General features: G+C 40.5%; 1 protein-coding gene and 2 long non-coding RNA genes across 6 annotated transcripts; 2 read left to right on the forward strand and 1 right to left on the reverse strand.

Moving 5' to 3' along the window:
- Nucleotides 1-24,989: 24,989 nt before the first annotated feature.
- LOC139041407 (uncharacterized) lies at nucleotides 24,990-68,427 on the forward strand. 4 transcript variants are annotated; one of them, XR_011496482.1, is made up of 7 exons: nucleotides 24,990-25,185; nucleotides 31,928-32,032; nucleotides 49,441-49,520; nucleotides 55,778-55,943; nucleotides 58,102-58,175; nucleotides 60,197-60,258; nucleotides 67,687-68,427. It is a non-coding gene; the product is annotated as an uncharacterized lncRNA (long non-coding RNA). The 4 variants fall into 4 exon arrangements; XR_011496485.1 differs by lacking the exon at nucleotides 49,441-49,520; XR_011496483.1 differs by lacking the exons at nucleotides 60,197-60,258; nucleotides 67,687-68,427 and adding an exon at nucleotides 64,111-64,779.
- On the reverse strand, nucleotides 53,364-57,057 carry LOC139041408 (uncharacterized). Its single transcript, XR_011496486.1, has 3 exons — nucleotides 56,490-57,057; nucleotides 54,731-54,858; nucleotides 53,364-53,913 (listed from the first exon to the last, which is right to left on the reverse strand). It is a non-coding gene; the product is annotated as an uncharacterized lncRNA (long non-coding RNA).
- An 8,317-nt stretch (nucleotides 68,428-76,744) lies between the features above and the next one.
- On the forward strand, nucleotides 76,745-93,743 carry DAZL (deleted in azoospermia like). Its single transcript, XM_070492561.1, has 11 exons — nucleotides 76,745-76,801; nucleotides 82,826-82,972; nucleotides 83,245-83,336; nucleotides 83,919-83,970; nucleotides 84,414-84,477; nucleotides 84,563-84,702; nucleotides 86,129-86,200; nucleotides 86,934-86,984; nucleotides 87,798-87,911; nucleotides 89,012-89,110; nucleotides 91,821-93,743. Exons 1-11 carry the CDS (start codon nucleotides 76,745-76,747, stop codon nucleotides 91,872-91,874), a joined length of 942 nt encoding a protein of 313 aa, XP_070348662.1. The 3' UTR covers nucleotides 91,875-93,743.
- Nucleotides 93,744-133,615: the final 39,872 nt, after the last annotated feature.

The raw sequence follows: 133,615 nt of genomic DNA on the forward strand, positions 1-133,615 counted from the left end.
TGTGGCTTCATGGAGTAGACCTCTGGGTTTTTGTTTTGTCTTCTGCCACTTCTGCGTTGAGGACAAGTGTGGAACCTCCAAAGGCCTACTCCTTCATCTGTAAACAGAAAGCTCTGTGATTCTGACTCTGAGGTTTTCAGATCTTGGACTCGAAGTAATCCAGCAGGGATTGGCCGATCCATAGTTAAGGCTGGAATGCATCACATCATGCAGCTGATAATCTTGCATAAAGGAAATAAAGGCCTAGGATACCAGCAGGCAGGAAAAGGTGAAAGCATAATCCCAAACAAGGAAATAAGACGGATAGAGATAAAGGGCCATGCAGTCAGTCCCAGATGAAAATGTTAATTATAATGCAGCCTCTTGGAGCAAGATGGAATGTAAATCCCACAAACTAAATGTGCCTGGGGCTAAATATACAGCTGGTGTGATGATTTTTTCAAAGACCCGTCATTCTCAATTATAGCTCCGAGATGTTTCTTTTCATCAATATAATACTTTTACACATTTAATAACCTCTTTTTAGAATCAATCTCACTATTTAGTGGCAGTGACGTTACCGAATGTCATGTCTTCCAGCCCTGTCTTGGTGGTGGTTGTTTGTAGGATCAGCAGAAATAATTCTTGCCATTTTATTCGAGGGATTTATAAAGAGGACAAGATCCCCAGTAGAACTTGAAAACAAAGCAAAGAAAGCATCCCATGTGACTTTTCTCCCCTGAAGTTCTCTGTGACTCCCTGCCTGCCATCAGGCTTGGGCTGTGATGTTAATTTTTCCATCTGCTTTGGCTGCAGGTAATTTGGAGACACCGACGTCATCAGACCATCTGTTCAGTGAAACCGCAGCAATGCTTTCCTCCTGAGTTGTTTATGCCTTGACAGCTCCTTTGGGCTATTTTCAAGATAGGCTGGGCAGAGATTAAACGGTGTTCCGAGCAGTCCTTTAGCATTGCATCAAAGGGTAAGCACTGAAGATTAATTTTGTTTGTTATTATAAAAAAAAATGCAAGTGTAAACAGAGTTACTAAAACTCATGGTTAATCCCAAGCCGAGGGAAAGCAGACAGTTTCCAAATGAGTGGTCATACAACAATTTTTTCCTTACTGATGGTTTCCTAACAGACTCAGTTTCTACAATCCGATCATTCCAGCTACGCCCAGGGCCCTGTTGATTATTGAAAAGTTGTTCTCAAAATGACATTGTTCAATGCCAGGCATTTCTTTCCACTTTCCATAGTGCCTTTGAATCTTCTGAATAATCCGATTCGAGTGACATTTGTCGAGGCCCCACTACATGCTAGTCGGTGTGTTGGATGTGAGTGTGCAAAGAGCAAGAACTGTGCCCTTCACAAAGGCTGTGCCCTTCAGGTGCTCAGTCTGGAAGCAGAAACAGGCACATAAACACAAAAATAGTTCATCTCTCTGTGCCTCCGTTTTTTCATTATTAAATGGGAATAATTACAGTATTACTCTGGTTGAGTTATTGCAAGGGTTGAATGTAAACCAGAAATATAAAATGTGCTTAATACGTGCTAGAAAAACAGACAAATATGGAGCACTTAGGGCTATTCTGAAGGAATCCATAAAGGGTCCTGTGGGCCCTGGTACCGGAGGAATTAGCTAGGAGATGTCAGGTGTAGCAGGGACTGCACATCCCGTCTGCCCCGTATTCCATCTGTCCATCTTGAGTCCCCTCGAAGACATGGTGGACATTTCCTATGCATGCTGACAGCTTCCCTCCTTGAGCCCTGAGCCTTTCTGCTTCTGTGCCTGAGGAAGGGATTTCTGTGGCACCAGTGTGGGTCTTACTCAACCTGTGCTTGGAGATGCTGGGGATTTATCAACCCCAGGGGCAACCCTCAGCCAGTGAGGGATAGAGTTGGCAGATAAATATCCAGCTTCCCTAAGCCATGGGGGACCAATTCCAGGGCACATTCTACACAGCTCCTCAGAGGAATAACCCACTGACTGACTGAGAGATACTTCATTGGTTTTTCTCCCTTCCCCATCTCATGTTCTCCACTCCTTTACTTATAAAAAAAACTATCTGTGCCTAAGTCCTCATCACAAGTTTTGTTTTTGAGGACATTCAAACTTTAATAAATTGGAGATGAGGAAGAATAAATGGGAGAAGGAAGTTTTGGAAAAGAAGTGACATTTGAGATAGGCCTTGAAAGACAAGAGTTCAGCAAGTGGAGAGATGGAAAGGCCTTAACCAGGAACACAAGGAGGTAAAGGCATGGAGGCCTGAAGGACATCTGGAGTCTGGAATACGCCAGAGTCGCCAGAGCACAGGGTTCTCCGAGGCGGAGGCAGCCATCAGCTCCAGTAGAGCCCTGCATGCCGAGTGAGTCAAAGATGAAAAACGTTCCCTTCTTGCACAATGAGGTCTATTCAAGAAACACAGAACCCCTTATCAAATCTGTCCTCTCGAGTCCTGCTCTCCTCTAGAGTAATCAAAGGCGCGGAGTCATTAAACAGGGTATGCGCTGGGACCAGGCCAATTTAGTTTAATGATCCCAGGATTCCAGAGCCTCCTGGCCTCTCAGCGGCTTGAGCGAGTCAGCCAGATGGTAGCACAAAGCTTCTGGCTTTTTAGACAGCAGCTGTCGTCTTCTGTAGCATCACCAGAAATGAAGAAGCGTTTATTTAGGGCAGATTAAACATGAGTGCTCTTTACCTTAGCTGGATTCACGATTCTCATCTGATTCCGTGAGTAGGTCTTCGTGCCGGGCACTCCCTGGCCTGGTGTCCTAACCGTGGGGAGTGTTGGACAATATCCTTCTCTACTCTTGAGGTCTTATGAATGAAGATCCCAAAGTAGCAGCCAATGCTCAACGATTCTGTTTCCCGATTATTCAAGTTCTTCTGCTCTTCCACTCCTTGTGGTAGCTGCTCAGGCTTTTACTACCATCTCCAGTGAGCGATGGGATTGGAGAAGTATGAAACAGTACACCTACAGCAGCTGCCGTCGATGTCCTGCCCAGATACCCTTGGCATTACAATTATAGTGCACAACTGCCTGACTTGCAACTCCCCAGGGGCTTACCTGGTGGTTGGAGCCCAATCTGCCCAAACCTGGGAGGCCATAAGTGCCAGAGAATTAATGCTCAAGCCCCTGCAGCAGCCCTCAGCCAACAACAAAAGTTGAAGGATAAACGCCTCAGTTCCCTCTCCCTTCGGGTGTGACAACTCTGAGGTGCATGATTTACACGGCCCCTAGGGGGCTCCCCAGCGGGATTAAGCTCTGGTTGCCCAGAATGATAACTGGCCTCATAGGGCAGCTTTCATCAGAGACTTCCCTTCCCTGTCCGACTTTCCCACTCCCCCACGATGTTTTCTGAGATCATCACCCGAATAAACTACGTGCGCTCAATTCCTGGTCAGGGTCTCCTGGGGAACCCAAGCTTGGACAATATTCACCAGTTGGGCTTTGTCTTTTAGTGCCAACTCTGACGATGCTTTGTTTTGTGAGGGGGAAAATTTGGTTTTATTTTATGATTTTGATGTTTATTGGTTACATCTGAGTCTCTCTTTTGCCCCTACTACTATAGGAAATCGAGAGAGTTACCTGTGTAATGAGAATGTGCTGAATAGGTGGATCTGAGCGAGGGGGGCAGAGTTATTACAGGACAGATTGGGAATAGAGTCCCCAAAAACACATACTGGGAAGACATATCTAAGAGGAATTAGGAGTGGCTCACTGGCTAGCTAGAAAATGGCAGAAAAAAGAGAGTAACAGGCAGAGAGAAATGAAGATGATTTTGCACTGAGAAAAGAACAGTCTCTCACTTTGCCCTTCTCCAGAAGTATGGTAGAAATGTTAGTTACCTTTACTTGCTGACAAAACTTTACCTTTGTTAGAGTGGCCATGTGCCCAGCCACAAGTAACGAATCTTGATTAATTTAAGTCAACTGTGACAACCTTGTTTCTTTACTCCTCATCCGTTGCAGCTAAAAGTTGCCATGTGATTAGTTCTAGCCATTGAGATGTAAGAAAAAGCTTACTGGAGAATTCCAGGAAGGCTTTTGCTTTCCTGATAAAAAGGGACATAAGAGGCTGTCACTTTTCTATCCTCTTTTTTTATGAGTTAAATGCAGATGTGATGCCTGGAACTGTAGCAGGCATCTTGCAACCATGAGGCAACAAACCAACATGCTAAGAATGATTGAGTGGATAGAAAAAGCCTGTCTGCATTAAGCATTATCCTGGGCTGCTGACATATGTGACATTTGTTACAGAGAAAAATAGATCTCTGTGTATTTAAACAACTTATAGTTGAGTTTCCTGCTACTTACAGCCTAAAGCATTCTTAAATCCTAAATATATTATCTGTCAGGTTAAATCCCCAAGTCCTATAAAAAATATTAGTACATGTGATTTTGTGACAGTGACAACTAATTAGAAGTATTATTAGGTCAATAAAATCTTGGTTAATTAGAATTTAAGTAAGTTTTGAGAATACCCACAGATTAAAGTTCAGTTAAGCTGCAGGAAGAATGGTAATTAATTGATTCATTAATGAGGAAGAACTAAATGTTGAAGGACTGTTACTAGAAGTAGTTAGTAATCCAATATGAAAATAGTAAATTTTCAGGGAATATTCGAAGATTATACTGAATAAATGCATATGTAAGCATGTATGTATTTTTCCCAGATAACACATAGGATGTTTTGCACCTTGCTTTTCTTTCTTTTTTTTTTTGGAGGAAGATTAGCCCTGAGCTAATATCTGTCACCAGTTCTCTTTTTGCTGAGGAAGACTGGCCCTGAGCTAACATCCGTGCCCATCTTCCTCTACTTTATTTGTGGGATGCCTACCACTGCATGGCTTGACAAGCAGTGCATAGGTCTGCACCTGGAATCCGAACTGGTGAACCCCGGGCCACCAAAGCAGAACGTGCAAACTTAACCTCTGCACCACGGAGCTGGCCCCTGCACCATGCTTTTTATCAGTTGAGAATACATCTTGGATATTGCCCCATTTCAGTTCAGAGAGAGTTTCCTCAGACTTTTCCTTTTTACAGCTGTATGGTACTCCATTGTGTGAGTGTCTCATGTTCTGTTCAACCATTCTCCAACGACTGGGTGTTATGGACTTAATTGTGTCTTCCCAAAATTCATATGTTGAAACCTTAACCCCCAGTACCTTAGAATGTGGCTGTATTTGGAGACGGGGCCCTTAAAGAGATAACTGCGGATAAATGAGGTCATAAGGGTGGGGCCCCAATCCAATAGGACTGGTGTCCTTAAAGAAGAGGAAGAGACACCAGAGATGTGAGCACACAGAGAAAAGCCATGTGACAACACAGCAAGGAGGTAAGAGTGGGAGCTGGCCACAACTGAGAACCCCCTCAAAATACCGGCCCTCGACTTATAAAGACAGCTCTTGTGACATCTCTGGCTGACAGTTCTCCGGGTTTGGCCTGGGGATGACCCCATGGCTGCTAGCACTCCTGCAGCTCCGTGGGCGGGTGAGGGGAGCATTTATGCATGTGAGTGGTGGTGGTGGTGGAGGGGATTGGCTCAGCTTTGCCACAGGCAGTCTTCCGATTAACACTTCCTCCACAGTTTACTATCTCACCTCCCACGCTAACTCTCTACCTGGCGACTCCAGGCTCCCAGCATTCCTGGGGCTCCTGGGGGAGATGGGCTCCAGGCTGAGCTGCAGTCTTCATTCCAGCAGTGGTGGGTTCCTCCATATGTTTACCTGTCAATGTGTTCTCGTTCGCCATCTGCCAGCCAGACATTCATTAATAACTCTCATGCAATGATAAACCTGCTCCCACTCTCCACACTGCTGGGGGTTTATTTCCTCTGGGACATGTGTCACAATTTCAAAGGGATTTGGAGAGAAAATTGGGAGATAATTCCATGGAGTCCCCTCATCTTGACCTAAAAGCCTTCATTATTGTAACATAGTGTAGTGTCAAGGACACTTGACTGGGAAGTTGGAGACTAGAGTCCTTGTCCTAATTCCATCACCATCTATTTCACCATGCTCTTACACTCCTTTTCTTCATCAACCCCTTACAGCTCCAAAATTCTGAGATTCTTTAGGGGACCTTTTTCCATATAGGTGACACCCACCAGCTGACTCTGTGAGCTTTATCCCTGATATTTCCTCCTGCCACCCTAGTGCACCACAAATGAATGTTTGTGTCACTTTCCTTTTCCCCATTGTCCAAGAACCTTCAAAAATTTCAAGTGGGAAGAAAATCAGAAGCAAATTATTCAGTGAGAACTAAGGGCTGAGGAATCTCAAAAGGATGCAGAATCCTTTGGCCCCTTTCCTATTTTAAAATTCCCTGCTGACAACATCAGGCTCTGCTCTTTCTTAAGATCTATCCTTCCTGGGACTGAGGAGACACTAAAAGGGCTTAAGTGAAAGAATTAGGCAAGGGAAGGAGCAGAAGCAAAGCTAACTGGCACTGCCAGAGTGGTGAGAATGTATTCATTCATCCAAAGAGAAGTTGTTGGGACCCAAGAACACTTAAGACACAGCCCTAGCCCTCTAGGAATCTACAGTGTCATCAATCAGATTTTCAATCATGGAGCCAAATTTGAAAGGAGCAGTCAAGTGTTTGCTGCTCTAGATAAATGTGAGGCTATGTGAGAATTCACTTAGTGGAGACTGTGGCCTACAGGGGTATATAGTCTGTTATTGCCAAAGAAATGCCAAAGACTGGAATGAAAGATGTAAATCTCGTCAAGAAGGAGTCTTTGGAGCATATGGCACAGAGATAAGCCAGCTCATAGGGGAGGAAGTGTACCAATGTGGCATGCCAAGGTGATGCAGGAAGAATGGTGATAGGTAGTCAAAGCCAGCATCTCAGCTCACCTTGCATCATTTGCCCATCCAGAAGAGGCTTGCTGAGGTTAGGCAAGGATGACACAGATCTCACATAGAACATTTATTTGGAGATGGGCTACTGTTTATAGTGGTGAGTAAAAAGATTGGGTATGCTTTATTTAGGTCAGTTTTGGCTTTCACCTCAGATATCTCTAACCAGATAATGAACTACCCAAAAATGTAGCAGCTTAAGGAAGCAATCATTTCATTACTATATCTTCTGATTTTGTGGGATGGGAATTTGAATAAGACTCAGCTGGACAATTCTCCTACTCAATATGGCCTCAGCTGACATCACAGGATGGATCCAGAGGTGGTATTCAGTGCTGCGTGGGCTGATCTGAAAGGCCCAAGGCAGCTTCACTCATATGTCTGTGCCACGGTGATGGATAGAGGACTGTGTCCGGCTGAGGCTGTTGACAGGAGTGCCCATGTGTGGCCTCTCCAGCATGGCAGTCTCAGAGTAATTGGACTTCTTACATGGTGGCTCAGGGCTCCAAAAGAAAGTGTTCTAAGAGATGGGAAGTGGAAGCTGCCAGTGTCTTAAGATATGAGCTGAGAAACTGGTACAGCATCACTTCCCTTGTATCCTATATGGTCACAGAACTGCCCAGATTCAAAGGGAGGGAATATAGACCCCATTTTTTTCCTTTTTGCTGAGGAAGGTTAGCCCTGAGCTAACATCTGCTGCCAATCTTCCTCTCTTTTTTCTTTTTCTTTTGCTTTGAGGAACATTAGCCCTGAGCTAACATCTGTGCCAATCCTCCTCCACTTTATATGTGGGTCACTGCCACAGCATGGCTGATGAGTGGTGTAGGTCCACACCCAGGATCTGAACCTGTGAACTCTGGCCACCAAAGTGGAGCGTGCCGAACTTAACCACTACACCATGGGGCTGGCTCCTAGACCTCAATTTTCAATAGAAGGGACCTCAAAGAATCTGTGGCCATCTTTACTCTGTTGCAGCGTTAAAGAGAAGACTGGAGAACAGAATGCTGCACTGTCCTTCTCATAGGGTGATCAACGATCTGGTTTTCCCAGACTGAGGGATTTCCTGGGACTTTTAGGGCTAACACTGGGAGCATCCCAGGTAAATGCAGTCAGTTGGTCACCCTACCTACTCAGCTTATTCTTGATTCACTGAGACCTTAATAGACACAGCAGGTTCTTCCCATTTTTTGCATTCTAGTATCTTCTTGTAGGAGATTTGTGTTCATGTGGGTTGTAGTTCAAGGAAACAGCTCAGGAAACAGCTTTCTGAAGTTGAGATTGAAAAATATAGGTATTTTCAAGTAAGGAGAAAAAAAACGCACAATGGTAGAAAATGGAGATTTAAAAAGAAATATCCCATGCTGTCTTTCTCACAAGTCACTGTCAGAGTTCATCATTTTTATCATGCTAATTGTACTTAGTCATAGTTCACATTTTGTTTGCTCTTCCCCAACCCCTCCTTAGCCGAGTGTCCAGGGATATATGAATATCTCAATGTAGCAGAAAGAGCAGAAAACATAGGTTCAAGTTTCCCCTTTGTCACATCTACAGTCATACGCCACACAATGACGTTTTGATCAACAATGGATCACACATTCGATGGTGGCCCCATAAGGCTGATATCATATAGCCTATGTGTATAGTAGGCTATACCATCTAGGTTTGTGTAAATACACTCTATGATGTTCACACAACGGCAAAATTGCCTGATGATGCTTTTCTCAGAATGTGTCCCCATTGTTAAACAGCACATGACCGTATTAGTAACATGACTTTGAACATATCCCTGGACCTGTCTGAGTCCTAGTTCCCTCATCAAAGGCAAAGATCATTTTGCCTGATTTTCTGACAATTGGCATACACATCAAACAAAAAATCATTTTTATCAATGACTTGGATGTGAGGCTTGACAGCATAACAGAATTTTTAGGCCATATGCAGCTTTGGAGGGAGAGTTAATATACCAGATAATGCTCAATATCCAAAAAGATTTAACATGCCAGAAGGATGGGATAAATTTAATGAGATAAAGTTTAATAGAGAAAATTAAAATTTTTGAACTTTGGCCTAAAAAAACCCAACTCAAGTACAGAATGAGAAACATGGATTAGTAGCAACATATATGAAATTATTTGGGAGTTTTAGTCAACTACAGGCTGAGTATACATCAACAGTATCATGTGACTACCAAAAACAAAAGCCTAAGAAGCCTTGGGCTGAATAAAGGGAGTCCAGGTCCAGGTCAAGAGGGATGCTCATCCTTTTCTAATGGAACAGAGGAAGCACATCTGGAATATGTATTCATTCAGTTGGAATCCCAACACTTCAAAGGGGTTAAAAAAACAACTAAAGCCTTTAGAGAAGAATATACAAGATGGAATGAGAACCCAAAGCTTGGAATGGTTAGCTTAAGGGACCAAAAATCCCTAGAGTACTAGACAGATTTCCTCAAATGCACTAGAAGTGATAGACTGGTTCTATGTGGCCCTGAGTACAGAGAATTAAGGCCAAAGTGTAAGAGTCCCAGGGAAATAGATTTCAATTATAACAAAGGAATATTGACTACCACAGAACTGTAGCCATGATGGTTTCCATGTCATGGGGCTTTCCATGGGGCAGGGTGTAGAAGGAGAGTCACTGGGCACTAGGAGGATTTGGTAGATTGTATTTTCCAAAGACAGTCTTGCCAATATATATCCCATCACACTCCATGCCAAGATCCCATCCCATCCTGTGTAAGAATATATATGTCTTTACAAAGTGATGTTGCCACTCCTCCACCCAGCGATGGGAACCTATATTCTCCCTCCTTGAATGTGGGCAGATCTTTGTAACTGTTTTGACCAGTAGAGAAAATAAACCTATTGACTTTTTAAAAAATTGAGATCATAATAGTTATAACATCGTGAAATTTCAGTTGTACATTATTATTTGTCAGTCACCATATAAATGTGCCCCTTTACCCTTGATGCCCACCCCCCAATCCCCTTCCCCTCTGGTAACCAATAAACTGTTCTCTTTGTCCATGTGTTTGTTTACCTTCTACATATTAGTGAAATCATGCAGTATTTGTCTTTCTCTTTCTGGCTTATTTCACTTAACATAATATCCTCGTGGTCCATCCATGTAGTTGCAAATGGGATAATTTTGTCTTTTTATGACTGAGTAGTATTCCATTTTATTTATATATATATATATATATATATACACCCCATCTTCTTTATCCAATCATTAGTCGATGGGCACTTGGGTTGCTTCCACATCTTGGCTATTGTGAATAATGCTGCAATGAACATAGTGGTGCATAAATCTCTTTGAATTGTTGATTTCAAGTTCTTTGGATAAATACTCAGTGGTGGGATAGCTGGGTCATATGGTATTTCTATTTTTAATTTTTTGAGAAGTCTCCATGCTGTTTTCCATAGTGGTTGAACCAGTTTACATTCCCATCAGCAGTGTAAAAGGGTTCTGTTTTCTTCACATCCTCTCCAACATTTGTTATTTTTTGTCTTGGTAATTATAGCCATTCTAACAGATGTAAGGCAATATCTCACTGTAGTTTTGATTTGTGTTTCCCTAATGATTAGCGATGTTGAACATCTTTTCATGAGCTTATTGGTGATCTGTATCTCTTCTTGGAAAAATGTCTGTTAATATCCTCTGCCCATTTTTTGATTGGGTTGTTTGGTTTTTATTGTTGAGTTGTATGAGTTCTGTATATATTTTGGAGATTAACCCCTTGTCAGATACACGATTTGAAAGTATTTTCTCCAAGTTGGTAGGTTGTCTTTTCGTTTTGTTCCTGGTTTTCTTTTCTTTGCAGAAGTTCTTTAGTCTGACGAAGTCCCATTTGCTTATCTTTTCTTTTGTTTCCCTTGCCTGAGTAGACATGGTATTCAAAAAGAGGTTTCTAAGGCTGATGTCAAAGAGTGTACTGTCTAGATTTTCTTCCATGAGTTTTATGGTTTCACTTCTTACCTTCCAGTCTTTAATCCATTTCGAGTTAATTTTTGTGTATGGCGAAAGATAATGGTCTACTTTCATTCTTTTGCATGTGGCTCTCCAGTTTTCCCAACACCATTTATGGAAAATACTTTCCTTTCTCCACTGTATGTTCTTGGCTCCTTTGTCAAAGATTAGCTGTCTGTAGATGTGTGGCTTTATTTCTGGGCTTTCAATTCTGTTCCATTGATCTGTGTGTGTTTTCATACCAGTACCATGCTGTTTTGATTACTATAGCTATTATAGTATATTTTTACGTCAGGGATTGTGATGCCTCCAGCTTTGTTCTTTTTTGTCAAGATTGCTTTAGCTATTCGGCATCTTTTGTTGCCCCATACAAATTTTAGGATTCTTGGTTCTATTTCTGTGAAGAATATCACTGGGATTCTGATAGGGACTGTATTGAATCTGTAGATTGCTTTAGGTAGTATGGACATTTTAAGTATGTTTATTCTTCCAATCTGTATGCATGGAATATCATTCCATTTCTTTATGTCATCATTGATTTCATTCAATAATATCTTACAGTTTTCATTGTATATGTCTTTCACCTCCTTAGTTAAATTTACTCCTAGATATTTTATTCTTTTTGTTTCGATTGTAAATGGGATTCTTGAGTTCTCCCTCTGTTCGTTCGTTACTAGAGTATAGAAATGCAACTAAATTTTATAAGTTGATTTTGTACCCTGCAATTTTGCTGCAGTTTATTATTTCTAATAGTTTTCTGATAGATTCTTTGGAGTTTTCTATATATAGAATCATGTCATTTGCAAAAAGTGAGAGTTTCACTTCTTCCTTGCCAATCTGGATACCTTTTATTTCTTTTTCTTGCCTAATTTCTCTGGCCCAAACCTCTAGTACTATGTTGAATAAGAGTGGCAAGAGTGGGCACCTTTGTCTTGTTCCTGTTCTCAGAAGGATGGCTTTCAGTTTTTCCCCAGTGAGTATGACGTTGGCTGTGGATTTGTCACATATGGCCTTTATTATGCTGAGGTACTCTCCTTCTATACCCATTTTATTGAGAGTTTTTATCATAAATGGATGTTGGATTTTGTCAAATGCTTTCTCTGCATCTATTGAGATGATCTTGTGGTTTTTATTCCTCCTTTTGTTAATGTGATTGATTGATTTCTGAATGTCAAACCATCCCTGTGTCCCTGGTATAAATCCCACTTGATCATGATGTATGATCCTTTTAATGTCTTGTATTCAGTTTGCCAAAATTTTGTTGAGGATTTTTGCATCTATGTTCATCAGCGATATTGGCCTATAATTTCCCTTCTTTGTGTTGTCCTTCTCTGGTTTTGGGATCAGGGTGATGTTGGCCTCATAGAATGAGTCAGGAAGTGTTGCATCTTGTTCAATGTTTTGGAATAGTTTGAAAAGGATAGGTATTAAATCTTCTTTGAATGTTGGGTAGAATTCTCCTGAGAAGCCATCTGCTCCTGGACTTTTATTTTTTGGAGGTTTTTGATTACTGTTTCAATCTCTTTACTTGTGATTGGTCTATTCAGATTCTCTATTTCTTCTTGATACAGTTTTGGGAGGTTGTATGAGTCTAGGAATTTATCCATTTCTTCTATATTGCCCAATTTGTAGGCAAATCGTTTTTCATAGTATTCTCTTATAATCCTTTGTGTGGTACCAGTTTTATTTCTGTGGTATCCATTGCAATTTCTTCTCTTTCATTTCTAATTTTACTTATTTGAGCCTTCTCTTTTTTTTGCCTAGTGAGTCTGGCTAGGGTTTTGTCAATTTTGTTTATCTTCTCAAAGAAACAGCTCTTAGTTTCATTGATCCTTTCTACTGTTTTTTTGTTGTTGTTTCTATTTCATTTATTTCTGCTTTAATTTTTATTATTTCTCTCCTTCTGCTGACTGTGGGTTTTGTTTGTTCTTTTTCTATGTCTGTTAGGTGTAGTTTAAGATAGTTTATTTGATATTTTTCCTGTTTTTAAGGTGGGCCCGTTTTGTTACCAATTTCCCTCTTAGGACTGCTTTTGCTGCATCCGGTATGAGTGGGTATTTTCATTTTCATTGTCTCCAGATATTTTTTATTTTTTCTTTAATTTTTTCATTGACCCTTTGGTTTTACAGTAGCATGCTGTTTAGTCTCCACATAGTCACAGTTTCTCATTTTCCAAGTTTTTTTTCCTGTGATTGATTTCTACTTTCATAGCTTTATGGTTGGAAAAGATGCTTGATATGATTTCAATCTTCTTAAATTTATTGAGGCTTGCCTTGTTTCCCAACATATGGTCTGTCTTTGAGTGTTCCACATGCACTTGAGAGGAATGTGTATTCTGCTGATTTGGGATGGAGTACTCTATCTATTAAGTCCATCTGGTCTAGATTTTCATTTAATTCTGCTATTTCCTTGTTGACTTTCTGTCTGGATAATCTATCCATTGATGTAAGTGGGATGTTGAGGTCCCTTACTATTATTGTGTTGCTGTTAATTTCTCCTTTTAGGTCTATTAATACTTGCTTTATGTACTTTGGTACTCCTGTGTTAGGTGCATATATCAGTGTTATGTCCTCTTGGTAGAGTGTCCCTTTTAACATTATATACTTCCCGTTATATACTATATTTATCAATATGTACTTATGTATTTTTTTTTTAAAGATTTTATTTTTTCCTTTTTCTTCCCAAAGCCCCCTGGTACATATTGTATATTCTTTGTTGTGGGTCCTGCTAGTTGTGGCATGTGGGACGCTGCCTCAGCGTGGTTTGATGAGCAGTGTCATGTCCGTGCCCAGGATTCGAACCAACAAAACACTGGGCCGCCTGCAGCGGAGCTCGCTAACTTAACCGCTCGGCCATGGGGCCAGCCCCTGTACTTATGTATTTTTGTCTCCCATTGCTTTTTTATCTTGAGGTCTACTTTGTCTGATTTGTCTGATGTAAGTATGGTAACATCTGCTTTCTTTTGTTTGCCATTAGCTTGGAGTATCGGCTTCTGTCCCTTCACTCTGAGCCTGTTTGTCTTTTGAGCTGAGATGTGTTTCCTGGAGGCAGCATATTGTTGGGTCTTGTTTTTTCATCCATACAACTGCTCTGTGTCTTTTCATTAGAGAATTCAATCCATTTACACAGAGTGATTGTTGATATATGAGGGCTTAATACTGCCATTTTATCACTTGTTTTCTGGTTTTTCTGTATTTCCCTTGTTTCTCGGTCTGTGTATTACTGACAGCCAATGTTGGGGTTTATGATGGTTTTCTCAGTTTTCTCTTTATCATTTGTGTCTCTGTTCTGAATTTTTGTTTAGTGGTTACCATGAGGTTTGTATAAACGATCTTGCAAATGACATAGTCTATTTTTTGATAGTCTCTTGTTTCCTTAGTCTAAGCAACTTGCATCCCTTCCCTCTTCCCCAAGTTATCATTTTCACAACTTACTCCATTTTGTGTTGTGAGTTTGTGATTAAAATGGATTATAGTTATTTTTGATGCTTTCTTTCCCTTTGTCTTTAATGTTATAATTGTTTGCTAACCTGTTCTGATAGAGAGTTCCAATTTTCTGATTTTATCTATTTATTTCCTTGCTCAAGCCTTTGTAAACCCCCCTGTTTTATTCAGGTATGAGGGCCTTCTTAATCAAATCTTGTTGGGGGGTGGGGTCTTGTGGCAATGAAATCCCTTAGCTTTTATTTATCTTGGAAAGTTCTTATTTCTCCATCGTATCTGAAGGATATTTTCACTGGATAGAGTATTCTTGGCTGAAAGATTTTGTCTTTCAGAATTTTGAATATATCATTCCACTCTCTCCTAGCCTGTAAGGTTTCTGCTGAGAAATCCACTGAAAGCCTGATAGTGGTTCCTTTGTAGGTTATTTTCTTCTGCCTTGCCTGTCCTTACTATTTTTTCTTTGTCATTGACTTTTGCCAGTTTTACTAACATATGCCTTGGAGAAGGTCTTTTTACACTGATGTAATTAGTTCTATTGGCTTCGTTAGCATGTAATTCCAGCTCCTTCTCCAGGTTTGGGAAGTTCTCAGCTATTATTTCTTTGAACAAGCTCTCTGCTCCTTTCTCCCTCCCTTCTCCCTCTGGGATACCTACAATCCTTATGCTTCATTTCCTAATTAAGTCAGATATTTCTTGGAGAATTTCTTCATTTCTTTTTCGTCTTACCTCTCTCTCCTCCTCCAACTGCAGTGTTTCTATATTTTTATCCTCTAAATTAGTGATTCTGTCCTCCATAAATCAGCTCTATTTTTTAAGGACTCTAGATTTTCCTTTATCTCATCCGTTGTGTTTTTCATCTCCAACATTTCTGATTTACTTTTTATAGTTTCAATCTCTTTTGTGAAGAATTTCCTCTGTTCATTCATTTTATTCCTGAGATCATTAAACCACCTTTCTGAGTTTTCTCGTAACTCATTGAGTTTCTTTATGATAGCTATTTTGAATTCTCTGTCATGTAGATTGTAAATTTCTGTGACTTCAGGATTGATTTGTGGGTACTTGTCATTTTCCTTCAGGTCTGGAGTGTTAACATACGTTTTCATGCTATTTGATGGAGTAGATTTGTGCCATTGCATAGTGTTAGTATCTGGTTGCAAATTCCACCTGCCACCACTGAGGGGGGGGCAGGACCTGTGTATTCTGAGCTCTATGAAACCCCTGGAACACGTGCCCATGTGTTGGAAGCTGTGCCTACTGGGCCCACCTGCATTTGCCCACTGGCCACTGCTGCTTTACACACGTATTTGCAGGCGCTCTGGCAGGGATCCCCTGTTCTGGCCAACTGGCTGAGCTGGTGCATCAGGTGAGGGGAGGGGGGCACTTTCTTTCACATGCATCATCCAATGCACCCCTACTCTTCACTCACTGTCTGCTGGCTTGGGCTGCATGGCTTGTTGTGGATGCCCCTGCCGTTGCTTAGCTGCCTCAGTGTGATGTTTTCCCACAGTCTTTGAGACAATTCTGAGAGTGCAAGGGTTCCTGCAGGGGCTGCCTTTTTCCCCTTCTCCTTTCAGTGTCTCATGCAGGCCACTGCAAGGTCCCACACACTAGATCGCTGCCACTTAGTATGGGAGAGGAGATCTCCTTACTTCCTTCCAATTCCTCCCAGGCAGGTCCAGTGTTTTTTTTTTTTTTTCTTTTTGAGGAAGATTAGCCCTGAGCTAACTACTGCCAGTCCTCCTCTTTTTGCTGAGGAAGACTGGCCTTGAGCTAACATCCGTGCCCATCTTCCTCTACTTTGTATGTGGGACACCTATCACAGCATGGCTTGCCGAGCAGTGCCACATCCACACCAAGGATCTGAACCAGCGAACCCTGGGCCGCCGAGAAGCAGAACATGCAAACTTAACTACTACGCCACCGGGCTGGCCCCACAGGTCCAGTCTCATGGACCCACCTTCAGACTTATGGTTGTGTAGATCTCTCAGACACCTATTGTGTTGAGTGAATGGCCTCTGTTTGTTTATGAACGTCCTTTTTGTTGTATCTTAGCGAGGAGGGACTAAGGAGGAGTTCACTCTGCCGCAATTCTGTCATCACTCGTGAGTCCTCTCCTATGTGACTTTTGAGGATAGATCATAAAAAGCATACATCTTCTGCCTAGCTCTCTCTCTGTTGGTACTATTGTCCTTAGAACTCAGGCAGCACGTGCTGAGGAAGCCAAGCAGCCACATAGAAAGGCCACATGTAGATGTTTCAGCATTGTTTAACTCTTCCTGGCTATTTAATTCTTCCCAGCCAACAGCCAGTATCAACCACTAAACATGTGAATGAGTGAAACTTGAGCTGATTCCATCTCCCATCCTTTGAGGCTTTTCAGCTGAGGCCCCAGACATTATGGAGCACAGGCCAGCCAGTTCTGCTATGCCCTGTCTAAATTCCTGACACAGAGAATCTGTGAGTATATAATGGTGCTTTTATGCTACTATATTTTGGGATAATTTGTTATAGCAACCAAAGTAACTGTAACAGAGGGGTCCTACCACTATTGTAGTCTCCCTATCCAGGAAGAAAGCAGAGGGAGTCTGGATGATGGGTTGGGCTGGAAGGATAGGGCTAATGGTATCAACAGATAAGCAAAGTGTTGGGAGAGTAAAGAGCAAGGTATGGAACAGATGTGATCAGAGACTCAGGAACTAAATCTGAGAACCAGGGGACTATATGCATGCTGTACGTAGGCATTTACTTTACAAAGAACCTGGTTTGCCTTGTAGCAAATTGTTGCTCCAGATCAGGGAAGTAGAGAAGGCTATCTTAGAAGGCAGTGGGTGGGCCTCAGCATATGCTGTCAGAAGGATTTGGACATCAGATGGGTGGCTAGACTAGATAATGACCTTTAATGTTCCTTTCAATCCTGAAATTCTATGAAGTTCTTAGAAAAGTGTAAAATACTATGCAGATGTATGTATTATTAATAATGCATACTCTATGGGCCCAGTAAGAAGAGGCTTAATAAAAGCCTTCTTGGTGGGTAGCTGAAAATCAAGACAAGAAGCTGGATTATTCTAATAGCGTTAATGGAGGCACTCACTGGATTCCCCTCATGTTGGTGGCAAAGGAAATTTCCAATACTCCATCCACCCTGCTCTAACCTTCAGTCACACAATAGATTCCAAGTCTCAAGGGATAAGCTCCTAACAAAAACGAGGAAGAAGAAATAAATCCATGTGGGAAGCAGGTGACATCACAGCCAAGCATTTAGCCATGGAAATTTAACCCTGACTCCTAGAGCCACATTTGTGAACAAATTATATATTGTTGGAGAATGGGGTAAAGGCAACCAGCATAAAGTAGCTGTTCCTGCCCTATGTTCTCCAAATAGTTCATAATATCTCTATTGATACATTTATTATAATAGCTTTCAATTATTTGTTCAATTGAACTGACTTTTAACTTCTAAAGGGTAAGGATCAGATATCTTCATGTCCCCAGTGATTAACATAATACCTGAAAGAGAACAGGAACTCAATAATTTTTTGATGAATGAGTAGACAGAGGGAATGGCTGGCTGGCTGGCAGCCTGGCTGGCTGATTGGCTGGCTGATTGGCTGGCTGGCTGGCTGGCTGGATAGATGGATGGATGGATGGATAATAATTCCTCTTAGATATGTGAGGGCTGGCAAGCCCACCACCCAAGTGTGGGCTTGCCATTCTGGTGCTTAGAAACTTTGGCCCAGAGCCTTTGAAGATGGTTAGGTGAAGGGTACAAAGAAATCTGGACCTTTATCAGTGGTCACCTCTATACCTAACTATCCCCTCTCAAATTGCTCTATAAACTACTTTGAAGCCATAGGATGGGTCCTCCACTTATTAAGCATATTGTTCATTTATTCAACAAATATTTATTGAGCTCCCCAGCCCCTGTGCTAGGCATAGGAGATAAAGATATAAATAAGTTGTGACCCTGACCTCTCATAATCAAATAATCAATAGCAGACGATTAATACATGCAGTGATGGTGGTGGAACAGGGCACTGCAGGAACACGATGAGAGCAGATACTTACCTTGATCTAAGGAAGATTTCCGATTAGAAATGACACAGAGTGGTGAATGGCAGCCAAAAATGAATGGGGATGAGTGTTCCAGGCAGAAAGAGGAGCAGATGAAAAGTCCAGAAACAAGCTAAAGCTAGAAGAGTTTCAGAAACTGAGAGACATTCTATGGGGCCATAGCTTGAGCCATAAACAAGCATGAAGACTCCATGAAGATCCCTTTCTATTAGAACTGAAAAAGAGGTCTATTAGCTGAAAAGCCTTTTTGCTGTCCTGAAAGAACAAAATTGTAAGCCCCTGGCCAGGTAGGACTGTTTTTCTCAACTTGGGGGCCACAGAGGGCTAGCTTTCTTGTACAGAGAAGGAGCTCAGCACCTACTGTATACCTAAAACTTTCCTTGACACGTGAGCAAGTTCCCACTTTCTTGTAGAAGACCCTGTGCTCCAAGGTGGTCAGACTGAAGAGAAGTTTCTTGTGGTCCTGAGCACAAAAGTAACTCTGTGTAAGCCTTTAGCTTCTCCTAATGATTGTATATCTAGGTGGCTTTGTCTTCTTTTGAGTTTCTTGAGAAGGAGACCCTAAGACAAAGAACTGGATACTAGTAGCTTATTAGAGAGGTGATCCCAGGAAGCACTGGTAAGGGAGATGGGAAGTAAGACAGGCAAGGGAAGGAAGCCAATACAGCGTGTGTTAATGAGTTTACTGTGTGGGACACTGGGGGTCAGTCCTGTGTGAATCTCTGGGAAATAGTGTAGAAGACATCTCAGAGTTGGCTCACCCAAGAAGAGAGGGAGCAGGGGTATTTATCCACCAACTCCCATCTCTCATTGGTTGAGGGCGGCTCCTGAAGAAGTTAACTCCCAGCATTTCTGGCCTGCCCCATACGTGGAGGCAAAGGAAGTGACGAGTTACTGGAGGAGCACTAACTACATCTGCTACTGGTTCCTTCCCACTTAGGCCCTAATCCCTGCTCAGGTGGCTTGGGGACAGAGGAGATCGGGCCCCTGAGTTCCAGACTACCATCTGGTCTTGGGCTGAGGGGCATTTGCTGATGGCAGGCAAGTTGTCAATCCTGTGTCAGCTTCACTGTTTGGTCTACTGGGGTCCTAAAAAGCTGCACAATTTTTCATTGTTTATTAAGCTTCTTCCTAGCCATACTCTTACTGTACTTACGTTTTATTTAATTTTTCATCTTATATATTGCTATAATTTTTCTTTCAAATCAAAATATTGTACATTAAAATCCTTTCACTCTCGCAAGGTTCCTTGTCTTCTGCCTCATTCTTCCACCTGTCAGTCAGAGAGTTGAAGAGACCTAGGAGAGTCAAATGGTGATAGAAAAACTGAGGCTCAGGAACTGGAAATAACTTACGCAAGGTTACCTGGTTAGATAAAAACAGAGCTAGGACTAGAATTCGAGTCTCTAGGCTTCTTGTTCAGAGGTTGACAAACTTTGACCCTTGGGCCAAATCCAGCCCACTGCCTAATTTTATACATAAACTTTCATTAGGACGTTTATTTACATATTTATCTATGGCTTCTTTCATGGTACAATAGGAGAGTTGAGTAGTTGCAACAGAGATGGTATGTGCTCCACAAAGCCAAAATGTTTACCATCTGGCCCTTTACAGAAAATGTTGGTCTTGTTCTAGGCCATCATTTATTCCATTATCTCCTAATTCCATGGTCCCCTAACTCCTAATTCTTGCATTATCTACAGTCACAGTGTCATCTCACCTACATTCTCTCATTTAGACTGCACAAGAACCCAGAAAATGATGTCGTTTTTCCCACTTTATAGATGAGAAAGTTACAGCACAGAGAAGTTAAGTGACTTGCCCAAGATTATGCAGCTGGTTGAGAAGTAAGGCAAGACTCAAATCCACAGCTTCTGACTTTGTCTCTGTGTTTTTCCCACCTACCCTCTGCTCCCTTAGTCTCCGTCATGCCCGTCCCTAGTTTAGCTCCTAAATAAAGAGCCATTCAGGTAAGAGCCAGCCTTGACAGATGTATAATTTTCCGTATGGCATGAGTAATCTAGGTGTATATCTTCATGTTTTTCTTGTCGCCTTCAACCCAAACAAACATGGCTCTAGCACAAGATAAGTTATAAGAATCCAGGAACAAAGCCATAAATTTTGATAATGTAAGTGGTTGTTTCTTATAAACTATAATTTAGTAAGGTAGAAATGCAAGCCTTTCAAGTGCAGAGGACCGGGAAGATTTATTGTAGCCTACCCCACTAGAACCGGGTCTCAATGGCTAAAGAAATAGTCCAAAAGGGTTTAGCACACCCAGTTGTGGCCATTCCAAGCAACAGCACTTTGTCTGAAATATTCCAGTGGGGCCACATGGTTCAGATAGCTGTCTGACAAATATATCAACGGGTAAAAGAAAAGAATTATAGAAATTGTACACATGCTTCATTGGAAGTATGTAAGTAGATGATTAATGTTGAGAATCACTATTATACTCAAAAAGTACTGTTGACCCATCATAGTTCATCTGCAGCCAGTTGTAACCATTTAACTATTTAAAATAAATTTAAATTATCTTATGATGAACAATGGGATTCTAGATTTTTTACACTTTGGGGTTAAAACTGACTAACTCTAAACTATTACACTGCACAAAATTTACCTCATGAATTTGGCAACACTCAAACTGGTCTATACCCTGTTCAATGAGACAAGTCTACTGTTTCTTCCACTCTGCCTCTGCTCCCTCAGGCTCATGCCTGTCCTTAGTTTCACTCCTAAATACCCACCCATTCAGCCAAGAGCTTTCTACATGGCTTGAGTAATCTTGGGCGGAAATCTCTTCTGTTTTTTTGTTGCTTCCAACCCATTGTTTGTTCCCAAACAAAAAGATAGTGCTGGTACAAGATAAGGTATAAGAATCCAGGACAACACTTAAATGTTGCAGCAATTTCAAATTCCTGTAATCTTTTCTAAATGCTTTCTCTAAATTTCCACATTTCTCGCATTGCAGACGGGTAACCAACAGTCCGCAGACCAGCACCAAGCCGCACTTTGAGTGGCACTCATAGATCCTCCTTCCTTATTTTCCAAGGTGTGCTGGCTTTCTTTTGTGTGCTCCAAGCTATGTTCTTCTCCCATCCTCTCAGTATTGGCCCTCATTGCATCCTTATTTCCATGTGTGAAGCAGAATTGCGTTTCATCACAGTATTGTTAGGAGGTTTTAATTCTCTTGATACTTTTGATATCAATTTTTGATATCTACCTACCAAAAATGCTAGCTCCTTACTTTACCTACTCTCCCAGGAATGGCAGCACCCACCGTGCAAGACTCTCTCTCTTCTATTCTGAGCACTCCGCCTACACTTGGGTGGTATCTGCCACTTAGCTAGGGCAAAGGGAGGGACTGTTTAACATCTATGTGACAGAAAGCATCACTTCCTCATTGGCATCCAAGCTGAAAATAGATTTCCCCACTGGGTAGAAGCACTGTAGCCATGACACTACCTGTATCCTGTCATTGCCCTGGACTTACTTCTCCCTGCCCCTCCCCTTTGCCCCCAGCTGAAGCCCCATTTGATTGACTGCATTCCTCCTTGATCGTATCATACTGAATATTGAGTAGCCAGAACATCCATTGACTGACAGTTACCTTGCCTGAAAGCCTAGTTGTCCCCATCAATTCAAACCTCCCTTAAAGCTACTAATTAGGTCCACAGGCATTTTCTTAACTAGAAGAGATGGGTGTATATTTTAAACTACACCAACCCCACTGGAAGTGTTAATTGCTGAGATACACTGTGAGGTAGCCTTTTTAAATGGGTGAAATTTTAGCCTTTACTCCTGGTTAGCGTTTAGACTTTGACGACTAAATTTCTCTAGAAGATAAATTATTTTGGGAACAGTTTGGGAATAGAACTGGTTTCTGTTCAAATTAAAGTTTGTCACCATCATACGTTTTGCTTCCACACCCTTTCATCTCCTACTTCTAGCTCCGCAATTTGTTAATTCTCCTATACTTCAAAGGCGAGAGGTGCCAACATCGAGGCAGGCTGTGACACGCTGGAGGGGTGGGGAGGAGCTCTGACCTTGGGGAAGTACATAACAGGTAAATGTTATTTTAAATGTGTGGAAAGAAAACGTCCATTTTCAGTTACAGGAAATTAAAGAAAAGATTTAAAATACTAACTTTTTTTAAGATGCAAGACGTCTTATTAAATTCTTGGACAAATGCCAAAAAAATACTGTCGTTTGAAGAACCTGTGACAAATGTTTCCTCAATCCATTGAAGTCCCATATCCCAGGAAAACTGAGACTCACAGCTTTCAAAACAACTTAAATTCCTAAACCACGACATTCTGTAAGTTTCTGAGTTATCATCGGAATTCAGGATATTCCAAACATGGTCTTCCTCCTTCCCAGCCTCCCTCCTTCATGTTGGTTCTAGCTGCTGATATTTAAAGATCAGGACAAGAAATGCCATTTTCCTCCTCTGTTTCAAAAAAAGAATTGTTGAACTCAGACGTGACTGTCACTCACAGCCCTGACGTGTGACTGACACTTTTTAAAAAGTTATTTTTTCTTTCAGAACAAGGGTGACAATTCCTGCATAAAATAAGTTCTCTATCAACTGGGAAACACAATCACTAGAATTTTTTGGCACACTACTTTTGGGAGAAAAAGGCGATTAAGAAGAAAACAAGCTGATGTTGAGCACATTTGTTTAAAACAACTTGCCAAGCCTTATCCCAGAGTCAAACAGATTCCACACAATTTCTCTCTCATTCCACATCTATGGTTTGGTCAGTGCTGACCCATGGTCATAGTTTTGACCCTCAAGCATGTTAAGATTCTGACTGTCAAAGGAAGAATAAATTTTGTTTGAGGCACTGTCCTTACCAAGGCAAGAAATTAGACCAGAACATTTCGGAAAGACTTTCAACATTAGTTGAAACCTTTATTTTAACCAACTGATTAAAGAAACTAGAATCCAGATTCCTTGAGTACTCCAGGTAAACTGTTACCTCATTTGTAAAATGAGAAAGTTCCATTCAGAAGTTCATTCATTTACCTAGCAAAGATGTACTAAGTGCCTGATTTGTGCCAGTGCTGTGTTAGGCCCTGGAACTATAGACACGAACAAAACAAAGTCCCTGCACTCATATGACTTACAGGCAAGTGGGAGAGATATTACATAAATAATTTATAATTATAATTGTGGTTGGTGCTACAAAGAGGAAGTACAAGATGTTATGAGAAAGCATCACGGGGACAGAGAAACCTAGTCTAGGATTCCTAAATCCCAGCAATAAGAACATGTGCAAAGGTACTGAGGTGGGGTGGAGCCTGGTCCTTTAGAAAAAATGAAAGTAGGAAAATGGAACTAAAACAGTATAACTAAGTAACCAGGAATGAAGCCAGACACCAAGCAGTGACTAGATCAGTTAGACCCCTGTTGGTCATAAAGATGAGTTCATACTTTACCCAAAAAGCTTTTGGAACTGTGAGTAAGACAGCCATTGGTCCCCCAATATCTGTTCAAGCCTTCTTTCTTTAGCAATACAACCCCAGAATCTAACCAGGCACACAGCTGCCCAAAATAAGTACTACATTCCCCAGAATCCCACGTGACTGAGGTCTAGCCAATGAGGTGTAAGCAGAAGAGGTAGAAGCAACTTCCAGGAAGTATTTTTAAAGAAGAGAATGTATGCTTCCTTCTTCTCCCAGGTGGGAATGCTGATATAATGGCAGGAGCTTGAGTAGCCACCTTGGACTGTGAAGGTGGAAGGCATATACTGAGGACAGCAATGCTACAAGGTGAAAGAAGCCTGGGTGCCTGTCATCTTGAGGGTCCGTACTAGTCCTGGATGATACCTCTGGGCTTCTACAGTGTGAGGGCAAATTATACTAAATTACGCATTTATTCAGGCCACTCTTATTTGAGACGTCCTTTCAGTCTCTGCTGAGCCTATTGTTAGTTGATGCTGAACTAATTTCTTAAAAATAGAGTTTAAAGAATGATCTTTCATTATGGGATTATGATCTCTTAAGCCCATAAATTTCCATGATTTTTATGACATGCCTGAATATTTACCATAAGAAACAAAACTGAAGCAAAATTTTGTTTGCTTCTTCATTCATTTTTTTATTCATTCACTTAATCATTTGGCACCTGCTATATGCAAAGTTCTTGTCTTACGTGTTGTAGAGGAAAAAAACCCACAAATAATTTGATGCCTACCTGAAAAGGACTTATAATTCAGAAATATAGGAAGTGATCACTAGTAAGATGTAGATGACCAAAGACAACAGTTAAGGAAAAGCTGATGTTAAGGACATGGACAATTCATAGGGGTAATGAAACTATCAAACATGGAGTCTAAGTGCACTTAGAAGGCGACCACAGAGCCTCACCTCCTGAAATGTCTCCATTCCAACTCAGAAGCTATCTAAACTAATACATACTCCAAGACAAAGTTTCAGGACAGCAGGAAGCTTTAGAGAAAGCCACTGTTTGTCCAATTCAATAATTAATAGGATTTTGCTGACGTCAGCAGACTACTCAGGCAAAGTAAATAGGCAAAAATCGTTTCTTCCTTTGAAACCAGGGATTAACAAAGAAAACTCAGCCAAATACTGGGCTTCAAACACCTGCTGATGAAATCTGTTTTATCATTGTCATTGCCAAAGCTAGTCCCCAATCACGGGTTTATCATAGTTGCTGAGATCCTACTTAAGAATTAATACTGCAGATTTACGGAAGAGAAACTTGATCTCATGTTTAGAAGTAGAGTTGAGGAGCCAAATGCCTCAGTGATCCATCCTCTAAGACTATTTACGAGCCCACACCAGCCGAAGGAGGAAGCCTATGGAAGACAGTGTGCTACAGAATCTCGGGTGAGCAGGCAGTAAGGGGAGGGAAAGTCTTTTTGAGGACCTCTGTGCCAGGGATTGTGTGAGGCACACTATCTAGGACAGCTTGCTTCATACTTATAACATTTCTCTGCGATTTAAATGTTAGCTCCTTTTACTGATAAGGAAATGGAAGCTGACAAGGATATGATTTATCCAGGTCACGCAACCAGGGCACAGCTAGACTGCAATCCAGATGTGTTCTGTCTATCAAGTCAGGCTACATGAAGCTCTGTGGGAGACAGTGTCTTCAACTGCAATTTGGAAGTGAGGGGTGTTAGCAGATGGTCTCCAGAGGCATTTTCCTTGTAAAAGCCGAGATATACCGTAGTCACCCTTTATCCACAGTTTCACTTTCTATAGTTTCAGTCACCTGTGGTCAGCCGCAGTCCAAAAATAACACTACATCACAAAGCCTATGTCATTCACCTCACTTCATCTCATCACATAAGCACTGTATCATTTCACATCACGTCTTCACAAGACGAAGAAGTGTGAGTACAGTATAATAAGATATTTTGAGAGAGAGAAAGACCATACTCACATAACTTTTATTACAGTACATTATCATAATGTTCTGTTTTACAATTAGTTATTGCTGTTAATCCCATACTGTCCCTAATATATAAATTAAGCTTTACCATAGGTATGTCTGTATAGGAAGAAAACACAGTATATATAGAGATCAGTACTATCCATGGTTTCAGGCATCCACTGGAGGTCTTGGAACATATCCCCCATGGATAAGGGGAGACTACTGTAGTTTTCCACCTAACAGGCAACAAGCCCATTTCTGAGTCTTGAGAGTGTCTTCCAGTCCCAGTAATGGTAAAGTCTTCCCTTTGTACTAAAGTGATAAATTTTGCACAATAGACCAACTGTCTCTATAGCTATTCTTCATCTTAAGATGAAAATTTTCATCTTAAAATTTGAAAACATTTTAAGATATGTGGAAACTGGCACTTTCAAACACTTTGGTGCAAACTTTTCTGAGAAAAAACAAAATGAGAAAAATTTAACAATATCAACATTTAAAAATTTGGGTTCCATAATTCTATCTGATGATGAGTTATTTCTCTCTTGTGTAAAAGTCTGGAGGTAAGCATTTAAGCTAGTGTTGCAGCTGTGCTCCATGAAGTCCTCAGGGACATAGGATTCTCCCAGGTCAGTGCTCTAGCATCCCTATCATGTGGCCCTGGTCTTCATGGTCCAAGATAGGGGCTAGAGCTCCAGACAAAACATCTGCATAGTAGGCATTAGGACAAAAGAAAGAGAAGGGGAAAAGAGTACTTACTAGCTATCTTTTAAGGGACAATATCAGAAATGCCACATAGTACTTGTGCTTACATCTCATTGGCTAGAATTTATACATAGGGCCAAGTGTTCTTGCAATGGAGATAAGAGATATAGTCTTTATTCTGGGTAGCCAAATACTCAGCTAAAAGTATGAGGCTTTATTATGAAGGAAAAAGTAGAAAACAGATATTGATAATAGCCAGCAATCTCTCCTAGTAAATACATAAGGAACAGAGGAGTCCACATACTGTGATACTACGCGTGAAGAAAAGAATATATGCAGATTGGCCCCATGCTGAGTGCTTAAGTTCATGTACTCTGCTTCAGCAGCCCAGGGTTTCACCGGTTCAGATCCTGGGCACAAACCTAGCACTGCTCCTCAAGCCATGCTGAGGTGGCATCCCACACAGCAGAGCCAGAAGGACCTACAACTAGAATATACAACTATGTACTAGGGGACTTTGGGGAGAAGAAGAAAAAAAAAGAAGAAGTTTGGCAACAGATGTTAGCTCAGGTGCCAATCTTAAAAAAAATAAAAAGAATATATGCATACACATATAAAACATCCTCAGAAACACTCAAGAAACTGACAGTTTCTTATAACCCTTCAACACTGTTTAAATTGTCATCGTGTGTACACATTGCTTTTATGATTTGGAAATTGATAAAAAAGTGGATCAGGAAATTAGATAGAAATATAGGCAATATTAAGGAAATTGCCCTTGGGAGACCAGAGCAGCAAGTTACTAATTGTTCTTTTATTTCTTCTGCAATAATTTCTGCTTCTAAACCCAGGTACCGTTTCAGAAGTCAAGAAAAATTAAGATGGAGTAAAATATGTTAAGTGAAAGAAGCCAAATTTAAAAGGCTATCCACTGTATGGTTGAGACTAAATGACATTCTGGAACAGGTAAAACTATAGGGGAGGAGAACAGATCAGTAGTAAAGCCAGGGTTTAGAGGCGGGTGAGGGTTTCACTAGAACTCTCAGCAGGAAGAAGCTACAGCAGGAAGAAATTTTTTACAGTGATTAAAAATATTCCATATCTTGATTGTGGTAGTAGTTATGTAATTCTACTCATTGTGAAGATATAATCAAAAACATAATCAAAAGAATCAAGATCAAATTTGGCTAGATTGACCAAGGAAGGAAAAAGAGAAGATAAATCTAAGGGATGAAAATGAAGATAAAATACTTCTGATATTGAAATAAAATACAGGATATTAGGGAAAAAAAGTGCCAACACATTAGAAAACTTAAATGAAATGTACAAATTCATAGAAAAATAGAAATCGACAAAATTGACTAAAGAAAAAATAGAGAAGTTGAACAACTGTAAAACTATGAAATAAACTGAATCAAAGTTTAAGATGCCACAAAATACACAGCCTATGTGGTTTTATCAGTGATTTCTAGCAAACATTCAGGAACAAAAATTTTAATCCTATGCAAAATATCCCAGAGTATAGAAAAAGAGAGAACATTCCTCAACTAATTTGACGAGGCTAGCATAACCTTCAGAGTGAAAACTGACAAAGATAATACCAGAAACAAAAACTGAAAGTCGATTTCAGTCATAAATACAAAAATCTTAAAAATATATTGGCAAGGCCGGCCCTGCGGCCAAGTGGTTAAGTTCATGCACTCCTCCGCTTTGGCGGCCCAGGGTTTCGCCAGTTCTGATCCTAGGCACAGACATGGAACCGCTCATCAGGCCATGTTGAGGCGGCATTCCACATGCCACAACTAGAAGGACCCACAACTAAAAAAAGCCTCAAAAATATATATACAACTATATATTGGGGGGATTTGAGACGAAAAAGCAGAAACAAAAAAAGATTGGCAACAGTTGTTAGCTCAGGTGCCAGTCTTTAGAAAAAAAAATATATATATATTAGCAAACTAAATCCAGAGATAGATAAAAAAGGTAACAACATATGACCACATTAGATTTATCATAGGAATGAGAGGTTGGTTTAACATTAGAAAATTAATTAATACAATTAACCACAATCTTAGTTTAAAGGAGAAATATCAGACGATCATCTTAATAAACACACAAAAAATATTTTCTAGAATTCAGCATACATTTCTGATAAACATTCTTAACAAACTAGTAATTCAAAGGAACTTCCTTAACCAGTAAGTGGTATCTACCAAAAACTTACAGCAAACATTATACTTAACAGTGAAATGCTGAAAGCATTCTTTTTAAGTTCAGAAGGAAAAAAACCAGAGTATCTGCCATCAACGCTTGTATTCAACCTTGTACTGAAGGTCATAGCTAACACAAAAATAAAGAAATAAAAATAAAGAATAAAAGCAAGATGTAATTTAAAATAAAGAAGTTATTACTCATAGTTGATATGATATCTATATGTCAACACCAGAGGAGCTACACAAAAATATTAGAGTTAAAGATCTGAGCAAGCTCTCTGGATATATAGAAAAGTCAAGTGCATTTCTACATATAATCAACAACTAGAAAGAATAGTTTTGAAGGGACATCATTTATACTAGCATTAAAAATCATGACGTACCTAGAGATAAATCTACTAGATATATGCAAGGTCTAATGGAGAAAATTATGCAACTTCTGTGAAATGTATTTAAGAAGACAAAAGTAAGAGAGGACCTATCCTACATTGATGCATCGAAAAACTCGATGTTATAAATTCTCCCCTAATTAGTCTACGATGTCAATGTAATTTTAACAAAAACTGCAACAGGCTTTTATTTTTAATTCAACAACCTGGATTCAAAAACTTATATGGAGAAGCAAAGGATCAAGAATAGCCAAGACATCCCGGCGAAAGGAGAATAAGATGGGGGCTTGCCTTACCAGATATCATTACATGTTATAAAGATAGAGCTGTTAAAACATTATAGTATTAACACAAGAATAGGCAAATAGTCCAAAGGAACAGAATAGAGAGCCTATAGACAGATATACACATATACAGAAACTAGATACATGGCAGAATTGGCAAAAACAGACCAGTGGGGAAAGGATGGGCTTTTCGAACAAGTTCCCAGGTGATGCTGATGCTGCTGGTCCAGGACCGTACCCTAATGACTGCGTTAGGGAAGCGAGGCTGGGAAAGCTCACATTCACCCCAACACCCACTTCTTCCTGCCCTTTCAGTTCTCTTGAGAGCCTGAGGCAGGGCACAAGCTGCTCTCCTATGGCTCCTGCTGTGTTCTCCTGTTCCTAAGGGCCTGCCTCGAGCCTCACATCGACTGGGTCCTCTTCTGATTCCCTAATGGTAGCTCCTCTCACCCCCAATACCGGTTCTCTTTTCTCTTCTTTTACCCTCCACGTTGTCTCCCTTGGAACCATGTCTGCCTTGCTCACCATGGTATCCTAGCACCTAACACTTTCACATTCCTGGCAGAGCAAGCACGCATAAATAAGTACTGAACTGACCAACTTCTTTATGTACATGGCTCTTGTATCACTCCGGATAGACCAGGTTATGCTGCTCTAACAAATAACTTGCAAATCTCAGCGGCTTCAAACATCAAAGATTTACATCATTTATGCTATGTGCCCATTGCATGATGGCAGGGTGCTCTCCTCCCCATCTTCCCTTCAGGACCCTGAGAAGCTACACCATTTAAAATGCTGCTGGTGTGACAGCAGAAGTAAGAGAGCATATGGAGAAGCTCACGCTAGCTCTTTAATGCTGCCACCTAGAAATGACATACCTATTTGGCTCATATTTCAATGGCCATGCACAGCCAGTCAGTTGCCATACCCAACCAATTACACACCTCTTATACCTCAGTATAATCCTCCCTTGGTATCCGCAGGGGATTGGTTCCAGGACCCCTGTGGACATCAAAATTCCCAGATACTCAAGTCCTTTATATAAAATGGTGTAGTATTTGCATTTAATCTATGCAGATCCTCTCATACACTTTAAATCATCTCTAGATTACTTATAATACCTAGTACGATGTAAACGTAGTGCTATGTAAATAGTTGTTACACTGTATTGTTTAGGGAATAATGACAAGAAAAAAAGTCCGTACATGTTCAGTACAGACGTGACTGTCATAGGCCTTTCCATCCACGCTTGGTTGAACCCACAGATACCAACGGGCTGACTGTACTTGAATTCTATCCTTACTCTACCCTACACTACCACACTCCTACTCATTCACTCCACAAACAGGGAAGAGCAGCCACCATGTGCCAGGAACTTCACCAGGCTCTGGAGGTACAGCAGTTAGGGAGCAGGCCCAGCTCTGGCCTTATGGAGCTTACAGTCTTATAAAAGAATGTTGACAAATGACTTTACATAGAATCATTTAATTATGGTTGTAATACGTGCTATAATGGGGAGGAAGGGAGGGCATGGAGGCCTTTACAGGAGGACCTGATCTAGTCTGGGGCAACTGAGGAAGACTTCCCTGAGAGAGACATTTAAGCGGAGACCTGAGGGATGAGCGGTAGAAAGCAAGCGAAGAAGGGGAACATGTTCCAGGCAAAGGAAACCCCACGCGCTGCAACTCTAGTCCAGAACCTTATTGCCTCTTCTCCAAAACTGTCCCAGGAGCCTCCTCCACGGGCTCCCTGCCTTCACCCTCTGCCTGTCCAGTGCTGCAAAAGACTGGGACGAGGAAGAATAATCTCTTAGCATGGACTGACCAGGACTTGCCACGGCATCCCCTTGCTCAAACACGTTCTGTGAGTCTCTGCTGCCTCAAAATAAAGTGGCTTTCAGCGTCCTCCAGTTTTACCCTAATCTGTCTTTCTGCCATTGTCTCCCACTCATCCCCCCTCACTGATGATCAAGCCAAACCACTTGCTCACAGTTCTCCTTACACACCCTCCATACTTTCTAGCTTCTAGCCCTTTCCTCTACCTGGAATGCCTCCTAATTCCTTGGGTCGAGGTCTCACCCCTTCTTCAGATACCTCTTCATCCACGAAGTTTTTCCTTGTAGACCCACCACAAATAATGTCTCTGTCCGTTTAACGCCGATGACACTTGATCTGATTTTTCCTAAGGTATTTTATGTGCATACCTTATCCCTCCAGGAGACTGCAACTTCCTGGAGATCTGGCTGTGACGGGCTTCTGCTCCTCACAGGCTCCCACAGGGTTTTGCACAGAGCGAGTTGCAGCTGCATGACTGTAGAGGCCAACACTACCCCAGTGTCTGGACCCAGGAGGCTAAGCAGTTTGCTGACTTCTGCGCCCATTTCTCCTTTTCTCATAGTAGGTGTCCCTCAGGATGATTTGAAGGATCCCCTCATTTCTTAGAGGGAGATCCTTGAGCTACATTCTACCACGTCTACTCTCTGGCACTTTCTTCATCCTCTCAGTAAACTTTTCGTGTCAAACAAGATACATGGTCCTCTCTCCCTAGCCTGGTCCACCCCCTGATTACAGATTGAATAGATATATTTCTAATTCTCTACAGGGCTTGGGGACCGAGGACCAGTGGGCGGGAGCTCATGATGGCGTTGGAGATTACCTGGCTTTGGTTTGAATCCTAGCTCTCTAACTGGTGAATCTGCGACTCGAGGTGAGTGCCTTAAGCTTGCTGAGTCTTTTCATTCATCTGCGTAATGGAGATAATTGTGCACCTGTCCCCAGATAGAATGAAAAAGTACATAGGAAGTACTCTGTTTATTGATTCCTCCAACAAACATATCAATAAACGGTTGTGACTCCAATCTGTTTTCCCCCCCTTACTTTGTTCTACTTCCACCTGTCCTTAACCTCTCTATCCCCATCCAACTGCCAGCAAGCGCCCGTTACTGCCAGCCCTCTATCTTGACTCTCCTGTCCACACCCTCCCTCTTCTCTTGGCTCCCACTGTGCCCTCCTGAGGAGGGGAGGGAGCAGGTGCTAGAGCTGGAGTGAGATGGACAAGCCCCAGGGCAGCCTGAGTTCAAACTCAACCAGTTCAACGTGCAGCTTCTCTTGTCTGGAAGCGGAGGGCTCTCCCTTTGCAGCCCACGTAGCATGCTCCTCAGCTCCCCTGGGCCACACCTGATCCAGTCATCACTCTTGTCCTGATGCCAGATGCCGCTGAGCAGCCCAAGGACCTCTCAGCCCCTCGCTTTACTCCTACTCCTGGCCTGCTCATTGTCTGCAGGTGCCGACAGGAATGAAGAGTTCCTCTCTCCCTTGTCCATAGTGGTCCAGCCAAAGCCTGAAGATTTTGGCCTGGCTTTGTTCCAATGTACCATATTGCAGTCTTTCTGCTAAAATATTGTATAGCAACAAGAAAGATCCCTGGAAAGTCAGAGCAAAGATTTTTAAAGGGCAAATTGTAACTGACTTCACTGTGTTGTAGGCCTGAGTTTGGCAGGCATAGGCTGTGGACCTCAAACAGATTTACCTCTGGGGCCTGGGTTTGACCAGCAGGAAATGTTCTCGGGTTTCCCCAGCACAAATATTCTGGGAGTCTAGAGGTAGTCACAGATTTCATGAAATCTTCAGACCCAAGGTCCCATGGGTGATTTGGGGCCAAGTCAGGATTATGACCCAACACCAAAGATGCTCATTACAGAGTCTCTTGAGTATATGCAGCCTGTGGCTCTGGAAAGCACCAGTTATAATCAGCCCAGGGTTTCCAACAGCAAGGATATTAAGAATAATGGGTAACATATGCCAGCCGCTGAGCTCAGGTTTATATGCACTGACACTATAATCCCTAGAACAATCCTAGAAAGTACTTCCACAGAGGAGGAAACAGAGAGGTCCTTATTCCACATGGATGCATGTACGACTCTCTCTCACCCCCCAGCTCTCTGGGGAGCTTGCTTTTTAAATCCAGCTGGCAGCATCCAGCTGCATTTTATACGATATACAAGTGTTGGGATTTACTGATTTATTATATTAACACAGCAATTTTAATAGAGGAAGGGACTGTGTGTGTGTGTGTCTACTAAGAAGCATATTATCCCTGTTCGTAGTTATCCACACCTAAGAAATGCCCAATTGGTTGGTCCCCATGCCTATGAGCCAATTACCTGATATAAACTATTTAATGCCTTATGCCCAAATAAGACAAATTGAGTAATGTGAAATTCTAATATCTGGGAACTACAGACATGCTTATTTTACAGTTTGTTCCCTAAAATTGTACCTAATTTATTATTACAATAATTATAATAATAGCTAACATTTCTGAGCACTTCTAATGTGCCAGACCATTAGCCCAACACATCTATGCTACCTCATTCACTACCATAGCCACCCCACAGGCAGAGACTATCAGTGCTCAGGTATAGAGGAGGAAGAGAGGCTCAGAGAGATGAGGCAACTCGCTGAGGTCACACAGCTAGAAGTGACAGACCTGGGTTAGTCCTCAGGCTGTGTCTGCCTCTAGAATCCATATGCTTAACCACAGCATGCTGGGGTAAAAGTAGCTGACATACGTAAAAAATTTGATTTAAAAATAAAGAGCATTAGGGGTAGAGAGAGCAAAAAGGAGAAATCCATGAACTAACAGGATCTGGTCTTTCCAGCAGAAATCTCTCCTTGACTCCTCCAGAGGACGAAAGCCTCAGGCCAGAGGGAAACAAAAGCAGAAAGAGCCAGGAAGCTTTACTCAGAAGCTGCATGGGGTGGGGTGTGGAGCTTCATGTCACCTCAACGCTTTTCCTTTCTTCAAATTCACTCCTTCCTTCCTGAACGCATATCATTCTGTTCCAACAATGCCCTTTCTCCCTGCTTCAAAAACTGTCATCTGTCCTAGTGGATGATTTTTATTGACACCCTCTGCTCTCTGAGACTCCTGACTAATAGGAATGCATATTAGGAATTTATAAACTTGCTCTCAAAGACGCCACAGGAAGAGTATACAATTTTTCACACATTGCTTTGTCCCCTTCTAAGAGCACAATGAGCCTACAATGGAATATTGTGAATTAAAGGAAAGGTCTTAAGTGATAGCAATTGATTTTCTGTGAAGTCTTTGCTTGGAATGCCTTTTAGAGAACAGCAGGGGCACCCCTCACACTTCCCAGGGGTTCTCAGAACCATTCTTCCCTCTTGTCTTGCAAGTCTGAGCTGGCATGGAGGTGTCAACCCACGCGGGAGAGCTGTGGGGGCGCAGCCCCAACCTTCATTATCTGTTCAGAGAGGATAGCATGCTGCTCTCCAAGAGTTGCCTGAAACCAGCTCTTATGTCACACATCAGCAACGTTCAGTCAGACAATGTGGACATAATTACCACTTTTAATCTGGCAGTGGGGGGGGGTGGGGGTTGCGGGGGAGAACTACTAATCTAAAGCCTTGTAATATGGCTTCTGTATTAGGACAGTGCCTCCTGCCACAACGGCGGAGCCTCATGGAGGATGCAGCCCACGTCATTAAGGATTTCGGATCCTATTCTTCACAGTAGAGAAAACAATGGGCAGAAACATTACAGACTACTTTCTTCCTAAGAAAAGCCATTTTTTTTCAAAAATGTAAGCCTAAGAAACATACTTTAGGCCAGTGTTGTCCAATAGAAATATAATGCAGATACATCTGTAATTTTAAATTTTCTAGTAGTCACTATAAAAAGGTAAAAAGAAATAGGTGAATAGTAGGTGTATAATCTTAATAGTGCATTTTATTTAACCCAATATAGCCAAACACCATCTCAACGTGTAATCAATATTTATAAATTGACTGACGAGCTATTCTGCATTCTTTTTTTCGTATTAAATCTCTGAACTCAGACGTGTGTTTTACAAGTACGTCACATCTCAATTTGAACCAGTCACATTTCAAGTGCTCTATTGAGGAGCATGTGGCTCACAGCTATTGTATTGAATAAGGCAGACAGAGCGGTTGCTTAATGTCAGTACATGTATACATTGCTTTAAGCGGATCTTAATAAAATTCGGGATTCACATAGAAACAGAGCAGGTAACTCTAGATTATGATTTCCACTTGCTCTCAAGCAAATTACGAACACCTTGGAGGAAAGGACCCAAGTCATAGCCAGACATGCAGTAGTTCCATGTTTATGAATGATGTCGATAATCTAGTGGATGATTAGATTTATCTGTTTGTATGGTTTCTTTAAATACCACTTACTAGTCTGTTCGTCACATTTTATATTATTCTATTTCCAAATATTTGATTTTTGGAGGGATCTCTACCATCTTATATCCAATCATTTAGCCAACCTCTCCACGTAAAGACGTCTCAAACTCAGCACGTCCAAGTCTGAATTTTGATCCATCCTTCCCTCCCCTACCAAAAAAGAAAAACCTTGCTCCGCCTAAGGTCTTCTCCATCTCAGCTGATGGCAACTCCATCTTGGAAGTTCCTCAGGCCAAAAATTTCAGAGTCGTCTTGATTCCTGTATTTCTTTCACATCACACATCCAAACTGTCAACACATCATATTGGCTCTCCCTTAAAATTTATCCAGAATCCACCACTTCTCACCAACTTTCCTGTTACCACCCTAGACTAAGCCATCACCTTCTCAACTCAGGATCCAGAAGCCTCTTTTCAAAACCTAAGTCAGATCAATCTGTCTTGCTTAAAAAACCATCTGATGACTCCCTATTTCACACCGAGTAAAAACCAAAATACAAACACCCTATAAAACTAAATGTGATCTGCCCCTCCTGCCCCATTACCTCTCATATCACATCTCCCTCACTCTCCCCTTCCCTCTCTGCTCCAGCCACATTGGCTTCCTTGCTGTCCCTTGAACTTGCAAAGAATGCCCTTGCCTAAGGACCCATGTCCTTGCAGGCACTCTTCCTCTAGGTAGCCACCTGGCTCACTCCTTCTCCTCACTCAAGTCTTGCTTACATCTCCCTAACTAAGAGGTGCCTTCTCTGATCCATCTATTTAATCCTACCCTCTCTCTCCAGTCTATTTTCCACCTCCACATTCCTGAGCCTCCTCATTCTGATCTGCTTTTTTTCCCATAGCCCTGGACCACTCTTCCCCCAGATACCCAAGTGGCTTGTTCACCCCCTCACAAGGCACATGGGAGGCACTCAACAAATATTTGATGAATGAGTGAATTTCTGTTATGCAAAATGAAGTACACCAGTAAAATTTCAATAGCTTAAAAATATTTATTAAGCTTTCCTCCTCATACCCTCCACAGACAATATACAGGCAACTTTGTTCAGTGTTTAGTGGTCTTATTACAGCAAAATACAGGACCAGTTCTTCATAAGTTTATGAAATTGATAAAATTTCTCTTCATTACGTTCCCAGCCTGCTTTCAACACTCTGTCCCCATCTCTTTTACTTTCTATCCTGTGTTTATTGAACACCAGTTTAAGCTAGTTAGCATGAAGACCACAGAAGTCATGGAAGTGTTCTATATCTTCAACTGTCCAGTGTGGTAGCCAGTCGCCACATGTGGTTATTGAGCACTCGAAATGTGGCTAGCACAATTGAGGAACTGAATTTTCCTTTGTTTCATTTTAATTGATTTAAATTTAAATAGCCATGTGTGGCTAGTGGCTGTCATGTTTGAAAGTGCAGCTCCACCCTTAAAGAATATTCATAAGCTCTTTGAGGAAAAATATATCTTCTCATTAGAGTGCAGTTACAAATATCTCATTTATCATTATACTAACAAGAAAACCAGTTAGTATTTCCTCCTTATTTAGAATTTGGGAAACTATTGTAGAAAGAAGTGAATGAATGAGAGTCAAATTTAGGTCAAAGTTTTAAATTAAACCCAAGATGGCCAGTGTTGGGGGAAAGGGAGACTGGAATGAGGGACACAGTTTCCTCCCATCTCTTTTCCATATTTCCCTGAAAGGAAGAGAGATGATAATAATAATAACCTCCCTTCCTTAAGCACTGTGCCAGGCACTGTGCAAGCTCTTTCTTTAAATAAATAACCTCATCAAGTTCTCACAATCACCCTGTGAGGCTGGTTAAACTCTTACTGTCTCCATTACACAGATAGAGAAATGGAGCCTCTGAGAGCACACCTTCTCCTCACAGCTGGCCTGAGAGGCTAGGTCTGTCTGATCCCGGAGCCTAGACAGTACCCTGGGTGGCCTCTCTCTCTCCTCTCCCAATGCTGAGACTCCAAATATCTTTAAAATAAATTGAAGTAAATAAAGAGCATCTCTACCATCTTTGTCACTTTTATACGAAAGACTAAGTGGTTTAAGATCCGGAATAAAGCTGAGTTAGAAGTCACTTACTAAATTCCTTACCTTATTAAGGGGGTTGGTCCTGTGACTGAGTGGTTAGGTTCGTACACTCCGCTTTGGCGGCCCAGAGTTCGCTGGGTCGGATCCTGGGCCTGGACCTACACACTGCTTATCAAGCCATGTTGTGGCAGCATCCCACATAGAAGAACTAGAATGACCTACAACTAGGATGTACAGCTAGGTACTGGAGTTTGGGGGAGAAAAAAAAAAGAGGAAGATTGGCAACAGATGTTAGTTCAGGGCCAATCTTCCTCAACAAAATAAAATAAAACAAAAGAAATTCCTTAGCTTATCAAAAAAACCCAAAAACAAAAACAGTGAGAGCAGAGGAATCCAATGAGAGTAGACAATTGGGTTATGGTCTTGCAGTATGAACAGTTCTGCCCACTGGCTTTTCTTGCCTCATTATGGTTCTATGAGGAGGTACAGTTCTAAGTCCTCATTTTCATTCATCGCTTCATTAAGATGTGAAAATAATTCACCCAAAGTTAATAGCAACAAAGAATATCCCACCCTCAAGCATTCCCACCCCTGCTATGGGCTTTACTTCTCCACCCAGCAGGGGAGCGCCAGCATTTTATAATTACACGTTAATGAAGAACAGAATCCTTCCTCGTTTTATTTTGCATTTCATTTCCAGAATAATTTGATGTGTGTGTGGAGAAGGGCGGGTGTGAGGAAATGTAAACAGTGCTCATTTATTACAGCTTTAATTTAGACCAGATCTCTCCCTAATCCAATTCTGAGTAGCACAGTTTATACCAGTGAGCAGTAAACACTAATAAAGATCAGCTGCAGGAGGGGGCGGGACAGCAGTTCTGCTGGGTATGCTGGCTAGTGAAAAAAACAAACAAAACACTCTAATACCTTCACAATTTGCTATATGATTTTGACCTATATATAGAAACAAAGACAAAATTTTGGTTTTAAACTGTATGGTTCTATGAGGTGCGTTCTTCCAACAATCTGGTTGACTACCTTGCCTTAGACTCCCACCCATGGCCACATCCTTGAACTTGTCGCCACCAAAACTTATATAAACCCTCTAAAATCTCAAGTTCACTATCTGACTTTCTAGCTCCTTCTCTCTAGTATCTTGTATTATTGTTATATTACTGCTATAGCAAATTACTACAAATTTAGTGACTTAACACAAATTTACGATCTTACAGGTCTGTGGGTCAGAATCTGACTTGGGTCTAACCCAGCTAAAATCAAGACACTGGGCAGCACCATGTTCCTTTCTGTGGGCTCTGGGTAGGATCCATTTCCTTGCTTTTTCCAACTTCTAGAGGCCACCTGCATTCCTTGGCTCATATTCCCCTTCTGCCACCTTCAATGCCATCAAAAGCAAGTCAGGTCCTTCTTAAATCATGTCACCCTGACCTTCTGCTATAGTCAGATCGCCCTGGACTTTCTTCTACCACCCTCTTCCATTTTTAAGGACCCTGTGATTACATTGGGCCCACCCAGATAATTTTCCTATTTTAAGCTCATCTAATTAGCAACCTTAATCCCACCTGCAACCTTGATTCCCCTTGGCCATGTAACCTAACATATTCACAGGTTCCAGGGGTGAGGATGTGGACATCTTGGGGTGGGAGGAGAAGGGGGGCATTATTCTTCTGACCACATATCCCAAATCCAGTAATCCTTCTACCCTCGGCACCTAAAATCCATGTTCCTACAACTTACAACTTTCTGTTGCCTTTCTTCACTTCTTCACTTCCCTTCTTACCCAGCCGGAATTCCATGGTCAATTATTATAACCATGTGTCTCACACGCCTTCAGTTCCCTGTCCCTCTCTCTTGCTTCATTGTTCTCATTTGGGCAAATCCCAAAGAGTTGGGTTTAATTCAACTCTCTGCCTGCTCTGCATCTGCATCTGTGCAGCTAAAAAAATGGCCAGAGCAAACACACTGCCAAGTAGGACTATAATGATGCCCTCCAATTGTACATTTCCCTGATCTGTTCACTCTCCTACTCTCCTACGTGACAATTTCAAACCTTTCTGTCATTCAACTTCTGGCGTCTCCAACATCCCCATTCATACTTTCAGCCAACGACCTTTTTCACTGAGAAAATAAAAGCAACCAGAAGAGACCTTCTGCAAACTCCCTCCATCACATCTACCAACTCACAAGCACGCATTCCAGGCACTCTGCCTCCCCTCCTGATACTCCGTGAACTCTATCCCAAGCCACTACCTCCTCTTGAGTCTAAATTCCAGCCCCTTTAATGGATTATTTCCATTAGCATGAAAGCATGCATTATTTCTCTTATCCTAAAAACAAACAACAAACCAACCCTCTCTTGACCCCCACTGACCCTTCCAGCTCTCATCCCATTTCTCTGCTACTCTTTAGAGCAAAACTCCTCAGAATAGTTACCTGTATTTGCTGTCTCCTAGTCCTCTCTTTCAATTCTCTCTTGCCGTTTACAGTCAGGCTTTGACCCCATGCTCCAAACTGTGCTTGTGGAGGACACCAAATGACTGCCATGCTGGTAAATCCAATTTGAAAAACTTCCCCACTTGAGCTTCAGGATTCTCCTGGTTTTCCTCCTACTTCACTGGCCACTTTTCAGTCTCCTTTGCTAGTTCCTGCTGGACTGAAGTACCAGATCAGTCCTCAGTCCTCATGTCTTCTCTATCTACACTCTCTTCTTAGTGAGCTCATCCATTTTCATGGCTTTAGATACATCTATATAGTGGTGATGCTCAAATGTATGCATCCAAACCCAACACCTCTCCTGATCGCAGACTTGTATCCAGTCATTTACTTGACACTGGCACTTAAATGTCCCATAGACATCTCAAAACTCACCATGTTCAAAACTGGCTAATGATCTTCCCCTCAAAACTGGATCTACTCACAGTCTTCCACATTTCATTTTACAGCAAGTTCACATTCTTATTGCTTAGGCTAAAAGCCTTGCAGTCATTCCTGACTCCCCTCTTTTTCTGATAACCATATACAAGCCACCTCAAATCCTCAACTTTACTTTCAAACTATATCCAGACTCTGTCCTCTTCTCACCAGCTCCACCGCTAGCATTCTGGCCCAAGCCACTATCATCTGGCCTCAATTACTGTAATAATCTCCTGACTGTTCCTCCTGCTTCCACCCTCGCCCCACCCCTGCAGCCTATTACAACACAGCAGTCAGAGTAATCCTTGTAAAACATAAGTCAAATCACATCCCTCAGCGGTTCTCCATTTTACTCAGAATAAAATTCCCAGTCTTTAAAGGGCATACATGGTCCTGGGAGTTCTGGCCCCCACTTATCTCGCACTGTCCTCACCTTGCTCTTGCCACTCCAACCACACTGGCCTTGGAGTGTTTTTAACCCACCTGGCATGCCACCACCTCAAAGCTTCAGATTTGCCTTCCCTCTGCGTGAACTACTCCTTGTCCCTCTCCCTCTGCCTCATGTAACCATGTCATTCACTTCCTCATTAAAGTTTCCCCAAAGAGACCTTGCTTGCCCCTCAATTCAAAATCACGTGCCTCACCACTTCCTATCCTACTTGCCTGCCTGATTTTTCTTGCAGGACTTACAGACTTTGAAGACTATACAACATACTTATTTTGTATATTGTCTGTCTTCATTTGCTGGCATGGAAGCACCATGAGGGCAGGGATTTTTGTCTGTTTCATTCACTGCTGTATACCCAGTGCCTGGTACATAATACGTCCTCAGAAAATATTAGTTGGATATGAATGAAAGTGTGGTTCCTTTTAAAAAGATCATTCTCTGTCAGAAGCTAGACTGTTAAAAAATATTCAGGGAACTTTAACCTATTATGCACCTACACACATTACTCTCTTTAAAAAAAATTTTTTTTTATGAACTGTAGTAAATATTATTCACTGCTACAAAGGTCGTTCTTCTCTCTCCCCTCCCCATCTGTTTCTTGCTAATACAACTCTGGTTCTGTTTGTGAGGACAGTGTCCCTAGCTCCAGAAGTTGAATTATGATGAGTCTAAGCCAGTTATGGCGATTCTAGAAACTCAGTTCTTCAGTCACTTTGCACCCACAGGTGGCCATGTGCTCCTACTAAACATGAGGAAGTCAGTTGGGGCACACCTGGGAAAGATTCTCCTCTCTGATCAAATGAGAGCTCTTTTCATCCTCTTCTTTCCTGCTTTGAATCTCCAGATGTTTGGGAATATAATGTTTGGAGCTGCCGCAGAATTTGAGACCATGAGTTGACAAACTTAAGAAAGCAAGCCTTCACCTTGAGGATGGTAGAACAGAAAGATACAAAGAGCCTGAGTCTTTGATGATACTATTGAGCCTTTGGACCAAATCCTGGAAATATCTACTTTCAGACTTCCTGTTTTGTGAAAACACTTAAATATCTTTTTAGCTTAAGACTGTGCTTGTCAGGTGCTCTGTTCTTTTCAGCCAAAAGCATCCCTAATGGATATAGACCTAGGCGAATCTTTGGGTGAACTTTGACACCAAGGGACACCACACCTGAGTGAATTTATGTAGATTCACAGAGGTTCTCAAACCTCAGGGTGCATCAGAATCACCTGGTAAACTTGTTAAAGGGCAGGTTCCAGGGCTCCACGTTCAGAGATTCTGACGCAGGAAGTCTGGGTTGGGCAGAGGAAACTGGCTATGGCAGTCGTAGAGGAGAGTCACTCAACCTCCCTCCGAGAAAGAACTTGCTTTTCAGCTCTGAGGAGCACAATCAGCTGACAATCTCCAGTGGTTAACACCTGTAGGATCCACCTTAGTTTTTGAGCCAGAGTCACACTCTTCCCCACCAACCAGTGACGAAGTATGGTGGGGGCACAAGGGCGTGGGTATTCGGCCCAATGTGGGGCTCTACTGGGCAATCCTTGCTCTGCAACTCCGCATTAGGTTGGCTGAGACTCTGTCAGATCTGTGTAATGCTCTGGGTGCTCCCTACCCAATCCTGCTTCCTGCCCGCTTTCCTTTCTTTCACGGGTGTCAAATGAGCATTGGGGTGAGAAGCCTTTCCATGCCCAGTGCTGCTTCCTCGGCTTTCTGTCTTTCACAAGCATTGCTACCCAATAAACCCCTTGGATTCCTAATTCTATCTTAGGGTCTGATTCCCAGAGGACCCGACTAACACAATGACATTTTTAAAAAGCACCTAGGGATGATTGTGATGCAGGTGATTTGTGGTTAAACTTTGGGAAACGCTAGTGTAGAATTTGGGTTCTTTGTTCCTTACCCCAACTCAAGGGATGAAGAGAGATGTTGCCTATCAGACTCTGCCGCTGTGTCCCAGCCTGTGCCCTCCTTTTTATTCTTCTCTGGCCATACTTCATCTTTTTCCCACCAGTACATCTAGTATAAATATTTGGCAAACGAATCCAACTATAGTACTTGTGAGAAAACTTTGTGGTACAAACTATTTGCTATTGAATCATTTTACAAATTTGTACAAAATGGTACAAAATGATTATGTGCATGAGATCACCTTGTTCAGGTGTTGCAGTACCTGCGTGGAGCACTTGACAATGTCTTTGCTTGTCACTTCTGCACCTGGAAGTCCCATCAGGGCTCTGATCTTTTCAGTTGCAGTTTTCTTCTGGACAGTCTTCTTTCAATCTTTAGGATAACAGGGGCTGGATGAGGGAAGTAGACACCCAGTGGGAGCAAACACGTGGCAGAGGCCTACCACAAAGAGAAGTCCCAACTATGGCAAGTGCTACTTCACCATATTGCCTGGAACCAGCCTTACTTGCAGCTTACATTTCAGTGTCCAACTTTCAAAACTGAGTTTTACTAAAGTCAAATTTAGTTTTACTGAAAAAAATTGTTTTACTAAAATCTTTGGATTAGTGCTGAAAAACTGCAACTGACGATATAGCCTAAACTAGATTTTTTAAATGCTCATTTGAATAGAACCAAAAGAACAAATGGCCCCACTGCTATTCTTGATATGATTTCCATATTGTAAAGTGCCATTTTGTATAGTGATTCAACATTGAGTTTAGATGAATGAGTGCTAATTTTTCCAATTCTCATGGTGTAGACATCATGTGAAGGCAGCAATGACATGAATAGCACACATTCCTGTCTGTCATCACCACCCATTGGGTTGCCAAAGTCAGGAGTCCTTAACAGCTCCTTCTCATACATCTCTCACCTTGAAGTCCATGCTATGTTGTATCCAACCCACTTCCTAATGATGTCTCTAACCCATTCACTTTGTTCCACCTCTGCTGCTGCAATTCTTGTGGAAGATTGTCATCTCTCTTCTAGACTCCCTGGGGTTGTCACAACAGCCCCCTCCCACACTTGCTTCTTTCTAATCCATTCTCCACATGGCTGCCAGAGAGATCTTTTAAAATTACAAATCAGATCATGCCATTTCTTAACTTCAAGCCTTTCAATGACTCTGCCCTCAGAGTAAAAGCCAGGCTCCTTACTCAGCCTACAAGCCCTGGAGCAATCTGGTCCCTTCCCTCTGCAGCCTCATCTCCCTCCTCTTCCCCCTTGTTCACCACACTCCAGTCACTCTGGCATTCTTGCAGCTTTTTGAATGTCCCAAGTTTTTTCCTATCCCTGCTTGCAACTCTCTTCCATCTACTTCTCACCAGAGCTGTCACTCCCTCAGGAAAGCCATCCCTCACCGCCCCTGCCATCTATATTTGGCCTTTCCTAGGACCCTATACTGTTCCTTTGTAGAACTTGACCATGTGCCAGGCTCATAACACTTATTTAAAAATGAATAGACTTGATGTTATCATAGCTCAATCTTACTGTCACCAATTTTTCAATGGGAATTTCTCACCACTCTACCAGAAAATAAAAGCTTTGACCCTAGCTGTTAATAATTTCTATTTGACTAAATAAAACATTACATTCCTCTAGATTTTCTGGAACTAGAGATTAGGTAAACAAGAAGTTATCTTTATTGGTTCAAATATACAATATACTTTTATACAAATAATTTTGAAAAAATGTATAATCAGAATATGTTGGAAGGCTTTACAAACATAGCCTGTAACTATGCCCTCTAGGCTTAGATTCCCAACAAAGCAATAAAATCCCCAGTGGTTCTGATCCCCACTGAGACTTGTCACAGCTCTGCCGCAGCTCAGCCAGCTCTTTGTGAGCCCCGGCAGTGCGAAGGTCAGAGTCTACATTTCCACACGGCAGGGTTACGTCTAGATTCTGCGCCAAGCACACTTGTTACCGATCTGATTGTCCCTCTTCCAAGGCAGTGTTATCTCACCAGGGGGATAGGGGTGGGGACGGGGTTAGTGTGGGAGGTTGTTGGTATAAAGGGATGAGGAAAAGGAGTGAAGTGGTCCAAGACATTCAGGAAGATTGAACCAACTCTAATGGGGATCTCAGTCAGGATTTGGTCACAGACGCAGAATCACTAGGAGAGAGATATACAATAAGGGATTTATTTAGGGATATGAACTTTTGCAGTTTGGGGATTTGGTTATACCGTCTCTAAGGCTCTGTGTCTGGTTTAGAACCTGAAGTCTTCAGCAGGTAGTTGGGAAGGGAAGATGGACGGAAAGCAGCAGTTCTCAATCTGGGCCTATTTTGCCCCTCCCCCCACATATTTGGCAATGTCTGAAGACATTTTGAGTTGTCACAGCTGGAGTGGCATCCAGTGGGTAGAGGCCAGGGATGCCGCTAAACATCCTAGAATGTACAGGACAATTCCCCACAACAAAGAATTGTCTGACCCAAATGTCAATAGTACTAAGGTCCAGAAAGTCTGATGTAAAGTAAGGACTAAACTGGAACCCACAATTGTAACCCAGAGCCTATGAAGATGGATTAGAACCAACATCTCTTATCTCTTCCAACTTCACTAATGCAGGTGTCCTACAGCAGTAGCTGGTGCCTTTGTCACAGAGCTAACCATGCACTTGGTTCATGAGTCAGGGAAGCAGAAGAAGGATCCACAGGCAGGTGGAAAAGCTGCAGGCCCAGATGCTACTCTGTACCAACAAAGTGGGCAAGCGGAAAGCAACAACGTATGTGAGCTGCAGCAGTACCCGGTGCCCCTCCACCGACCACCCCTGCAACCCTCCAACTCTGCCCCCTGCACATAAAAGCAACATGGCCACTGCTTCCAAATCTTAGGCAAAATGCATCTTGTGGCCCATCTTAAACATATGGGGAAGAAAATTCTGGAAAAGATAGTTCAATATTGTCAAGTTGACACATTATATAGCCACCACAGGATATACATGGAAGAGTTATATATTTGTCAGGGTTCTCCAGAGAACTAGAACCAGTAGGATGTGTGGATAGATAGATAGATAGATAGATAGATAGGTAGATTTACTTATTTATTTATTATAAGGAATTGGCTTATGAGATTATGGAGGCTGACAAATCTCAGGAATTGCAGTCAGCAAGCTGGAGACCCAGGAGACCCAATGGTCTAGTTCCAGTCTGAGAGCCAGCAGGATGGAGACCTAAGAAAAGCTGATGTTTCAGTCTGAGTCTGAAAACAGGAAGAGAGCAATGTCCCAGCTCAAAGGCAGTCAGGCAGAAGAAATTTTCTCTTACTCAGTGTTTTTATTTTATTCAGGCCTTCAACTTATTGGACAAAGCCCACCCACATGAGGGAGGGCAATCCGCTATACTCAGTCTACCAACCAAATGTTCATCTCATCCAGAAACACACCAGCAGACATACCCACAATAAAGTTTGACCAATATCTGGGTATCCCATGGCCCAGTCAAGCTGACATATAAAACTAACCATCTCAAATTGCTTAAAGCATGTCCTAGCTGTGCATCAGTAAACACAAGAAGCTGGAATAAGGGGTCCCTCTCTTCAGACCTTCCAGAGAACATGGAGTTTGCTCTGTACCATGTATTGATTATTTTTCATTGCGTTTCCCTGCCGTCCAACTATTATCAGATCTGTTCTTATTCATTTTTGTATCCTCAGCTCCTAGCAAAGGGCTTGGCACCCCGTAGGTGCTCAGTTGATCCTGGTTAAAGGAATGCATGCTTCTAATGTGGAAAAACGCAAAGCAAAATGTAAATAATAATTTACTTCAGATAGATTTGGCCCACACAAAGAATTTTTGTTTTAGGAGTTGTTGTTCACCAGACTTTTAAAAAAGATTCTAGTTCTCCTATATTAATATCTTCTTAAACCTTCCCTGGGATACTCCTGAAATGACCTGCTAGGATGTTGCATTAAACTGAAAAACAAATTGGTCTTTTCTCTCTTTAGGAATAAAGTAAGATAGAAATAAGTTTCAAGAGCTAATACAGTAAGTGTATGCCAACTCTTCAAGATAATTTTTTTTACCTTCAAAGTATAACAATTAAGCCGAAAAATAATAAACCCTAAAGTCTGAAGCAGCACGAATCTATAAGAGGAAAAAGAGGCGCAAACAATAACCTCTATTTTCACTCTGACCATCACAGATATCACTACATCCAATTGAAGGCAGAAAGCTTATGGGTGTGAGCATGCCAAGACAAACAAAATCATCCCTCCCTGCTTCTTCTGAAGGAGAAAAATGAAACTCTTCTGAACTTCGCTGGTCACCAAGAAGAATCACTTTATCTCAAAGAGATTTTTAAAAATCATTATGTTAAATAGGTTAAGTAAAGGAGCAAAACTTCAATTTCTGTAAACTTCATTTTTCCATGTTATTAATAATTTCTGAAGTTATTGTGCACCTTAAAACCAGAAGGTCCTTTAGCAACTCTTGTTTCTGATTAGGCTCAGCCCAGGATTTGCTAGCTAGCACTTTTTAAAAAGAAATTGCTACCAGAGAAGAAATGTTCTCAAATCCAATTTCCACAAGAGCCAGGTAAGTGAACAGGAAGACACTATAATCTCCATTTAAAGGGTGTCTGTCATCAGAAGTACCCACTGTAACAGATGGAAGCCCTGACTGAATTGGCTTCAGAATCATGTGAGATGCCGCTGGTCTTAGGGAAAGAGTTCAAGATTTGGAGTCTGGAAATTTGGATTTAATTTCCGGCTTTGCCACTTACCAGCGACATGACCTTGAAAGGGGGAAGCAGGAGCGCTGTGGACAGAATTGTATCCCCACCCCCACCCCAAATTCATATATTGAAGCCCTAACCCCAATGTGATGATATTTGGAGATGGGACCTTTGGGAGATAATTAGATTTAGATAAATTGCAGGACATTTGGTCTTGTCCAAAATGTCCATAATATGTTTGGTCCAGGCTGAAAGGTCCTTGACATTTGGTCTTGTCCAAAACATCCATCACACATTTGGTCCATACCAAAATGTCCTTGATATCTGCTCATATTTGGTCCTGTCCAAAATGACCATGGAGACATTGAGTCGAGGCCAAAAGGTCCTTGATATTTGGTCCTATCCAAAGCCATTTGGCATGGACCAAATATGCTCATAGACATTTTAGACAGGACCAAGTGTCAAGGACCTTTTGGAGTGGACGAAATGTCTTACGGGCCAAATGTCTTATGGACGTTTCAGATAGGACCAAATCATTTAGATGAGGTCATGAAGGTGGGGCACTCATGATGGGGTTGTTGCCCTTATAAGAGATGCCAGAGAGCTTGCTCTAGCTCGCTTGTTCTAGCTTGCTTCCTCCCTTTTTCCCTGCTGCCCTTTCTCTCCCCACCCCTCCTTCTTTCTCCCTGCCACATGAGGACACAGCAAGAAGATGGCTATCTGCACGCCAGGAAGAGAGCCCCACCAGAAACCAACCATGCTTGCACTCTTATCTCAAACTTACAGCCTGCAGAACTGTGAGAAAATAAATTCCTGTTATTTAAGCCACCCAGCCCATGGTATTTTGTTATGATAGCCTGAGCTGACTAATACAGAGAGGCATTAAACTTCTCTGAGCTTCAGTTCCTATTTTGTAAAATGGAGATAATTATACCTAAGCCATAGGGCTATTGAGAGATTCAATGAAATAATATATGGTGATAGCTTTTAATAAGCTGCAAAGAATAGTACAAACGCGTGGTCTGGTTCCATGATTACTTATACAATAGTAATTAACTTCTGTAGAGAACTTCACAGTTTATAATACTTTTAAACACTTTTGTGTGATGGTTAAAACAACAGTATTAGCTATACAAGAGATAATATGCTCTTCTTGTTGATGAGGAGTTGGAAGCCACAACTAGAAAACTAGGTCTTCTGACACCAAATCCAGCAGTAGTCCCACTCTGCTCATAAAAGGAGCTCTGTTCAACTTTAACAAGACACCAGAAAGGTGTGATGAAGGTTCAGTCTGCAATACAGCCCCACACAAACATAAGAACTTTTCTCCCTAGCTATCGCCCACAGGTCTAAGGACTGCACCATCTCCTTGCATTCAGTGTTCACGTGGTCAGGTGGTATTGAGTTGTTTCTGGCACAAGCAAGAAGTGTGGGTACTCAGAATAAAAAAGAGGTGAGAGAAGATCCTTGAATGAGTATAACAGTTACAAGAAATCTGGAAATTTGGCAAGCAGAGCAGAATGAGAAGAGAGAAATGTAGAGGGTGGTTAATGATACAGGTTCTTGATTCTAATCTCAAGTTTGCCGTTTATGAACTATGTGCCATTGGGCAATTTAACTTAAACTGAACCTCGATTTCTTCATCTGAAAAACTGGGATAATAACAATACCTACATTATAGGGCTACTGTAAGAATTAGACGAGTTGATCCATGTAAAATGCTTAGGACAGCTTCTGGCTCATAAGAAGTGCTCAATTTGTGTGGCCTCATGAAGAAGTTGACAGTGGTAAGAAAAAGATGATGGCAAGGACAGAAACGACGATTCTTAGCCTTTTCCTGCCTTCTAGGGTGGGAGAAGCCTGTGGACACCTGAAGCCTGAGTATACTATCAGTGTTGGGGCCCTGGATTTGCTGGCTGGGGACACAGGTAAAGGGATCACATAATTTATGGCTTTTGAGTGCAAAAGGAGATGCAAAAAAAGAATTCATATTAGGTAATTTTGTAAAATATTTTTAACTGACAATTAGATTTTATTATATTAATGGACCTACAAGACAGTTCTGTTCAAAAATAAAATAATTTCCAAAAAATAAATATACCATATAATGTGTACATTAAAGTGAAATTTATAACTTCTTTATGTTGATTATCTGAGTTTTAAAATATAACCCAAATAGAACAATTATTCTTGATACATATTCATATACTTTAATCAGCTTCTTAGCTGTCTATCTTTAATAACATCATTGGTATTTTTCAAGGTAGTCTTACTGTATCGTAAAATAACCTTCAATCTTCTTTAAAGGTGCATGTTATGATTAATAATTTTGAAACTGTTGATGCCTTCAATGACTATTTTCTGTAGATCGTACTATTTTCAATTGAGAAAATATTCTTTCCATAGATGCTGAGGTACCTGGTAAACTCACAGTAAATTCTGCTGTATAGAAGATAGTCTCAAATCCAATTTTTAAATTTAAATATTTACATATTTCAGCTCAACTATTTTTACATATATTGTCTCTTTGTCTAATTTTTACATATATTGTCTTTCTGTCATTCATAATACCTTTCCTTCAACAAATAGTGTAAGATAAAACTCATGAAATAAATTATCTCTGTTATTGGTCACCATAAATACTGCAAAATACTGCCTTCTCAATTTCATTGTCTTCTAATAATGAATAAAAATTTATCTAATTAAAAAATGAGAGCTCAAAAGAAATGAGGAGAAGCTCCATCCAAAAAGACATCCCACTTTTTGGGAAAATTCTTACTGCCCCTCAGGTCTGAGCTTAACCCTCTTCCTCTGACCAGGCCACCACACTTTTCCTTCCTCCCAGACTGCTTACAGCCCCTTGTTATGTGCTTCCATTCCACCCTGGTAATAGTTTGTTTAATGTTTCTCCCCTAAAATTCCACAAGGTCAGGGACTATGTCTGTCTTGTTCACGGAAGTATCCAGCACAGGGCCCAACACATGGTAAGTCCTCAATAAATAATAATTGAATGAATGAAGGAACAACTCATTCTAAAAAGGAATACAAAATCAGATTCAATCTGTAAGAACCCAATAAGATCCCATGAGATTTGATTTAAACAATTTTTTTTTCCTAATAGTAACTTTACAGTAGAGAAGCATGGTAAACCTTCCTTGGCCATGTGATCAAAATTAACACCACACTAATAAGACAGATTGACATCATGTGCCCGCTGATAAGATGCATTGAGAAGAGCACTCATCACTTCAGTGGTATTCTTCCCAAAAAGCCATAACCTCAGTCTAATCATGAGAACACATCAGACAAGCCAAACCGAGGGCCATTCCACCAAATAACTGATGACTGGCCTGGGCTCTTCGAAAGTGTCAAGGTTATGAAAGACAAAGACTGAGCAACTGTCACAGATTGGAGAAGACCTCAGAGACGTAACCACTACATGCAATCTGGGATCTGGGATTGGCTTCTGGAACTGTGAAAAGGACACTGGTGGGGAAACTGGAAAAATGTGAATAATATCTGTAGATTATTTAACAATATTTACCAATGCTAATCTAGTTTCGATAACAGTACTGTGGCTACGTAACCTGTTAACATTAGGGGAAGCTGGGTGAAGGGTAAATGGGAACTCTGTACTATTTTGCAACTTTTCTCTAAGTCTAAATTTGTTTCAAAGGAGAAAGTAAAAGAAGTATTTTCCCGAATTATTTGTTCAAAGACCAAAAACAAATATTCTGCAAAAAGCTACCTTAAAACACCACATTTAAGGTGTTTTCTCTGGCCAGAGTACCTTGCATTGGTTAATTATTGCTGATTTATCAAGCCCATTCACTTCTGCCTGCTCGTCAAGGCCCCTTCCAGCCTGACCACACATGAGAACAGACCTTTCCCACTCCCTGAAGCAGGCTCTGGGGTTGTCAGCACAGTGTCACAACATTCCCTTCTCCTCATCTTTGCACTCAGCAGTTCTCCCAGTGGCCCAAGTCTTCCCCTCTACTGTTTCTGCCAAAGGCACGATCCTTTTCCATCTTTAACGTGGTTCAAAGATCACCTCTTGAAGGCCTTCTAGAATATGCCCTTCCCAGGGCTGATGATTCCATCCCCTCTCATGGCCTGGCCCTTGGAGGAACAAGTGCTCCTAGGCATGGCTTTGTCATGGTGCTGTTAAGTCTTATCTTGCTTGCATGCTGTGACCCCAGATAAACTGTCAGGGAACCCAGTGATGCCCATGACCCCCAAGGGTCTCTTCAGGCTCTATCATTGTAAGATACCTTCTAGTCTGTAATGAGGAGTTTATGAATGAGGAGTGTGAAGGTCCAGAGAGGTTGACTTGCCCAAGATCCTACACTATGTGAATGGTGGGGCATAGACAACCTGGCTCTCCCAAGTAGCTGTGTAATGCTAAGTACATGTCTCAGGGTCCCTTGGATGGGATAAGACGGGGACAGGCCAGCTCTAGATTATACAGGTTGCTGCAAGTCTAGACAAGGAGTTTGATTTTTAGCCTTGTAACAGTGAGGCACCATTAAGGATTACAAGCCTGGTTCAGCTCTGATCATGCCACTCTCTTACTCAAAATCCTTCAGGCTCCTACACAATAAACGCTAAAATTCTTAGGGTAGCATTCAAACATCCCCTCCCCAACCTGCTTTTGATTTACTTTTCCAACCTTATCTCTTATGTTTCCCTTTCATGTTATCCAGATTCAAGCCAAACCGTATGCTCACCCATATACTCACCACATACTCCAGCACCTGGCAAAGTGCCTGGCACACTGAATGAAAGAACCCCGATTTTCCTCCCAAGTCTTGGGCAATGATGTTCCCCTAACTGGAAAAATCAGTGAAGCCTTTCCTTTATCTCTTCATATACATTTCCACCTCATTTATTAAGGCCTAACTCAAATGTTTCCTTCTCCAAAAAGTCTGTTTTAACGAGAAGAATGGCAGAATGCCCACTTTTCTAATGATTCACACATCGCATCTCCTCCCAAAGATGCCAACTTCTGTAGGACAGGGTCCACGTCTATTCTGCCTCTGTTATAGGAGATGCTGTGGTGACCAAGCCAGCGGCCCTTTGCCAAGCCAGTGCACCCATGCCCCAACTTCTCTGAGGGTTGACTGCAAATGGCTCACAGATGCTCCCTTGTCCTGAGAATAGACCTTAGCTGGCAGGATCTCCCTTGTCTCTGGAAGTGATACCTCCAACCCCCATAGGGTTAGCCCACAACCAACGACTGACTGATACGAGGTGCAAAAAGCAGGCCCCCTTGCATCAATGGGGAATGACTGCAGAGCTGTTGATGCTCCAGAGACCCTGTGGGTCAGGCCAAGGCTAGGTTTTACCTGAGTCCACATCCTTGCTTTGCTTCTTCTGTTGCTTCATTGTGCTGCACACTCTCCCTTACATGTTTGTCCTGAAGTATATTCCCTCATTAAATCACTTTCACAAAAATTCCCATTTCAAGCTCTGCTTCTACGGAAACTGACCTAAAACATCTGTGAAGCCACCAACATCCAGCTAAAGATGGGCACTAACAGTTACTATGTGTCTGCAATGTGTCATGCATATTTCACATGCATTATCTCATTTAATCTTCTCAACAATCTATGCAGTAGGAATTATTATTATTACTATTATTATTATTATTATTTCTCTTGCAGAAAAGGTAATTGAGGCTTAGAGTTAAATAGCAAAGTCATGATTTAAACTCTCATCTGTTTTTTCCGCCACACCCAGCTGCCTCACTAAGATAACCTCAGCTATCAGAGGAACTCAATACACGCTCCTTGAACAAATGAGTGAGCCATAGTTACGCTTTTTCAACTCTATCTGTATGGTTTAGAGTTGGTTGTTGCTTTGTCCAACTTGAAGAAAGAAATTAGAGTCAGTACTGTGGTTCCTACCAATGATTACAGTCTTCATGGCAAATACAATACGTTAAACTGACCAAAGCAACGTAATGAATTGGAGTCAGAAAGAAAACGTGTTTTACCACACTAAGTCATGGTCATCTTTTGTAAGCGATTCCCTCCATTTTCTTCTGTACAGTTATTAAACAAACATCTTCAACCTCTAGCAACATTTTATAGTTCGTTAATTTCTTTATTTTCCACCTTTTCAAAATGCCAGATGGTTCTCATCACAGTGGAGGAAAAGATTAAACAACGTAGGCAGATAAGTCCAAAGACTCTCTTGTTTCCAAACAGATCTTGCAATATGGAGGAAACACAACTTTCTCTAATACGATGCAGGGAAAATACAAAAGTGCCATTCATGCCAGGCCTTCTTCTGTGAGGATCATCTCTTCTCATTATAACCCTTATTAAAAATAGAGTAACATACAGTAATGTCATGAGGGAGAGAGTTGCTTTTGCTCTCTTTAAACCAAAAAGGAATGGATTCTAAAACTGAATTGTGGTGATGATTGCCCAGCTCTATAAATGTACTAAAAGTCACTAAATTGTACATTTACAGAGAGTGAATTTTATGGTATATAAATTTTATTTCAATAAAGCTGTAGAAAAATAATAACCAGTAAGGCGGCGAGGTATGGATGAAACAAATTTAACAATATGTACATTGATAATTGTTGAAGCTGGGAAACCAGTAATGGGGTTTGTTATACTTTGCCTTCTGCTTTTATATATGTTAGAAATTTTTCATAATAAAGACTTTTAGGGACTGGCCCAGTGGCGCAGCAGTTAAGTGCTCACATTCTGCTTCTGCGGCCCAGGATTCGCCAGTTCGGATCCCGGGTGTGGACATGGCACCGCTTAGTAAGCTATGCTGTGGCAGGTGTCTCACATATAAAGTAGAGGAAGATGGGCATGTATGTTAGCTCAGGGCCAGTCTTCCCCCCTCCCCCCACCCGCCAAAAAAAAACTTTTAAAAAGGAATGGAGTAGAGTGAAGAGACGCTGCAGCTTTGGTCTTCCTCATGAAACCTTGCCAGTTGAGTGGGTATTTTGCCACCATTCCGCATTGTCCCATGTGAAAAATTATGATAATAATTGTGATGATAATGACAGTAGCTGCTATTGATTGAGTTCTGACTGTGTGTCAGGCACAGTGCTAGAGGCTTTGCAAGTGTCATATCTTTACAAGAGCCCTATGAGGTAGGTACTATTTTTACTCACATTTTACAGATGATGAAACTGAGGTTCAGAAAGCATAAGAAACTTGCTTAAGGCCACACGACACTCTGAAACTCTAGGGGAAGAAAACTATTTTTTTCCTTCTACTCTTCTAGGTTCTCAAGGGGTCTCTGTAAGAAAAGACAGATGAACAAAAGAAAAGCACTCAATTTTATAAGTTTTACGTGACATAGGAAACTTTACTTGACATAGGAACCTTCATAGGGAAATGAGGACTGGAAGTTAAACCTGAGCACTTTTATGCCAGGTTTGATGAAGAGTGCAAAGTCATGGAAAAATGTGATATGACAAAGGAGATGAGCTAAGTGTAGTAAGTTGGGGGAAACTTAGTAAGACCTGTTGGTTCAGATTCCTCTGGGAGTCCTTCTGTCTTGGAGATAAGGATGCGCCTTTCTTCCAGGTACAGGGAGGGCACATCTTCATATGAGGGTCTTATGACCTGCTTCAGGGGAAGGTCAAAGAGTTCTTCTTGCACTGCCCATTTCTCATATAACTTCAGCTTAAAATATTCAATATGCCAAGGCGCCATATTTTGGGGTAGCATGTCCTGAACCCCGTCAAAACCATGTGGTAAGTGCTATAGTAGAGAGAGAAAGATAATAAATGTGCTTTGAATCCACGGGGGAGGTGGCAGTTACTTCTGTCGAGGATGGCAGGGGTGGGAGTAGGGGATTTTAGAAGGACTTCACAAAAGGAGAGAAATTCAGGTTGGGTCTTGAGGAATGAGCAAAGGTTCATGTAGCAAGCAAACGAAGAGGGAGTGGAAGATTGCCGCAATCAGAGAGAACGTCAAGAATGATGTGCACGAGAAAGTGCACAGCACATTTGGGGCAGCCACAGGTGCCAGAGGTGAGGAACAGCTGAAACCATGGATGGGACACACAGGAAAAGCAAGTGGGGGTCGGGAGCCCACATTGGTCTGAGGAGGTGCTCTAGCCCAGAGGCACCAGGTCTGTGGGCCCAGGTCGAAAGCCTGCAGAAGAAGACTTGAAGTAACCCCCAGTGATTTCAGCCTGTCTTCTCTTTAAGGAGCTCCTGACATATCCCTCACATAAGGTTATCTGAGAATGACGGAGCAAGAATGAGAACTGGTCAACACGCATCAATTTCTCAACCCAGCACCGGCACACTCAGCAGTACTGTTCGGCGCAAAGAGCCTGAAATAAACACCCAGCTGCAACAGAAAAAAACACAGGTATTTTTTTTCAAGTAAACAGCCTTACTTCACCTCACCTGAACTCATGTTACATATTTCATTTTGTCCTGCTTGCCAGAAATTGATCCAGGAATGCAGGAATTTACTGATAAGATGTCTCAGTTGGAAGGAAAGCTGAACTGCACACTCTTTTGTCCTCCTTTATCATATTTTTTTTAAAACGTAAGGGCTATTTCTTAAGGGGAAATTCAACCTGGGTATGAATTCATGCCCAAAGGAGTGTGAAAAATGTTGAAGGTTAGAGTTTCTGCATAAAGCTTCAAAAATCAATATCTTAGCTTAGATTTTGGAGTCTAAAAATCATTATTTAGGCTGGAAGTTTTCAGTGCCTAATTTCTCACCTCCTTGAGCTAAAGGGAACCTGCGGTTTAAATCAGAGATTCTCATAAAAATACTCCATGTATATTTTTTACATGAATTTGAAGAAACTAGAAAATCCATAGTCAATCTACATATGTTAAAAAATTATTAATATTTCTAAATAAAACCATTTTGCCCTGCCCACAAGTAGAGAATTGCACTCACCTAGTGACCTGATTCCAAATTCTTTATTCCCAAGTGCACATGCCACAGTAAATGAACTCTGCTAATTAATCCTGGTGCTTTGTCTGAGAAGAGGTTTAGAATAATTAGAGGAACTAAAATTTGCCTCATGAGTGAATTCAGAGCAGACCACAGGAAGACACTTCTGTTTCCATTGCTGCTGCTCTAAAAATCTGTAGGCGGAAAAGTAAGTGGCTGAAGCGTCACTGTCTGAAGAACAGCTCAGGCGGCAGCCTTTCAAGCCTTGTCTCCCTGTGCTGAAATCCACCCAAAGGGTAAGCAAGACCACCCCAGCCACCAGCCATCAGCCAGGGCCCTTCGTTAGGTGTTAGCATTCCTGCTCGGCCAGACTAGTTCACAGAGCGAAAGCAGGAAGTTTTCATTACCCTCCCCCCTGTACTGTTCAAATAATTACTCTGGCCTCCAAAACATCCCGTAGATCATTAATCCGTTGTGGACATTGGACTTTTTCCCTGCCTTGAGGTGAAATGCCCTGTGGGATTCCAGTGGCAATGACAGAAGAGGGAATTCACCAAACTCCCCTTTACAGGCACTCACTGCCAAAAAGGTCTTGATTTCAAGTCCATAAACCTAAGGTAACTCTTTCCAAGTTCTCCGAAGCTGCCTGTGCCACTCAACTTGGGGGACTGCAGAGCCCCCTTTTGCCAATGGCTGTTCAGTAATGATGGAGTTTTGATGGCTAGTCAATGGGGGCAGAGCATAGCCATTCTCCATCTTGGAAAAAGTGGCCCCAAACAGGTTACTCTACAACCTACTGTCAAAAAGGCCAATTTTTCTTTAAAAAAAAAAAATCCAGCCCCTGTCATGACAGCCCATGTCATCCTAACCAGAATCTTAGAGTTTGAGATTTTAAAAAGCCCTTTAGAGATGATCTCATCTAAGCATGCCATCTTACAGATGAGGAAGCTGAGGCTCAGCAAGCCCATGTGACTTAAGGCTCTCCAACTCATTGGTATTCCCTGGACTGGAACAGAAATCTCTAGGTCCTCGTCCAGTCCTCCTGGGGTTCAAGGTAATACGCTGGTGAGAAACTATAGGGCTAACACAGCCCATTCTCCCAGAGCCACTTTCATGCAGTAGCAACTAATTAAAACATTATTTTTATACTAAAATATACATATTAACTTTTTTTAATTAAAACAAGTCTCTTGAAGAAAATTTCATATTTGTTTAGGGCTATTTTCCCAAGCCAACAACACTAAAGCTGTGCTATCAATATGGTAGCCACTAGCCACATGTGGCTATTGAGCATTTGAAATATGGCTGGTAGAAGTTGAGATATGCTGTAAGTGTAAAATACACACTGATTTCAAAGACTTAGCTCAAAAAAAGAATCAAATTTCTCAATAATTTTGTATGGTTACGTGTTGAAAGACAATATTGTAGATAAATTGGTTTAAATAAAATATATTTTCAAAATTAATTTCATCTGCTTCTTTTTTACTTTTTTAATGTTGCTATTAGTAAACTGGAAATTACATCTGGGGCTTGCATTCCACTTCTGTTGGATAGCTGCTGGACGCGAGAGGGTAGATGTTAGGGCCATTCAATAGCCAGGTTCTCTTCCTTCCAGGCGCAGTTGTATTGCAGACAGCTGCCCCCTTTGAAATGAGGCGTGCTCACGTCCTTTGCTGTCGCCAATGAAAGGTGAGTGGAAGAGACGTGTTCTTCTGGGCAGCGCACTTACTTGCTTAAGGACACTGCAATGCCCTCCAAGGAAATCGTGGACGTGAATGTGGAGACTGAACCACTGGCATGCTGACTGTGAGCTGAGGCTCCTGCTGACTCACCTTAGACGTGGAGTGTGAACTCCAAATAAATGTTCTTAAATAAGCAATTGAGGTTTGGGGATTGTTCGTTCCTGTAGCATCACCTAGCATATACTTAAGCATAGCTTTCTGGTATAAAGGTGTGCAGAGAACTATACCACAGCAGCATTTCCTGAACTTACTTAACCACAGCACATTTTTGAAAGTGTGATTTATTGACAGGATATTAATTAGAGCTCATGAGATATAATGCATACTTGGATTATATTAGTGAAGACAGCAAAAATAGATCACACAGATCAATTAATTGAGCCAAGGATCAAAATTTGATTTGCATGTCTTATTATTTTTAGATTAAAGCCAAAGATAAGTCATTTTTATGTTAAGAATGAACAAATCAAGATCATTTATTTTACTTTTTAAAATAAATTGTTTCACCAAAAATTTTTTATGAGAATATTTTTGTGACTTTTTAAAAATCGTGAGCCCACTTAATACCAGAAACAATGTTGCTGATCAAGGACAGCACATAGTCTTTTCTTAAATTTTGTCTTTACTACATTATAATCTGAAAAAAATCACATTTTCCAGAAAAAGAAGATGATGTGATCAGTGTCCTTTGCTACATTTGGGGACTATTGAGGCAGGCTTCTCCAAAATTCAATTGTTTCATCTTGAATAGCTTACTTCCTTTTTCAGAAAACAAAGTCTGTGATTTTCCATTTTTGCTTTGAAGCATTCACTTTCTGCTTATTTTAGATTGACACAGTTTGTGAGGTATCGAGACTCTGCTCTTTGTTTGAAACTTCTTCTTTCAACCTCAGATCCACAGAGAACAAGTTTATGTAGTATAATTATGTTTACATGCAATCAAAGCTAAATATTAATCCAAATTAATTTTTGTTTGTTTTAAGGAAGATCAGCCCTGAGCTAACTACTGCCAATCCTCCTCTTTTTGCCGTGGAAGACTGGCCCTGAGCTAACATCCGTGCCCATCTTTTTCTTCTTTATATGTGGGATGCTTGCCACAGCATGGCTTGCCAAGTGGTGCCATGTCCGCACCCGGGATCTGAACCAGTGAATCCTGGGCCACCGAAGCGGCGGAATGTGTGAACTTAACTGCTGCACCACTGAGCTGGCTCCCACCCTAATTAATTTTTTATTGAGATATATCACAACCTTTTAAAGTGGTTTTTAGTATATTTACAAGTCATCTAATCATCACCACTAATTTCAGAATATTTTTATCACCCCCGAAAGGACCCCAGTCCCATTAGCAGTCCCTCCCCACTTCCCTCTCTCCCCAGCTCCTGGTAACCACTAATCTACTTTCTGCCTCTATGGCTTTGCCTTTTCTGGACCTTTCTTTTAAGTGGGATTTATACAATATGTGGTCTTTTGTGTCTGACGACTTCACATAGCATAATGTTTTCAAGGTTCATCCATGCTGTAGCGTGAATCCATACTTCATTCCTTTTTATGGCTGAGTAGTATTCCACTGTATGGAGGATATATCACATTTTGTTTGTCTATTCATTAGTTGATGGACATTTGAGTTGTTTCTATTTTAGGCTATCATGAATAATACTGCTATGAGTATTCATGTACAAGCTTTTATGTGAAAATATGTTTCCAGTTCTCTTGGGTCAAATTAAAATTTTAAGACAAAAAATAATTTTTAAGGTAAAATTCATAACAGACTTGGGTAAATTCTGCCCTTGTAGCAAAGTGCAGATTAAACATCCTGCATCTGTGCATCAGGCATGAGGTAACTTCCTGGGGAACAGGGGCATGCTGGGAGATTTCTAGCTGGCCTTTTTTGGTCCCAGCTTGGTCCCAGCTTGGTCCAGGCGGGAGCTTTCTTCTCAAGCCCTCATCACTAACAACACCCTCTTCTAGGTGTCCATACCCGACTCTGCATTCCAAGGGGCTCCTGAGCATCCTGGCTGTTACCATTTGTGGTGAGTCAGAGAGGGGCCCTGAACAAAATCTCAGAGAGCAGATGGTCATCACTCATGCCGGATGATTGACGAGCATTGTGCTGGCAACTTCTATCAGTGGTCCTCTGGACTACAACAGGAGGCACATAAGGGCCCTTACTTGGCTTTTATAAGGCTTCCTGGGACTGGAAACATATTGTGCTGATTCTGCTGGGAGCTTATGGTCTCTCACTTGTATGCTGCACTCCTTTCAAACGGTTCCTCCCAAACCTTCTCAATATATTTCTCCCCATCCTGTAAGTTCTTTTTAACTATTCTGCCTTTCACTGCCTCTACAGTTGTCTATCTTTTGCCAGCACATTTTGAATTCAAGACTCAAATACGCCACCTTTATTTTCTTGTGCTTGGTGCCTCTGTTCACTCAGAAGAGAGGGTGACTCATGTTTGGCTGCCTGGGTTGGGGGAAGGAAGAGGTAAAAGGCCTAAGTGAAGGAATTTGACTTTAACATACAACTTTGGAGCGGAAGAAGGGAGTAAGAAGAGCAGCGGATCATTCTCAATATCACCCTGCAACAGCAGTGTTCTCAGTAACTCCATACCACTTCTTAATTATAAATTATTCTATGAGACTAAGCATAACTATAGGTTTGATATTTTTCTTAGATATTTAAGAAGAAGGAAATTCACTAGTATTAATTTTCCCCCCACTGAATCCTATCGATGCCTGGCACTTTCAGGCCTCTGGGGGACCCAGTTTTAGAAATGAGGAACATGCAGTCACAAAGTATCTATTTTGAGTTCAGTATCATTAAATTCCCTCAATTAGTCCCAAACGAGGAGTCAGAACAGCTAGGCTCTGTTGCAGAGACAAATGACCCCAAACTTGAATTGGCTTATAATAACCAAGGTCTATTTCTCACATAGCTATACGCCCATGTGGGTCTGCTGCGGCTCTGGTCTGTATCATCTTCATTCCAGTGTCCCCACTGACAGAGCAGCCACTATCTGGAACATTGCTAACTAGAGGAAGGAGATAGCAGAGTAAACCACACACTGGCTCTTTGCCTTGCCCAGAAGTGACACACATTACTTCCACCTATATTTCATTGGTCAAAGCAAATCACACAGCCATGCCCACATTCACAGGGTGGGGATGTATAATCCTCTCATGGGGAAGGGCACTACAGTGAGGGGCCCTGAATTTGAGGGACAATAAATACATCAACTACAGGACCAGAACCAGCAAACCTCCCTACAAATCATTGGCCCTTGTGTGGGACCCAAGTCACCAAGGCATACTTTCTCTTCCCCTCAAATGATCTTCTTTGAGATCATTTGGGTCTTTTTGTACTGTGACCACATCTCCTGATCAAAGACATTTCATTCTACCCCACCATCTTTCTCTAACTTTGGAGCTTAGAATGTAGGGATTGCGGTCTTAGAATTTTCCCTGTGAGAAGGTCCTAGCCTCCTTATGCAAATTGGCCTCCTCTCTCCTTGGCAATGGGTACAGCATTCTGTTGACTGCCTGTTCTGCTCCCTACTCAGAGGCAATGTCAAGAGCAGGGCAGCCATCTCAGCAATGACCCACCCAGCTAGCTCCAATCCCAGGCCAAGTCATGGAGGGCACCAGAAGTTTGAGCCACCATTTTTTCCCTGTTCGTGATTTCCTCCCTACGGTGATGTTGACTAGTTATAGAATAAGTACCACGTTTTTGGATATAAAACCATATGATGAATTAACTAGTCTTGGCTGGAGAATAAGTCGATAGCACTCAAGAAATTCTCTCAAACATACATGCTTGCGTTTATGTATTTATTCTAAATCTAAAACCTTTCCTTTCTTTGATTGCTATGTCAATTAAGATCGTATTCACCTGCAAATAACAGAAAGCCCCCCCAAAATGGTGACTTAAATAACTAGGTATTTAATGGAGTATTTTTTGTTCATGTAACATGACATTCTAAGTTAAGCAGAGTGGGTACTGAAACTCAACGATGCTATCAAAAACCCAGAATTCTTCTCTTTTCGTGTTTCTCTATCTTTAACGTAATGATTTTCATGTCCGTGTTTGTTAGTTGATGGTCCTTCAGTGGTTGCTGCCTCTCCAAGTCTCACGATCACATCCAAGAAGGAAAAGAGCAGGGACAATGAGCAAGGGGCTTTCTCCTCAGGAGGTTTTGCGTTTTTATTCAGGAAGTGACACACTAGGGGCCCCCCTCTAAGGTCCTATAAGAAGTGGCCTCTCAGATGGGCTGGTGGGCATGTGGAGTAATGGTGGTAGAGCAGGGCTGGGCATGGGGAAGGACTGGGCCAGCCCTGAGCCTGCTTTCCCTCTCTCCCCCTGCTGCGCTTTGTAGTGTGGACTGTGGTGGGGCTGGCAGAGGGGCACTGGGGTCGGTGCTGCCCGGAACCCCTACTACATTGAGTCTCAGGCCCGGGATCCACAGCCTGACGAGGGCTGAAGTGGGGCCTGGTAACTGGGGAGTTAACCACACCCAAGGACCCAGCCAGGCCAGCCCCCCAGGGACCATCAGAACAGAGAGCAAGCCTGGCTGGCCACAGTGGAGCCACAAGCAGGGAGGGCCAAGCATGGATCAGAAGCCTTTCTTCCTCCTCCAGTATGAGGCCTTATAAAATCTCATCCACCGGCTGCCATTTTTGAGAGAAAGGGGAGGAAAGCTGTAATCTGATCCTGAGTCACAAATCGAATGAATTCACCCCAAAGGGGACTACTGACAACAAAAGAGACTTAAATCTTACCCATAGGTAGATTAGAGCTTGGCTCCCCCCATTCATGCCCTCCTCTACCCCCTACAGCCTGTGACTCCATGGGGGCCTGTTGAAGAGAGTCAAACTTAAGGAAGCTACATTTTCTTTGCACATCTGAACATAGTATGGGTGCACATTGGACCCTGGTAACTCTCATAATATCAACAGCAGTGGATTTTTAAAGATGAGAAATCTATGTATTTGCTGCCAATCCTGTGACAGGAAGGTGTGGTACACATAACATCATGTCTTGAAGCACTTTGCTAAAACAATAGTGTTTACTTACTGGGTACAAGAGTATAATTTTTTGTGGCCCTAACGTGAATTCATAAGTGGTGATTGTTTCTGCTTGGAATCAAAACAAAAAATGTATTCCCTTTATTGTTATTTTGGATACATCTGTGGTCCAGTTGCAACATCTGGAACCTGTTGAGTCTAGCTCTTTTTACAAACAAAAAGAATTCTAATATTAATTTTGTTTTTTAAAGAGATGGATATTTCCTTAAACTGGAATTGTTTGATATAAAATGTTCAGAGTGTTACGAAAAAAACAAATTTGTCTAATTTGTGGCTTGAAACAAAAGCTTTTGTGATACTGGATTCTGGGGGAATTTTGTTTTTACTTGTCAGACTTTGCACAAATGCCCATTAAATATTTGAATGATCTGTTAACAAAGTAGCATTTCTTTTAAACAATGAGCAGAACTGTCAAGAAAACTCAAATGATTTTAGACTTAAAACATAGCCAAGCAGTCTTTTGTTCATTTTTAAATCATGTTTTAAATTAAATACGAATTTTTATAAAATTTTTTAAGGGAAAACTTATAATTTGGCATCACTTGTGCTTAAAACTATTCTCCCTTTGTGCTTAAAATTGTTTTAAACTTTCCTATGAGATTAATATTATTCTAAGTTAAAAGGAAATCAAAATCCAAATTTTCACTATACAGTTACAGCCAAAGTTGGTGTCTCAAATGCTAAAGTTTATTTTTAGTATACCCTTAGACAAAAGAAGGAAATTAAGAAACATGTACTAAATGGCCAAATATATTTTTTCCTGATTGCCTCTTTTGAAATCAACTTTTTTTTTTTTTTTTCAGATTCTGAAAGTAATTCATGTCCTGTGTGGAAAACTTGAAAGATTTAAGTTAGTATGATGAAGATAGACCTATAGTATTACCTCTTAGAGATAACACAACTACTGTTTTGATATTGGAGTATATCTCTGAAAACTCTATGAACAGCAGTAGAGCATCACCTGATAAAGCACTGGACGACCGATGTAGGGATGGAGCAAAAAGATGGGGCAGGGTTCCGCTGTATTGTACCCTGGGTCCCTAGGAGCTGGAATCAACTCCACAGCACTAATGACAACTAGCTCTTTATTCTTTTGTCAATTTGCTATGATTTAAGAGATTTTAAATATATCAAACCAGCAATTTGGAAGTGTATTTTACTAATCTGATGGATAACATATTACCATGTTTCTCTTTTTATCTGCTTCTGGGACAGTTAAAAAATATTGACTGAAAAAGAGGAGCAATCAAACAATCATTCAACAAGTATTATGGGAGCTCATCATACCTTGTGGTAAATACTAGTCTAAGAAGTATGGGAAATAAAGTATATAGTTGATTTTTGTCTCAAGGAATTACAGGTTATGTGCAAGATGACACTAACATGCATGAAACCATTAAAAAACAAAATAGGACAGTAAATATTATAATAGCTATTATTTTAGTGATTATTAATTGGACAATTTAAGTGAGTTTGTGGCTTAATCAGGGCTCCTTTGATTTTAAGAAACAGAAATCCACTAAAAGGAGACTTCGCTGTAAAGATGTAGAGGGAAGGTACCAAGCCACTGGAATCAGAAACTACTGATTCTTGAGCTCCTAATTCAAATTCTAATGGGAGAGAATCTGATTGATTCAATTTAGGTCAATGTTCACTCCCATACAATCAGTTGTTGCCAGAAGAAAGAGGTCATGTGGCATCTCAAGTTGCCCAAAGGGCAGACATGGTTGACATCTACATTATAGCTATCCTCTCTTCTTCCTTGACGATAGAACCCACTTCTGGTTTCAGGCAGGAATGTGCCCAAGCCCAGAGCATGAACCACGACTAGTCCAGGCTAGTTATTATAAATGCATTTCCCTTTTGCCAGATATGCACCCAGGCTCCCTTTAAGCTGGAAGTGGATACATCACACAGTTCTGGCCAATGAGATATAAAAGGAAGTCTATTAGGAAAGATTTTCCTCCCCGAAAAAAGAGAGATGTAAAAAGAGAGTCCCTTCCTTCCGAACTCTTGACTCTGAGGGTTAAGTCAGGTTTTATGATACTAATCAAAGAAGCCAAGAGGTGTTAATTCAGAGTCCCGATATCGTTAAGCCTCAACACCAATGCTGGAACTGCTTACATCTAGATTTCACATTATCTTAGGTTTTTTTTTTAAATCAGTATTATTTAATCACTTTTAATCAGGCATTCTGTTACCTATATTCAAAAAGCATCCAAAATGGTAGGTATCTCTTCTGGGGCTGTGATAGGAGAAGGTTTTTTCAAGGGGGTATGAGGACAGGAAGGAAATTATTGGCATATCTGGTGTAGTTTTTATGGGCCAGGCATGGTGTTAAGCAACCAGCCCTGGTAGTCTAGTGGTTAAGATTCGGCCTTCTCATCACCACAGGTCGGGTTCTTTTCCCAGCCAGGGAACCACACCATCCATCTGCCAGTTGACATACTGTAGTGGCTGCATGTTACTGTGATGCTGAAAGCTATGCCACCGGTATTTCAAATGCCAGCAGGGTAACCCATGGTGGACAGATTTCAGCAGAGCTTCCAGACTAAGACAGACTAGGAAGAAGGACCTGGCCACCTGCTTCTGAAAATATTGGCCATGAAAACCCTGTGATTAGCAGCAGAGCACTGTCTGATAGAGCGCTGGAAGGTGAGAGGATGGTACAAAAAGACCAGGCAGGGTTCACTCTGCTGTACACAGGGTGACTAGGAGTCAGAATCAATTCAATGGCACTAATAACAAATGGTGTTAAGCATCATAGACCCATCCTTTCACCTATCCTATCCTTCCACTGATCCTCTAAGGTAGAACAGTATTACCCTCTCACATTTATGGATGAGAAAATGGAGCTTCAGAGAGGGTAAGTAGCTCGCCCAGTGTCAGTAAGTGCTAGAGACAATGCAAACTCAATGCACATAGAAAGATTTGCTATACTCCTTACCCAATTTCACAAGTGTTGCCATCCAAAATTGCACATTACATACCTTGGGCACTGAAATGGCTATGAGAGAGGAAGATAAAGGTAGAATAGACAGAAAACTTCACAGAGAAGGGGAAACTTGCCTAGACCATCAAGAATAGATAGGATTCAGAAAAGAAAAGGAAAGCTGAAAGGGCATTCTAAATGGAAGGAATACAGAAGGCAGAATGCAAAGGGAATGTTGATGAGACAGTCTATGATTAGGGTTATGTAGCGTGTGGTCATATACAAAAGGGTTCTAAGAGCCAGGCTGAAAAGGTTAACTTTAATGAGATAAAGCTGGAACTAGGGAACTGTGGAAGGTTTGTGAGCAGAGCAAAAGAGCAATATATTGACAGTAGTGTTTGAAGAAGATTTAGCTGGTATGGGTTCTACTCATACAGCTATTGGAATCATCCAGGCACAAAATGAAGAGAATACGACCTGATTTCTTTTTTAACCAAGGGTATGTCCTACGGTCTAAAAGAAAGTGGTGGGAATAGAAAGGAAGATCTATTAGAGAATCAATTTAGAAGAAAACAAATAGAACTTGTTGACTGACCAGATATGGGAAATGACAAAAGAACATTTCCTTCAACTATCTTTCTTTCTTTCTTTCTTTTAAGAATGTGGATTCCCTTCTTTTCGGATGTCTTTTCTCTCTTTAGTCTATGATCTTCTTTCAACTTGTGTTGTTCTCCTGTCCTCTCACTTCCTTTCCCGTGTTCAGGCTGGCTGAAGTACTTGCTGCAGCTTCACGAAACAAAGTGTTTGCCAAAAGGGAAGCCTTGGTGGTTCTGAAACTATAGACAGATTCTTTTTCAGCCAATTCTACACAGGACACAGGAAAAATCCTCAGTGGGGAAAAGGAAACATCTTAGCATCTCCCTTTTGGGGTGAGCAGAGATTAACTGATGTTTGTGTTAATCAAGTTGTTTCCAGAGCTTTTCTGCTAAGCTCTAAATGCTGGCCCCGTGAATGCTGTATTTATTCATCTGATGTCTCACCTCTTTTTTCTACACATATGCTCACTCTAAATTGAGGGGCCCAGGGGCAAGAACACAACTTGAAGAGTTGTTGGACCTGAGCACATTGTTGCCCTCAGTAGATTTCTTTGAGATTGTCACATTGCCTTAAAAAACTACAAAATATAGAAAGCTCTTTAGAAAGCACACCTCCTAGAAAGCATAGTTCTCCTTCTCTTTGGCAATTCCTTAGGTTCCTAAAAAATGTTTTTTGAAAGTGATTGACTGGTTTAAAGAAGAGCTCTTATCTGGTTTGTTAGGAGGACATCCAGGAAAGAGTTGATGTTCAAAGGCAATAAAAGGTTCAACAGTTGGTGTTTATACCAGAGATTTCCTTTTCTCTTTTGCTCGTGGCTTACATCTCTCTTTTTTTTTTTTTTTTGAGGAAGATCAGCCCTGAGCTAACATCTGCTGCCAATCTGCCACCAATCCTCCTCTTTTTGCTGAGGAAGCTTGGCCCTGAGGTAACATCTGTGTCCATCTTCCTCTATTTTCTATGTGGGATGCCTGCCACAACATGGCTTGGTAAGCAGTGCATAGGCCCACGCCCGGGATCTGAACCCACAAACCCTAAGCCACCAAAGCAGAGTGCACAAACTCAACCACTACGCCACAGGGCCTGCCCCTCGTGGCTTACATCTTTTCAGTTTAGGGAAAGAAATTCCTAGAAATGAATGTAACTCTAGTTCATTGCACTGGACCAGAACTTCAAGGAGGCGCCAGTGCCACTGCACCCTTTGCCCAAGAGGCTGAGGAGGAAAAGAAAGAAAGAAGCCAGACTCCCACAAAATAGTATGAAAAAGACAAGCAACCCCAAAGAAAAATGGCCAAAGGCTATGAACAGGCCCTTCACAGAAGAGGAACCTGAACAGTCAACAAACAGTAAGAAGAGGCTCAACTGCAGGAGCAATCAGGGAAATGCAAAGTGAAATGAAAACGAGATGCCAGGGGCTGGCCCCATGGCTGAGTCGTTAAGTTTGCAGGCTCTGCTGCATGCGGCCCAGGGTTTCGTCGGTTCAAATCCTGTGCGCGGACATGGCACCGCTCATCGAGCCATGCTGAGGCAGTGTCCCACACACCACAACTAGAAGGACCCACAACTAAGAATGTACAACTATGTACCAGGGGGCTTTGGGGAGAAAAAGGAAAAAAATAAAAAATCTTATTAAAAAAAATGAGATGCCATTTCTTGCTCATCAAGTTGGCAAAGTGTGATAATAATATTGGCAAGTGAATACATAAATGGGACTCTCACTCACAGATGTACATTGCTACATATTGGCACAGCACTTTAAAAGGCAGTTTCATGCTATCTATTAAAATTTGAAATGTACATATCCCATGACCCGGAAATTATACCTCTTAGCGTTCACTGCAGAAAAATACTCATGTGGCTCCAATTAGACAGGTTCACTGTATGTAATTTCTAGCAATGAAAAAGTGAAAACGGCCTAAATGTCCATTGATCAAGGAATGGTTAAATAACTATGGTATATCCATATACGTAAAATTATGCCACAGTTAAAAGGAATTAAGTAGATCTATACAGTGAAATTAGAAGTCTCTGAGTCAGACTGCATACAGTATGATACCTTTTGTGTTAAAAATATACAATAAAGTATTATATATTCTAAATATATATATGCTCTATAAGTACAAATATATAACACAAGTACATATTTTCTACAGGTATACTAAAAAAGAAGTAAATATTTTCCATTAATACAAGTAATTTCTATAAGTAAAAATACTAAATATTTTATATAAGTATACACAAAGGAATGCCTAGAAAAAGACCTGAAAGGATTCATATCAAACTACTAATAGAAGTTGCCTCTGGGGAGGGATCTGGGATGCCTAATTGGAGGTCAAAAGGGAACTTAAACCCTACATTTAACGCTTTTAACTATTTTAAGAAAGGGAAATATTCACGTATTTTCAAAAAGGCATAAAGACAAGAAAAAAATTAAACACAGAAAGAATAAAACTATGGAAATGGAGGTACGAGTGACTAGGCGTGAGGTAAGGAAGACGAGTGAGTTCTGCCAGTTTTTTCTCCCTGCTTCTCCACTAGTGTTAAACAGCTTCTGCTTCTCTGATACGCAGCCTGCTCAGTGATGCCTCTTGACTCAGAGAAAGCAGTTTCAAAGTGATTGCAGAGAGGATATGTGTGTGTAGGGCACCAGCAGCGTGGGCCAAGGCCCGAGGTGGTCAAACACTTTAGATTTGATCCCAGTGCTTGGGAAAAGGACTAGAAGATTCTCTGACAGGCACAATTCTGCAGGAAATTCACAATTCTGAAGGACATTTCTTCTTTGTTAAGCAGGTAGCCTCCTCAGGGGCCGATGGTGTTGGAACAATTCACTGGTATAGGATGGTTTGGGTGTAGATTTGGGGGTTTCGCTTCATTTTGATGGAGCATCTGAAGTCCTGATAGTAACTCTACTTATTAAGATAGGTCAGTCAGAAATAACTGAAAACTTTTCTTTTAATGAGGAAAGACTCATAGCCTCCCTATTTACGTGGCTACCCTCAGGAAAACCAGCGATTTAATACCTAACATTGTCCCACTACCTTAGCCCTTTCTTCCTCCATGTAGTTTGCTAATGCAGCATGATGGTTAAGAACTCGGACTCAGAAGCCTGAGTGGGTTAAAAATTGCCATTCTGGTATTTACCAACTGTGCCATCTCAGCCAAGTTATTTGACCTCTCTGTGCTGCTTTTTCCTTCTCTATAAAACAGGGATAAAAATAGTACCTATTATTGTTAGAAAGATTAGATGAACAGTAAAATGGTTAGAATAGTGCCTGGTACATAGTAAACACCATAGCAGTGATTACTGTCATTATTGCTACTTTTAATAAGTCAATCATTTTTCACAGTCATCTGTTTAGGCAGGTCTTACAAAGCCATCGTGAAGATTAGGTCAGCTTGGTTCAGACCAACCCAAAATTCAAGCAACCTGCTTAGGGGATTGTGTTGAATGAATAAATTATTATGTAGGTACTAGGATTAAAGGTGAACAAGCAGGGCTTAAGCAACACTGCTCAGAGGACAGACATCTCTGTGAGTATGCACAAGTGCACTCGAGATGTGTGTTGTTATGCTGGGCAATGTGAATTCAGGTCCAATGGGAGCTGAGGCGCTCAGTTCCTTGAGATTTAAATGAAATTGGCTCAAACTCCAGCCCACATGCAATGGGAATAGCACCCTTAGCTCTTCCTATCTCTTTGGGAATTCTGAGAGTATGATTTGTGCTTTTCCAGGTCACTTGTGGCTCCAAGGTTCTCTGTTCCTGCTGCATTTGATCTGCGGATCACCTTGCTGCTCAGCATACAGTCTTTATCTATACCATGTTGCTACAAAGAGGGAAAAGAGACCCTTTCCTTGACATGCCTCACAAAACAACACTGGCACAAAGCTTTTGTGTATGCAATAGAACCTTACTAAGGGTCACAAGCAATAGAGGGCTATTATGTTATGGAGTCACAGAGTGAAGAGCCATAAATCTTTCAGCTGTTAACCCTCTTCTTAAAAGTACTTTGGCTGACCTCACTCATCACCTAGTCAATCAAGGTTCTTTGTTGCAAGCAATAGCCACAGAAGTTTTGGCTGATTTAAGCAGGAGGGGAATCTTGAAAAGGACTGAAGAACCAGGTTGGAAGTCTGTGTCTCCAGGAATGATACATGGAATCATGCTGCAGAACTGGTCCAGTGAAGAAGCTCCAGCTGCCACCACTGGGCACTGAATCACATCACAGCTTGCACGACGGACAGCAGTGGGCAGTGCTGCTCTAACTGATGCCATGGCTGCTGCTGCTGTTGCCACTCTCTCCAGAATGTATTCTCCGCAGTCACTCGTTTGTGGCATCATTAGTCTTCTATTCAAAATTGAGGATGGGTGCATTTCAGCAGTGCTGTATAAATCACATGCCCAGGTCTAGCTGCAAGAGAGGCCGGGAAAGCAATCTCTCCCTGTAAGGTAAGGGATCCTTAAATCCAAGCATGCAAGTTCTTTATGGCAAATATTCTCTGTCAGGGCTTCCTAAATTTTAATGTGTTTGTGAGCTGTCTGGAGACCTTAACATGCAGATTCTGCTTCAGTAAGGCTAGGGTGAGGCCTGAGATTCCACAGCACCCAGGTGACGTGAAGCTGCTGCTCTGAGGACCAAACTTTGAGTAGGAAAGCTGTATAGCAAAGATTTTCAAATTTGATTGCATATTGGAGTAATTTGAGAAACTTTAAAAAAAAATACTGATGTCTGAGTCTCACCCTCAGCTGACTTAATTGGTCTGGGAATATGAACTTTTAAATGCCTCAGATGATTCCAATGTACTCAAATAGCATCTTTCAGTGCAGGTTCCAACTTCTTGTCTCCAAATTCCCAGATTTCAACATTTCCAGCCTTGCTTGGTTTCCCCCTTCAAATTCAATTACTCTCATTTATTATGTAGAACAATTTGACACTCCACTCCCTAGTTCCTTGGACCTAACTTTGCATATCCAAAGACTACACAAAGAATTCTCCCAATCCAGTATTTTCCAAAAGTATGTTCCCTGTTGCCCTGGGAGCTTGTGATCTGAACTGATCCGTGAACAAATATTGTTTTTAAATTTTAATAGTTATATATTTATGTTACTGTGCATTGCTAAAAAATGTAACACAATAAATATGATTTCATAAATACTATTGTTTAAGATGACAATGAGTCCGTTTTTTAAAATATTAGATAAATAATAATGTGGAGATTCAGAACAGATACAACAACAATCACAAAAATAGTCTGCAAATGAATGAAGTTTGGGAGTGCTTATACTAATTGTAAACCCTCTAAGCAAAGTCTTAGGCTTTCGGAGCACAAAAGCACTGGCAGAGGAGTTAAAAAACATTGGCCTTTCTTTCTTCTCCCTTCTCTACCAGTCTCTGGAGGCAAAACAGACATTTATCTCTAAATTGATGTGAATTATGCTACCAATCTTAACACACTGAAACGATTAGTCACTTTTGATCTTAAATAACAATTCTTTTTCTATTAAGTGAAGATTTTGTAAGATTTCAAGAAAACAACACAACCTTTGAAAAAGTCGTGATCTCAACAAAAATAGTTGTAAGAATTGCTTATGAAAGATGAAAGATGAAAATAGATGAATTCCTTAATCAGTTAATCTTTGACAAGAAAATGGGTGAAATTTTTTAGAGTGGTTGAAAACTAATCCACAAATCCAGAGAGTCCAAAAACTCCTAAGAAAGAGAAATTTTTAAAACTCTACACCTTGTCGCATCATTTTGAAGTTTCAGAACACCAAATAAAAATAGATGTCAACCAGTAATTAGATTGATAGATTTCTCAGTAGCAACGGAAACCAGAAGATAATGGAATAATATGTTCAATATTCCGAGAAAAAAAAGACAACGGTAAACCTAGAATTATATATCCAGTAGAATTATCTTCAACGAAAAAGGGCAAAATGAAAGTCTTTCAGGTGAGAAAAAACCTGGGAGTTTACCACATCATCCTCTCCTTAAAGGGAATTCTATAGAACTTATTTCAGGCGCAGGGGAAATAATCCAGAAGGAAGATCACAGATATGCAAAGAAATGGTAAGAAAATGTTTTTACACATGTGGGTGGGTCTAAAACTCATGGTCTAATTTATAGGAGGAATACAGAATAGAACTAAAGTAGTGAATAACAATGATAATAGCTTATAAAACGGGAGGCGATGTGCAGAGTTAAAACATCCCAAGCACTTTGAATTATTCAAGAGGACAGTAAAGATATTTATTAGTTCTAGACTTTTAAGTTTACATGTTAAAATAGAATAATCACCTTAAAATAGACATGGAATATATTACTCCAAATAAGGTGAGAGAAAAAGCAAAGACACACTCAATCCAAAATAAGCTGCTTCTGTAATTTTTGGGCATTTTAATTTTCTTTGTTGTCTGCCATTCTCATTCATGGTAAATAATGTTTTATAATTTTTCACCCTGAGCTTCTCTTTAAAGGGTCCTTTTCTTATGACAATCCCTTTCAGCCTTTTATGGAAGCATCCCTCCAGGTTGGTTTTATGTTTATTTCTGCCAGGCATTCCAAATGCACCTTGTCTGGGATCTTTTGGGGGAGGTGGTGGGGGTTGGGGGAATCAATTTCTAGATGTTGAGATTCTAACAACACACATGTGCTATAAATTTAAACTCCAAACTCTTGTGAAATGCAGGTCTAGGGTTTCAATATTTCATAGAGGTAAATAATTTTTTTCTTTTCATCCAGAAGTGGAACAACTTTCCTCGTCTGCTTGTCCACTGGGTGTTCGATATTTTCCCTCGTCTCCTCTTTTCCTGAGGACGAGGTCTTTCAGGGACAACGGCCTTTTGTAGTGTATTGAGTTCCAGCTCCCACCACCTACTCCAGACCCTCACCTCCTGCCCCTATACTTCCAGGCTTGAGTTCCAGAGACATCTTGCCCTCACCTGGGATGACTGACTATCCTTGTTTGCCTGGGACCTGGTTTCCAGGAATGCAGGGGTTTTTTAGTGCTAAAACCAGGAAAGTCCAGAGCAAACTAGTTTTTTGGGTCAAACTACACCCCAGCCCTCGCACTCAGGGCCAGAGAAGAACCAGTTCAACAAGTCACTGCTCTGGTTTTCAATTTATTTTAATTTCTAGCATCTTGGGATTTCTCTTCACTTCTTATAGGTTTAGCTGCATATCAAAAATAAAGTTAGTCATTATTTTATTCAGTAATGCTAAGTGTTGGTACTGATATACAGTATTCAGGTTACAAAGTCCACCATTTTGCCAACTCACAAAATAACCGTTTAATGCTTTCTATCAGTACAAAAGTGAAGTCTGAGGATAAAAGTCATAGCTAGTTACCTCCTGTGCCTAGAGGGTGCTGAAGTGGTTTCCAAAGTTGCATGATGTGCTCCACCAACTACCTCACAGCTCCCCTCGCTCTGGGCCCTGTTTCTCTGACCTTGAGAATGTTCTAGAATTCTCTAGGTAGGCCTAGCTGCTGCTTGTAAGGCCTAGAAGGTAAACTCTCCCACTTACAGTTTAAACTCCCTGAGGGAAGAAATGTTTGCCCGTTTTCTTCACTCCTCCATCTGCAGTACCTGGCAATCGCAGGCACTCAACAAACCTTTCTTGAAGGAATGAACATCCTGAACAGCAAATCGGGCTGCTCAGCTCCTATTTCTTCCACCTCAAACTTGACAGCAGGCGTCCAAGTTTCTGGACTTTTGATGTCTCCTTCCCTATTTTCCATAGACTTGTCTCTATTTTCTATTTCTGTAGGTATTTGATTTGGGGGCCGGCGATAGGGATAATTATGATTGGACTAATCCCGTGCATTCAGGACGCCATTTTGAAACTAGAGCCTAGACATATTAAGTTTTTTTTAACTTTAACATACATTTAAGTACGCATACTTATGTCAAGTGACCTTCAGTGGCACTGTCACGTTGGTGTGTCCGTGGACCTGTCTGTGTCTGGGCGACGCCTCCCGGGTGCATGCTGCCGGCCCACGCGCACCCCCTGTGCACCCCCTGAGCATCCCTGCCGGGGCGCCGGTGCCCCCCCAGGGCCCCCCGCAGGGGGCGGGGGCGTGCCGCCCATTGGCTGAGGCCGCCCTCCGAGCCGTACCCGGCGCAGAGCCCCACGGGCCCCGCGGCCACGCCTCAGTCAGCCTGCCCCCCTCAGCTTCGCCGCTGCCTCTCGGCTCGTCCGCCTCGGCTCCCACCTTTGCTGGTCCTTCCTCGTCTGACTCTTCTCCTCTCGCCCAGTCGAAGCCGGGCAGTGAGCACGGGCAGCCTTAACAGCAGCCCCCAGAGTGGTGCTAGAAGCCGGCCTCTGCTCCTCCTCGAGCCTCAGCGGTGGGAACTGCGAGCTGCCGCCATCATGGTGAGTTGAGGAGAGGAGGCCTGAGGGGCGGTGGGCGCCGACGCTCGGCCTAGTGTGGTGGGGCGCCTGCCCGGTGCAGTGCAGGCTGGGCCGGAGTGGGGGCGGCCAGCTGGCAGCCAGGGCGCGGCCTACACGGCCCCGAGGGCAGGCGGGGCGGCTGGGAGGATGCCTCGAACCCGCCCGCTTGCCGCCCGCGCCCCGCCCGCCGAGCACGTGCGGGGCCGCGGCCTGTACGCCACCGCCTCGCTCCTAGCGCGGGCCTGCTGGGCCCTGCGGGCGGCCTGGGTGTTGGGCTGGCTGGGACTTGGGGCGCGGGCGGCCTGCTCTGTCCCCTCCCCCCACCGGCCTCCTTTTCCGCGCTGCTCCTGCGCTGAGGCGGCCTCCGCGAGATGGCGGCGCGGGCCGCGCGAACCGAACGCGCCCTACAGTGGGCTCCGAGGGCCTCGCGGGCTGCCTCTGAGGCCCGGGCTCCGAGGGCGGCGCCTTCCCGCCCTGGCGAGGGTGGGGCGGCGGGGTTGGGGGCCCTCGGAGGCTGTGGGAATGGGGACACCCGCTGGGGGGGTGGGGCGGCGCGGGGCCGCGGCTGAGGCGGCTGGGCTGCGGCGCCTGCGCGGTGGCCCCTCATGCCAGGGAGGGGGCGGCGGAGGCTCCCTCGTGCGACCGCCTCAGAGGAGCCGGACGCCATGATGGCCGCGCGCGGGCGGAGGGCCTTAGCTCCTGGGGCGCATGGCGGGGAGGGCTGGGGCGTCGGCGTCGGGGACGCTTGTCCCTCTCGCCAAACCCGGGACTCGGAGCAAAATGTGCTCAGTCTTCCTTCTCTTTGGGGTGTCCGTTTGCCTGCGTTTTCGTAGATGCCTGGAGTTGCCTCAGCCCCGCGACGCGCAGTCTGGGAGGGCTTCTGACCGACCCGAGTCAGAAATGTTGTGTGTACTGCGGGTGTGGCTTTGTAGTCGTAACGATTAGTCTCCATTTTTGGAGGTAAAGTGAGGAAATCTGTTTAGTTTATATTAGTACATATAGATAGTAAAATGAAAATTTATGATTATAGATAATAACATTTGTAATAATTGGGTCACGTAGTTATTCATTTTAATAATTAATAATCACTATGAGTTACTATAAGGAGTTAGTTACAATAATTTTTTCCCTCTCCATCTTTTAGAGGAAAAGAGGGTAGATGCTAATAGCTTTATTGATTTTTTTCTGATTGTTAAAGTAGCATATTAAGTTATTTGAAAATAATTAATGTAAGAAAATAGAAATCCATCTTAATCCTCACGTATATAACCCCTCTTAAAGTTTTGGCGTGTGTGTGCCCTTTTGAATTGTTTTTATGCACGTGTTGTATGTAGATAGGTAGTGGTTATTTTACGAAAGTTGTACCATGCTGTGTAATACTGTTTTACAGTCTGTGTCCTTCAATTGATAGTGGGCGTTATTCCAAAGATAAATTTAAAGTAATTTTGAGGGGCCGGCAGGTGGCATAGTGGTTGAGTTCGGGCACTCGGCTTTGGCCTCCTAGGGTTCACAGTGCGGATTATGGGTGCCCACCGAGCCCGGGCCCTCAAGCCATGCTGTGGCAGTGTCCCACATAAAGTAGAGGAAGATTGGCACAAATGTTAGCTCAGGGCCAATCTTCCTCACCGAAAAAATTTTTGAAGGTATAATGTTAGAGTGTAAGATTGTACCATTACTGGAGCCAGCCTCGGCCAAGTGGTTAAGTTCATGTGCTCCGCTTTGGCGGGCCAGGGTTTCGCTGGTTCATATCTTGGGCACAGATACGACACTGTTCCTCAGGGCATGCTGAGGCTGCATCCCATGTGCCACAACTAGAAGGACCCACAACTAGAATATACAACTGTGTACTGGGGGGGATTTGGGAAGAAAAAGTAGAAAGGCGAAAAAAAAAGCTTGGCAACAGTTTGTTAGGTCAGGTGCCAATCTTTAAAAAAAAAAGATGGTACCATTACTTATGTTGTGAAATTGTCTTATAATGACTAATTTTTCTATGTGAAAACTGTACTATAATGAGTATCTTTGTGCAGATGTTTTAGCATGCTTATTCTATTAAAACCTTGAAATAGATTGCTAGGAGTGAAATTACGGGGTGAAAGGCTTATTCCCATTTTATAACAATTTTAAATTATATCTTTTTAAGTTACTCTTGGTAAAGCATATACTGGTATATATTCCCTCTGATAATGTGTAAAGGATCTCTTCTCCACACTCTTTACAATGGGAGGTATTATACTTTTAAAGTTGCCATTCTAACAGCTGGAAAATATTTCACTGTGTTGATGTGCTTTTTATTTTATCACTAGTGAAGTTGAAGTTTGTCATTAGCTCTTTTTACATTTCTTTTTTATAAATTCTTAATCCACCTTTCTATTGGGATAGTTATTTTTTTCTTAATGATTTATAAGAACACTATATTAATATTAACCCTGTGTCATATATAATGGAAAAAAATTATAGTGGTGATAAGGAGGTGCCGTTATTCCCAAAATGGAAATGTCTAGTATTTCACTTGAAGCCTGATGATGGCTTAGAATTAGATCCATAGAAAATAAGATTCTTCTATTTCTATTTTGCTTGAGTTTTTTTAAATTAAAAAAATGCTGTATTTTATGAAGTGCTTTTTCAGTGGTGAGTTACAGTAACAGATTGCCTAAGAGTGAACCATCTTTTCATTTCCAATGTAAACTGTGCTTAATTGTATATTTTAATATACTGCTGGAATTTTGCATTTCTGGTGGGAACAAGGGTGGAGTGTCTTAATCAGATTTTGTTATTTAAATGGTGTTAGTTTTGTAAAATGTATTGAGAGATATTCTTTTTTCCTCATTTCTCTGAAAATTTTTTTAAGAAAAACGTGAATTTTCTTTTTCTTCTACTCTCTCTTCTATCTACCATTGTTTCTGTCTTGATGTGTCCCCCCCCAAACTGTCTCTCTACAGTTTGAAAACTCCTAGTGAAACTAAGCCAGCAATCAAGTTTTCTTTCTTTTCTTCAGGTTGCTTTTAAAAATTTACATTTGTCTAGGAAGTTGGCCATTTCAGTAAGATTTCCAGATTTACGCCCAGTAAGCTTATACATAGCGTTCTCTTATAATCGGTGGTCATATCCCCTTTTTAACAATTAATGCATATTTTTGCTTTCTTGCCTTTTTTCTTGCTTAGCTTTGCCAGGATTGTCTATTTGTTGGTTGGATTTTTCTTCCCCAGGAGTCTACTCTTAGATTTACTTGAAAGGTTTTATTCTGATTTTCATTTCCTATTTCCTTAATTTTAGCTTTTCTCTTTATTAGCTCCTTCCTTTTGTGATATAACTGTGATGATTACAAATTATAGACTGTATTCCTGGTCAGTGTACATAGATCTCAGTTTGCTTACATGCAGACGTAGCATTTGAATGAAATAATGTTTCAAAGAGCTGCTAACCTAGGAACTTTAGTAATGATAAACTTTTTTTCAGCTTTTAGTTATCTTTGTAGTTTGGTTACCCAAGTAGAACAGGGACTATATTACTGTAGATTGCAATGATGAGAATTGTATATGTGATGGCCTCCAAGTTCATCCCTACTTAATATCCCAGCATTACTCATTTCAAAACCTACAAACTCACTTGAAGGTATAATTAAGAAAAATAATTACTTATTTAATTTACATGCAATTTATTTTTTGTGTGCTGTTGATAGTTAAGATTAATATTTTAACATCAAACTTTTTGCTTTAACTTAAGTATTCATTTGTGGAGTATTTTTGGCAATAGTTTAGAAGTAAGCAAAGGTTGTCTATTGGTTGTGGATGTTGTATATATGAATTATAATGATATAAATACACACACAATAGGAGTTTAAAAATCCCTGCTGTTCAGTCTTGTTAAAATGGAGTTCTTTGCTTTGTTGGCTTTGAGTGCCACCTGCTGGCTGATTCCTAAGACATGATGGTGCCTTCCTTAATTTGAGACGTTAATGACACTAATAAAATGATTTGCTGAATTTTATATTTAATATTCCAATAAGCAGGCAGCCAGTTTGTACAGCCCCAAACCAAACTACTTCTAATATCTAATGACTTTTTTTCTTTTTGTCAAGTGACTGTTTCAGTTGTCTCAAGTATTCATTATACTTTTGTAAATAGAATATGAGAATTAGAACTTTCTCCTTCAATTCTGGCGACACTATTACAGGGCTTCTCAGCTGTGACCCTATTCAAATTTTGGGCCAGATAATTGTTGTAGGGGGCTCTCTTTTGCATTACAGGATGTTTATTGTATCCTTGGTCTTCACCCACCAGATACCAGGAGCACCCCTCAATTGTGACAACTGGTAATGCCCGTGGGCCACACTAGCTCTCCCCTTGTTGAAAATCAGTACATTATCATAACCCCTTATCATCTGGCACCTCTAAATTAAATCTATCCATTATGGTTCACAGACAGATAATATTGTAGTTTATCAAATAAAAAGATATCCAGAGTTCATCCACAATTGAAGGGGAAATTGTGAAGGAGAAAAGAAAGTCTACAAGAATTTCAGAACCACTGTTTTGTTTTATTTGTGTTTTAGATTTTTGAATGAGCTAATTGAAAGGTATTGGTAAATTGTAGCGAAGGGAGATCTAGTCAAGTTCTCAGTACTTCAAGGTATGTGGCTTATATAATTTAGTCTCATTTAGAAAAAATCAAAATTATACAACATTAAAAAGTGGAGGGGCCGGCCCCATGGCTGAGTGGTTAAGTTCTCGTGCTCCGCTTCCGTGACCCAGGGTTTCGCCAGTTTGGATCCTGGGGGAGGACATGGCACCACTCATCAGGCCATGCTGAGGTGGCATCCCACATAGCATAACCAGAGGTACTCACAGCTAGAATATCCAACTATGTCCTGGGGGGCTTTGGGGAGAAGAAGGAGGAAAAAAAAAGATTGGCAACAGATCTTAGCCCAGCTGCCAATCTTTAAAAAAAAAAGTAGAAAACTTTAGAAATAGTTTACTCTTTCCCAGTTCATTGTCCTGAAATATCACTGTACCATAGTTGAAGGAAAGGGTTAGGAAGTATTCAAATAGAAACACAAAATAGCAAATATAAGCACAAATTAATAGAGAAAAGTCAAAATGCTCAAATTTGATGATTTGACAGTTTTGATTTCATGTCTAATTAGTATAGCAGTTTGTAGAATCTTAAATTTATCAGTAACTTCTAGTATCTAACAAAATAGGAAGTCTTTCTACTTTTTCCTTACTGTTACTAATTTCTATAAAAATTATAGAAAATATAAAAATTACTATCTATACCTTTTTAAAAATACCTATCAGTTGTGTTTTTTGGTCCTTCCTTTTGTTTTCCTCCAGAAACAGAGGTATGATAGCTTTATTTCTCTCTCAGCCTTTTGTATTTACCTCTTAGAATCAGTAGGCACTTCATAAATTAATTTCAAATGAGTAGATGTTCCATAAAGTAGTTTCTTGAAGTTTCAACTCAGATTAGTTGTTAATAAAGTATCTACAAAATAAGTAAATAATAAAATCACGAAAGAAACTTTTTTAACCTATTGAAAATAAATGTATATAACAGGACACTAACTTATGTTGGCATACCACTCTATACTTTACAAAATGAATTTACACGTTATCTCACTTCATTCTCAAAGTAATTTCCCCAGAGATAAATATCTGCCAAGTAAGTGGCTTATAACCTAGTAAGAGACATGAACCTCGATCTCCGTACTAAGTTTATTTTTGTTTCACTATGCTATACTGCTTTTCTAACATATATATTACCAGTAAATTCTGCTGCAGAAAAAATTACATTAACTTTAGAGTGGAAAGACTAAAGACAGAGTTCTGACCAGAAGCCAGAAAAATAATGTTTCATGTGTGAGTCTCTTTATCTAAAAATAAAGATGGTGTCATTTATATCAGCCTACTGTGAAAATTAGAATTATCTGTGGGACTGATTTGGTGTTACTCCAGAAGAAAAATTTTATTTCAAAAGCTTCTTTGAATACCCTAGCATTAGGGAAAAGAATTATAAACCCTTTTTTTAGCAGAAGTTGTGATATGTGAGCAAATAATGCTTTCATGACCCATTTCCAAACTAAAGCAGGAATACTAACACAGGAAGTACAATCATATGCTGTATAATGATGTTTCGATCAAGAACGGACCACATATATGACGGTGGTCTCATAAGATGATAATGGAGCTGAAAAATCCATGTTGCCTAGTGACATCGTAGCCGTCATAACATCGTAGTGCAATACATTGCTCATATGCTTATGGTGATGCTGGTATAAACAAACTGAAGACCTTCCAGTGGAACAAGATGTGGAGGTGAAAGACAGTAATATTGATGATCTTGACCCTATGGAGGCCTGGGCTAATGTGTGTGTGTCTTAGTTTTTAACAAAACAGTTTAAAAAGTAAAAAAATTAGAAGATTTAAAAATAGAAAAAAGCTTATAAAATAAAGATATAAAAAGAGGAAATATTTTTGTACAGCTATATGTTTGTGTTTTAAACTAAGTGTTATCACGAAAGAGTCAAAAGTTAAAATGAAAAAGTTTACAAAGTGGAAAGGTTACAGTGAGCTAAGGTTAATTTATTATTGAAGAAAGAAAAACATTTTTTGTAAGTTTAGGTGTGGCCTAAGTGTACAGTGTTTATAAAGTTGACAGTAGTGTACAGTAACGTCCTAGGCCTTCACATTCACTCACCACTCACTCACTGACTCACCTAGAACAACTTCCAGTCTGCACTCGCCATTCACGGTAAGTGCCCTATACAGGTGTACTGTTTTTTATCTTGGATACCATATTTTTACTGTAAACATATTCTTCTGTTTTTAGATGCACAAATACTTACTATTCCGTGACAGTTGACTACAGTATTCAGTACAGTAATGTGCTGTACAGGTTCGTAGCCTAGGAGCAATAGGCTGTACCATATAGCCTGGGTGTGTAGTAGGCTAAACCATTTTGGTTTATGTAAGTACATTCTATGATGTTCGCACAACAACAAAATTGCCTAACGACACACTTCTCAGAATGTATCCCCATCAAGTGATGCATGACTGCATTATAATTATAAAATCCATGTTAATTTTGGTAAATAGAAAGATGTGGCAAAACAAATCGGTTTAAAACTTTTATGTTCATTTTCTTTTTAATGTAGCTTTTAAAAAAATTTTATCTTTTTTGAAGATTTATCATGCTTTTTAATAAGAACCTTAGTAAAATGAAAATTTGCTTATTGGCACAGAGCAGGATGACTTTAATAACTTAATTTTTTTTACAAATCTGAACTTTCCAGTTATTTTTTACCAGTTCATGTAGTGTTGTCACAAACTCAATATAAAATCAGTATTCTACAGCACTGTTACAAGAGATGGTGATGAGCAACACTGAACTTAAGGAAGTACTATACCCCTTTGTTAAAATTTCACACTGATCTAATCTGATTACTTTAAATCCTGAGCCTGAACTAAGCTGTATTGATGACTAATTTAAATGAAAGTAATTTATATGAAAATATTTTCTACTTTAAATACCAAAATTATATTTTACATCTTGTATGGTTTTTGCCTGTATGTCTGGTGATGATACCTGCTTTCTAATTTACAGTCTGCTGCAAACCCTGAGACTCCAAACTCAACTATCTCAAGAGAGGCCAGCACCCAGTCCTCATCGGCTACAACCAGCCAAGGCTATGTTTTACCAGAAGGCAAAATCATGCCAAACACCATTTTTGTTGGTGGAATTGATGTTAGGGTATTGTATTGATATTTCATTTATTTTAAAAGTATTTTGTGAATATGAGATTTTGGCCCTGTTGCAAACATAAGGTTTTTTTGTACTTCATGCAGGTTTGGAATTGGTTTTATGTTTAACCTATAGGGACTAAAAAATACCTTTAACAAAGAGCTATAGGTAGTTTGGGGTACTTGGGGGAGATACTTCCACATCATCAAACCTGTTTTATAGTATAATTAAAAATTTTGGATGCTGAAATTTTACTCTTGAAGTCAAATTCTTTTCCATAGATGGATGAAACCGAAATTAGAAGTTTCTTTGCTAGATATGGTTCAGTAAAAGAAGTGAAGATAATCACGGATCGAACTGGTGTGTCCAAAGGGTGAGTAAAACGTTCAGTATATATTATAAAAAAGATCTGAACTATAGCATCTGTAGTGTATCAGAGAAGAATTCAAAACTTATATTCTTATACTTGTATAAATGAAATTTGTTGTTTTGTTAGTTTCTGTCATGTAGAGGATAAAAGTTTGCTGCTAACTCTTATTTAATCATTTTCCTAGTGTTTGTATTTAAATATTTCCCATCTTCATTTATTTCACGTAAATGGATTAATCAGTTTTATCAGAGTTGTTTTGTTTACATATTTCACAGAATTTTAAATTTTAACCATCTTACCATAGATAATAAATTAAATTCAGGTTTATAGATAGGAATTTTCTGTTACTGAGGTTCCCACACTACCTTAATCTTAGTGCATTCTGACATAGATCAAAGTAAGAAAACAAAAAGCAATAATATTTATAGAGGATCTGTCATATGCATCTTATCAATATTTATCTCAGTGTGTTCTTCATCCTTTATCATTATCACTTCTCTCAGTTATTTAGTAGAACACTATAACTTTTAAACCATGTGCTGTTATTTAGTGGTGATTTCATACTTCATTTATCTGCCTTTCTAGCTATGGATTTGTTTCATTTTATAATGATGTGGATGTGCAGAAGATTGTAGAAGTAAGTAATCTTATTATGGAAAAAATTTCTTAATTAGTTATGGATGCAATGTTCAGTATTGTTTGAGTCGTGAATGTGTACTCAGTCTTGTATAAAATATAGAAAGAGGTAGACTTCCTGTTTGAAATCCAAACTCAGAGTAATCTTACATAGTTTGTCAGAACCTATTTATTTTTGATTGGGCATCTAGCTTCATGAGCTCGAGATAGGAAAGGTCAGAAACAGTGTAAAGGTTTTTGATCAAATTCTGAGAAACCTCCAGACGCTTGTCTAGAGTAGTGAGAGTAAGTAAGGTAGATTCACGCTGATAAATTTTGATTTGCTACATTCCTACTGCTAATCTTCTCTGATGGTGGGAATTTTAGAGGACTTTGGATGTTTACCGAAGTCTTAGAAGTAAAGACTTGGAAATTGATTCTACTTTTGTTACTGTTTATTTTCAGTCACAAATAAATTTCCATGGTAAAAAGCTGAAACTTGGCCCTGCAATCAGGAAACAAAATTTATGTGAGTAAAGAAAGGAATTGTTCTTGTTGACAAATTTAGCTTTTCAGAACTAAAAATAAGCTTTGTTTTTTTATTCTTTAAAAAGGTGCTTATCATGTGCAGCCACGTCCTTTGGTTTTTAATCCTCCACCACCACCACAGTTTCAGAGTGTCTGGAGTAATCCAAACACTGAAACTTACATGCAGCCTCCAACCATGATGAATCCTATTACTCAATATGTTCAGGTAAAAATTACCTACATTCTTGTTTCTTCATTTATTATAGTATTGGAGACTTGTAGATGGCGGTACCTTAAAAGTAACCCAGTCTCTCCTTTTAACCCTCTCTGGAATTAGAGCCACAATTTCCATGATAAGTGATAATCCTGTCCCTGTTTGAATACTTTGAGTGATGGGAAATCTATTACTTTTGTTAAAAATCTGTCATTCTTAGCATTATTCCTTATACTAAGCTAAAATCTGTTTCTGTATGCTTTGTAAGTATTTATCTTAGAGTTTACCTCTGTAGCCACATAGAACATATCTCTTCCCTTTTCCCCCCATATGATTACTCCTAAAATATTTGAAGGCAGCTTTCCTCATGTCTGTCTGGTTTATTCTTCTCTAAGGTTAGCAGTTCTTCTGGCTGTTCTGTATTTGCAGTGATTTCCAGATACCTCCTCATATAGATTACTGACTTTTGGATGTATTCTGGTTCTAGAATGGATTGGTTTCTGATCATTGAACTATATTTGTAAATTCTATGAGTTTCTGGTATATAATTTTTCTGGTCCTAGTTACTTTAATACTTGAAGTGGGATTTGGAATACTTACTGTCTCCTTTTGATGATAAATAACATTTATTTTCTTCTTAGTTCATTTTACTTTCTTTAGTTTAAAAGACATTTGATTTGCAGGAAAAGACAGAAAATAATAGTGAAATAGTTCTACAGTGTCTCTCCTTTGTTTACATTTTTCATCTACCTGAAGTTTAGGGTATATCTTTTCTTATTTTTGTTTCTCTGAACATGGCTAGAAGAAAAGCCTTACTTGTTCCTAACATATACTGTGAGCTATTACCTATTCTGCGTGCATGCATGAATGCTACTACCTAGATATTCTCAATCAATATGTATTGAAAGATGTAAGACATTGTACTGTTTCTTTTCCAGTTTGGGGTTATTATGTGGCCCTTAACTTTTAGAAGTAAAGTACAGAAAGAGCTATAAAGTCTATAGGAAGACCACACATTGACTATATATTACCTCACTATGTTGTCAAAGAAATACAGAACTGCCTAAAAGTATTTTTACAAAGAAATAGCAGGTGTATTAATAGAACTTTAACATGGAAATCTATCCTAAAGGAACCTTATAAGCGGTGTAAGAAGGAACTTCTGGGTGGGGATAAATATACAAATAAGATAAACTTATGCTGGCAAAATCAGTCACTTCCCCATTTATCCCTCCTCACCCAAAAGGCTAACTTTTGATAGAGAATAATTTTTTCTTCATGAAGCCAGTTACTTGAACAGAATCCTTCATTGTATATAGAAAAATAATTAAGATTTCTTTATTTTCTCATTCTTCTTATATTGGGAATAATATTCCTCCTTTCTACTTTTTAAAAATTTACCTTGTTAATCCATTTTTTCTGTAAACTTTATTTTCAGGCATATCCTCCTTATCCAAGTTCACCAGTCCAGGTCATCACTGGATATCAGCTGCCTGTATATAATTATCAGGTAATTTAGGAGGGAACAAAATGACTTGCTTTGAAATATTATTAAGGCTTTTATTTATATAAATTTCCCTAATAGTTTGTCATTTAAACTAGTTGAGTTTGCCTAAAATTTAAGAAAAAACTTAGCATTAGTCTAGAATTAGGGCCTCTATATTGTTTAGAAATAATAAGAGAATGATATTTTGACAGCAGTGTACTTAGCAAGAAGTTTTCTCTTGTACTGTCTTATAAGATTTGATATTCCTTTTTATGTTTCAAAATGTATTCTTCCCTCTTTGCTGTCAAATAGCTGAAACATCCAGGCTAACTTTCATAAATTTTTCTAGGGAGATAAGTTCAAATAAAATGATTACTCAATTCTTAGAGCATTGAATTCCAATTATATTTGGTAGTGTTTATTTTAGCTGGCTACTTTAAGATAGGTGTTCTCTGAATCTCTGCCCATATATAGGACCATATTTATGATAATAAATTCAAAGAACAACTATCTTTGAGTTTTCCTGAAAACCAACTCCAGAAACTTGAGAAAAAGGTGGTTTATATATGAAAGTAGCAATAAAATCCTCAAGTATTAGAAACATAAAGTACTTTTTCTTTCATTCTGTTTCTTTTATCATAACAAGTTCAAGGAGCCAGCATGAATAATACCTCAACATTGTCTATCATGTCTTTGTGAAAATGCATAGAAATATTTAAATAGTAGTTATTTCCCCCACCCCCCCTTTTTTTTTAAGATGCCGCCACAGTGGCCTGTTGGGGAACAAAGGAGTTATGTTATACCTCCGGTAAGGTGAATTACCCAAACATACCTACTGTTGTTTAAAGTATTTTTTTGTTTGACCATTGTATGTTTCTTTGCCGTATCATGTATGCTTACAAATATTTTAAAATGCCCTTTTACATTATGTGTTATGTTTTATTAATTTCTCGTCCACCCAAGTATATACCCCCATGGGAGAAACTGTTTTTTGTTTCTTAGTTTGTTTTTGTGTGCTTAAGCAATGGCTGCTCTGTGTACAACAGGTGCTCAGTTACTTGTTGATAGAATATAATCCAAGTAAGGTAGTATTGATATGTATGCTAAGTTTAATTCTACAGATTTAGAATTAGTATTGAATCTTACCTCTAGTTTTCTACCCATGAAAAAATCCGTTGAAGAGAAAGAAATGTTTTGCCATTAATGCAGTTATATATAATATAAGAAAAGGAATAAAACAAAAGAGAGTGCTACATCTAAAACCTGAGCCTTTGTTACTTTCTGTCTGTCATCAGGATTGGATATTTGAAGATTATAATATGAGTTAAAAGTCTCAGACACTGGGAAATCCCCATTCCCTTACTACGTGTTAGAGTTTCTTTTTCTTAGAGCCCTTCTAACTGTGATTATGCTGAAGCTTGGAAGACATTTCAAGATAGAAGGCTGAGTTACTGCATTTCAACTGTTCAGTTTAAAATAAAGTCTCTGAAGTAATGTAATTGAATTTCAACACAATCCCATTTAAACTTTCAATATTAGTGCACCATTTTGAAGAGTAGATTGTTTAGAAATTTATCTAACCTACGTCTCTTTATTTACACTTCTATCATTTTAAATGTAGGCTTATACAGCAGTTAACTACCACTGTAATGAAGTTGATGCAGGAGCTGAAGTTTTGACAAGTGAATGCTCAGTTCATGAAGCTACTCCATCTTCTGGAAATGGCCCACAAAAGGCAAACATCTAATTTTGTTTATTAGTATTTATATTTTCATATATTTTTCAAGTTTTAATAACTCTTGGAGAAGCAAGCATCTTTGCCTGAATTTAAATATGGAAGCCATAAATTACAGAGCTTGTATGATTGATAATCTGGCAGTTTATGTAAAAGTTGATGAAATTTCAATGTATACATATACAGACTTTGAATGTATACATATAATTTCTGATTCAGTTGTCCTTTCTTCCATTTTCTTTTTTTGTTTGTTTTTTAACCATACTTTAATAAACATTGTAACGTGATTTGATAGAATGCAATGGGCAAGTTTCCTCAAGAAATTCTCCTCTTCAAAAGAGGGATTAGTATGAATTGTGTCTATTTTGTCTTTTACCAATTTAAACATTTACCACAATTATTTATGGTATTCTCTCTATAACATTATATGTGGTAGCAGCTCTCAAGCATGGTAGAGTTGCTAGTAATAATTGAAATACTGAAATAGGTAGAGTAGTTGTTTGGTTTTTTTTTTAATCGTTAGAGCAGATTCCTGTAATAACAGTGCTCTCACTCTTGAACTCTCCTGTGTTTTCTTGAATGGGTAGGAATGCGGAAGTAATTGATGTGACAGGAATATGCATAAAATTGAAAGATTCCCACTGGAGTGTGTGAACTTGATTCATGTGTTTCTCAGTGGAAAAAAAAACGTTGAAAACTCCTGAACTGTAGGGTGAAAAAATTCCGATTTGATAACACGATTTAAAATTTGAAAAAATAGCTTACAGTATAGTATATTATCAGGTTTCACCCTGGATATTTTCTCTTGAAACGTTGAAGTTCACTGTTTCTTATCAAACAGGAAAAATTATAGAGCCCTGAGCAAATATCTTATGCGTTTTACTAAATTGAGCTTTTTAAACCAGTACTCTTATCACTAAGATGCTAAAATGTTTTTTAAATTTGGTACAAAAGTTACACACTGTGACATTTGGTAAGAGTTATGAATTACGTAGGAGTTCTTTAGAAATAAGAATATGTATTAAACTTTTCTAAAAAGCTTGTTACAGTGAGTAAAAGGAGGCATAGTCTTTAGATTACTGAAAACATTTGTATTTCAGAAGTCTGTGGACCGAAGCATACAGACGGTGGTATCTTGTCTATTTAATCCAGAGAACAGACTGAGAAACTCTGTTGTTACTCAAGATGACTATTTCAAGGTATGAAAGCAATAGTATACAGGATAAAAAGCACATTTGTTGGCTATGAAACTTTTTTTTCCTGTGGTATATATGTATTTTGAGATTACGTAGAGCATTTAATTGAACTCTCAGCATTTGCCTGTAACCCAGTAAACCACGTGAGTGAGTTTTACCTGGCAGTGTATCTTATGCTGCTCAAACCTTGATATAGTGTGGTTTGTGCTTGGGGAAGAAACTTTTAGCAGAAGCATATAATTGAAAGGGTTCATGAAAGAAGAGAATTGAAAGAGAATGTTGGCTTGACCAAATAGAAAAAGAGAAAATTTCAGATACAGAAAACAGAATTTATGAGTACACGGAAGGAAAAAAAACTGATCACTTGGATGACATACCTGGACAGGGTGGAAAGAAGAGGAAAAGTAAAGCAGTAAAAAAAGCTAAGTAGAAAATGAAAGTTAATTCAGAGTTGGTGAAATAGAAGAGATCATGGGTGTTTGAATTTAAGAAAGTTCTGGTCTCTGATCCTGGTTGTGTCACCTGGGACAAATCATTTAAATCTTATTAAGGCTCCAGTTTGTACAAATCTAAGATGAAGAGACACAGGACTAAAGGTCTCTAAGATCTCTTCAGTTCTGAGTTTATGAATATGGAAAGGAACTAATTGGTCACTCTAATAGGGGAGGAATACTGTGCTTTGGTAAAGGGAAGTTGTTTTTTGTTTTTTTATAATAGGTTTATTGAGATATACTTCACATACAATTCACCCATTTGAAGTGTGGTGTCATTCAATACTTTTTAGTATATTTGCAGAGTTGTGCAACCATGACCACAGTCAATTTTAGAATATTTTAATCACTCCAAAAATAAACCTGCTACCCATTAGCACTCACTCTCCATTTCCCCCCAACTCCTTTAGCTGTGGGCAGCTATTAACCTACTTTCTTTAAGGATTTTCCTATTCTGGGCATTTCATATAAATAGAATAATACAATATGTGGCCTTTTGTGACTGGCTTCTTTCACTTAGCATAATGTTTTCAAAGTTCATCAGTGTTACAGCATGTATCAGTACTTCACTTTTTATTTATGGATATACCACATTTTGTTTATCCGTTGATCACTTGATAGACATCTGGGTTGTTTCCACTATTTGGCTCTGACGAATAATGCTTTGAACATTTGTGTACAAGTTATTGTGTGGACATATGTTTTTATTTCTCTTGGTTGTATACCTAGGAATGGAATTCCTGAGTCATATGGTAACTATATTTAATTTTTCAAGGAACTGGCAGAATTTTTCCCAAATGACTGCACCATTTTACATTCAAAGGAAAGTTTTTAACCATTGCTTTGTGTCTTAAAACAGGGAAAGTAGAATAGCTTTTTTGATCTGTGAATGAACATAGGATGAAGCTTAAAGCTTTTTTAAAGGGTATACTAAGGACTTCATATAATGCAGGAGAGTATACCTATAGCAGAGTTAAGTTCTTGCCATCCTCTCAGCAGGGAATCAACATATTCATTTCAAGTTGATGTTCATTCTCTTGTTTCATTCTGCATGGACAGTACAATTTAAAAGGAAAGAACTGGGGTTGTATGACAGCTTACCTTGCCCAAAGTTCTGAAGGTTAAAGTACCTAAACGATTTGTTTGCAAAGCAGAAAATAGTCTTTAAACTTGAGTTTTCACCTGGTATTAGACAAAAGCCTCCTTTTGAATATTCCAGAGTTTTCTGCTCCTCTGGACTAGGAGTCCACTAAAGTTGGTAGTCTGCAGTTACCCAGCATGTATACCTATTTTTATTGGCTAAATGTTACTATTATTGTTTTAATTGAATTTGAATGCCGTGAGACAGGGTATATACCCTGTTTTCCATGGTAAATTCCGCTCTGTTGTTTTAATTCTAGGCCTTCATAATCTTTTGTATCCTATCTGACCTTTGAAGATACTTGAGTTTGTGACCACTTTTCTGGCTTCAGCCTAAATAGGGTATTACTCTATTGACAGATTACATAATTTCCAAGAGTCACCCTTTTTTATATGACAATGGAATTTAATCCCTAGGAGAAGGGCACAGGAGAAGAAAATACTCATGTTATTACTGGTTTACTCAGCTCCTTTGTAAGGCTTCACTTCCTTCTATCTGCCCATCTGCAGGCAACATAAAGTAAAAGGAAATTTTTGCATGTATTTTTAGTTTTTCCCTTCATTTCCTAAAGAATGATATATCTTCATCACATATTGAGGATATGCCTTTAAATATGCCAAAACTTTTGTCTTTTAACCTAAAAGCATAGGGTTTCAGATTGAAGTGGGGAGCTGTTCTTAAGCTATGATTTCTACCAGATGCACTTATGTTAGTAAAAGCAGTACTTTTTAAAATTACGTGCAATTTCCACCAGCTGTCTTTGGGACATCATTGCCAAATTATTAATTAAGAAGCTACATAAAATGATATTGATTTTAAGCCCTGTGTTTCTAAGTTTACTGAGATTTCTCTTTTAAAAATTGTTGAATAAAACTAGTCCTTGGTACATTTCTTAGCCCAAAGTTCAGGAATGCACATTATTTTTTTTCACATTATTTATAGATTTTAAACACATTTTTTTCACATTATTTATAGATTTTAAACCCAAAATAAATGCTTTAAGTATTTTGCACCTTTCTTAGGTCATAGTGATAATGGGAAATTTTCAATAAAATAAAAAGGACTTTTCTGTCTTTTCTAGGATAGAAGAGTGCATCATTTTAGAAGAAGTCGGGCAGTGCTTAAATCGGTTTGATCCTCTCTGCTAACTTTCTAGTCTCATGGGAAGTTGCTGGTTTTGAGTGTTAAGAAGAGACTGAAAGAAGTTTTTCACTATTATAGAAATTTAATTCTGAATTTTGATAAATCCCACTCAGACTTTCTATACAAGTTGTATTAGATTGCCTAGTTTTGTTTTACATTGCAACTGTTTTTCATTAGATTGTTTAGAAACTGGTTCTGTGTTGAAAATATAGTTGAAAGTAAAAAATAATTGAGACTGAAAGGAATATTTAAAAAAAATTATCTGTAAGGACTTTTTTTTTAAATTGAAGTTGACATTTTAAGAGTTTAAAGCAAGTGCTAATTTTCAAAGAAATTGTTTTAGATAACCTACTATTTTGAAAGGTCAGAATTTTGGTAGTTTGAATACAACCATTTCACTTCTCCAACAAGTACCTGTAGACAGTACAATATTTACAATATTGTGCTTTACATTTATGATTTGTCTAGAAATTTACCACAAAAGCAGAGTTTTTAAAACTGCATTTTTAATCAGTGGAACTCAATATATAGTTAGTTTTATTGAAGTCTTCCCTATCTAAACCCAGTAAAACGGGTTCTAAACAAACAGTCCAATCAGTGGGTCTTACATTTATTAGTTCAAAATATTTTATCTTTTATCTAGAATTCACACATAGATATCCTGTTTGATTGAGATGGTAATTAGGATAACTAAAATTCTGGGCCTAATTTTTTCTTCAGAATCCAAGACAGACTAAACTTTACTAGGTACATACGCTTCTTAGTGAGTTACCATTTTCCTTTTTTTGTTTAATTTTATTTTTCCTTGAAATGCCAAACTCAATGGCTGTATCTTAAATTGTGCAAAATATTGGTATTCAAGAATCCTGAAACTTTCTTATGTCATTTAAAAGTTAATCAGAGTATCTGAAAGGAATTGTTTTTATAAAAACATTGAAATATTATTTGTTAAGGAGCAAATAGATTCTTATTTTTGTTTATTAGCCTATTATATTCCCTTTTTTAAAGTAAAATATGTCCAGGAGAATTAAAGTAGTTTTGGCCTTTCTAAACCACAAAAGTTGTTTAGTAAGCATATATCCCAAGAAAATGCTAGAGTCAGAGTTAACAGTCCATTTCTAGATTAGCTGGTCTCCTCGTTAGATGTTGTATATCGTGACAGACAACTAGAGCACACAGAGCCCCTTTGCTGTACCCACAGTCTTGCTTTTCCAGTCTGTACCACCTTTTTTCCAGGAGGTTTGCTCCTAGAACAGTTGATGTTAAGAAGAGAAGTAGCAGTATGAGCACTTCGAGGGCTAAGCCTTGGAAAGGTAGCAGTGGGATAATACCTGCCATGGACATGAGTTTAAAATGGCTTCCTGGCCTTTCTTTCATTGGCCTCTTCACTAAAACATGGAGACTCCATTTATCCCTAATCTAATACAGCTACCATGGGCCATGTGATCAGTGCCCATTGTTGTCTTACAATTCTTAATAGGTTTCATTCTGAATCTAAAGGGAAGAGTCTTTTAACTTAAGGATCCCCATGAGGGCTTTCTTACACCTCAGAATTTGAAAGTGCCCTGAAATTTGTCCTTTTTAAGATTCTGTATACTTTTTTGTGTGTGTGCTATAACATTCTTACATGTCTTGTTCTGTGATTAAATCTCCAGGTTACTATAAATGAAACCTAAATTCTAAAGAGCCTATTATAGTTATTCCAGTATGACCTTAATAAAAGTAAGGGAATAAACTTTTTGTCTACTTTGTTGGACTGAAGTATTTAAAAGACAAAGTCCTGAACCTTTCAAAATGGAAAATTAATTTTAAACTTAAGAGCATGTTTCTATTACCTATTGCTGATACTGTCATCGCATAAATGAATAAACAGAAATAAAGAAACTTTTTCTGAAAGTGTTTCCAAACTACTTCATGTCATGTTATCTAAAAAAATGGTGGGGAGTAGTTGGGTGGGGAGTATGTGACAAGGTTTAGGTCCTTGAAATTCAGAAGTGTAAATGTTCAGTTTATTAACCTGGTGCAGTTAGTTTGTAAAAGCAAATTTTGGTACACTGTTTTCATTGCTTTCTCTTCTGAAACTAAGACATAGGTTTTCATGAGAAAATAATCCCTCTCATGTTGAGTTGGAAAAGGTTAACAGTGAGTTCCAGTGCAGTGCATCTATAGAGCATTGCCCAGTAGGAATGCTGGAGAGTTATATGTGATTCTGCAGTCTCATGGCCAAGGTCCCTGTCATTTTGCACTCTATAAACTTTTTGTCTACTGTATACTTTGGGCCTGATGTCTGTGACCCTTTTATTTGGGGGCATTGCAGTTGTTGATAATAGAGCTTAGGTTTTTCATATTGCATATGAGGATGCATCCAAAAGAAGATCAGTACTCACCACCTCTTCCAGTTCTAACTCCAGTACTCCCAGTTCTATAAACTGAGGCCATAGGAGAAGAAATTCTCCCCTTTTTATATTCCTGTGCTGTATTTCATAACTGGCTCATTACCAGAAAACTGATTTTGATATCAGGATTCTGCAAGATAAAAGAGAATGCTTTCTGAATCACCAAAGATTACATTTTGTTTCAAGTATAAATTGCTTAGTAATCCTTAAATGTAATTAAATGTAATCCTTAAATGTAATCAGTAATCCTTAAATGTACGTGTGTGTATATATACATACATACCTACATATTAATCATTATCCAGAACCTTTGATTAGCCTTGACCACACTAAATAAAAATTTATAACATTTTTGAGACCCCAAACTAGACTACATATATCTTAAAACAGTTGCTTTAAACCTACTTGCATATTTATAGTTGAGAATTACCACAAAATTCTCAACACAAAACCAAGTCTTTAGGATTCAAAAAAAATTTCATACAGCACAAATTTCATACTTTTGTAAGAAGTTGAAAGTTATGGCAAAATGAAGTGACTCCAAAAAGGTTGCTCACTCCTATAAGAAGTGTAATTCTGTATGCTTTTTTTCTAAGAACATGTTACCTTCACAATTGTTCAAAATAGCTATTTAATTATTGATTAGCACCCTTACTGCAAGGAAGTCATTGACTTTCAAAAATAAATACTCTACAGCAGTTCCCTGTAGTTGTAAAACTCTCCATCCACTTCTCTAAAATTCTCTTGGTTGTCTTTAAAGGTAAACTCATAAAAATAGGCTGCCACATTGCTTAATCATCGTGCCTGCTCTCACTGCTATCATTTGAAGGGTAATAAGGAGCAGCAGCGATAAGGCAGCATGCCACTTTCTTTTCACAGAGAGGCAATTGAGAGGGTAGGAAACCATAAGGGGGAGAAAAGTAGCGGTATTTTCCATTGACCAAGTCTGGCAAATAGGCCCAGCTGTTGAGTATGATCATTTGGAATCCCTGAAACACCAGTTTTAGATGAGGATTGCTCCTATACATATATTGATAACTCTGTAATCTAGCCTTTCCCAACATTATGTGTAATACGTCTCTGTGTGTAACTGAATCTTTTTGAGCAATTCCTCACCGCCCATCAAAGACTCTTGAGTTTTCCATCTGTAGACAATACATTTGGTGGTAGAAAACAATAAACATAAAAAGTTCACACTATAAACTTGTGTTTTTGGATGCTCATGCAAAATATTCAATCTGCATAGCAAAGAAATGATAGGTAATTCTACATTGCATTTAGAGTTAAAAACATCTGTCCAATATGGCTGTAGCTGTGGGCCAATCCCAAGAAAATGCAAAAAATTGTCTCGATACAGAAGTTGAAACTACCACTGTACAATTAAGCTCTATGGTAGCTGTATTTTACGTTTCTAACTGGTGTGAAACAGAAAGTTTTCCAGTTGAGTCTCTAGTTCATGTTCCCAAGGCACACGGAGGCTTTGTGTCTTATGTGCACCTCCATTAAGGCTGCATGCCAGGAATATGCCCTTTCTCACACGTGAAATTCCCAGGTACCAGTTCACTAGGTCTTTAACCATAGAACAAATGTTTGCATGACTGGGAAATTGGGGTCATGGGAGCTCATTATAAATTTGAAGTAATAGTAACATTTCAAGTAGTTCAGAAGGCTGGATGTTTTATAATTCTTAAATCACCACTTTTTTTTTTTTTTTACAGAAAGCAAATCCAGCAAAATGTACATTGAGGCTCTGATCACGTCTGTTGTGTTTCGCCAAAATAGAATGGATAGAGACACACTATTCTGGTTCAATCTTGGATGAAACTATTTGCTGTTGAAGAAGGGTGGGGCTGACACTCAACTGATTTGCACTAGTACAGGCAGATCAGACGTTTATAGTGGGTGTGTCCCCTCTCCCTTGCTTGTTAAAACATTTTAATTTTACCCACCAGCCCCCACTCCCCAGAACAAATCTAGCTGCACCAGTGAGAAGGGAGAGGAGTAATTTAGAAGACAGAGGCCATTTTCTCTTTTTTTCTTACCTAAGCTGATCCCTTACCTAGTATTTGAGCTACTGCACAGTGAGTAAATTTGAACAGTATTTAAGTAGTACACCTGCTAAATAGTACAGCTGTACATTTTTTCCTCAACATGGCTTGGTTGCTGCTCGTCATTCTGGTTGGTGGTGTGTCCATGTTTGACAAGATAAAAACTCATCACTCACCATCTGAGGTTATATCAATGATTTAATCAGCTCTTATTTAATAGGCCAAGTTTTCTCAATGATACCAATCTCACAAGGAAGTCACATAACATCAGAACCATCATCTGGGGCGCTTTTCAGAGAAGCAGACTCCTTGACCCCATTCTCAGATGCTCTTCTGTAGCTCTGAGTGGGCTCAGTAATCTGCCTTTTTACTAAGTCCCTCAGGTGATTCTGATCTCTGCAACACTCACTTTGAGAAATACTGTCCAAAATGGGGCGTGCTCAGTATATCCTCTCAGGTTCCCTCTGATTTTAGCATAGCTGGGTCTGGAGAACAACCCCATGAGGTCCTTTCTGACTTTTGTAAGCGATTTTGTTGGTTTGATTCATCTTTTCCTACCAATCCTGTGTGGGAGTGCCAGTTGACCACAGGCAAGGGTGACTCATGAACAGGCTGAGAAGTGGATCAGATGAAGTCTGAACACCAAGCTTGTGACCAAAAACAAATGGTAAGAGGGAGTGACTGCAGAAGAAAAGCTGTATTCCAAGGCCAAGTGCAGGCAAGCCAAGAGTGAGGGACCAGGCTTGGCTGGGAGGAGACAGAGTGGACATTATGGAGGCAGAGACACCATACTTGAGTCCTGAGGGGAAGACCTATCCCTTTGGCCCACTTGGTCAACTTTAAAAACAGATGTCACCCATGGTTTTTAGAAAAATATGACCTGTCGTTGTTCCTTTTCTGGCCTTGGAATTAACTAATATGTCTCATATCCATAACAAGAATGATAGTAACAAATCAGTATCAGAAATAATACGTTAAAAAATCAAATTCCAGAGACAGTCTTGGGTATATTGAAATCCATATTGTGGTTTTTTGTGTGTGTCTGTGTGTGTAAAAAATTCACGCAAAAGTATAAAAATGAGTATACCTTTAAAGAATAAGAAAATACCCAAATTATCTTAAGAAATAGAACATTCCATTAATTTAGAAATTTCCTATGTGCCCTCTCTAATCACACTCCTTTCTTCCCCAACAAGAGGTAGCCACTTAATTGAATTTTGCTTTAATCATCCGCTACATAATTTGTTGTTTCTTTTCACATTTTAACACTTTTTAAATGGTTTTCTTTTTTAAAAAAAGACTTTCTTCCTTTCTTTCCTTCCTTTCCTCTTTGCCCCCTCCCTCCTTCCCTCTTTCCTCTCTTCCTCCTTTTCTTCCTCTCTCCCTCTCCCTTTCTTCCTCCCTCCCTTGCTCCATTCCTTCCTTCCTCTTTTTTAGAGCAGTTTGAAGTTCATGGCAAAATTGAGAGAAAGGTACAGAGGTTTCCTGTATACCTCCTGCCCCCAAACATGCACAGTCTTCCCCATTATCAACATCCCCCACCAGAGTGGTACATGTTTTGCAGTTGGTGAACCTACACTGATAGATCGTAATCACCCAAAGACCATTGTTTACATTAGGGTTCACTCTTAGTGTTATACGTTCTGTGGGTTTGGACAAATGTATAATGACGCATATCCATCATCATAAGTATCATACAGAGTATTTTCACTCCCCTAAAAATGCTCTGTGCTCCACCTACTTATCCCTCCAACCCAACCCATAAGCCCTGGCAACCACTCATCTTTTTACTGCCTCTATAGTTTTGCCTTTTCCAGAATGTCACCGTTAGAATCATATAGTATGTAGCCTTTCCAGGTTGGCTTCTTTCACTTAGTAATATGCATTTAAGTTTCCTCCATGCTTTTCATGGCTTCACAGCTCATGTCTATTTTTTTTTTTAAAGATTGGCACCTGAGCTAACATCTGTTGCCAGTCTTTTCTTTCTTCTTCTTCTTCTCCTCCCCAAAGCCCCCCAGTACGTAGTTGTATATTCTAGTTGCAGGTCCTTCTAGTTGTGCTATGTGGGACACCACCTCAGCATAGCCTGATGAGTGGTGGCTAGGTCCATGCCCAGGATCCGAAGCAGCAAAACCCTAGGCCACCAAAGCAGAGCATGTGAATTTAACCATGGGGTGGCCCAGGCTCATTTGTTTTTAGTGCTAAGTAATAAATATTCCATTGTCTGGGTGTACCACAGTTCATTTATCCATTCACCTACTGCAGGACATCTTGGTTGCTTCCAAGTTTTGGCAATTATGGATAAAACTGTAAACGTCCATGTGCAGATTTTTGTGTGGACATAAGTTTTCATTCTCTTTGGGTAAATAGCACAGAGTGCAGCTGCTAAGTCAGATGGTACAAATAGGTTTAGTTTTGTAAGAAACTGCCAAACTGTCTTCCAAAGTGACTGTACTATTTTGCGTTCTTATCAGCAGTGCATGAGAGTTTCTACTGCTCCACGTCTTTGTCAGCATTTGGTGGTGTGAGTGTTCTAGATTTTGACCATTCTAATAAGTATGTACTGGTATCTCATTGTTATTTTAATTTGCATTTCCCTGATGATGTATGATGTGGAGCATCTTTTCATATGCTTGTTTGCCCACTGTGTATCTTCCTTAGCGAGGTGTCTTTAAGGTCTTTGGCCAGTTTTTTAATCAGGTTGTTTCTTTTCTTATTATTGAATTCTGTGTTCTTTGTATATTTTGGATAACAGTTGTTTGTCAGATGTGTCTTTTGTAAATATTTTCTCCCAGTCTGTGGCTTATCTTCTCATTCTCTTGAAATTGCCTTTTGTAGCTTGAAATTGCTTTTTGCAGAGCAGATGCTTTTTATTTTTATTCATTTTTTTGGTGAGGAAGATTGGCCCTGAGCTAACATTTGCTGCCAATCTTCCTCTTTTTGCTTGAGGAAGATTGTCACTGAGCTAACATCTGTGCCAATCTTCCAGTATGTTGTATGTGGGACGCTGCCACAGCATGACTTTATGAGTGGTGTGTAGGTCCGTGCCGGGATCTGAACCCATGAACCCTGGGCTGTTGAAGTGGAGCATGTGAACTTAACCACTATGTCACCGGGCCAGCCCCAGGAGTATTTAATTTTGGTGAAATCCAGCTTATCAATTATTTCTTTTGTGGATTGTGCTTTTGGTGTTGTATCTAAAAAGTCATCACCATGCCCAAGGTAATCTAAGTTTTCTCCTGTGTTATCTTCTAGGAGTTTTATGGTTTCACATTCTACATTTAGGTCCATGATCTATTTTCAGTTAATTTTTGTGAAAGGTTTAAGGTCTGTGTCTAGATTCTTTTTTTTTTTCTTTTTTTTGGCACATGGATGTCTAATTGTTCTAGAACTATTTTTTGAGAAGACTATCTTTGCTCCATTGTGTGCATTTGCTCCTCTGTCAAAGATTGGTTGATTGCATTTATGTGGGCCTCTTTCTGGGCTCTCTATTATGGTCCATTGATCTATTTTTTCCCCAATACCACAGTGTCTTGATTACTGTAGGTTTGTAGTAAGCCTGGAAGTTGGGTAGTGTCAGTCCTCCAACTTTGTTCTTTTCCTTCAGAGTTGTGTTGGCTGTTCTAGGTCTTTTGCCTCTCTATATAAATTTTGGAATCAGTTTGTCAATATCTACAAAATAGCTTGCTGGATTTCTGATTGGGATTGCATTGAATCTATAGATCAAATGGGGAAGGCATCTTTACAATATTGAGTCTTCCTATCCACGAACAGGGAATATTTCCCTATTTATTTAGTTCTTTGATTTCAGTTATCAGAGTTTTGTAGTTTACCTCATATAGATCTTGTACATATTTTTTTAGATTTATACCTGAGTATTTCATTTTGAGGATGCTAACATAAATCACATTGTGTTTTTAATTTCAAATTCCACTTGTTAATCACTAGTCTATAGGAAAGCAATTGACTTTTGTATATTAACCTTCTATCCTGCAACCTTGCTATAATCATTTATTAGTTCCAGGAGTTTTTGTTGATTCTTTAGGATTTTCCACATAGATGATCATGTCATCTCAAAGACTGTTTTAACAATTTTTTCCTTCCCAATCTGTATACCTTTTATTTCCTTTTCTTGTATAATTGCCTTGGCAGAGACTTCCAGTACAATTTTGAATTTTCTCATGGTTTTGAACTTTAAAAGGACTTGTACTACAACTTGCTTTTTTGACTGCGTATTATGGGACTCATCTGTGTTGACCTGGAGACTCTTTATTTTCATTGCTGTTTAGTTCTATCAGTTGAGTATCATACTTTATCTTTTCTCTTGCTGAGGGACAATTGGGTTTTATTTTTTATTTAAAAATTAAAATGTTTGGGGCCGGCCTGGTGGCACAGCAGTTAAGTTTGCATGTTCCACTTCTTGGCGGCCCAGGGTTGGCCAGTTCGGATCCTGGGTGCGGACATGGCATTGCTTGGCAAAAGCCATGCTGTGGTAGGCGTCCCACATATAAAGTAGAGGAAGATGGGCACGGATGTTAGCTCAGGCCATTCTCTCTCAGCAAAAAGAGGAGGATTGGCAGTAGTTAGCTCAGGGCTAATCTTCCTCAAAAAAAAAAAGTTTAAATTTTATTGATTGGTTGATTGCTATTACAAACAATCCTATTATGAACATTCTTAAATGCCTTTATGCCTGTGATCACTTTAGAATCCATCTCAGGTCGGTACTAGAATATCGTAAAAAGAATATACTTTAAATCCTAGCCCTGACCTCTTCCCGAGGAACGTTGGACAAGCTTCTCTCTGAGCCTCCGTTTCCTCCCCTATGAAACAATAATTCTAATACCTACTTTTTAGGGTTGCTGTGATATTAAAGTTGGCCACGTGTCAACATGGTCAGCTTCCTATCCCCACTCTACACACCCACCTTCCACCCAAGCCTACCTAGGCTTTCTCTAGCCCTTAGATTTCACTGACCAGAACTTCACAAATGTCCTAGTGGTTCAGTGAATGGGTGGGATGCTATAACCTGAGATACAGTATTTTGTGGGCCACCTGTAGCAGCAGCAAGCAGCTCATTATTCTGGGGTCTCCAGGATATAGACTAGAATGGTTGTCCTCTCCTTTTCTGGGAGGGCCTTGAATAATAGAACACCCAATAAGTGAGTGAAGAATTGTGCATGGGCTAGCATTCCATAGCACAGTTTTGACTTGTTACCTCCTAACATGCTCGAAGTGGTGGGTGGTATTTGTCATCCAGGCTTTTCATCACAAGAACACTCCCTGATGTTTGTACAGTGCTTTAGGATTTTCAGAACTATGTTGCATATGTGATCTCACTTGATCCTCACAACTCCTTTGGAGATTGGGAAAAATAAGAATCTAAGACTTTACATAACTGGGTCATTATTTTTTCTACCATCTCATAGACAGTGGTCTCTCCAAATCCAAACGATAAGAGTATTTTTGACTGTGCTCTGTAAAAGCTATAACTAGGACCAGAATATAAAATGGACAACTTAGCATTTGATGGAGAAAAAAAATCACTTATAATTAGAATAGATTGAGCTGAAACTTACTGTGTGTCAGGCTAGGTTGCGTTAGGTAGCTCATCTCATTTGGTCCTCACAACGCTCTAATGAGGTTACATATTATCTGATTTTTATTAATGAGGACTCAAATGCTTAGAGTATGAAAGATCTTGCCTAATGTTCCAGAGCTAGTTAGCTGCAAAGTCAGGAGTCTGGCTGCTGAGCCCTCAAGTTTAACCACTACCCTAAATTCCTCTGTGATTGTCACTTAAACCCCAGTCCTGCCTCATTCCACTCTGTCCTTAGAATGCAGTGGTTTACACAGAACAGATCTGATGTTGATTTGGGGACATGTAAGAAAAATGAATAAATTTTTTCCCTTTGTAGAATCTTTTTTTAAAAAATAATTTTTGAGATGAAATTCACATAAAATTAACCATTCGCAAGTGAATAATGCAGTGGCATTTAGTATACATTCACAGTTTTGTGCAGCCACCATCTATCTGGTTATAAAATATTTCCATCACTGCAAAGTAAAACCCGTTACCCATTAAGCAATTTCTCCCCATCCCCCAACACTCCCAGCCCCTGGCAACCAGCAGTTTCCATTCTGTCTCTGGATTTATCTATTCTGGAATATTTCATATAAATGGATCATACAATATATGGCCTTTTGTGTCTGTCTTCTTTCACTTAGCATGTTTTGTTCACTTAGCGTAACATTGTAGTGTGTATCAGTACTTCTTTCCTTTTTGTGGCCGAATAATATTCCATTGTATGCTTATGCCACATCTTGTTTATCCATTCATCTGTTGATGTTCATTTAGGCTATTTCCACCTTTTGGCTACTGTGAGTAGTGCTGCTATGAACATGTACTTGTTTGAGTCCCTGTTTTTAATTCTTTTGGGTACATACTTAGAAGTAGAATTGCAGGGTCATGTGGTAATTCTACGTTTAATCATTTGAGGACCTATCAGACTTTTCCACAGCAGCTGAACCATATCACATTCCCATCAGCGATGTCTGAGGGTTCCAGTTTCTCCATATGCTTGCCAACACTTGTTATTCTCTTTTTCTTTAATTGTAGCCATTGTGGTTTTGATTTGCATTTCTGTAATGACTAATGATGTTGAGCATCTTTTCATGTGCTTATTGGCCATTTGTATTTCTCCTTTGTAGAAATGTCTATTCAGTTCTTTGTCCATTTTTTAATTTGCTTGGTTGTGTTTTTACTGTTGAGTTGTAAGAAATATATATATTCACACACACATACATAGATACTTTTTTTCTGGATACTAGACTCATATCAGAGATACAATTTGCAAATATTTTTTCCCATTCTTTAGGTTGTATTTTCACTTTCTTAATAGTGTCCTTTGTGGATGAAAGTGTTCATTTTAATGAGGTCTAATTTATCAATATTTTGATACTGTTTTTCGTGCTTCTAATGTCATATCTAAGAATCCATTGCTAAATCCAAAGTCGTGAAGATTTACCTCTGTTTTGTCTACTAAGAGTTTTATGGTTTTAGCTCTTCCACTTAGGTCGTTGATACATTTTGGGTTAATTTTTTATATGTTATGAGATAGGAGTCAAACTTCATTCTTTCCATGTGGATGTTCACCTGTCTCAGCGCCACTGGTTGAAGAGACTCTTCTTTTCCCATTGAAGCTTCTTGGCACCTCTTTGTGGAGTCTTAAATGATTGTAACCACTTTAGCTTAATCTAAAGAATCAGCAAGAACAGGAAGTTCTGTGACTCTGCCCTGTGTTCTTGATGTGTCTGCTATCTCAGCAGGCTCTTCTCAGGGATCTGAGGTGGCCTGTTTCAGGCTTCTGAGAAGGCCAAGCATCCACCTCTCCACTGGCTGCTTCTCTAATTAGTGACAGAATTCAAAATCTGGAGCATACACTAAGTTTCTCTGCCCAGCCCAGGCCCACAAAATAGTGCTCTGTTACAGGCAGAGATACAGGTGGAGGTGGTGGGTCCCATTCAAGCACACCTGCAGCCTTCTTTGATTTCATTTTTCTTTCTTTCTTTTATTTTTAACAGCTTTATTATGATATAATTGGTGTCCAAAAAAGTGCGCAAATTTAAATTGTACAATTTGGTGAGTTTTGACATTTATACAACCACCACAATAACCAAGACAAGTAGCATTTTCATGATCTCTTTGTAGTTCATTCCCCACCAACCCCCAACTAATCTGCTTTTTGCCACTATAGATTAGTTTGCACTTTCTAGAATTTTATATAAATGGAATCATACATTTTGTGTCTGGCTTCTTTCACTTAGCCTAATTATTTTTAGATTCATTCATGTTGTTGTGTGTATCAATAGGGACTTCCTTTCTTATTGCTGTGTAGCATTCCATAGTATAGATTTACCACAATTTGTTTATCCATTCTTCTTTTGATGGACATTTGGGTTATTTCTAGTTTTGGCTATTGGAAGTAAAGCTGCTATGAACATTCACGTACAAATCTTTGTACGGCTATATGCTTTCATTTCTTTTGGGTAAACACCTAGGAATTGAATGGCTGGGTGCATTTTAAATTTTTAAAGAAACTTCCAGACTGTTTTCCAGAAACACATGAGAATAAGATACCATCATATTATCTCCTGTTACCTGCTATTATAATGTTTGCAGGGTTTTTTTTTTTTTTTTTGATGAGGAAGATTGGCCCTGAGCTAACATCTGTGCCAGTCTTCCTCTATTTTGTCTGTGAGATGCCACCACAGCATGGTTTGATAAGCACTGTGTAGGTCTGTGCCCAGGATCCGAACCCAGGAGTGCTGGGCTGCCGAAGCAGAGCATGCAAACTTAACCACTACACCACCGGGCTGGCCCCTGCAGGGGCATATAAAAATAAATGTGTGCATCTAGTTCTCCTGTGCCTTTGATTGCCTGGAGAAAACTTCTTTCTTCGTTTTTCTTCCTTCAGTTCCTAAAACAGTTATTTGTATAAGGTGGATGTTTAATCAACCTTGGATGAATGAATATCAGGTAATGGTTTATCTGAACAAATGTGATGATGACTTAAGAACCAAAATGAATAACAGAGCAAAATTTCAGAGTTTGAGAGGAATAGGTAAATAAATAAAATAACACTGTCTTTTTAAAAATATGCAAGTAATTCATGATAGAAAAATCAGAAAATACAGAACAGCTTAAAGGAGAAGATAAAAGTCACCTATGATCCTTCCTGTTTCCTCTTTAAAAACATTTTTGCTGCCGTTGTTTTGTTTTTTCCCCGAATATCCTCTTAAAGTTAGGGTCACTGGTTCCCAACTCTGGCTACACATATAGTCACCCAGGGAATTTGCAATGGATTGAATGTTTGTGTCCCCCAAATTCCTATGTTGAAACCTAATCCCGAATGCGATGGTATTTGGAGGTGAGGCCTTTGGGAGGTGATTAAGTCATGAGGGCAGAGCCTTCATGAATGGGATTATGCCCTTGCAAAGAGGCCCCAGAGAACTCTCTCGCCCCTTCTGCCCTGTGGGGTTACAGCAAAAAGATGGCCGTCTAGAAAGTGGGCTCTCACCAGACACCGAGCCTACCAGCACCTTTGTCTTGGGCTTCCAGCCTTTGTCTTCCTTATTCCAGGAGAAATAAATTTCTGTTGTTTGTAAGCCACCCAGTCTACGGTATTTTGTTACGGCAGCCCGAACAGATTTAGCTAGAGCTTTTTTCAATAGGTCCAGTGTCTAGGTTCCATCCCAGAGATTCTGATTTAATTGGTCTGTAGTGGAGTCTAGGTGTCAACAGTTTTCTTTTTAATAAACTTTTTTGAGGTGTAATTTACACACAATAAAATACATCTGTTTTAAGTGCACAGCCAATGAGTTTTGACAAATGTCTATCTCCCCTATAAACACCACTCCAATCAAGTATAGAACTTTTCCAACATCCCCAAATACCCCCTGTTCAATCCCCAGGTAACCACTGATCTGACTTGTCACTGTAATTGTGACACTATAAGCACTAAAATTTCATATAAATGGAATTGAGCAGTCTGGCTTCTTTCACACAGCATGATGTTTGTGAGAGTGACCATATTGTTACATGTTGCAGTAGGTTATTCCTTTTTGACTGCAGAGTAGTATTCCATGGTATGGAGGTAGCACATTTTGTTTATCCATTCACTTGTTGATGGACCTCTGGGCTGTTTCCAGCTATGGACTGTTATGAATAACACTTCTGTGAACCTGCAGGTAAACATTTTTGTGTGCATGTCTGTTTTCATTTCTCTTGGGTATCTAGCTACAGAGTGGAATTTCTGGGTCATTTGGTAAATGTCTTTAACTTTATAAGAAACTTCCAACTGTTTCCCAAAGTGGTGGTATTATTTTGCATTCCCACTAGCAATGTATGAGTGTTCAGTTGCTCTACTTTTTGGCCACAATACTAGGTATTGTCAGCCTTTTTAGTTTTAACCATTCTGGGGGTCAGCAGTTTTTAAAATCTCTCCAAGATATATATACACCTTTCTGTGTGTAATACATCAATAAAAAGTGAAGAAAAAATCAGCTCCCTAATGGTTCCAATGTACCGCCAAAGTTGAGAACCACTGAGCTAGACTAGACAAATGAGTTCCAAATAGTTAGATAATGACAGATATTTTTACTTACGCATTCATGGGTTGTGATGGTGTTTTTTTTTTTTACTCAGCCATTCACTTACTCAAAAAGGGTTCCACTGGCTCTTTACTAAGTGTTGAAAGTAAAAAGACAATACAACACTCTGTCCTCAAGAAGCTCAGCGTCAAGTACTTTTTCTCTCTCTCAAGAAAAACAAATTTCACATGTATGACCACAGTCATTTCAGACAGTTTGGTTTTTTTACTGGTCTTTCTTGGAATTTTGCAGCGCTGGCCTAAGTTCAGTCCTGATGAGGGGGCAAAGAAGATAATCGGGTTGTTCATGGTGTTTGAGATGTTGCTTTATTGCTTTTGCACTTTTCCTTCCCTGCTTCCTACTGCGCATACTTTCTTTCATACATAATTTAACTTTGGGAACAGTGTTTTCAAATGAGGTCACAGGGAGTCATAACAATAAAAATAAAACAGACGTACTTTACCCCTGGTATTTGCACAGTGGTGCCTGCACGCCATAGAAGACACGGCTGGTTTCTGATCTGTGTATTTTATCTCTCTCCCTTGTCTGTTTTTTTGATACAGAAAATCTTCAATAAAGAGAATATTCTAGTAAAAACAAGACAAATTGGCATAACATTATAAAATCCTCACCAGAAACCTAGTAAAGAAATACAGTAAACAGATGAAAATTATATAGCCTGTAAATCAAGCAAGATTCATATATAAAACTGGGTCACTAAATAGTAAAATATTCTCTTATTTGCTATCAAATTTATACCGTAAAACAACTTTGAAATGGTACAAGAATGCCTGCCTCACTGGAACTATTAGAAAGAGGTATAAAACTTAAGCAGTGTCTATGCAGAAATTTTTATCTTCTAAGGTAGAGGTCAGTGTGAGGATTGTTAAAATTGGCTGCCACTTAATTACAAAACAGATTCCACACAGGGCAAATGACAGAAAATAGATTCCATTTTCCTTTTCCTTAGGGCCTTAGTGGTTCCAGAGACCCCAGAAATCTGATGGGAAGTGGCTAATGGAAAAAGTCTGACAATGAGTAGAAAGTTAGTAGTCTAGCTTTGGGTCTGGAGAAGTCTTGTCTCCCACATGGATGGATTTTCAGCAAGAAAATGTTTCCAGAGCATTCTTAAAGCAATTTAATCTCTTGATTGATAATCTATACAATGCAATAAAAACATTTTCAATATTTGCTGTTTATTTTTATTTCGTTGAGATTTGTTTTCACTGCAATTATTCTTTTTCTATCTTCATTTCTTTTACACAAATTGGGTTCATTGATTAGCTTTGTCCAGCTTTATTAAAGTATGATTGACAAACAAAAATTCTATATATTTAGGTTGTACAACGTGATTTTTTTAAGGTGTGTACAACATGGAGATTTAATATACATATACATTGTGAAATGATGACCACAATCAAGTTAATTAACACATCCATCACCTTTCATAGTTACCTTTTTTGTGTGTGTAGTCAAAATACTTAAGATCTACTCTTTTGGCAAATTTTAAACATACAATACAGTATTATTAACCATAGTCACCATGCTATACATTAGATCTCCAGAACTTACTCATAACTAACACTTCCTACCCTTTGACTAACATCTCCCCCATTTCTCCTACCCTCCAACCCCTAACAACCACCAATCTACTTTCTGGTTCTACGAGTCTGACTTTTTTAGATTTCACATATAAGTGAAATCATGCAGTATTTGTCTGTGTGCGTCTAGCTCCTTTCACTTAGCATAACATCCTCTGGTTTCATCCATGTTGTCACGAATGGCAAGATTTCCTTCTTTTTTAAGGATGAATAATATTCCATTGTATATGTATGTATGTATGTGTATACACACACACTACATTTTCTTGATCCGTTCATCAGTTGATGGACACTCAGGTTGTTTCCATATCTTGGCTACTGTGAATAATGCTGCAATGAACATAGGGGTGCAGATCTCCATTTAAGATACTGACTTAATTTCCCTCAGATATATACCCAGAAGTGGGATTGCTTGATCATATGGTAGTTCTGTTTTTAATTTTTGAGGAACCTCCATACTGATTTCCATAGTGGCTGCACCAATTTACATTCCCATTAACAGTGTACAAGGGTTCCCTTTTCTCCACGCCCTCACTGGCAGTTGTTATCTCTTGTCTTGGTGATAGCCGTTCTAATAGGTGCGAGGTGATATCTCATTGTGGTTTTGACTTGCATTTTCCTGACGATTAGTGATGTTGAGCACTTTTTCCTACACCTGTTGGCCATTTGTATGTCTTCTTACTGAGAAATGTCTATGTAGGGCCTTTGCTCATATTTTTAAATTGGGTTATTTTTATTATTGCTGTTGATTTGTTTGTATTCCTTATATATTTTGGACATTAACCTGTTATTGGATACGGGAAAATTGCTGTGGTTCAAGAAGCTGATCTAGGAATTTATCCTTCTAATGGACACGTGTCCCAAGATGTATGTATGACCTCATTCTTCAACAAAAATTGTCAACAAGGTGAATGTGCACCAATAGGGGCATAATTCAGTTCGGGTATTTTCATACTATTTGATACTCAGCCACAAAGCAAAGGTTGACAAAGTCGTCTGTGAAAGCACAGATAGTAAATATTGAAGACTTTGTGGGCCATGTGCTTTCTGTCACAAAAACTCCACTCCATCATTGTAGCGTGAAGGCAGTCATAGACAGTATGTAAAGGAATGGACATGACTGTGTATTCCGGTGAAAGTCTGTTTACAAAAAAACCCAGATTTGGCTTATGGGCTTTAATTTGCAGACCCCTGGCCTAAAGAGATGATATAAGTTTACGTTTATTGACATGGAGAGTTCACCCTAATATACTATTAGGTAAAAAAAAAAAAACATTTTGGTATAGTGTGATAGTGTGATACCACTTAGGTAAAATGAAGGTTTATACCTGTACTTATGCATAAAGAAGTGTCTAGAGGGATGTTCAGCAAATGTTAATGGAGATATCTCTAGGTTGAAGGATTTAGGATGATTTTTTTCCTTAAGTTTTTGGATATTTTTATTATTAGAAAAATATTTCCTTTAATAATTTATACTCTTTGACAAAGTAATTTCATCTCTTTCCTGATTGGCGTCGCCGTGGCTCTCAGGGGAGCAGAAATCCTTTTACAAAAGTTTTGAGAAACCTAAATGGTAAATTTACAGATTCTCAGGGCTTATCCTAGCACTCTACAAAAATTGGGCTTTTCAGTGGAAGAGTTTTAGTAAAGAATCAGTGATGTGGCAACTTTTCCTCTGATAATATTTCAGTCTAGCTTTTTGGTTTTAACGCCAGTGGCCCTTACTGTTGGTTTACACCATTCTCAGGAAAGCCTTCTTTCAAAATCGATACCCAAGGGTTCATTTGTGGATGCGGCCAATTGCCTGATTATTCGAACTCCTCCAAAAGTGCTGGGTTTTTGGGTTTTAATCATTATAGAAAAATAGGAGTGAATGATCTTGAGCCATTGATTTAAAATTAATAGCTTTAAAAATATTTCCATTCCTATTATTTTTACTAGTTATTACTTATTGTTCAAATAAAATTTTAATAATAAGAAGAAAGTTGCCACCCATAGTCCCTATCACCTCAACATGTAAATTCTTTTTATTTTTCCATGTATTTTTCCAGTTCTTGACTAAAAGGCACACACAATCAAAGGGTTAGGCCTAAGTTTTGAGCCTTCTTTATTCACTTAGTATTAGACAATAAACATTTTCACAATGATTTTTAAAATACCTGCATAGTATTCCAACTTGTATGTTACCACACTGTACAAAACCATTGCACAAATGGCAGACACTTGGGTTGGTTTCAGTTTTTCCCTGACATTTAATTGGGTTGAACAAGAAAATTTTGACCCATTTGTCTCTGCTTATTCTCCAACTACAAGCAAAATCTTAACTGAACTTTCCTTCTCTCAGACTCTTAATTATTGAATTAATCTGCCCTTATTTCTTTTTTAACAGCATTTTGAGGTTTAATTGACATAAAATAAACAGCACATAGTTAGTGTACTGTTCGACAAGTTCTGGCATATGCATTCACCCGTGAAGCCGTTGCCACAATCCACATAGTGAACATATCCATCACCCCAAAATTTTCCCTGTGCATCTTTGTAATTTCTCCCTCTATCCCTCCCTATACACTCCCTCCCCAGGCAACCACTGATCTGCTTCCTGTCGTATAGATTAGTTTGCATTTTCTAGAAGTTTCTATCAGTGGAATGATACAGTATGTACTCTTTTTTTTCTGGCTTCTTTCATTCCACATAATTATTTCAACGTCCTTCTTGTCATATGTTCCTTTTATTGTTGGATAGTATTGCATTGTCTGAACATACCAAAGTTCCTTTGTCTACTCACCTGTTGATGGACATTTGGATTATTTGCAGTCTTGAGCTTTTGCAGACAAATACAGGCATACCTCATTTTATTGTGCTTTGCTCTATTGCTCTGCGCAGATATTGCATTTTTTACAAGACCGTCCACCAGCAAAAAGATTACGACTCACTGAAGGCTCAGATGATGGTTAGCATTTTTCAGTAATAAAGTATTTTTTAATTAAAGTATGTACATTGTTTTATTAGACATAATGCTATTGCACACTTAATAGGCTACAGTATAGTGTAAACATAACTTTTATATGCACTGGGAAACCAAAAAATTCACGTGACTTGCTTTATTGTGGTGGTCTGGAACTGAACCCTCAGTATCTCTGAGGTGTGCCTGGTAGATATTGTTGTGAACAGTTCTGTATAAGTCTTTGTGCAGACATATGTTTTCACTTCTGGTGGGTAAATACCGAGGAGTGCAGTGGGCAGGATCATATGGTAGAAGTATATTTGACTCAATAACTGCCAAACTGTTTTCCATTTTGCATTCCCACCAGCAGTGTAGGAGAGTTCCAATTCCTCCACATCCTTGCCAGCACTTGATATGATCAGTCCTTCTAATTTAGCTTTTTAAACAGATGTGTAGTGGTTTTAATTTGCATTTCCCTACTGACTAATGATTTTGAACATCTTTTCATGTGTTTGTTTGTCATCCATATATCTTCTTTGTGGAAGTGTCTGTTTTGAATCTTTTGCCCATTGTTCTTTTGTTTTACAATTTTTTTTTTTTTTTGAGGAAGATTAGCCCTGAGCTAACGTCTACTGCCAATCCTCCTCTTTTTGCTGAGGAAGCCTAGCCCTGAGCTGACATTGTGCCCATCTTCCTCTACTTTATACTTGGGACGCCTACCACAGCATGGTGTGTCAAGTGGGCCATGTCCGCACCTGGGATCCGAACTGGTGAACCCCGGGCCACCGAGAAGTGGAACGTGCGAACTTAACCACTACGCCACTGGGCCAGCCCCTTTTGCCCATTGTTTTATGGGATCGTTTGGGTTTTTTATCATTGAATTTTGAGAATTCTTTATTTATTCTGGATGCAAGTCTTTTGTCAGATATATTCTGTGCAAATATTTTCTCCCAGTCTCTACCTTGTTTTCTCGTTGTCTCAATTGTGTCATCTGAATAACAGAAGTTTTAAATTTTGATGAGATCCAATTTATTAATTTGTTCTTTTATGAATTATACTTTTGGTGTCATATCTAAGAAATCTTTGCCTAAGCCAAGGGCATGAAGATTTTCTCTTACGTCTTCTTCTAAAAGTTTTATAGTTTTAGGTTTTACCTTTAGGTCCATGAGCCCTTTTCAGTTCACTTCTATATATGATGTGCAGTATAGATTTTGTTTTTTTCTTGTTGTTGTTGTTTTGCATATGAATGTCCAATTGTTCCAGCACCATTTGTTGAAAAGACCATCCTTTCTCCATTGATCTCATTTGCATCTTTGTAAAAAAAAAAATCAGTGTCCAAATATGTGTGGGTCTCTTTCTGGGCTCTCCATTCTGTTTCTATATCTCCTTTGTCAATACTTGATGACAATATCACATTATTTTGATTACTTTAGCTTTGTAATAAGTCTTGAAGTGAGGTGGTGGTAACCCTCTAACTCCTTCTTCTTTTCCAAAATCATTTTGTCTAGTTTAGGTCCTTTACGTTTCCTTATTAATCTTAGGATCAGCTTGTCAATTTCTATAAAATGTCTGCTAGGATTTTGATTGGGATTGCGTTGAATCTGTAGATTAATTTGGAGATAATTAACATTTTAACAATATTGAATCTTTTAACCTACAAACAAGGTATATCTCTCCATTTATTCAGGTGTGTAATTTCTCTCAGCAATGTTTTATGGTTTATAGTGTACAGAACCTTTCACATCTTTTGTCAGATTTATCCCTAAATATTTCATTTATTTTAATGTTATTTTATATGGTATTTTAAAAATTCAAATTTTAATTGTTTGATTTTTTTCGCTAGTAGGTAGAAATACAATTGATATTTATATTGATCTTTTATCCTGTAACCTTAGCTAAAATTAATTATTAGTTCTACTAACTTTTGTGTGGATTCTATTGGATTTTCTACATAGACGGTCATGTCAGCTATGTATAAAGACAGTTTGACTTCTTTTCCACACTGAATGCATTTTCTTTCTTTCTCTTGTCTGCATGCTCCCGAACCTCCAGTTCAACGCTACATGCAAGTGGTGAGAGCAGACATCCTTGTCTTGTTCCTGATCAAAGGGAGAAAGCATTCAATCTTTACCATCAAGTAGGATGTTAGGTACAAGTTTTTTATAGATGCCCATTATCAGTTTGAGGAAATTCCCTTCTACGCTTAGTTTGCTGAGAGTTTTTTATTAGTAATGGGTGTTAGATTTTTGCCAAATGCTTTTTCTGTGTCTATTGAGCTGATCATATGGTTTTTCTACACCACCACCCTGTCCCTGACACAGATGTCCTCCTCACCACAGGTGGGCTCTGACACCATATCAGGACAGCAGGACAACCCTCTGAGGGGATACCTTCATCCCCCTGCTTGGGCTCTGAACCCACACTCCAGGCCACATCTCCCCTACGTGGAGGCCAGCCTCACCCTACTTGGTCTTTAAAACCCCATGGCGTGCTGCTTCTCTACAGGGACACCCTCTCTACCTGGCTCAGGGTCTGTCACCTGGTGGCAGGCCGCCCCCGTGCTTGGACATCCTGCTCACCCTGTTCAGGCTCTGACTCTGTGACAGACAGCACTCCTGTGTGGACCCTCCTTGCTCTGCTTGGGACCTGACACCCACTCTGGGCTACTCTGCCCCCTCACTCACCCTCCTTCTGCTCTCAGCTGCTGTGCAGTGTCTGCCTTGCTGTGTCCCAGCTAATCGTTTCAGCAGAATTGTTTGCTGAGGGAAGAGAAGAGAGAGAGGAAGCAATATTTGCACTTTCAGCAAGTTCCCCAATTGATTTTTATGATTTCGTTATAGTTGATCAACAGATCTTACTTTGAAAAACACTGAATGAGAGCAATGGAACCCAAATCCTTTGACAGTAAAAATAATTTGGGAGTGTGATTTAGAATGTGCATTGACACACAGGTGAAAATAGCTCATTATTTTCTTTAAAAATTTTACCAGAGTAAGAGAAATATGTTATACAAGATTAATAAATAGAGTGTCCCAGATGTCAGTAAATCAAAGGATTACATAAAAAAGCTGTAGTTTCTGTCACTTATCCGGAAAACTCCGTAGATAAGCTTCACGTGGATAATGATAAGGAGTGACTGTAGGTGCCTGATGTCATCAAACATTTCTGAGTTGGATTGTACAGGGCCACCTCCTGCCCGGCCTCTATATGGTGACAGCATCAAAAGAAACAGTAACCCACCATCTGGAAAGCGTTTAGAAGTAATTCAAGTCTCTACTTAAGTTTTATGAAGAAGGGCTAATGGAGAAATTGCATTGCATGACACACAGTAAAAGCCTTGCATCAGTCAGCTATTGCTGTGTAACAATCCTCCCCAAAGCTCAGAGGAATAAAACAACAGTCATTGATTATGGCTCATGCGTTTGTGGGTCAGATGCTTTTTTGGCTGACCTAGGAAGGGCTCAGATGGGCTGGCTCTGCTGTGGGTGTCACTCCACTCCTTCTGGAAGCCGTGGGCTGGCCAGGATATGTTCTTCTCATGACAATGGCAAAGATGGAAAGCCTTTAAAGCCTAACTCTCAGAACTGGTTCACTATCCCTTCATTCATCTTAGTCTTTTGGCCAGAGCAAGTCACATGGCCAAATCCCAAATTCAGGGGTGGTGAAATATATTCTGCCCTTTTCTTAGGAGTATCTACAAAGTCACATGGCAAAGACAGTCAGTACAAGAAGGGTTGAAAGATACAATCTCCCATCAGCCCTAAAGAAACTCATCACCAGTCTCCTTCTTCAAGGCTCCTGTCATTAGGGCACCTGCTTTCCTCCAAATCCTTCTCTTTCTCGGACTCTCTATCAGATAGTCCACTCACACCAGCAACCTTGTCTCCTCTCACTCTCTTACCCTTATCCTGACTTGTTCCCTCAGGTTTTCCATTTTCATTTGTATCTCCACCCTTTCCCTCGTCACTCGAGCAGCTCCCAAAGGACCCGGAACAGGCAAAACTTGGAAGGAGGGCAGGGAGGCAGCTGGTGAACACTCACACCTTGCTGATTTCTCCCTGCTACAGTCCATTACTAACTACTAACAGGTTTTGGGACTCAGGCGTTTGCCTATCCAGATCACAGTTGTAAAGGAAATACTATGTATGTTCCCATGGATTTTTAATTATACTGTACTTCTTAAATGTCACTTCCAGATTGTCAGTCCCCCTGAGGTTTACTGTGTTCTGTGTCATCAGTAGCCAGTATAACTAAATACTTATTTGTGAAATTCCTAGCTTCCTGCCTGTTTTGTTTCTCCCACTGGACGGTGAGCTCCGTGTGGACAGAGTGTGTGTCTGTGCTGTTCACCAGCTGTGGCTCCATCTTTCCCGCGCAGCCAATCCATTAACATGTTGTCAGCCCCGCCCAGTGCCCATCCCAGTCCGTGCTCATGTGGCTGCTCTACCGCTAGCCTGACCCGGGCCCCTCCATCTCGAGCCGGGATTGCTGCATGGCCTTCTAAGCTGGTGCTCCTGCTGCCACTGCGCCGGGCACAGTCTATTCTCCACATGGTGGAAGAGCGACCTTTGAGAAATGGATAAAACAGGTAGTGTGTTTCTGCTGTGCTCAGAATGCCTCTGCAGCTTCTCAGGCTTGGGATCTGACCTCTGGTTCCAGTGGTAAATGTCTAACAGTCAGCCCCCAGGAAAGGCCGGGATTTGTAGTTTATGAACGTTAATAATGTAAATACTCTCGTCATGGCTGATTTCAAGCTGCTTTCTTTCCTCTTTCCTTCCCTCCTCCCTTCCTCCCTCCCTCCCACCTTCCCTTTTTCCCTTTCCCCTCCTTCCTTCATTCTTTCTCTCCTCCCTTTTCTTATTCCCTGCCTCCTTCCTAGAATTTACATTCCATGACAGGACAATCCATACTTGTCTCAGTCATGGCTTAGAACCACCAGGCACATAACAGATGCTCAATAAATATTTGTTGAGTGACTACTTGATTAAATGAACCGATGATCCATTCTTAATGCTGTATTTCTAGCATTTAAGAATTGTTCAAAGTAGACGGCATAGTTTTAAAGTAACCAAAGATTGTTCAGCACTTTTAAGTTCACAGAGCACTGCCTCACGCATCATCTCCTATGACCGGGCGCCATCCTGAGAAGCAGCCAGGGAAGGTGTTGTCTCCCCACTTTACGAATGAGGAAACAGACTCAGAGGGGTGGAGGTGCCCACCCAGATCATGCCGCAAGTGACAGTATCTGCGGGGTCTGACTCCCTGTCTGGCGCTCTTCCCCATGGCCACCAGTGACTCTAAGTGGGATCTCAACAGGGAAGCCTGGTGGCTTCAGGGAGAGTTGTCCCAAGGAATAGCAGAGAAAGGAGGGAGAGTGAGAAGGGGAGAGGCTTGTCTAGGCCCCTACCAGGCAGGCAGTGCCTCTCACCTCGGGGCCAGTACGATGGTGGCGTCAGACCCTGCTCCCACGCCTGTCGCAGGATTCACACTGCCCCTGATCCCAGACCCAGTACGCCCCAAGAGCAGGCTCACTCCTTGCACCCCTGACACCCCCACAGAAACGAGCAGCAAAGGCGGCGTGCTGGAGACCTACAACCTGGCTCCAGTCCACATGTGTGATTTATTTAGCCCCTGTCGTGTTTTAAAAAATCGGGCCAATTTACAAAGCTGGAGATCCCACATGGTAAGTAGTTTCTTTTTGCTACAGGAAACTGGCCGTTCTCGGCGGAGCTGACGGTGGCCACCCCTGAGACCAGACAAGTGTTGTCCAGTTCACCACAGTCCCCACAACGTCCTGTCACCTCTCCAACCTTGAGGACAGCCCTCAACTGCCATTTATTTTCATGCTTGCCCTGTTATTTTCCTTATTGTTGAGAAACGTATCCCTGAACCCACATCTCTACCAAAAGGAGGAAAACAAAAGATGTTCGGCATCCTGATGTTATTACACCATGACTGGGAGTCACCTCAGTCTGAGAGCCTTGGCTGACTCCTGCTTTCAGATACACCCCTCCTTTGTCCTCTCAGCAATGCCACAGAGAAGGCTTCCAGAACCTCCCATTTAGGAGAGATCCTGGAGTTCAGAGAGGCTGAGGGGCTTGCCCAGGGCTTCATAACTAGTTAGAGGCAGACATCGAAATTGAACACATCTCACCCGGCACGGAGATCCGCTTAGATGACATTCGCAGCCCCACACCGCCTTTGTGTTCGCCCTCTGACAGCGCGTGTGTGCCCCCTGAGGCGACGGCCCTTGTGTAATCCGCCACGTGCCCATTAGGTGGCGCCCTAAGCCAACAGAGCTCTCCGGACAATGCCTTTGTGGAAGCTGGCTTTCATCCATTATTACAGGATTTTAAGTCGGAACGATTTTTCCTCCCTTTCTTTCTTTTCATAAAACGGTCTTTCAACACACAATATAGCTTGGCTTTCGTGCCAGGCATCAAATGAAATTTGCCTTAATCCAACGCCTAGGGAGAAAGTGTTTATGTGTCACAACTGACATCTGTTAAATTTTAAATGAAGTGAGCAAGCCATAAGAAGGTCTGAAATACATTCTTTGTTCCAGAAGTCGTGCAGACACTGATCAGCTGCTCTGTACAATTAGGAATAAAACAGGCACCTTTTCTTCCCCAAACAAGCCCTGCTGAAAGCGCCAGGGAGGAACAAGGCAGCGGACGGACAGGCTCGCGCTCCCTGGGGTCAACACTGGTGTTTCAAGTTCAGGCGATGGCATCGTCTGGGCGCGGCGGGGAGACTGCTCTGACAGCTCTGGTACCTGCCTCTGCCCGGGGGCTGAACGCAAGCCTAGACCCCCCATCCCTGACCTCCATCCTTACCTGCTGCTTTTTTTGCAAAGTGTAACAAAGCATAAGGAGCTTCATCTAGAGCAGCCAGATCAGTTTTAACCATCAGCATATTATTATGGCAAATTTATTCCTTAATAAAAAAAAATTGTTCTTTGGTATTTCACACTAGCAGGGAATACGGAGCCAATCCTTCCAAAGTTAGCCCTTGCTATCTATTATTCAAGCTTCATTATTAAAAAGAGAATGAGCAGATATAATTCTGATAAGCAACGTAAGTATCAGTTAACAATTTGCTCCTTTCAGAGATGTCCTAAGATCGTCAGAGAAAGCCAAGCCTTGCCTATAAAACCGAATACTATTATTGCAGAATGGGGTATTTGGGGCATTGGAATTGTTTGATAAATGTGGGGAGAGGCAGAAAGCCTTTCAGTGTCAACCCTTTGTTTCATTCTTCCCTTGATCCCTATAATTAGGTTAGGTGTCTACGCAGTAACAATGAGTGCTTCCTAAATAGCCACATCATTTCCCAGCACCACCCCCGGCAGCTGAGTTGAGCCATGTGGATGAGTTCTGGCAAATGGGAATGTGAGTGGAAGTGATGGGCCGTAGGCAGAGGCACTTAAGAACCAGGGTGGCTCCTCTATCTTCTCTTCCCCTACCTTGAAATCCTGGAGGCCATGTGCCCCCAGTGGTGTTCCTGCAAGATGGCAGAGCGACAGACCGTGGACTGTGGGAAGCAAAGCCTTTTTCACCTGCCTCCTTTTTTGAAGCAGAAGAAGATCAGCCCTGAGCTAACATCTGCTGCCAGCCCTCCTCTTTTTGCTGAGGAAGATTGGCCCTGAGCTAACATGCTTGCCCATCTTCCTCCACTTTATATGTGGGATGCCTGCCACAGCATGGCTTGATGAGCAGTGCCATATCCACACCTGGGATCTGAACGGGTGGACCTGGGGCTGCCGAAGCGGAATGTGCGCGTTTAACCGCTGTGCCACCAGCCTGGCCCCTGGCCTGCATTTTTTTACTGTGTTAAGCCATCGAGATTTGGGCTTAACTTGTTACTGCCGCAGAGCCAAGAAGGCAGAGCTGTGCCTCAGCTCACTGGGGCCTGAGCACTGTGCACACACTGTGCCTGGCCTGTGGTAGGGACTCAAGAAATGTCTGCTGAACACATGACTCATTTTGACAAAGTTCCCTCTGATTATTTGAAATACTTCAGTATCCTTGAATAAACTCTTCTTTGTGGTCAGCTAGTTTGAGTTGGGGCTTGCCATTTTCAACAAAGACTTCTACTTAACATAAGGCAGCCAAGAAATGTTAACGTTTCTCTCTGTCTCTCTCCTGTTCTGGAATCATCTCTTTTTTTTTGTTTTTCCTGATATTACTCTTATTTCAATTTCCTCTTGTTTTGTTTTATGACATAGAATTGGTCAAACTGTACAAATGAGGTATATATATTTATTTTTTGTTTCTTGTATTCAGGAAAATGTTTTCAAGTTTAATAATGACTTCCTTATTTCAAAAGCATAATGTATTTATTGAAGAATAATGAGAAAATACATATGGGCCAAAGGAAGAGGGAAAAAAGTGCCCACGATCCCCGATGACCAGAGAAAAACATGGTTCATATCTTACTGTGTGGCTATAAAGATAATATGATTTTTACAAAATGGTATCATTATGCATATCATTTTAAAAACAGGTTGGTTTTTTTTTTCACTGGATATATCTAAAACATCTTTCCATGTCAGGAAAGATATTTCTGTAATACTATTTCAATGACTACAGAATATTCCATTCTATGGCTGTGATCATTTTTTTTTCAATTTCTGTGTTTGTTAAACATCATAAACAGCTACCAGATCTTTGCCCATATTGTATCCTTTGTTATTTTCTTAAGACAAATCCCCAAATGTGGAATTTCTGGGTCAGTGCACAGGCACATCTTAACAACTGTGGATACCTCATGCCAAATTGCTTCCAGAAAGCTTCTACGAAATTAGAGAACACAGGTGCCCATTTCCCTGTGTTCTTGCTGAGTATTATAAGTATTAAAATATTTCCAATCTAGTAAAACTCATAGTTGTTATAATTTGTGTTTTTTAATTACTAAAAAAGTTATTAGAAAAGCTTTTTTCATGTTCTATTAATTTTCTGTTCATATGCTTGTTATATTTTTCTGTTGAGGTATTACTGTTTTGTTGTTAATTTGGAAAGGCTCTTTTCATATTTTGGAGATTAATTCCCTATTATATATATTGCGAACATTTTCCTCAATTTTTCATTTGCCTTTTAACTTCCTATGTACAGACATTTCTTTTTAAATTTTATATAGTGAAATGTATCTAGCAGTCTTTTCCTTTGTAATTTCTGCCTGTGGAGTCAAGTTCAGCCAGGCCTTCACCACACTAATATGACATTAATATTTACTTATATTTTCTTCTAGTTGTATTGTGGTTTCATCTTTCCACTTAAACATTTAATCTAGTTGAAATTTATTGTAGTATATTGATTTTAACCAATTGTTCCCAGACTATTTAATCAGTCTATATTTTTCTCACCTATTGTAATTGTCAATCTTAGTATATGGTACATTCTGATTTCTGGCCCCAAAATTTATTTTTCATTCCTGCATTGCTAACAAACTTCCTAAATTATACTAGTTTGGAAATATGTTTTACTGTCTAGTAGAGCTTGTCCCCTTTCATTTTTAAAAAATTAGTTACTGTAACGAATATATTCTTCCACTGGAATTTAAAAATCAATTTGTCGAGTTAAAAAAGTTAAAGTTCTATCAAATTTACAGGTTGATTTAGAAATAATTGGTATCTTTACAGCCTCAAGCCTTCTCATTCAGATGTACCATGTTTCCCTGCTTTCTTCAAGTCTTCTTTCCGTCTTTAGGTCAAGGTTTTGTTTTTTTGTGAGGAAGATTGGCCCTGAGCTAACATCTGTTGCCAATCCTCCTCTTTTTGCTTGAGGAAGATGGTCACTGAGCTAACACCTGTGGCAATCTTCCTCTATTTTCTGTGGGATGCTGCCACAGTGTGGCTTGAGGAGCAGTACTCGGTCTACGCCTGGGATCTGAACCTGTGAAGCCCGGGCCACCAAAGCTGAGCAAGCGAACTTACCCACTATGCCACTGGGCCGGCCCCTAGGTCAAGTTTTATATTTTTGCTGTATTTGGTCCTAAGGCTTGTATGATTTGTGTTGCTTCTGTGAATGGGATATTTTCCTCATTATATTTTCTAACTTTTTACGGGTGAATGTTGTTCCATTGTATGCATATACCTCCACTTATTTATCCATTCGTGGTTGATGGATGTTTGGGCTGTTTCTACCTTTTGACTACTGAATAACGCTTCCATGAACATACATGTGTACATGTTCTCGTTTGAGTCCCTGTCTTCAGTTCTTCTGGGTAGATACCTGGAAGTGAAATTGCAGGGTCGTGTGGTAACTCTGTGTTGAACTTTTTGGGGGGCTCCGAACTGTTTTCTACAGCAGATGGACCATTCTGCGTTCCCACCAGCAATGGACGAGTTCCAGTTTCTCCACATCCTTGCCAACACTTGTAATGTTCCAGTTTTGATCATTGCCGTCTTAGTGGGTATGAAGTGGGATCTCATTGCGGTTCTAACTTGCATTTTTTTATTGACTAATGATGCTAAGTATTTTTTATATGTTTATGGGCTGTTGCATATCTTCTTTGGAGAAATTCCATTGAAGTCTTTTGTCCATTTTTTAGAGAATTGTTTGTCTTTTTGTTGTTGATTTCCCAGCTTTTTAACACGAAAAACAGTTAATTCAAAGTTGCCATTTTACATAGAATACTTTCGAAAGCAAAAACTAGACAACTCAACACAAAATGACTTAAATGATAACAATTTTTAAATTTTTGGTTACTTATCACAGGTATTGTTCCAGCATTTTCCATGTGTTAATTTATTTAATTATAACAACAACACTACAGGGTAGGTACATCAGCATCTCCATTTCACAAATCAGGTATATGAGGCACAGAGAAGTTCAAATTCGCACTACTGGTAAATGGTAAACTTAGAATTTGAACCTGGGAAGTCTGAATCTACATTCTCATCTCTGAGTGACTCAGTAAATAAGAAAGGTTTATTTTCTCAAGTAATAAGTCCACAGGAAGATAGTATCAGCGTTGATTAGTTTAGCGTCAAAACATAATGCAGGCCTCAGGATTTTTGCATTTTCCTAATATGCTAAAGGCCATTCTAAGCATGTTACCTTTGCCTCAAGCTTATACCCTCATGGTCATAAAATGGCTACAACAGCTCCAAGCATCGCATCCTTTCCCAGCAACATCCAAATCCGAGAAACAGAAGGTCTCTTTGGTTTCTTCTTTTTTAAGAGTGAGGAAAACTTTCCTAGAAGTCCTCTGGAAGACTTCTCATTCGCCAGAATTGTGTCACGTGCCCCTTCTTGAGCCAATCACTGAGAAGAAACAGAATGACAATTTTGGACATAGACTAATCACGATTTTCACCCTGATACTTCAGTAGGGTCCAGCCTCCCAGGACTATTGGCTGCTCATTTCCTGAACAGAATTAGTTTTCTGATAACAAAGAAGAGGAAGGTAATGGCTGTTGGTTGGTGACCAACAGCTTCTGCCACAATTGTCATTTACCTCTGTGAGGCTCAAGGTTTGGGACATCTTCTCTGTGGGCTAGTGATCCCTTACCCTTGATTTCTTCTAAGCCCGCTCTCTCTGATTCCTTTTAAGGCCACTGAGACAACAACACACACATGAGAATTTGGACTTCTGTTGCACAACTCCTTACCCTGTTTGCCAACTTCTCTCCTTCTTGTATTTCCCTCTGCAGATCCCCAGGGCGTGTGTTTCTTTAAGCTGACCTTTCCGTGTTCATACTAATTGCAGATTTCAACTATAAGCCCTAACACTCGTAAAATCCTAGCTCTCCTCTCTAAAAATTCCCCAAAGTAGTACTTAATTTCACATGCTGGCCAAATCTTAAATCCAAAAGCAAAAGCCAATTTACCTTTGTGCTGAAACTAAAGCTGAATGAAGTTCTTGGCTCTGGGGGCACACATTGGTGTCCCCAGTGTCCCCTGGTAGCAGAGATTCGAGTTAAGAGTCTCCCTGACATTTTTAAGAGTCGTTGAACTATCCTGGCTAAAAAGAAATGGACAAAGCTTTCTTCTACATTTATACCCGTCACACACAACCTCTCTAAATGGCCAAAGTGAAGCCATCCTGGGACAAATCATGTTACCCCATGTTCATAGCAGTGGATACGCTCCCTTGAACATCTGCGAATTTACCTTTTCCTTCATTTTTCTGCGCACTCCCCCTAAGCCGATTTTAATGTGTTTCCGATGATGAAAACAGAAACAAACACACTTAACCTTCAAAGAGGAAGATGAATACAAATCACTTCAGAATTTGAAACAAATATCTGTAAACATCTGGTCAACCAAATCCACATGAAGATCCTTCTGGAATTACTGGGCGAATAAAGCTCATCTTTCCCATTTATTCTGGAGCTTATGTGAGTTGGCTGTGATTTCACAAGAGCAAGCTCAAATCATAACGCTTTGTGGTAGCGAATTTCTTGTCGAGGAAATGTAGTGAGTGCCCCATCAATGAAAGGATTCAAGCAGGGGGTAGGTGACATTTGTGCAAGATTCCTGAATTAGTAGAGATTGAACTTAAAGAATTTATTTAAGGGGCTGGCCCCGTGGCCGAGTGGTTTAGTCCACGCGCTCCGCTGCCGGCGGCCCAGTGTTTCGTTGGTTCGAATCCTGGGTACGGACATGACACTGCTCATCAAACCACGCTGAGGCGGCGTCCCACATACCACAACTAGAAGGACCCACAACGAAGAATATACAACTATGTACCGGGGGGCTTTGGGGAGAAAAAGGAAAAAATAAAATTAAAAAAAAACACTCAAAAGAAAATTAAAAAAAAAAAAAAAAAGAATTTATTTAAAATCTCTTCCAGAAGATTCTAAGATGAGTCAGGAAAAACTATATTTATTTATATTCTTATGACGCTTTATAAATCCTAAAACCTTTAAACACATTTTATATTATTTAAGCTTCAAAACAACCCTGTCAGGTAGGTGAGTTTACTACTTTCTTTTTGTAGGTGAAGAAATTGAGGTTCAGATAGAGGTTAATTGATTGATCCAGGGTGACACGCATAGGAAGTGGAAAGTCTTAGGACCTCGGGGTCAGAGAGAGCTCCACACCAGGACAGGGGGCGAGTGGGAGGCCCAGCACGGTTGAGGCAGGTAAGGGGCAGCCCACTGCTAGGCACAGAGAAATGGCTGCTCTGGACCTTTCTGTTCCTCTACGCCCTAAGGCTGGTCCTCAGCAAAGCTGTGTGTCCCCAGGGCCCCTTATGCGTTCTTCCTCTGTTACCACGGATGAGGGTGTCTTGTCTCCTCAAAAGCCAACTTTGGGAAGCCCATGGTTTAAACTTGCTCGGTGTTTCAGCCCTCTCCTCGAGCACTGTAGAAGGACAGAGGTCCCCAAAGCGGGGGGCTGACAGGTGGGCTCTCGGGGCCTTGGTGTCAGCATGGGAGAAGGGGCTGTTTCTATGCAGAGGGGTCTTTGCAGTCGTCCACACTGGCTGCTCCACCTCGTCTGAATTGTGTGAGAGCACAAAGCACAATGCCGCTGCCTGGTGGAGGAAAGAATGCTGGTGGAGGGGACAGGATGTCCCTTTTCAGCTCCCCCACAGCCCCCAGGCCCTGGCCTAGAGGGGAGGACAAATCCCCTTGTGTGAGGGCCTGGGAACGGAGCTTTCTGCCTCGCAGTTCTTCCTATCAGATTCAGCCCTATTCTGGTAATTCAATGGGAAAGGAACCCACCCAGGAGTCTGGGCTGGCCCCCGAGAGGAAGGTAAACATAACAAAGAGAAAGTCGTTGCCAATTTTAGAGACCCTGTGTTCACAGGAATAAACAGGAATACAGCTAAGTGGGAAAATGGGCGTGTCCCCCCACATTGCATCTAAGCAGGCAATAGTCAAGCCAGAAGTGGGCTCTGTATTCTTTTCATTTGGATTGGCCAAATGGGGTAAATGAGGGGTATATACAGATTGCCTCAAATATACTCTCTAGGCTTTTAAGAAACCATTCAAGGGGCCAGCCCTATGGTATAGTGATTAAGTTCCACGTGCTCTGCTTTGGCAGCCTGGGTTCATGGGTTTGGGTCCTGAGTGCTGACCCACACCACTCATCAGCCATGCTGTGGTGGGAACCCACATACAAAATAGAGGAAGATTGGCACAGACATTAGCTCAGGGCTACTCTTCCTCAAGCAAAAAAAGTTGAAGTTTGGCAACAGATGTTAGCTCAGGGCTAAACTTCCTCACCAAAAAAAATAAAATAAAAGCCATTCAGTCTTGGGACTCCTCATGCAACAGAAAGTAGGTACGTTTTCATAGAATCTGGAAAGATTTTTTTCTCTCTCTCTAAATGTCCTTGACCGCATATTATGAGCTTTGGGCCCGTTGGCAGTACATTTTCCGACTCTGAGGAAACTGATGTTTAGTGAGCAGTTAAGTGATTTGCCCAGGGCTGCACAGCCTGGAAATGTGAAGTCAGGACTCTCACCCCGTCTCCTAACTCCTTGTCCAGTGTCTTTCCGCACACCTGGATAAGACACAGGCTTGAGGAGGGGCCTGGCACCCCGCCACACAGCAGGATAATATATTGATAATAATTTTTGTAATTATTTTTACCCCAGGGGCTTTCTCCTATTCAAAGGACCTTGGTGGCATCTGCTGTCTCAAGGAGGGACGCTGAAGCATAGAGGTAGAGGCAAATGTTTTCTCTCTCCTGCACCAAAGCTTTGAGATGCAGGAGCGAAAAACTTGAGCTCTAAAGGAGTTAAGGCCCTAGGTTTATGCCAGAAGCAATAGATTTGGAAAATAAATGAGGTGGCAAGAGCTGGTTCATCTCACTCCAGAGAGTGGGGAAGAGAGGAGAAGCTTAGGGAACAGGAGCATTTGGACGTTAATAAATCTCACTGAGGAAGGACTGTGCCTTTCTCCTGCCACACACCTTTCACTTGCACCCGAGAAGGATGTGGGAATCATGGAGAGGGATGCAGCCTCAGAGAGGCCTTGTCGATGGGGCAAGCACAGAGAAGATATCTTCAAGGACAGAGATGGGAAGCAGAGACAGCGAGGAGATCTCAGGGGCAGGACAGAGCTGGCAGTGATTGGGGACCAGGTCGCCCCCGCACGTGACTGCCTTTCCTTGCAGGCTCCATCCCCACATAAGCCCCCTGGAATGTAGACACAACCTTGGGAGCGATGGAACCAAGTTACACTTGAAAATACATACAATTGCCATTTTTGTTGTTTAGAAATAATCAAACAACAGCTATTTCATATTGTTCAGTGTGATGTCATAGGAAACCTCGGACTGCCTGTGATTTTATGTCTATCACCCGGCAGAACAGGGGTTGGAAATGGAAATCAAATTCAATCACAGTCAAACAAAGACACCTGGACTTCCTACGCCCCTGCTTGGAGGCTGCATGCTGTGCCCACTACACTGAACTGCCACAGATGGCCACTGGTTCGGATCAGAGTGTGGGATGTCTCCAAGGCATTCGGCTCTCATTAGAATGGATTCTCCTCCAGACCCTTTCATTTCAGACTTAAGCATGGTGTCCAGTGTTTGGGTGGAGCATGCATGGAAGCAGGAAAAACTTGTTCTTTCCTTGCAATTCAATCCAGTTTAAAGTCGTGTCTATATTCCAGGGTTAAAGGAGTGCAGGAGCCTGCAGATCATCACCTTTCCTTTTTAAATGGGTTGAGTTTTGCTCTGGTTTCTTCACTGGGGTAGGGCAAGCAAGGGTGGGGTGGGGAAGCTTGGTCCCGGCTGGCTGAGGAATGGTAGCAAGGAAATTGCTGGTAAACTCATTAGCACTCACTCCTCTTTGCATGACCCCTAGGGTGATATGTGATAACAGGAATCTGAGAAGAGCTGAGGAAGCGATGTCCAGAGAGGTCAGAAGGCATTGCCTCTCCAGAAGAGGCCATACCTAGGTGTAGCGCAGTGGTTTGTGCAGCCAGGGGACAAGGACAACACTGCAGGATAGTGGTTCCCAAACTGTGTGCCGAGGCATCCTGAGGTGCCTCAGTGAATACACAGGAGCACTACACAAGAGTTCAGATTTTTGAAGGAAACTCATTAACCTCTGTGAGATAATGAATAAAACTACTGCTCAAGAAAGCTCACAGTTTCAACATTAGATCATGACATCATTTCTTTGTGAAGCTAGGTTTCAGATGGTTGCTGTGATAAAAAGTATAGTCTATGCAAAATTCAATGTGGAATAGGAAATGACAATGGTGGTATGTAATCTGAGCCAAGGTTTAAGAAGTTGTACAGTGCCCAACAGGCACACACATCTCATTATTAAGAAATTGTGCTTTTTTTAAAATGAAATAAAAATATTATCTCATTTCAATCTATATGTTTTTTTTTTTCAAATAGCTACTAAGTTGTTAAGACATAGTTATTAAATTATTTGGACGTGACTAATTAATAAACAAAACTTCTGGGTATTTCTTTTGACCTATAGGTGCTGTGAAAATTACTGAGATGCTAAGGGAGCTGTGAACCAAGAAAATTTGGGCATCTCTGCCCTAGAAGATGGGCAAGCTAAAATGAACTCGGGTCTCTGGATAAACCACCCTGAATTGCCCACTACCCTGGATGGTTATGTGAGAGAGAAACAAACTTCTATTTTGTTTGAGCTGCTGTACTTGGGGTCTCTTTGTTACAGCAGCTTAGTCTATTTGCTTGCTGATACACCAGGGCTCAGTAAACATTTGTTGAGGAATAGACTTGGCATTAATTTCTTCCATTATTTCAGATTTTGGATTTGCTTCTGGAACAGTAATAAAATAAGAGATGAGTTAGGAAAAAATAAAAACATAGCAACAAGGAGCCATGGGAAGTGTAAGGGAGAGAACCCTGGATACTTACTGGCTTTTTCACATGAAGTAAACTTCTTTTTTTTTTCTTTTTAAAGATTTTTTTTTTTTCCTTTTTCTCCCCAAAGCCCCCCGGTACACAGTTGTACATTCTCCGCTGTGGGTCCTTCTAGTTGCGGCATGTGGGACACTGCCTCAGCGTGGCCCGATGAGCAGTGCATGTCCGCGCCCAGGACTCTAACCAACAAAACACTGGGCCGCCTGCAGCGGAGCACACGAACCTAACCACTCGGCCACGGGGCCAGCCCCTGAAGTAAATTTCTTGAGTGTCAGGGTCTTCATCTGTAAAATGGGGATAATTTATCCACCTTGTTTACCTTATGGTGGTGGAAATTAGATAAAGTAGTAACCATGAAAATCTTTTTGAGAAGTATTATACAAACCTAAGTAGTGCTTGTTATTGTAACATTTATGAAAACACTAATGATTCAAGGGACCATCTTAAACGGGGCTTTTGGTAGGAAAGAAAGCCTGAATTAGTGCAGTCTGAATCATCAAGTTTCTTCTTCTTTTTTTAAAGTCAAATGTTATTTGTTCAAAAGCAGTTCAGAAACATATGGAAGCACTGCCATTTACAGGCTAAGTTTTAACAGATAAAGAATCTCTTACCCCTTGAGCATCAAATTTCAGCCCCAGTAGCTTACTTACGTGGTTTGACTACCGACAAATTCATGAGGTTCCGAGGCATCTACTTCTCCTAAGTCGCCAAGCAGTCTCCCGTTTTACTGATACCTTTCATTTATTAGAAACTTTTTCTGTTTTTGTCAATGCCACTGTTAAACTCCATTCTGTCCCCTACGTGAGTTCTTATCACATCAAATTAGTAGGATCTGAATTAATAATTATTCTGGATAAACCAGTCAAATCCAAGGAGCCCCATAAAGAACAATTTGAGAGGTGGCCCTGGTGTGGGGTGGACATTGGTCATTTGAAGACTGTCTGGTATCTGCTCAGCTCTGTGACCGTCCCCTCTTGAAGAGTTTTCCATTGTGCGGGGCCTCGGGAGGTAGGAGCACAGCCAGAGAATAAGGAATAAGGTTCTGCCACTTGGGCCCAGCTTCCCTGCCAGGCTCAGAAATCCGAGAACCATGGAGGGAGGGGTAGTCACAGTGCAATGCGGGTTCAGGAGCGTGTGCACCAGGGACTTCCTGCGGCAGGGTCCTCTTCAGAACCCCCTTGGATCTGGGAGCCCAGCCTACTGGCAAGTCAGCAAGCCCCAGATTTCCTTCCAGTTACTCCCCTTTTTGTCCAAGAGAGCCAGAATCAGTTTTTTAATTTTTATTAAAAATTTGTTACATTTTATTACAGATAGCTTAACTAATACAATGCCCTTTTCTGAAGAGTTTTTATCCACTGATGCTTTTTTGAGCTAGTTTATAGTGTTACTGGTGCAGTGTTTAAGAAGGAAATCAGAGTGATTTTTAGAAACAAGAGCACTCATTCCTGTCTCGATCTAGAGTTTCTGGCCTGAAGATTTAAGACGTCTCTGGAAAATGTCTGTGTTCTCTTAAATGTAGCCATGTTTTCATAATTAATATATTATGCCTTTTTCATATTCTTCATCTGTGTTTGGCTGCAAAAATTATAAAGAAAAGTTTCTGTTCCCAAAGGGGAACTCCTCCATGGAAAATTATGTTTTGTTTTAGTTTTTTTCAAGCCACATTTGTGCTTCTGAGAATGTTGATCTCACTTTACTAAAACGTTATACAACCCAACCTCATGGGCATTCTTTCTTCTGACACTTATAACTCTGAGAAAGAGCATCATCCATCTTGGCAGAAAAAACATAAAGAGAAGGTTTCTTTCCTAAATATGCTTACTGTTCAATTTAAAGTGTGTTTGTGGTAAAGGAGGGGGGAAATGGATTTTTCTTGAAACTTTTGAGATGCTAGTTATTCAACACTGTCTACTTTACATAAACTTTATTTATCATCTGAAATCATTAAGAATTTAGGTCTTTGGGTGTTGACTTTCTTGACCTTGGAGGTAAATGCAAAGGAAATGGATGCAACACCAATGGCTATATTTTGGCAATAATATTTGCTTTGAAAAAGAGACTGTAATTAGAAATGCAATTCTGTCCTTTTTTCTTTTTTGAGGAAGATTAGCCCTGAGCTAACATCTGCTGCCAATCTTCCTCTTTTTTTTGCTGAGGAAGACTGGCCCTGAGCTAACATCCGTGCCCATCTTCCTCCACTTTATATGTGGGACGCCTACCACAATATGGCTGGCCAAGTGGTTCCATATCCGCACCCAGGATCCCAACTGGCAAACCCTGGGCCCCCGAAGTGGAATGTGCGAACTTAACCACTGTGCCAGCGGGCCGGCCCCTGCAATTCTGTCTGTTTATGTGTGGAATTATTTGTCCTACCTTCTTAATTTTGATTCAGCTTTGTCTGTGCTGATCACCCAGTTCAGTCAATTTCCCTGAATTATCTTCTTCTCTCCAACTCTATTGCCACCATCTTGGTTCAGGTTGCCACCATCTCTTGCCCATATTAACACAACTTTTAATCTGCTTTCATTGCCTGCATTGTCACCCCTGATCCCCATTCTCCCATCCATTTTCAATAGCTAGAGAAATCTGCTTAAAACACAAATCCGGTCACTTTATCCTTTGTCAAATATCATTCAATGACTTCTCATTGTTCTTTGAATGAGAACCAAAATCCTTAACAGGCTGAGAAGGCCAGCCTTATCACTTACCTTTAACATTAAAAAAAAAAAACCCAAAACAACCTGGAAGATGAAAGGATCTTATAGTTCATTATTTCAAACAAATTCACCAGAGCCAGATTATAAAACTCATAACTTGCAATGGCCTCATCTTTTAATAACTCTTTATCAGTCAAATTTCATCCTTTTGACAAGGGAAAAAACCCTGAAATAGTGAAGCACCAGAAATGTCTGGTTTGATGGAAAGAAGATGTTGAAACTAAGCAAAAATGTTTAAATTGGCAAAAATTAGAACCAAGAAAGAATGAAGAAAATAGCCATCCGTCAGGCAGGGCCTGGGAAGTACCCACATCCAGACTGGAATAGCGATCCCAAAAGTTGAAAACTGTGTAGGCAAAATGTAACCTTGACCTACAGTCACTTTTTTTAAGGGAAAGGGATATGTGTGTATGTATCAGTGGGAAATAAAAACAAAGTGATATGATTTTAGAATAAAATTGTTCAGGCTGCAATAACTTCCTCAGTGGGCAGTTGGCCACGTGTCGTAAAGAACGCAGGTGCCGGGGGAAGATCTTCAATATCAGAAACAAGTAACAGCTCTATGAACCTCTGCCTTCCGATGAATCGGCCATTGGGTTGCCTTTCTCCAGAGCCTCAGCCTTTCTCCTACAAGAAGGGACTCATGCAAAACTCAGTTTATTTTTTATTCCCCTAGCAGGAAGTGATCAAATGTGCAGAGATCCCCTGCTTGCTGTAGGTTGAGGTTCAGGAGACCTATAAAATGACGTGTTTGGACTCAAAGGTTCTTCAGTCTGTGCTGGGAATGCCTTCTTCACAGAGCCAAGACAGCATCCTGGTTCTCTGGAGGAAAGGTTTGGAGACTGTTACGTATTAGGCACTTCCCTTTTGCATATTCTGTGTTATCCTGTTAAGTTTTCACAACATAGCTACAACTATTCCCATTTTACAGGTAGAGAAATGAAGTCCTAGAAAGAGAATAGACATCTGCTGTTTCCTCCATGCTCAGCATCCTTCCTCCGTTTTCTGGTGCCAGCACCTTGGTTTTCTTTGAGAGATGTGCCTTCCTCAGTGTTGGGCGAGGGTTGGGAGGAGGCTACCGCTCATGGTGTACCGCTCTCTTCTAGCCAATGCCATGCTCTTCCCAAAGAATCCCAGTCTTGGTAAGGTACCATGTAGACGGAAAATGGTTGGAGTTCTCCTAAGGTATCTGCTGCCACAAGCCCACTTCTGTCGTTTCCTAAGGCCTGGTTCTTCAGCTTTTCCTCGGGTACCTCCTTTCTGGCCTAAGTCGTCCAGAGTCGGTTTCTGTTGCTTGCAATCAGCTAAGCCCTGGCTGAAATGAGAGAGGCAGTAGTAAGCCCACATTTCCACTGCTAGTTCCCTCACTTTTCTGCTTCCCCTCCTTGCTGCCCGTGGTTATGATTGTTAGGCACTGGGTGCTGATGCCCGTGGGGCCTGACGCTCTTTTTCACACGGGGAGAGTAAAGAAGGTGGTGCCTGCTCTGCTCCCGGGCACAGCAGCCCCAGCCTGAGGCTCTGGGTTTGTGTTTGTCAGTAAAGCTGCGCTGCACACAAGCTGAGCTCTCCCACCTCAGTGTGATTTGAAGATAACCAATTGATCTAGTGGCCTCCGAGTATCCATGCCCTGGACTCCTTCTGTGTCTGAAACTCCACCTTGAGAATCGCTGGCGGTGGGACTATTTCTGAAACTTCTTGTCGAATAGCATTAAGCTAGGGGTTTAATTCTTGCATGATAATAGGTGTGTATTTAGTTTCCGTTGATTATCTAAGGCTTCTATAAGTCTTTCTAATGAAATATTATTCATCACATAGCACATACATACATTTGAAAATTAATGGTATAGCCCATGAGAAACACATAAGAGACTGAGTTTTTGGACAATAAGGCACGCAGATGGATTTGAGGATTTTCTTGCAAAAACTCTGTGTGCCCCCTGCACCCCACCTCAAAGCCTCATAGCCTACAGGTGGGGAACCAGTGCATTAATCCATGAGTATTCACTCTCACCGCAGAAGGATTCCTACGTCAGAGAGAAGGGGCCACAGGGACAGCACCCAGACAGCTGTGCTGGGATCTCCCTGCTAACAGACCCCTGCAGGGTCCCCGGGGCCTGGGTGTGGGTCCTGCAGGCACCCTCGAGGGGGTGTTGGACTCGGGGGATGGTCTGAAAGACGAATTGTGCTGCCTCATGGTTTGTCGGTTTGTTCTTTATTTTGAACCCGCTCTTGTTGAGAACGAGCAGGGGAAATGTAGCAGGTACTAGTCCTGATTTCAGGAACATCGAGTTTCTTGCTGAAACCGGCTTGTGCTCGAAAACTTGGGCCCACGGCTGGGGTCTGACACCTGCATGGCACGGGTTGTTCCCGGCTGAGTCTGTGGTGCTGTGGACTGTAGATGGGGTGTGTGTAGGCAGACGGGAGAGTGGGCAGCGTGGGGGGCCCAGTCTGCAAGGAGAGAAAGGATGTTTGTGTAATCTCGTTTGGTGGGAGAGGCTAGAGGTGGGTAGGCAGAAATGGAAGAAAGGAAGACATGGAAAAAGAAAAGATTAGGGTCTGACTCCAACCCAGCCCCAGGGTCTAATAATAAAAACTACCAATTATTGGTCTTTAGTCCATGCCGGGCACTGTGCATCCTCTCTTAGTCCTCCCAACAACTTTGTCACAGATACCATTATTATTGTCCCCAACTTAGACAAGAAGAAACTGAGGTTTAGGATGTTAAGTAACTTTCTCAGAGTCACACACCCAGATCTGTTGCTCTTGGTGACCTGGCCTCACCCCCACAGTGATTTGAAGCCTCCTCAGGGCTGCCCTTGAAGGAAGGTACCACCGGCCACCTATGTCTGTGGGCACATGGCACGGCACCAGTGAGTGAAGCCTGAAGGAGGTATTTTTTGGCAGCTCCACGTTATCAGCTTTGGGACTTGGGGAATCACCCAACCCCAAAGGTGGGTCATTATTGTCCTCAACCCCAGCGGTGTAAACTTGAGGCCCACTCTCTTTATCTGTAAAATGAGGATGTCAGTACCTTCTACATCAAGGTTAGATTCAACTAGAATGA

Source organism: Equus asinus, chromosome 21, assembly GCF_041296235.1.
Source record: "Equus asinus isolate D_3611 breed Donkey chromosome 21, EquAss-T2T_v2, whole genome shotgun sequence".
Taxonomy (NCBI): Eukaryota; Metazoa; Chordata; class Mammalia; order Perissodactyla; family Equidae; genus Equus; species Equus asinus.

Coding starts and splice junctions, on each gene's coding strand:
- DAZL (XM_070492561.1), top strand. CDS start 76,745: ATGGGTGCCCACCGAGCCCGGGCCCTCAAGCCATGCTGTGGCAGTGTC. Junction 82,973..83,244: donor TTGGTGGAATTGATGTTAGG/GTATTGTATTGA, acceptor TCTTTTCCATAG/ATGGATGAAACCGAAATTAG. Junction 87,912..89,011: donor CTGGAAATGGCCCACAAAAG/GCAAACATCTAA, acceptor TTTGTATTTCAG/AAGTCTGTGGACCGAAGCAT.